General features: G+C 44.1%; 1 protein-coding gene across 1 annotated transcript; it reads left to right on the top strand.

The window, feature by feature from the left end:
• Positions 1-50262: 50262 nt before the first annotated feature.
• Positions 50263-76405, top strand: LY86 (lymphocyte antigen 86). The gene is made up of 5 exons (XM_054285162.1): positions 50263-50589; positions 64293-64379; positions 65781-65909; positions 72868-72920; positions 75844-76405. Exons 1-5 carry the CDS (start codon positions 50469-50471, stop codon positions 75937-75939), a joined length of 486 nt encoding a protein of 161 aa, XP_054141137.1. The 5' UTR covers positions 50263-50468; the 3' UTR covers positions 75940-76405.
• Positions 76406-131609: the final 55204 nt, after the last annotated feature.

Raw genomic sequence — 131609 nt, forward strand, 5'->3', positions numbered from 1 at the left:
ATCAGACATGAAAACAGGTATTTCTAGGAAAACCTAGAAGAAGAGTGAGCCTGGGGTCTTTTTTGACCAAGATGATAAGCTGTTCTGAGGAAGAAACTGGTGGAAACAGATGGCTGAGCAAAGCTCAGTGAACTGCCAAAGGCATGCATGACCAAAGACAGTTTGTACAGCATGATACAACATGTTCTACCCAAACCATGATGGTCAAAACTGTCCCGCACAAAGATGATTTCCAGAATTTTTCTGGGATTTCCAGAATTGTAATAAGCCACAACTAACAGAAGACACATATTCCAGACATCTAAAATCTTTGACAGAAGAATAGATCACCCTGAGAGGCTGACAGTATCTTTGCAAGAGACACTCAAGCCACAAGGGTAACTGGGAAAAGTTGAAGGGTTCATGTACACAGGTTGGCACAGACTCAAACTTTTCGCTGTCCATGCTCCATGTTGGCTGGATTTGGAGGAGTGGGGACTTTGTGTAAATGCCAGAGAGAAGGTGAGGGTGTCAGCTCTAATTCATATAGGTGTGCCCTCAGACACTCTGCTTGGTTCAACATTTTACTCTCTGACTGCAAAAAATGCATTAGAAAAACAGAGAATGCTGTGGTCATCTGTCTTTTAACTAAATATATGTTCATAAATCATTCAGCATTTGGAGATACTTGGTTCCTGATTCTTAAGCAGGTCAAAACCCATTGTAGCACTCTTGCAAGGGCAAAGGAACTTTTCTGTTGCTGATGGCACAATAAGGGCATAAAAAAGTGTGTGAGTACCAATAAGAACTGAGTCTGCATCTTTTTAAGGTTAGACTTGGTTCCTGACCTGTGGTGGAGCACTCATTTTTACTGTAGCAGTTAAAATATAGGAAAATGAATTTATACTAGGTGATGGTGGCTGTTCACAGCCATGCACTCAAGCTTGGGTAAAGCTTCCCCAGGCAGAAGTACAGGAGATGTATTGTGAGTCTGTCACTTCCAGGAGGCAAGAACACATCCAGGCAGAACTGTGAGCTGGGCTCTGCAGTAGGTCTGCACATGTGCAGAAGACATACACTGGGTTTCTGCATGGTCTGCAGACTTGTTGAAAGTATTTTGGTTTGGTTTGTTGCTGCAATTGCTTTTGCTCCAAATAGGAATCCTTGAAGTCTGAAGTGCTCAAATTCTTGAGGAGGGGATGGGGACCAGAAAGAAAGACACAACTGAAGAACGTGAAGGTAGAGTTCCATTAGCCAAGAGCACATCCAAGCATTAGTCTAAAAAGCTAACAGCCCAGATTGAGGGAGGGAAGAGGAGGAGGTTGTTTTTTTTTCTCTGAACTAAATAACAGAGTAGAAATCCTCAGTGACTTGCAGAAAGCCCATCTGTTTCAATGCTAAAATCAAGATTTCCACCACTGATAGTGGCTGAGGGCAGGAACAGGACATAATGAGCAAGAAATGAGAAAGTCTTTGAGAATTTTTACCTCAAGCTGGCAGCATTTTGAGGAGTCCTTTGTTGTTCTCGTATGGCATAAGGTACTGAAAATCAAATATGTTCAAAAGGACTAAAATTCAGAAGAGCTCTACAGCTAAGGTTTATCACTCTTAATGTTCCTCTTTAAAGTGTCCCTGCAGTGCAGAAGGTGACTTTGTAAACACAGAGTTTCTGTGTGACATTCATTTTTCCTTCCACTTTCATGTCAGCTTTGCTGCATTTTACACGGCTACACTTCGAGGTAACCCTCAGCATGGCCATACCACTGTGGCTTAAAACATCCAACCTGGAATTAGGTTTTTTTCTCAGAAGTATTTTTACCTTCTTTAGACACCATTTCAATAGCCCAAGACAATTCATAATTCTATACCTAGCAATTCAACTTATTTATGTACAAAAGAGCAAGGATAGACTGCAAACAGTCAGCCAAGCAGAGCAGAAGGCTAAAGAAATTCATCTGGAATAAATGCTTCAGGAAAAAGAAGTCTCATGTGGTAATGACATTAACCTGAACAGCCAAAGGGATATTTTGGCTAAGCCTCAGGATGTGAAATTTCATTTAGTTTTCACTCACCACTCTCATCACCTGTTTTTAAAGTCACATGTTTGAAGTGAGTTACCTAACTCCACATCCGGGCCCACAAATAGCTGGGATGAATGACAGAAGCACTTGACCCTGCCACATTTACAAAAAAACCCAGAGGGTTAGATACAATAAAAGCTGTAATGACAGAGTCTTAGCTGAAATATTCAAAAGTGAATTGAGGTCCTTAACGACCACCTTTATTTTCCCCAAGTGCAGAGCATTTGCCTTAAGTAAAGCAGGCTCTTCAGAGAGCATGAGTTGAGCAGTTGATATCACAGATGGTTTTTAACATGTTGGTCCATAGCCTGAAAAACGTGGTTTATATTTTTAAAACATGGCCGTAGCTAATGAACTTGCTTAAATATTAGGCAGAACAGCAAACATGGGTTGGAAGGCACAGAAGAGAATATGACAGGATGCAGACACAGGAGGCCATTGTGGGAATGGACTACAAGCCAACCCATACGTTTTAGGACAAAAGTCAGTATTGCCTCAAACCAGAGCTTTCATTTAGCCCATTAAAAAGCTGCACAATGCTACAAACTTCACAGGTAGATCTAAAGCTGTGAGAAAGGGTGAACTTGCATCAGATTTAGGGGGCAACAGAATTTAGTTTTCAGTCCTGGTCTCTCACAAACAAATACATGTACAGTAAATATATATGCACTGTTACATATTCACTTTTCACAACTTTGCCTTAAAGTAGGAGGATGCTTTAAAAAATGCATTAAGCTTGACAGCTGGAAAAAATTTAATAATAATAAGCCTGATCTAACATTTCAGAGCACAGAAGACTTTATTTCAACTTAAGAGAGATATCGAACTTCCACCATGGAAGATCAAGACCATCAGTTCCAAGAAATGAAAAAGCTGGTAGACAAAAGCAGAGTGTGTTTGAAATGTTGCTAGAGTATTAAAATGTTAACTATAGTTGACTCGCATGCAAGGCTCAAATCTAGGAATATGAGCTGTGTTGCAAGAGCAGCATACTTTGTTTCCAACAGGGCTCAGTGTTATTGCCCAGTATGTGGACTGGCAAATTAGTCACACTCTTCCAGTATGAAAGAGTTTGACCAAAAAAAAAAAAGTTCTTGCAAAACTGAGTTTCTTTGTTCTGTCACTTATGAAATCAAAAGCTTGCTCTCCCACCACTGTGAACTATGCCAGCCACATCACTCCTCATGCTTCCATGGAGTTTTACCCTCCAGGTCACAGTGGGTTTTTGCTCTATTGTGGGGCAATGCAGCCAGGTTTTGCTACTGGACAGTTAAGGCCAGAACACAGAAATGTGCTGTGACAGCACATCACAAAAGAATTACTCATTCCCTGGGTTAAGTAACAAAAGGTCTTTATCTCAGGAGTTAGGTCTACTAGGACCAAACACAGGGGAATAAGGCAAGCAGGTTATTGCTTTATTCCCCCGCAAAGCAGAGAATGTGTTTAGTAGATTTGTCTCATCCCTCATCTGCTTGTCACAAAAGCTGAGCACAGGCTAGTATCCTTCAAATCTTCTGGTGTACAGACTGGAGATAAGAGGATCAGAAGCATGGCAGTCCAAATTCAGAGAGACAGAAGCTGAAAACACATGCACACAGCCTTTACCTTAGGTGCACTCATTTCCAAAGCAAAATTTTCAATACTGCAGGCACCAAACTCAAAACACACTTTGAAAACAATTCTAAATAGCAACATTACATCACTGTAGCTATTCCTGTGCTATGAGATGCAAAAAAAGAAATGATTCAGAAATATCACTATCAAACCTATTCATTAAAATGCCCTTTTCTTACCTCACCATGTTGTCCCACTTGGAACTCATAAGAACAGTGAGGTTGACAGGATTAGGACACTGCCTTGGAACATGACTACTTTGTTTGAGCAAACACCATGCAGCGTTCCCTTTACCTCATGCACAGTTTCTTGGCATGTGTCTTAAGTACAAGTCAGCTGCTCTTCACATTAGTATACAGCACGGGCAGAAGCACTGAAATGCAGCTATCCCATTTTCAAATTTCTGATCCATACAAGACTATCAAGACACAGGCTTTATATTGGTACTGAGCCCTGCTGATTTCATGTGTTACCACAGCTGCATGTAGCCCACAGGTGTTCTGAAACCATCAGCCCATGTAAAGGGGGTGAGTTGCTCCTGTTGCCTTCAATTTTGGCACCAAAAGAAATAATGGGTAGATGCTGAAGGTATCCCACCTGACTTTCTCAGAAGGGTATCCAAAACAGCATAAGTGACCAAGTCCACTAGTGGGCTTTCAGGATTTTCATCAGACTTGGAGCAGGTGGTATGACTAGTTACTGAAATTCCATGGGTAACAGCAAATTGCCATGATGTGAAAACAAAATTCTCTTCAGTCATTTAATCACTGCCTGACAGGGCCAGAAGAAGCAGTGCTGACTCCTGGGAATGGCCAAAGCTGTGAAACTTCACTCCTGTGACCAGAGGTGATGGCTGTGGGTGTGCTTTGGGGGAGCAGCATCCAGAGATGGAGTCAGCATTCCCTAAGCCACTGATTCACTCCTCACTACCAGTCTGGATGGGGTCTGAATGGGTGAGAAAGCCTTACCATTCACCAGAGAACTGTGTCCAATTGGAAAATTAGGTCTTAGGTGTTTATGACTAGGAATGTAGACATTTTCCCTAGAAACCATCTTCTGGTGGTGGGCAGACACCTTGCTGCAGTCACCTGCACGAACTGATTTAAAATAGTGCATGGGTTCCTTCCAGTGTCACTGTGATGCTTGGTCGCACAATTTTATCAGGTCTCCAAGACACGACTTCTCCGCACGTCTGTAACACGCACACTCCAGTTCCACATATCTGTCTTCTTTCAGTTGCCATCCAACAGCCCTTCTCCACACCTCCAAAAAAGTAAAAATAACAAAGCCAACCCCACTTATCTTAAATGGCAACTTCATGCAAGGTTTCAACCCAAGGTTATTTTTTCCTACCAGTTGTTTCTTTGAGAACAGATGGCGTTTGCAATGGTTGAGGATATATCCTATTTTTAAGTGTCATATGTTTTTACTCTTCTGCAGTGGACTCAGCAATCAGAGGAAAATGCCACAAGAGATGGGCTTTTTACATGATATACAAACCATGCTGTCTCATGCCACTCAGGAAATTATCTCCTATTGCAAGTACCCAGCAGCCAGGGTGTCTGTATCCACCCTTCTGGTGCAATGTTTCCTGCCAGTAATGGATAAGGAACAACCTGCATCCGGCAGTGCCAACTCAGCAGAGCACCCAAATATTAACACAACAAAACTGGCAGTGAGAAAGTTTAAAATTACACACCATGCCATGATCTAGAACATGGTGTCCCAGAGAACAGACCCATCTTCCACCACAAAATTCAGTGTGACGAGAATACCTCATTCGTTGCTTCATTTTCTTTTTGGTGTTTTCTTCTGCATACATCCTATTTTGACAAGGTAGCAGCTCTTTCAGAACAGGAGAAGCAATGAAAAATGGAGTCAAGATCTGGCATGTTATTTAGGTTTGTTGTTTCCTATACTGCAAGTTCCTAGGATAAAGTCAGCCTGATATTGCGAGTAACTGTAAGCTCAGTCTCCCTCTATTTTGATCCATCTGCACAAGAATCCACTCTTATAACAGAAAGCTACCTAAAAAAAATCTGACCTTACGCTTTTAAAACCTGCCAGAGAGATTAGACCGTGTTTTGGACTTTGCTAATGTGGCTAAACAGCTTCAGGGTCAAACCTGGGTTCTCATCGATTGGCAAAGGCCTGGGTGTACCTGAAGTCAGCGTTTGAAAGTAGCCACACGAACAGGGAAAAAATGCTGTTGTGAATGCTTAAAAGGCATTTTAAGGATTTAAGCACAGCCACAGTGACTCATTCACCAAGGAAACACAAAAATTGACATCTATAAACCTCTGCCAAAGGCCTCTGGGATGCCTCCCCTTTGGTTCATGCTCCTGAATAATTTCCATTTTGTTTCTCTGTCAGGCTGAGCACTGAAGCAGCAGCAGCTCAAAGGTGGCTCTGCCTAAGGCAGCTCTGGCTGCCTCCCTCTCTCACTGCCCCTCCCTCAGGGCTCAGCAAGCTCTGCAAGGAACTTGGAGGCAAAGGCTGGCATCAGTGGCCTGAGGGAGCGATGGTTGATGGCACTGGGATGGATGCCCCTCAAAAAACCTGAAACTCAGGAGAAAGGAAAATAAAATCAATGTGGAATCAAACTTCCTGTGTAAATTCAAGCAGAAGGAGAATGAGGAAGGGGAACTTTCGTCATGTATGCTTCACACCAAGTCAGAGGGAACTTTCCTCATGTATGCTTCACACCAAGATTCAGGGATGGAGAGTCTCTTACTGTTTTCCACTAGTTCTAGGTATTCAGCTAGGACACTGGAGACCAGGGTTCTCCTTTCTGGTGAAATAGGAGCAGGATTTGATCTTAAGAGAAATTTTCATCCATCAAACTATTCTGAAGTCAGAAGCTAGAGGACTTTTGAGTGTTTCCTGGTTCCTCTTCTTCTAACAAATTGTGGGTGTCTGTTTCTTGGCTGCTGTGATACCAAGTTATTCTCACTTTCTTTGGCCCCATGAACACGCACTGTTTGCCAAAACCCCAAGCTGATCTTCTGCTCAGCTTTCCTGTCACATGGAACAATGAGAGATGTTTAGATGCCTACAAGATTTGGAAATACAGAATGGAAACACTTCTGAGAAATTTACTGTTTGCTTACTTCTGCATAGTTTTAGATCAACAACTTGTAACAGAGAAGTCTCAGAAGGAAGCAAAATAAGATGTATTCCTAGAGAAAATGAAGCTGCTTTACCATAAATACCATAGGCAAAAATAATAAAACCTCTTGGGTACCCTTCCAGCCAGCTTGCACCATCCAGTCCCTTAATGCTGTAGTTTAATGTCTCTGCCATTAGGCTGGGTCCTCTGAGTATGTCAAAATAAGTTTGAGTGAGCACATCTGAAACTTGCTAGTAGGATAAATGTCCTTTGGTCTCACATACACTTATTTTCTTGCTATTTTTCAACAGCACTTTAAAAGCCAGTCTTGCCAGATACTGATCTCCATACTAGAGCTATTTTGTAGCACATTTCTTCGAACTTATGAAGCTACTTGTCAAAGAAGGTGTTCAATAAAGTCAGTCTTAAGAAATCACATAACCACAGAGAGCAAAATCTGAAAAAATCTCCCATTTCAGGCAAGCTGCAGAAGCTAGTTCCCTTCCTTCTTGAAAGGCCAAGAGCATGGTCCATAACCCTCAGTTCAAAGAAATAAAAATATTCTATCCTCAAAAAAGTCTGGAGATGCCTGTAAAACCCCTCGTTCTTTCCCATGGATTGTATGCTTCAGGATCCAATGTTCAGTTATACAGTGTTTTCCCAGAGTTTCCAGCCTCCTTCAGAGAATGAATGAATTCAACCTTGTACACAAAGGGGGCATGTTAAAGCATGATAGGGCTTACAATCACAGAAGTTGTGTGGTGCTTCCCTTTGACAATAAACCTAGAGATAAGGTACCTATCCAAATGAAAGGTGTCATGGACTGCTTTCCTGCATACTCACATAGATCTGGAAGCTTCATAGGATAAAGCAAAAGGCCCTCCTGTTGCCCTAAATCCCTTCCTGTTAGGTCATTAGGAAAGTGTGGCAGCAGAAAGGAAAAAACACCTATGTGCCAAGTCCTGTATATGGAGACCTCTGGAGCTGTGACAGAAGTCCACAGGGAAGTTATGGAAATGCTTCAGGCTTTGTGGAGAGACTTCTCTTGTTCAGACCCAGAGATCCTCACCCTAAAATTGAGCAGTGTAGAGAGGGGCTGATACTCAAAAGTGCCCATGGTCAACATCAAAGAAGGGCATAGCCAAAACACCTGACCTGGAGAAAAGCTGTAATTCCAACAATAAATTTTACTGAGAGATGGAGCAGTTTCCCAAATTGCCTTTAAAAGTAGACTTGCAGTAGTGGCAATTCTGTGCCACTCTGAATAAAAAGATTTTACTCATCTTTGGGAACAGCTTTTCTACATCACAGAGTTGCCCAAAACTCCTTCTAATCCAGCATCCTCAATATACTCGTGTTTCATTTTCCAGGTGTCCATTTTGGGACATTTGGTACATGGATAACATAGGAATTCCCACCTTGAACTGAAGGTCAGGGTGAGCTGTGCTTTTAATGTGAATGCAAGAAGAGAAAGAAAGTATAAGTACCTTGGTCCCCCGTATCCCAGATACAGAATCAAAGATCAGTGGGCACATCAGGCTGTAACAGCTGTAACTTCTGCATCTCAGTGGCTCATGTACAAGGACACCTCACATCAGTGGAGAGCTAGCTGTGAGCAGAAATCCACTTGTGTCCAGGAACAGCTTACAAACTATGATCAGAGCCCTTCCAGTCCCCTGAGCAAGGTCTGTATATCCAGTGCAGGGCTCAGAGGATGTGTATGAAGTAACGTGAAGGAGAATAAAAGGAGATGAAAAACCACAATCCACCTGGACCAAGGTGAGAAGTCCAAAGAGAGAAAATACAGTGTGACCACCTACATGAAGACTGGTTTAATGCAAACACACACACACAGCAGAGGAAAAGGATGGGGGGACAAATCAGGGGTATGGACCCCTGAATTGAAACCAGGCACATCTAAACACTTAGCATATGGTCTTAAGAAGACGTATAAACACATACATATCTATACTGAAAACTGATTCAGGCAACTCCTACCACTATCAAATAAAAAAATATATTTGTATGTTCGCAAATTTCTAGCCAGGGTTACTCTAACCTAAGCTCCTTTCCCATGTGGACATAACTCATACATGGTATACTTAAACAGCCCTAGGCAGTGAACTAAAAACACTGTTTTATTTACAGTTCTCTAGCAAATGATTCACTGTAGATATACGTCAACTTTTCAATTAAATATTCATCATTTGGTGGTTTGCTCCTGCTGCCATAAGGAAATGCCATGGCAGTGCCAGGGCTTAGATAACAGCAACAACTGCCTTAGGATTACTTAGAGCATCCACTTCTACAATAATGCAAGCTATTTAGCAAGAACATACACTTCAAAAATGACTTGATTTTCCTCTCAAACAGCACTTTGACCTAAAATTCATCATCAGGTACTGAAGCCTCTTTGATGCTACAGTCATCTGGTCCACTCCTAGGATTCGTCAAGTTCAGTGGGTGGATGGGTAGAGGTCAGTTGTGTGAGGTTCAGCAAGGTGAAATGCCCATTCCTGCATGTGGGTCACAACCATCCCATGCCATGCTACAGGCTTGGGGAACAGTGACTGGAAAGCTGCCCAATGGAAAAGGACCTGGGGGTGCTGCTTAACAGAAGAAGGTCAACAAGAAGGCCAATCCTGGCTTCCTGGCCTGTGTGGCCAGGAAAGGACCAGGATATGGTGTGGCCAGCAGGAGCAGGGCAGTGATTATCCCTCTGTACTCAGCACTGGTGAGGCCTCATCTCAAATCCGAGGCTCAGTTTTGGGGCCCTCACTACAAGAAAGACATTGAGGTGCTGGAGCATGTCCAGAGACAAACTCAATCCAAAATTATGTAGATAACAACAAATACTGCCTCATTCACTACTGAAGTACCAGTAAATGCACACACATTTTACACAGTTACAATGGAATATACTGCTTTTGTCCTCAATGAGGAGCTAATAATGTAGCTGGAAAGCCTAGAAATACTTCTGCAAAACTTCAGATATTCTACATAGATATATATTCCAAAGAGTCTTGCTTTTCTTTTTTTTTTGCCCTTTTGGTCTTGCTCAGTCACACACAAAAGTAGGGAGTTTTGTTTCAGTTGAAAACTGAGCAAGATCTTACTTCAGGCACTTAAATACAAGTGACTGGAAGAAGCTGCCTCTGAAATCTCACCACAAACAGCCACAGAGCTCCAGTGACCTGGATTCTTCTCTTAGCTGATGTTATACCACATACGTGGTTTATTACACAAAAGAAAATCAGGGAGCAATTTGCACTGATGTGTCTTCCTGAGCTGTTGGGACAGGTTTCAAACAAGCATGTGCTCAGCAGCCACACATCAGCTGACTGATGAGAGCTCTCTGGGTCAGCCACACTGAACTAGCAATTTCCAGTTCTACAGAAATATCTGTTAAAACAGATGCATAAGATGGATGAAGTTCATGCTGGCTTTAATGCTGGCTTTTAGAAGAACAAAGGAGAAACTTTTACCTTTTATAACTACTAGAAGAAATTCACTTATTACTTGCCAGTCTCTGGTATCCTGCCACCACTTTCTGTCAGTGTTAGATGACAGCTACAACATTATTTAGTGGAATTTGGGTTGAAAATGGTCAACATATTCCCCCAGACAAATACTTCTATGAATATGTAAGAAAGGGGAATTAAGTGCTTAGAAGTATCTCCACCTAACCAAGCACTGTTTGGGATGTTTGTTCCAAGGCAGTCACACAGTCCTGTGCGGCTGCTTTCAGAAGTAATGGTATCCATCCTATAGCCAACTGAAAAATGATTCCTGGCTTTCAAACTGTCAAAAGAAATACTTTCCATTCTGTTCCTGAAACCAGTCAATACTGTAGTACACACAATTGCTTCTAACACAACTTCATGAAGAGCATGTGTAGGCACTGGGTGGGGGTTATCACAAAATGACCCCTTTCCAGCTGGAATATAACATTTTTTGCCCAGAAAACTGTTTAATTCTCTGCTGAGTACACTGCTGGGACTGTATTTCTGCTTCAGAAAGAATCCTTAGTGAAGAAAGAAGTCATGAAATAAAACTATGAAAGTTGAGCCCATCTTTTAGAAAGACACTGAACTGATGTTTGTGTTATGCAGAGGGTCCTGTATCCCGAGGTTTCCCTAACTCTAGTTTGCTATGCAGTTCCAGGATTGTGGAATATCGTGGAAGACAAAACCATTTTGTAAAGGGGAGCCAAATAGTTCATAATCAAGATTTACCTGCATGGACAAAGAGGGTCAAAGCAAAAAGGAGCCTGTCAGCCCCAAGCAACACTGGCCCCAGAACACCAGGCTCATGTCTCTGGGGGCCTGAACTTTTAATGAAGATTTTTTTTTCTCATGACATAAATTCTATGTACAGCAATAAAATTTACTTTACTTTTGCTTTGAAATCTACCAAAAAATGTTCAACAACATCCTCTTCTGGAAAATATAACCACCCTGTGTTCACTGCAGAGCTGTCAGAGCTCCAAACTCCATCATCACTTGCCATCATGGGAATACCAGGCACCCAATCAAAATCCAGCTGAGAGAACAGAGGAGGATGGGGAGCCAGGCTGCAACACAGACTAGGAGCAGGGGCATAGTGGAGACTGTACCCTTGCTCACAAAGGGTACAAATCTTGCAGGATTTGAAAAAGCCACCACAGTTAATGCATGTTCACCAGAGTAAAGCATGCCCTTAAGCCATGGTACAGCTCATGACAGGCAGCTCCTGCTGTCAGAAGGGAACTCTCCAGGCAGGGGCAGTGGCCAATGAAAGCAGCTGGCCCCAGTCTGCACACACTCACCCTGATCCCTGGCCTGGCACTGGCAGCCAACCTGATTTCATTTCCGCAGGCACTGGCAGAAGCAGAGCAAGCGGTGAAGACACGACCATTCTGCAGCGCCCTTGGCAGGCTGCTGCTGCCCAAGGCAACAGCCCACATCACCCATGCTCCCAGCTGGCCCTGTTTTAAAGTCAGTTTTCTGTTATGTCTTCAAATGACTCTATTAACACCTCAAAATAAGCCATTTGAGCCCCACCTAAGGTTTGGAGAGATTTTAACAGTTGCCTTGACTCATGGATCTGCAGACTAAACGCAAGTATCATCCAGGAACATTAAATCCCACACACAATTGTGACAACTTTGATATTATTGCTTAGAACAGTGCCCACTTGAGTCATGCTTTAATTCAGTCATTAGTATTTTCATGGAAAAAGGCATATTTCCCCCAACCCTGTTTCACAGAGTGGAAAGCGTGCAGGAAGGATTTCTTGCACATAAAAATAAATTGCTATTTGCATGTCAGAAAATGATTGTGGAAAACAGAAATACTTCATATTCAGAGCAGAAAATAAACAAAAGTGAATTTTTTTCCAATTTTTAAAAATAAATAGGTTATTTGCAAGTGATAGCTCCACTTCCCCCTTAACAAAACAATTGGCTTATCCATTTCTGTATGGAGTATAGCTATCAAGTCTGACACGTTGGTTTGATTACTGTGAGAATCAGCAAAGCAATGAGCTTTTACTGCCAAAGAGCCTTGAATTCAATCTAACCTGTAGAGAAATACTCCATTGTGTCTTTGAAAACTTGCCCAAAAACTAAAATAAAAAAAAAAGAGAAAAGGTCTTTTGCACTTTGTTTTGAGAGAAAAAGAGATGTTTTCCCCTTTTAATTGGTGACCTGAAGATGTCAGCTCCTCTCTTACACATTACCATGCCATCAGAACACAAGTTCAGGGCAATTATCCTGAATGTGACTAAATGCAATCTAAGACAACAAAGTGAGAAAAAAAGCCCATAAATCTCACTGCTAAATTATTTACATAGCTGTTGTAGCCAGATGTGCCTGTTGAGTTGGGATGAGATCGCTGCTCTGCAGCCTGTGTGCTCACTTTGGGAACATGGGCCAGTGTCTAGGCCTCCCTGTCTTCTCCACCACTTTTCCCCACATAAAGTGGGAGGAATAGTCCATCCTGCACCTACTGATGTTCCAGTGCAATTATTTCCTCCAGTGGATGAATAGGGTCCAGCCTCAACTTGGCCACCATTGGGAGGAGCAACAGTCTCCCCCACTTCCCAGACAGAATGAGCTTACAGTGGGTTTAGCTCATTCTTTCTTATTCTGGCAGATTTTAATGAGGATGGGAAAAAATTGTGAGCACAGATAATGAAAATGGTGTTTTGTGCAGAAGGTTAGTTCAGTGTTAGTTTGATGGAGGGATAAAACAGCAGACTCTGGATGATGGGGTTTTCTGCTTCATCAGCTATTTTTCTTAAGATAACAAACAGCTGGCCAAGTGCTCATTAATGGATTGTGACAAATAGTTTCCTGTGGTCTTAAAACAAAACATCAGTTACAGAGACTGCTTTCAGTTCTAGAGGCCAAAACCCATTCAGTACCATTCACCTGGTAGCACATTTTTTGGGTGATGAGAAAATGAAAATATGGGAAAAAAACAGGAAAAAAAAAAGAAAAAGAGAAACTGTGGTGCTTTCCTCACACCAGTGGGCTGCAAAATAGCCTAGACATTCAGTGTCCCTGTAAAACAAATGGCCCTTTGAAGAGCTGTAGCCTGATCTTCATCTGACCTGATCATCTTTGTTTGGCAGGTCAGTAAAGGCTCAGGTCCCATGGATCAAAGCACAGAGCAGCAAGAAGGCCAGGCCATAGCTTTAATGGATACTGCCAAAAAGGTTCATTCTCAACACCTTTTCTTTCTATGTGAACCCTTCTGCACTGACAAGTCAAGACAGAGGAGATTTCATACCAGTTACCAAAAAAAATCACTTATGAAAGGCAGGAATTCTCCTGCCACTAGAGTGGCAGAGAACATCCCATATTCCTAAACCAGCCCATCTTTCCCTTCACTTGAAGTGATCTTAGTGAAAAAGCAGACACTGCGCTGGCAAATGTTACAATGATGATTCCTCACTGTAATAGACAGAAAGAGGAACTGGTTGCAGCACTGGAACATGCAAAATACAGCGACCTAAATCTGTATCCCAAAACAGAACATTGGACATCTGCAGGCTATTAATCTGAAGAAAACCAAGAAATCTTCCTAGATGTCCTTGTAGGAAGTTTATAGGATCTCAAGTTAAACAGAGTTACTGTATTTCAAATGGTGAAAAAAACACGGTGTTGAGCTGTGGGCACAGAGCGGGCACCCACAGCCTGGCTGTACAAACACATCTACACTTTTCATTCAGTAGATGTGAGGTTTGGAAAACTTGGCTGTAAAAAGCACAAAGTCATACCCAAGCATGCCCTGCTACTACAAGCTCCAGGAAGCATTTCCAGTGGAAGAACTATCTCGGATTTGCTTTTCACAAGGAGATTGCAGCATGTTACAGAGATGGTCTGGGAGGCCTCTGTGTTAGGCATTAGCTACAGTCGCACAGCACGGCTGGTTTTGTGGATCTCTCCTGTAGCCAGCATTAGAGCACCCAAGACCCAGAGCTCTATAGCTCAGTATGGGACTCGGACATTTCCAAAGTTCCATGGGGGTTCTATCCAAATGTCCACTTTAGGATCAATCTCTTGTCCCTCATCCCCTCCTTCACCAACAGAGACACACCTGTACAACCAGGGAGCAGTACAATTGTATCTAAACTAACATAAAGAGGGTTCAACACACACACAAAAAAACACCAGCATAAGCAAGAAAGTTTTTTCTGGGCAAGTGTAATGTAGACATATCCTTTTTAAACACTCTCCATCCAGGTCCAGCAGGACAAGGGCTGCCAACCTCTTGCACCCACTGAGGGTGCTCAGAGCTAAAAGCCCTGCCCTTGTTGCTCACAGCTGAGCACCAGACAGCAATTGTGGACTGCTGTGCCAGCACACAATAGTAAGTGCACACACAGCCTCAGCTGCTGGGCTGAGTTGTGTGCAAGGCAGCTCATCGTTCATGGAAGCTTTCTCTGTCTCCACAACAGCAGGGTCTGATTTTGTCTTTGCATGTGTACATTTGTTGAACTTACAGAGAATGTAAAAACAAGAAGCACAGCAAAAGGTGTCTTTCTGTAAGTGGAAAGCTCTCTCCAGAAACCTGACTTCTCATGACAACAGAGGTGATTGTTTGCTTGTGCTGTTGTATTCCCAGTATATCCTCATATGATCCCAGCCCCCTCCATCCCAGCTGTGTGGTCATGCCATGACCAATAAAATAAGGCCTGTCACGCCATTTCGGGTTCAGACTATCCCTATTATTCACCCCTGCGGATATTGCGCCTTTTAGATAGACGGGTGGTTTCACAGGAACTGCATGGGTTATCTTGCTACAGTGTAACCACAGTGCCAACCACAAAGAAAATATTTCCGCCCGCATGAATATTTAATACAAGCATTTTCTCCATGTGGAAGGAAGGATAGCAGGGACCCCTGTGAGACTATCCTGAACCACACCAACTACAGCAGTACCACTTCACTCCAGTAAACGCTGTCCATAGCTGATATCTCTCAGAGGCAAGACTTATCAATGTAAGTTTTATAACCTTATTCAGGGTGAGTTTACTGAAGTCAGAAATTAAATATAAGGACTCCTATTAGTGTGACCTCTCCGCATTTTGGGTCAGATACCAGTGAAAAAAAATGCTCTCCCTTTTCAGTCATAAATTATGTGATAATTATCCAAATGTCAAACTGTGTTCGCAAATACTAGGAAGGTCAGATCAGAGTGAGAAAGACCTTTGAAAGCCAGTTTGAGGAGCCAGCCCTTTCCACTGCAGACGTGAGTACATTGCAGTTAGAACTCGCTGACACTTCTTGCAAGTTGCTTCTACAAGGGCCATGAGCAAGGAAAGAACTTCTCTTCCCGTCTGGAAATGTTAAGGAGTCTGGGATACCAGGGTCTGTTCTGTGCACTTGCAGGTAGACAGGATTTCAGTTCCAGCAGTCTCCTATGTGAGCATGTAACATATGGAGCAGGAGGTAATCAACTGTCTCCCATTATGGAGAGCTGTTCAGACTCCTCATCACTAAATACCTTTCATACTCAGGACAATCTCAAGGGGAATAAACCCAACAGAGTGTGGAACCAAGGATGGGTTAAGGTACTGGGTGTTTTGTTTGAAGTACTGGTCACAGTAGGAAACTAATAAGACAAAATTGAACTGCAAAGGCTCCACACAGGGACCATGGGCCAAATTATCATGGCTGTAAGAAGAGACATAAATAAAATTCTTAATGGGACTAAGTATTAGAGCTCAGGGGAGACTCACTCTGAATTTTGCTCTTCATTGTGTTTGTTTTTTTTATTGACTGTAAACAGGCTGGGTCCATCTTCACAGACTCAAAAGAATGCCGCAGGTTCCAGTATGATTTGGATGGAGGCCAAAATGTTTGTTGAAAACATGAACCTTCAACAGACAAACACACACATTCCCTACTTCTCCTTTCGGCATGATGTACCTGGAAGCAGCTCAGATGGAAACCACTGGTGAGACTCATTGGCCTTAGCCGCAGGCAGACAGGCCATGGTCACTACCCTGCTGTAATCCTGGGGAATCAGGACTGCTCCATACACTGGCACCCAGCACAGCTGAACCAAGGAGCATCTGGGCAACCAGTGGGGCAGAGATCACATGCACTGTCTGGCAGGGCTGCCAAAAAAGCCCCAGATCTTCCACACGTCGATTGCACATTTGTTTTGCCAGGTATGCCAGACCTAAGCAAACACTGAAGCCCATCAGGCAATAAGAGGAAGGCTACAATATAAAGCTTCCCAACCTTGATGTCACTGGAAGATGCCAGCTTCCTCGCCTGGGTAAAATCAAGCCAACAGGCCTAACAGCAAACTGCTTTACATCTTCAGAAAACACAGATGCAATTGTTTTTCCACCCAATGCTGTTCTTGCTCTCTTTTCTCATCGTGGGGAGGCAGCACTCCTGGTTGTTATTCCATCTGCATGAGTTTTTTCTGCTCTCTCCCAAAGTAGGTCACTGCATAATGTTCTCTACATCTTGAATCATTCACTAATTTTCTGTATAACTCTCCTATTCTCTCCACGCTGTTTCTTGCCACACTGAACTCAAAACCCGCCCTCTTTGATAGCAAGAGTAGCAGCAGACCCCAGATGTGCCAGCCTCTCAGTATTCATAAAGAAGTAACCCTTGAGCTCTGCATGCCACCACACAGAGGTGCAGAGGTTCCTTCTGCAGAGCAGAATTGGCACCCTGAACAGGACTGTGCCTGTGCCATCTTTCCTCCAGCATCAGCTCAACTTATCCCCACACAGAAAGAGCAAATGAGGTCTCAGTCAACCCAGATCAAACATCCCATTTCCCAGGTACTTTAAGGGACCACATGATTGACTGAAGGGATTTAATTGTGGCTGAAAGGAAGAATAACATCCCTTTGCCAAGGAAAAGGCACTACCTTCAACCACTTCATGTGTAAATAGTTGCTGCCTGTGCTTTCATTAAACCTCCAAGCTCATTAGAGCTTAAATGCTAACTCATGAGAAAAGCCCAGAACACAGAAACATGGCAAGGAGACATCACAGCTTTAATCCTTCATAGGATTAGGTTGTTTAAATTTGATGAGATAGAAGGAAAAATAAAGGATACACATGAAAAGACACCTGGTTATATCACCTTAGCAGTTCCATAAGTGTCTTTTCTTGTACTATTTTCTTCCCTTTTTTTTTAACATTTCCAGGGATCTCAAGTGAGTCAAAATGTCCTTTACTCTCACGCACAAGAGGAGCTGCAAAACATGTCTCAGACGTTGTATCTTTGAAGAGCCAGGCACGAAAACCAGATTCTGCTGTAGCATTAAACTTAAATTACACAGCACAAACCCTGAGCTTTCACCTAGTGCTGGCACCTTTCTTTTCTTGTTTCCAAACCTGCAAGCACTGCTTGGATGTGTTTTGTGCACCTGTCACCCATTCTCTAGAGAAAGAAAAAAAAAAACCCTGGGCACAAAGGTTCATTTAACAGCTGAACAGAGAGAAGGAACTGGGTGAGAAATGCTGGCGTCAGATGTGGGCAAATGAGAAGCCAAAAGGGAAGTATTTTGCAAAGTGTTTTGAGTGGCTGGGAGTGGTCAAAGAAAGTTGTGCAAGACTAGAAAGCAGGAAGAAACATGTGGTCTCTACACATCCATGTAGTGGGAGAGGAAACAGATGATCGCCAAACACACAAACATTCATCAAATAGAACAACTTGAACTCCTCAAATTTTTTTTTTTTATATATAACTTTTAGTTTCCCCTCCCCACCAGGAGTTTCTCTATGTGCCTGCCTGTATCACTCAGTCCAAAACCAGAGTGCTTACACCTCACATTTATCTATGTGACCCTTTTCTCATGGATGTCGGGCATACAACTTTCTCTAAAGACAGGCAGTAGATATTCACTATTTGTAAGCATTGCTTTTCCAACTAAACTGAATGTGAGTGTTCATCTCTGAAAATTTAACCTAGAGGCTTTCATTCCACTCCCCACCAATAAAATACATATAAGGAAGAGGTTCTTCAGGGATGAGTACAACAGTGAGCTAAAAAATAGCTGGATTTATCATATCCTTCTTCTCTTTTTAATTAGGGAATAATTAGAAGAAAGACACTGGAAGCAAAATCAATTTGCTGCTCTTGATTTGCCTTTTTTTAGTGACAATTTGACTCCTAGGACCAAATTATCTCTGGGGAAATAATTTCTCTTACTTGAAGGCAATTTCTCCAATAGACAAGATGCTTACCTTTCTTTCTTGTGTCGGTGTGATTCCCTCCTTTCTTCTCTGAAATATCTCTAATTTCAGGGCATTTCTCCATTGGCCCTTCAAATGAGATCTTCAAAGTAAGGAGTATTTGCTCTATACAACTAGGCTTCTCTTCATACCTATAATTTTAAAGCAAATTAGAAATTACTTTATCAGCAAAACACAAGGGAAAATACATTTCTTGATTATGCAGCATTCCAATTAGAAGAAAGAGCAAGGGAGACACAGTGACTGATTTGAAGTCTATGTCACAGAAGAAGAATGACCTTCCATCAGACCCATAATTCATTATTATAGTTCCCCCCCCTCATCTGGAAGCCAGTCGTATTGCTAGAAATATTGTACATCAGCACAACTATTTAAGTATTCTTAATCCAAATCATGATCAAAAAATCATCATTTATTTCTGACTTTTTTCCTTTACCCTACAAGATCTTTAGCTTTATTTGAAACTTATGTCAAAATAAATTTTGAAGATTGTGGGTTTAGTTGAATCCAAGCTGTTTGGAATTTATGTTCTGCTTCTCATTTTTAGCCCTGGCATTCCTCTATAAGATTTGCCACTGGGAACTAACCAAGAAACCATTTCTGGTTTGTTCTTTTTTTGTTTTGTTTTTTTGGGGTTTTCTGGGGTGTGGGGGGAGGGGGTGGGTGTTGAGGATCTTAAAAGTCATGTAAGAAAGAAGAAATGACCATCAATAGTTCCCAAGGGGAAGACTGGAAATAGATCTTAGTGCATCAGCTTTTCCCACACATTCAAAACCCACATGAAAATGGGAACCCACGCAGTAAAAGCCCTTATGAGCTTGTGCACCACTTAAAAATTTAAACAGTCCTCTAATGGAAAAAGATAACCTATTAAAGGCAAGAGTGCCCATCCAACAACGTAATGTTCACACTGCTCAGACTGTTGCACCTCTCTATTTTCCTGTTAAAGTCCCTTTTGCTTTTTTCTTTTTGTGTACCAGCAACTGAGAAGCCTAACAAAGGTGTTGTTTCCTAGGAGATACCTCAGTTTCCTTGCTTGCCTGTACCTAGGGAACTGGGAGGCACACAGTTGTGACTGCCAGGCCATGGAGATGAAGTGCTAGCAGCCTGGCAAAACTAATGGGATCTGATCCACTGGCATTGCATTTCATAACTCTTCAGTCCTTTGTCATTTGCACATACTAATCCAGCTTTCCACTTCCAATGTGGGCAGCTCTCTTATTCAAACTTTGCTCTGATTAGGATCCCCTCAAGGCTAACCATGGACCAACCACTATAAAGAAACTTCTGGAAGGACAAAATCCATACCTCTTTTTATCCTGAGAATCTCCTGAAGGAATGCAGTCCACAGCAAGGGAATAAACTGCTGCTAGAGAGTAGTTGCCCTCATTCTGGTGAAATGTGGCTTGAGAGACAGTGGGAACACTCATCCCAGCTGAACATTCAGGAGAGGATTTCTATGTAAGCACATCCACCTTTCATTCTGGAGGCAGGCTGACAGGTCACAAATGGTGAGTTATTGTAGTTCAAGTGACAAGTGACTCCATCTTGGTGGAGAACCAGCACAGGATGACTGAGCCCATCCAGTATTTCTCTGCTGCTGTTGAAACATGGGAGTCCCACAGTCCCTACATCACTCCTAGACACACTGTCTTGTGTACAACCAGATGTAATGCTTGTTAGGAGCTCCTGGGAATTGATACAATCCAGAAATCCAGCAGCAAATTATATCAGAAAAATCAATCTTGTTTTCTTCCAAGACAGAAACAAAGTTGCTTCAGTAAAAAGTTTTAGGAGCTGCAGACTCAGCATGAGACTTCACAGCTGAAAGCAAGAGCAGGAGTAGGGAGAACAAGGAGGAAGAGAATCTCTCCCATTCAATAGATATAAGTTGTTTATAAGACTCAGACAAGACATGGAACTTCACCTTTGGCATCATAGATGTTTCCTCCCATCACTACGAAGGCATCCAAGCAGAGTGGTGATGAGGGAAGGGTAAAAATTCTTTGGAGTACTCTCACAGAAAAAGAGAAATATGTATGAACAGAGTTTCCAAACATTTTTGTGGAAGAAAATTGCAGGGTGAGTATTTTAGTAAAGAGGATATTTTAATCCTTTTCTCATTTTTTGGTCTTTTTTTAAGAATATCTGTTTACCATTAATCACAAACAAACATTTGGCACAAAGAGTTGCCTTGTTAATGATTCAGTGCCTTGATTCTTCCAGTGATAGGAAGTACTGAAATTCAGTGTTTACAGTCTGGATAACAAGCTGTCGAACAGTAGCTGGGAAAACTCCTAACCTTTCAAGGGAGGAATAAAAAAGAGAAAGGAAAGGGGAGGGGGAAAAAAAGAGAAATAAATAGATTATTATACAGTATGAAAACAGATCACAAACCTCATTCTTTTTTAGTTCTTTGCAGGTTCCCTTTCAAATAAAAGATGTGAGTTTTAAAGGCCTGAAGCAGCACAGCTTTGCACTTTTCATAAAGACTTCTAAAAGACATTAAATTCCATGTGGCCCACAGCCTTTTCCTATGGGGAAGACATGAAATGGCTGTTGTGTTACTGAACACTGCTCTCACAGACAAAAATCTCCCCCTGTAACCAGGCACAGCTGGGTGTTTGCCCAGGAGCAGTGCCCCAGGCCTCCTTTTACCAGTGCCATTGGTGAGGCATCGAAAACAAACAGCTGCTACCACCACAGCAGTGAAGTCCTCAGCCCTCCCATCTGGGAAACAGGCCTATGAGGGTAGAAATTGCATCATCCAACAGTATATAGCTCCCCATACTCAGGGAAAAAAATCATCACAATGCAAGTCAGAATCAGAGATGGGTAGCCAAAAGTTTCTTTCTGCATACCTACGACATCATTGTATGATTTCCTCCTCTCATGGACCAAAGACAAGCTATGCAGCAGCACTCAAAGTGCCCACTGTGGCCTGCAGGTATTTATTATTTACTGCAGTCTCAGGAGGTCCACACTAAAAGCAGCCTGGGGAAGCAGGCTATGTTTTATCCACCACATGACCCACTTTCCAGCAGCTCTGTCAAGCACTTCTGTCACAAGCGACAGGGCTGACTAATGTTCAATGAAGTAGGTGATGAGTTACGTGGAAGTAGCTTCCAGAGGAAATTAATTTCCACAGAGAGGCTCTGGCTACTTGAACTTTGTTTCAAAAAGGCTGTGCTTTATTGCAGTCTAAGTTAATGAAGAAAGGTAGCTGTCAGGCTGCTGCACTCTCAGTGTTATCTCCCAGCCATCTTTCTTGCAGCAGCAGAAGCAGTGGAATGTGAACAACCACTGAAATGAGCTTCCATTTGCACTCATTTTAATGTTTATCTTCCTACTGCCACATCTACTGCACTACTATTACCATGGGAAATAATCAAACCTACTTTTAATACAATGCTGTGCGTATGGCATCTCTGCCAAGACCATTCTCAAGCAGAGGAACAGATTGCAAAAAGTACCACATGCTCAGCCTTCTGCCTGGGAACTTAGGTAGGAGATAACATCTATATAATGCTCAGCCCTCCTTAGGAGTACCCAATCTCAAAAAAACCTTCTTTTTTCCTGCTTTTTTTCTGCCAGACTACAATGAATCTCCCTCCAGGGTTCCCATGCCTCTTTGCTCTGTGCTTAACCTAGTCCTTGCATGCTGGATGATATTGGAGGCCCTCAGTTGAAACCTTAGTCCAGAGAGCAAGACAAAGACAGTATTAAGTGTATCAATCTGAAGAATGTGTTCTCCATATAACATCAATACCACAAAATGTATCCTAAAATTTAGGATAAATTACTTTTTGCATACCTGCGTACCTCAAGCCCTGCACTCATACCCAGGTAGGTTAGTGCTTCTAAAAACAATTACCTCAAACATCTCAATTACAACCTCTATTGGCTCTCAACATGTTCAAAAGTATGACTTTCTATATTTCAGTCATGTGGGATAATGTGGGAAAAATGCAAAAATAATCTTTTACTGTGCAGTGGCTGTTATTCCACACTGTTAATCTTGGCACAGAAAATCAGGCACACACAGCTCTACTTGGGATCCTTTGCATGAACATTGCTGGAAAACACACTTTGGTGTGATCAGATCCTTCACAGTAGTTCTTCACCAAATGAGTTAAAACACGCCACATGAGTTAAAGTAGACCTTGCAGGATGGAATTTTCTTATAGTATTTTATGTTGTTGTTTCAAAGGAAAAATGATGAAAACTTGAAGGTGCTTTAGTTTACATTAGTTTACATTTAGTTTACATCCCTTTGAGGCCACATGTGTTCACAAAGAATCAGGTAAAAGCAGATACAAATTGTAAAAATAATTTTAAAAAGCAATGCTCAAAAATACCAGAAACTGAGACATGTTTAGGCATATGCCTAGTCACAGGCCAGAACAAAAGGACCAAAATCTCCCACCTACCTTTTAGCTGGTCTAGGAAATCTTGATACAAGACTAACAACTTCTCAGTCTTTATCTATCTTTACCTGCCTCTTTCATACAGTATTTTACATGTTTGGCTAGATACCATGGAGATGCACTTCATTACCTGAAAAGCTTCTCAAAAGTGCAATGGCAGGGGTTTCTGCAGTAAAACCCAAATGTGCAGCAGTTTTCCTCAACATTTCAAGATCCTCTTATCAGTATTAAACTCAGCCATGTCTGCTTCATTGAATCACATACCCAGCCTTCTCACCAGTACTCCCAAGCTCTTAGCACTCAAAATTAATGACTCAGTTTCTCATCAGACTGCTGAAGAAATAAAGCAGGTTTTTTAAACAATTATGAATTATTCAGATTTTTGATGCTGATGATTTTTGCTTCTCAAACGTTTCTATGTGATCACCAGCACCATTATCTTACTTTTTAAAAACAGACACTTGAAGGTCACGTGAAATAATATTATTCTAGAAGTCCATGATATATTTTTTTATTTGTTAGCTTCACAAACTTTGTACATAATCTAGAGCAAATAGTCTGGACTAAGCAAAGGCAGTCCTCGTTTATTGGAGGGACAGGAGGTAGTGGTGGGATGAGAGACTGCTGGCCTCAGGAGTAAGGAAAGCAGCAGGCAAGAGCAGAACTGTGACTTCACTCGAGCAGCCCATGGAGATGCAGGGGATGAGCTGCACCTTTTGCAGCAGTGGCATGAGGTAAATAAACAATACACATGGTCCCCAAATTTCAACTGCAATGAAACTAAAAGCAAGAGCCAGAAGCCACTAAGAGGGACAAAATTTTGATTGTCTTCTTTGAGTCTAAGTGGAGACGTACACACAGACCTAGGTCTTGATGTCTCACAAAACACAGCAGATGCACACATAGTAAAACCGCTACAAAAAACTAACTTCAGACCTGGGAAAACCTCAGGCTAGTATTCTTCCAAGACTAAATTTATAACAAGTCATTTATTCCTGCTCTAAACTATTTTGGCTGCTAGAAAGCCAAAGGGCAGGGGAGAGCAGAACTTGTTTTATAAAACAAAGAGAAGTTTTCCTTTTCCTTTCCACTTCTAACTAGAAACATTTGACCAGTGTCACTCAAAATAGGCTGTATTCAGTTCCAAGGAAAAGATCAAGTTAGATTTTCACTGGCAGCATAAATGATCTCAGAAAAATATGTGAATGAAAAAAACAAATTAAAAACCTGAAAAGACACAGAGGACTAGAACCAAAATGCTGATGTCGCTTCAGCCTTCAAAGCTTTTTGCTTTCTTTCTGCAGGTGCATTCTCAATTTTCTTAGCATTTCACTGCAATTGCCATGAAGGTGGGATTTGTTTGTGGGAGAATGGTCATGGCAAAAATTATTCCTAAGAATTTTACATATGATGGGACAAGAGGTGCTATTCTCCAGGTGTAATGGGCTGTAGTCCTGCTGCCTGCCTTGTCCACCTACAGAACAGTGGTGGTAAGACAGCTCCAAAAAAACAGTGTGATTCCAGCTGGGCACTGTAACTAGGCAGGATGCTACAACAAAACAGCAGCCCAGAGTAGAGGAGGGAATGAAAACTGTGCTCTTACCTAGGGTAGATCAGGGGGCCTTTTGTGTCAGAAGGAAGTGGAAGCCCACTGCATGCAGCCATGTGCATAGCCATCAGAAATGAACATATGTCATAAAAATGAATCCCCTGTCATAATGAAACAAAGCAGAAGTTCTCGTGTGTTTCTCTGTGCTTATTTCCATAATCTTAACCACATTGCTGTCTTGTGCATCAACTCTGGTCTGCACAGTGGGGGCAGGTCACACAAATAAAATCCCTGACATTTTGCAGCTCCTTTTGAAAGTCTGCATCCATGCAGGGATTGTGACAGCTGCTGGACCAACAACCCTGAAGCAGAATGCTCCTGCAGGTTGGAGCAGCTGCGGCACAGTGGGCAGTGCTGTGTGTCCCCTCTGTGCCAGCCTGATGCAAAGGGACCACAGCAGGGGGGAGTCAGACTTAGAACCAGTGCTTTAGCTTCTTTGCTGAAAGATGCCAAACTTACAGTCACCAATTAATTTCATTCAGGGTCTCTCACCTGGGGAGGGGCAGGAGTCACCACCTCATGTCACCAGCTGGTGAGCAGGCACAGCAAATTTGTACCAGCAGTCAAGAAGTGCAAAGGCAGATTCTGCTCTCCACTGCATGACTAGAGGACAGCTCTGATCTGCAAAGCAGCCTCTGCCTGTCCCTCCAATTCAAGTAGTTCAGAGCCTTTTTTCCAAGGAGACAAATGTTTCATTTGCATTTCGCTTTCCCACATCGGGAACTAGGAACAAATTGCTGACGGCAATCACACGGACTTTACATCACACAGCACTTCTGAAATCTCCTTTTGTGTGTTTCACAATAAAAATACTATGAAAATCCACAGTGGCACAGGTCATCCTCTAAGTCACAGTATTTGCTAAGTGAAGAAAAACAGGCAAGGCCTATGGTTGTGTCATCTGACTGCATATTGGAAGCTTCCTCAGCACGGTAATTGGTAACACTCGAGTTCTTTCACAAATTATTGAAACTGCAGCTGAAATTAAACACATCTGCTAGCGAATATACAAGCTATTTTTGAAAACGCAGGGTATATTACACATCTAGAATATACCACCACTCTACCCGTGCCCTTCTTTGAAAGGTAGGTAAAGGAAAGGGTCAGACTTCCAGATGTAGCCACATAGTGAAGTCTTCATTTATCATGTACCAATCTCCTATTGCTTGATCTGCCTCCCACAGCCAGGACCTCAAACATCTCCATGTATGAAACCCTGGATCAATCCCCAAACCTCTCTGCACCCAAGGGCCTGGAGGACCCCAGCCCTGCCACAGGTGTCACCCCAGGTGCTGCTGGCCCCTCTGAAAGCAGACAGCAGCCACACTTGGCTCTCTCTCACAGAGGACAGCTCCTGTCCTGGGCAGAAGAGCTACATGTCAATGATTTGAATTCCCTGGAAGCCCAGAAGTAGCTTCTTGCCCACCTGGGGATTGGACAGCATTGACAATAGGCACAGACTGGTTTTTGTTTTGCTTTTTTTTATAAATGCACAGGTTTGAATCTTGCCATCTTTTCATTTGCTTTCAACTCAAAAATTATCCCATTACTTTGAAAGCTAATGGAGAAACAGTGGAAGAGTGCAAATATCATACAACCCCTAACATCACGTGTGAGCAGCCAGTTGGAAAGGAATATGAGGAAAAGAGATGTTTTGGGCCTGAGAATCTATGTCCAAGCAAGCTGTTTCCCAAAGGGCCCTTTGCATGCAAGTTTGAAAGGATGGGGCTGAAAATCAGCATAGGCAAAGGAATCTTTTTGTCAGAATAGTCCTTCAGTTGTGGAGGACTAAAGATACACTTTTATGACTTAATTTTCCTGAATATCATTTCACAGGAGGCCAAGCACCCTGCATTTTTAAGGAGATTTCATAGACTGTTGAGCTTAATATAATCTCCCACAAACGTTTATAGGGAGAGTTTTATTTAATACAGTCTGTGATCTGTATAAACATCACCATGGTTTTAGGCTAACCAAACTCTGAGCTGATCTGGAAGTCGTGTGGGAGCTTTATTTGGTATACTAAAGTAGCACAGTTCAAAGTATGATTTTATTTGCAGTAGAGTGCTGGGAATTAGAGATTAGTCATATGAGGATTTTAAGAGTCGTGTAGTTATTAGAGGTGGAATGAATGGCTTTTGTCTTGTAAAATGTCACCAAACTGTCTTGTTACTTCAAATAAAAAGACTAAGTAGTTATATACTTAAATCTCCAAAGAAAGACTTGAATTTTTTGGGATGGGGATGGCAGAATAAAAGCACAGAAGGAGAAAAATTTAAAAAGTATCTGCAAACAAAATTCCACACTATTCACTGTTATTACAAGTAACTAGAAAAAATGGCACTATAGCTTCCAAAAGTAATTTGCTCTCATGACCCTGCGTCAGGTTCATTCAGTTTACAAGTCTATTTCCTATTATTAATTTCCAGCCTTGAAAACTCCACTTGGGATCCACAAATCAAGTTGCATCTCTTCATGCCTCCTAAATCACCAGTAATGAAGATTCTGCCCTTTGTAATTTACCTGTCAGTGCTTTGGAGATCCAGACTCAAATCCATCTTGCTCCTGCAGTGCCTGCATGTGCTGGCTCTGGATCTTTTCTAAGGAAGCACTTTTGTTTCAGCGTGGAGGAGACTAAGACAGACATTTCCCAAATTGCCTCACTTTTTTTCCTCTACTCTCTGCAAACAACCTCTATGGGTTTTATGTATATTTCTGGGATGCTCATAATATTTACAAAAGATAGATCTTAAAATATTGGAAAAGATAAACTAAGTGAAAAGTGAGGTGTGATTATCTCTTGTGTTTCCCTGATGTATTTCTTGATTTCAGTAGAAGAACAGGCAGAGGAGAAAAACAAAAAAAGAATGGAGACAACTTGACCACTGTAGCAGAGTTTCAGTACATCCTGCATTCACTAGGTTTTATGTCATGGGCACACAGGAACACAGGTTTTTGAGACATCAAACTGCTGGACATTTTGCCACCAGTATCAACAGGGGGCACTTGTCCTGTTTAGAAGTCCATCCTTCTTCACTTTCTAGACTTGGTATTGATTTAATTTGCCTGATCATGCAGTTTATTTAAGCTTGTACTTTTAGGAAAGTGATAGTCCTTTAGATTAGGAAGTGTCACTTGGTAGATTCACATATGGCAATTGCATGGTGAGTTGAAAAAGAAGCAATCAAGGGCTGTATGTGGGAGTTTCTGATTTGTCCTTTGGAGTTACTGCCTCTCTGCCAGGTATGAAGGCAGAGACAGAACAAACTCTTCTAGCAAAAATATCACTATTTTTGGCTTATCTCACATAACCAAGATCAGAGACCAATCATGATATCTTAAGCCAACTCTAGACCCAGCATATTTAGATCTATGTTATTCTGCCTGCACTTCAGTTTCCAGCAGGTAATCCTGCTGACCTAGAATAAATCTCCAGATGGGCAGAGGTAATCTGAATGCAGAAACTTTGTATTTACTGCCCCAAACATCAAACCAATTTAAAAGTCCATATAAACTTAAATTTTTTTATCATACCACTTTGGAGAATGGAAAAATGCCAATGGTCCATGACTTCATTCCATTCATTGATCAAATTATTGGGATGGTGGAGCCAGGAGGAGGAAAACCACTTTGCAGGCATCAAACAAATATGATGGAAAGCTACAACCTGTTGAGAAAAGTTAGCTATATATTACTTCAGCAAATATTAAATGCAGTTTATTCTCTACTGACCCAAGAGTCTCCTTGCAAAACCCCCTTCTCCTTAGTATGTTGCTTGAAAGTGAGCAGTATACAGAATATTTAAATAGTTGCAGGACTGAGGCCTCGTATATATTCTTACCATCTTGGCTGTATCTAATTTTTTCCCAGCCCTAATTTCCAATTTACAGGGCTCTAAAATAGCCACTGTACTTGACTAAGTAGAGCAACACTTGTGTAACTTTAATCTCAGGAATTCCCAAAGCACCTGACTTAAAGAATGCGGGGGAAGTGTGTCAGGGCATCAACCTCTGACACACCATGGCAGCTTTCATTTTCTCAGTCTCTTCAGGCAGGTAGAGTTGTGATGATACTCTTCCTCTGTGATAAAATACATCTCAACCAGTAGTGTTTTGGGTCTACACTGTGTAGAATTTGCAGCCACAGATAGAGACATCTTAGTACCTACAATATCCTTGTGGGTCATCCAGTGATGCCACAACCACTCCTAGAAGCACAAAGGATAATAATCTGTTATTCCTGCTTTGAATAACCCAGCCTTACTTTCTTGATTTGTCTTAATCATTGATGAACAAGCATCAAAATAACCCATGTCCTTATTTTAATTCTTTTTAAATATTTGGACTTGCCCACACACTGTGGCAGTGAGTTCCACAGCTTATCAGGAGGCTTCTGAGAGGAGGCTTCTTCCTTGAAGACTTCCAAACCTATTCCTTCAGGGAATTGCACCACATATTCTAACACTGTAGCAGCCCTTAGCAGTTCCTTACTCACCTTCTCCATGCTGTTCACAGCAGACCTCCATGGCAGCCCTCCACCATCTCCCCACAGACTGGAGAATGTGACTTACTCTCATGCTATATAATCCACATCTATCATCCTTGCCCTTTCCTGAGCATTTGCCAGTCCTACTGCATCCTATTTGAGATGGTGTGATCAGAACTGCGTAGATTTATGTAGGGACATAATAATGCTAGATCTCTATTCCTTTTCTGATCATGTCTAGCCTTCTATCACGAGGTCATGAGGGAACTGAAATTATAGGTTTTAAAATACAGAGGCAGTCTCCTCTGTACCCCAGCTGAAACAGCTTTTGGTTACAGGGGATCCAGGCTCAGATGACTGAGAGGAAGCCACCAAAAAAAAAAAAAAAAGGTATTCAGACTAGAATTTGTTTTGAAAGATAAGAGTGAGATTTTTAAAAAAGGAAAATGTATGCAAGCTTTCCTATCTCAGTGTTTTGGAGGGGTGAAAAAAAATCGTAATTTATTTTCAAGCCATGTTTTGAAAAAGCGTCACTGAGGAAATCATAGCAGAAATTTAGGATATGTCTATGCTGCACAATGCTAATTTACCTAGCTGAGCTCTGTGCTAATGCAGCTATATTGCTTACTGTACTTACAGCTAAATATTTTAGGGCTCTCTTTGAAATCTGTTCATCAAATTGCACTGTGCAATGGAGAAATACTTTTTTTAGCCTTCACTACTGCAGGGCACCTTGGAAAGCCAGGTGTCACACTACTGTGTCCTTTACACAAGTAGAAGAGTGCTTGTGCTACCCTTGCAGGCTTAGCATATTAAACATACCTTGCAGAAAGACCACAGCCAAGACAACTCACATAGCTTAAATGTGCCTAGATGAACCTGCCTACAAATTTCAACATAGATGCTCTCAGGCACAAGGTTAAATCCAGGAATATGGGTCTTCTGTAGCAGTAGGTCCCAAGGCCAGTAACCCCCCCCCCCCCCCATTTCAATGAAAATCAGCCCTTCAGCAGAGCCTATGGAGGATGTTGTGCTACTGAGGTGACACTGCCACACACAAATGGGTGTTTTACCTTGGATACAGCACCTGCCACACACTTAAATGCACCTTACTCTACACAGGCTCAAGACAGAACAGCTGGATGTGTCTTGCCCAGTCAAAAAGGCCCCTAGAACAGGGAGACCTATGGCTTTAACTCTGCTCTAGAGTTAAAGCTCTCTCTGTCCATAACAACACCAACTTGTGCAGAGGTTGGTACTCACTGAGGGCCAAGGTCTTTTTCCAGAGAGGAGTCCCATGCTGTTACAGACTTGTTGCTGCTTTTACCTACAGCCCTTGGCCACACACAAGCCCATAGGGGCAGCTCCACTGCCTTGTGCACAGATGTCTGGTGTGCCCCCAAGTCCACAGGAAACAAAAAATCCTCAGGGTGCCAAGCCCCCTCTGACAGCATGCAGCAACACTCAGCGGTGCTTGGACAGGACAAACACAAACAATTCCAAGTAGCTCTTCACTGAAACAGGCACCAAGGAATCTCAGCTCCTGGACACCAGAGTAGCTATCTCCAAGGGCTGCTCTGGGAGAAATGCAGTACTAAATTAGCAGCTACCCATGAAACACGCAGCTCACACGATGCCTGATGTATTTTTGGTCTGATGTCTGTCTGCCAGCACCCTTTAGTGAATTTTCTCCTTAGCTAATTTTAACCAGATTTGAAAGAAGGGCTTGACTATCATTGATAATTATATTTTTATAAGTTTCAGGGATCTGACAGCTGCAGAGAGAGTTAAGACCAAAATTAGTGCTTTCTATCAAGGGAAAGCAGGCAAAATTCAGCCACTATATATTCTAGCAAGTCTGAGACAGCCAACAAACCCATACACGTTTGATGGCAGAGTAGCATTGCTGGCATTTGCTCTTGACAGAACCGGTAGTTTTACAGTAGTGTATGGTTTAGGACACAAACTCTTCAGTGTCCAGTTTAATTATATCTGATATTGTCATAATAGTTTCTATCATTTTGTTGAGGTATTTCTAATAGCAGAGCATCAACTGAAATTAGGTTGATTTGTGAGGGAGCAGTCAAAAATATCTCTTTTATTGTAGGAAAAAATGCAATTACAACACCTCAGAAATTACTTTTATTCCTCTTGAACAGCCTGTTGTTCAAATTTAATCTTGCAGTTACTAGAAAGTAAGATTGGACAGTGAAATTTGTATTTATTAGAAAACAAGCTCAAAGCATGTCAGGCCAATCTTTGGTTATGTGTCAAATTAAGGGAAATTGTCTCCAAATTAAAAAGAAAAACAATTCTTGGGGAATAAAAATGTCATTGTTCAAGGAAGAGTAATAAAGTATGAATGCCTTTCCTTCAGCTGGCTCTCTTTGTAAATGAGCAAGAACACAGAGGTCAATAAATTGTCATTACCCAAGCTTCATAAATCCTCAGTGGTTGGATTTTACCATGTAGTTTAGGTTACAAGACCTTATGAAGGGCCAAGAAAGATTCATTTGGAGTATTTATAGGCAAAGACGAGGTCTCCAAACTTTTGTGGTTGTTACTTGCAGTGTCAACACAGAAAAAGTTGCTTGTCTTGGAAACTGCTGGTTCTAAAACACAGCTCTCTGCACATGAAACCATTAACAGAAGCCTATGGCCACTGGGTAGAATTAGAGCATTTACATGTTTATTATCAAGCACAGCTTTGCTAGCAGACCAGTTGCAAAAGACAAACTAATTTCCTATTGCTTTTTTGGTTAAAAGTAGGCCCAGGACAGATACAAATAGCAAACATCCCTGAAACCTGAAGCACAACACAGAAAGGAAAAAGCAGGAAAGTTGATTAGAACAGGAAGTAAAATATGACAATCTATGTACTAATTTGCATGAATCTTACAGGGAGCTACCCAAAGACTGCAAATTGGTTCCTCGCATAAGGATTCAGTCCCTATACCAAAGAACGTGTTGAGCTGTAAAGGATATATAGCAGCACAGTTTGAAAGGGGAAAATCAGAAAAAAAACCACCACAGAATGTCTAGCATGCACTACAAAATTAAAAGACTGCTGAAAAGTACTTTCTGGTTTGTGGAAACAAGTCTCAACTTATCTGAATTGTCTTGTAACTGAAGTGTGAAGGAAATGTGTCTATTTGGGTACAACAGCCTGAAAAAAATCTGGAAGTGTATATTCAATTAACTATGAGTAAAATTTGGGCTTCTGCTTACCCTAACCTCATTAAATTGGAAGCTTGTATTACTTGCACATTTCAGATGAGTTTTACTCCTTCACTCCCTTAGAGTGAAGTAAGCTCAGCATGTCAGGCCCTGTCTCACATGTTCCTTTCTGTACTGATCCCAAAATACAAGCCATATCTTGCCATCCTTGTCCAGCAGGACAAAGAGAGCAGCCTCTGTGGTAGTGTATAAATGTGAGAAAGCCACCATGACTGAGCTCTGAGCCAGACCAGAGGGGGAAAAGTGACCATAGGAAAGCTGTTAATTAAGCACTGCTTCTACCATGAACAGGCTGATGGAGGGTATCATTATCAAAAGGAAACATGCATCTCTTCAAACAAGCTGTTTCTTGTCCTTGCTTAGTTAACAAAGAAGCCATTTGAGTATGTCAGGTTAAGATTACTGTACACACTGCAAGTATGGGAAGTCCTTGAAAGCAGCAACAACAGGCAGCATGTGATAGCATTCAGAGCACAGCTTTTACTGCTCCCATGCCTTTGTGAAGCTCTTGGTGACTTTGGATATTCTGAGCAGGGACACAGGAAGTCTATTAAGAAAGAATTATTAAATATTGATTTATTTTTTTTCCTGGCAGTGAGTATCAAGACAAATGCCAGAAATTCATCTGTCCTGTTGAAACTGACCCAGAAAAAGTGCTTCCTCCAATTCAAGTCCATGGAAAAGGAAACAGGGGCAATGATGCAAGAAACTTTTCTATCTTACCCTCATAGATCACTCATGAGAACCCATGAAAGTGGCCTGAATATTGAGATCACAACATCTGGCAGAAGGGACTTGGCAAGTGCTCAGGAATTTTGCTGATCCTACTCCTTGCAGTTGTCTGTCTTCCCACAGAGTTCTGGCCATAATCTCTCAACCAGGAATTCCTCGGTCATATCCAGTAACCTGTGCCATCTTTCCACTCAGCTGGCATACACCGCCATTTACCCAAGTTGCAGCTGCTTCTGCAAAGACTCAAAAGTAAAATATTTGCATCAGATCTCAGTAAGAAATCCTGAACTGTCTTCACTAATAGCTAATAAAGGAGTACCATTCAGCAGTTTGTTTCATTCACACCAAATTAACAAAAACTCCCATGTTTCTTCCAGAGTTCAGCACTGGATTTTAAGGCCAGTGTGACTTTGTCCAGAACTGGAAGAGCTCCAGGGCTGAAGACAAGGAGGGTGCCAGCACTAGTGATGGCATTGAAGCTCAGCTGCAATTCGAACTAGGATACAGTCTTGCTGGCACCTCCAGTGCTACCAGATCCACTTTTCGGAGGGAAGGCTGGAGGACATCTTAATGAGTTATTCAGGCCATAGTCAGGTTGTTCTCTGCTGACAGTGCAACACACTCCTTTGAGCTAGGGCTTCAGCTTACCGGTGTTTTTCCAGAAAATTTGGAACAACTGACCTCTTTGGAAGAGTAGCCCAAGGGGGTTGTGAAGCTTTTGTCCTTGAGGATTTAAGGACCTGACTAAGTAAAACCCTCAGTAACCTGGTCTAACCTCACTCCCTATCCTACTTTCAGCTAGAGATGGGACTACAGATTTCCCAAATTCAATTCCAACCTAAATTGTCCTATAATTTTGGAAAAAACATAGAAAACTTGTCGATAAATAGTCTTCTGCATTTTTTTTTCTCACATAGAGTAAGAGATGACATTTTTTTCAAAACTTAAGCCATAGAAAAAATTCCTGTTTGCCTTGTGTCTTACTCAGAGTTGCTGTTATGGACGAAACAACATTTGGCTGATCCAAAGCACTGATCCTCATTTCAACCTCTTGAAACCTAAGCCAATTTCTGTGTTTCATTTTGAAGGTTGATATAGTGCTCATTGGCTGTCTGTTTAGGCCTGGTGGCCTGAAACTTTAGCTGGGGGGAAAGAGGAGCTAGCTCATCAATTACATGATGAAAAGAGAAGAACCCTCTCTAACAAATTCCCCTTAGCAACATTTGCCACAGGGAGAAGCTTTCCATGGGAATCTCTTGAGGAGCACAGGGAGATACCTGTAAAGGTCTTTAGCTGAGGTATGCCTAACTTTCTTATGTGTTGTCATGTACATTTCAGTTTCTTCATTAAAGCAGATGTTTTCAGCTGGAGATGGGTCTTAAAGCCATTTTCATATACAGGAAGATAAAGGCAAAACCAAAGTTAATTGTGCATGGGGTGAGGGGTGGAAGTTTGCACAGCTGTGGCAAATGGATCATGGTATGGATAATATTGAGGGAGTTTTGCTTCTGAAAGGGATAAAAAGACACTTTCTTGGGAGAGTTTCTGATGCCTTACAAAAGAATAAGGATTGTGTAAGACACTTGCTCAAACTCTTACACAAAATCATGAAACCACAGAATAACAAGTACAAAAGAACTTCTGGAGGTATTCTAGTCCCACTTCCAAAGATGAGATATCACAGTGTTTCTGAACAACTTCTTCCAGTGTTTGGCCATCTTATCTGTGAACATTTTCTTCCTTACATCCAGCTGTAATTTCCCATGCTGTGACTCGTGTCTGTTGCCTCTTGTCCCTTCCTCTGCTACACCAAAATCTAAACTATATTTGATGGTTCTCACAGTCCAAGCTTCTTTAAGAGATGGACATCAAGCAAAGACATCAGCTGGCAGAACATACAGTAACCATATCTGGTGACAAAAGTGACTAATGGGTGACACAGAGAGGTGCAGCATCTACTTTTTAAGTAAAAAAGTGAAATCTGCTATATTTATATTCTTTCATGCAAAGTCTGAACTTACTTAACTCATGGCTGAAGTACTGTAAAATCAGTGTGAAATACTGGGAAATGTCAGCTATGCTGTGAGAAACCTACCCTGAACCAAAATTTAGACACTACCTTAAATAGCAATTTCCATTGTAATTGTCCTCCCTTCACCAAGTTGCTCAAGGATGGCAAACATTCCTCTTTGTTCTCCTAGATCCTAATACAAGTTCATTAATTTGCTCTCCACTTTGGAAATTAACCAGGTATTACTAAAAATGACCATTCAGGTACAATTTCTGTCACTTGCATTTTTAGCAAGTCATGTTTTGCCCTATGACTAGTCCTGTTTATTTTTGGGTTGACAGAAGTGGCAAATTCTGGCCCATAATATCTGTGTGCCTCAAAAATAGAGAATGGAAGAGAGACAGTGAGAAGAGATTAGAGTACCATGCATGCTCAGTAACCACCCACACATGCCTGCACCCCCACAGAAAAGAAGTCTCACTCTACAAAAAGTTATTATTGTATTTTAAAGATCGTCAGGTTAATTGAGCTGTTTTGGGGAAACTGACTACAGAATCAGTTTCATTCTGTCATTACATTTTGTCAAATAAAAAATCCAAGTATATTTTTTTTTAAATCTATGAGGAAGCCCAATAAAGACTATGATGGAGTCTAGGACACCCTCACATTCTTTTCCACACTGCCTGCTTTCATTGCATATCATGAATATTGGCATGAAGTTCCCATACATCTAACTTCTAGACATTATCCTCCTTTTACAAGCTGGCTTTCACTGAGCACTTTGTATTTTAGGGTATGAGCCTGAAAAAACATGAAGAGATAAGTCAAGTTTAAAGAGAATAAAACACAAACAAAAGCCTTCCAAAACATACTCATAAAAAGTAGAGATGAAGCACAGAGGGGTTTAAAGGGTTTAAAGATTTATTTTCCCAGCCATATTAGTGAAGCAGTCTGAAGAAGTCTGGCAGAATGGTGATTAAAGTTTGCAGTCACAAAAAGTACATCTCGCCTAACTCTATTTTTTCAGCAAATGCCTTCACTGTGTTTGGGCCCTTTTGAGGGGAAGGCACCAAAGGACAGCTATGACATTGTACCTAGGAGAGCCAGACCTCTCTGGGGGTTCTTCCAAAACATGCAATAATAGAAGGCATACTGTACTTCTACATACACAAGCAGATATGAATAGCACAGTGGTGGGCTGTCCATGCTCTACAGACTTCCAGTCTCTACAGACTTCACAAAATCTTAAAAAGAAAAGAAAAGAAAAAAAACCCTAAAGCAAAAAGCCTTCAGATCATTAAAATTAAAGCTAGTTCCAGGTAGTTTGGTGCTGTGGGCTAGTTTATATACCAAGAGTACACAGTAGGTCTCTTTGAATAGCAGAGTCTAGACAGTGTCACTAGCACAAAACTCACTCAGTCTCAAAATTTCCTACCTCTGTTCTGCACAGTGTATGGCAAGAGCTTCACACAAAGCAGAGCATTCAGGTTTGTAGGACCTGGCTGCTGCAGTGCAGAATCAGGTGGCCTGTTACATAGGCACACACTGTGCCAGGAAAACTGCAATATTGACATATTAACATCAATATTGATATATTAAGATTGACAAGTTGAGATGAAAGAGTGAAAAGATGAGGAGTCTATCTCATTTTTCACTCAGAGGAATTGTGGAGCTTGGTTCCAAACTACCAGCTTTTCTCCTCTGCATATGTCAAGATGACCCCCTACTTCCCACACAGCTACCAAATTTTGTGTATTCACAACTTCCCTCCTTCACTCTAGCTCAGAAACAGCAGAAAATGATCCTGCATTAAATAAAGAGCAGGCAGATTTTGCAGCCCATCCCTCGGGTCTAGGCACCAGAGAGAGGTTTCTGAGTGTACAGAGATGGAGACAGCTCTCAGGTACACCCGGCCTTCTGTATCTGACATGGTCACAATAACCTTTGTTCCTTCAGGCTCCTTCAGACTAACCATCAACAGCACTAAAGGAGAGGGCTGAAGAAGCATGGATGGTTACAAGGCCCTGTTGGCTAGATTGTTTTTTCATTAGTGAAACACAGCACTCTACAGCCATGGTTATTAGTGTGAGACTTCAACCATCATGAAAGCCACACAATCGAGAAAATCCAGGAGTGCAATACTGTTTTACACTGGTGTAAACACCACCATTACAGAGGATGCCTTCCCACTGGCTTTTCATCAGTCAGCAAGTGAGGAGGGAGGCGTTGCCATCAGCACATATGCATCATGCAGCTGGGACATTCTGCTGCCACTCCACCATCATCAGAGCAACATTCTCCCTCTCAGCTGCAGGGTAAACTACCTTACACACCCCGCTGCCGACCTTGGTACTCTATCCTAGACTGATTTTTTCAGTTGGTTCAGCAATAAAACACCTAATGATGCTGGTGCCTGAATCATCATTGGTCTCTGAGACAAATAGCTTGGGTATCCCTCTGCAGAACGATTGCTCCAGGCTCTTTGCAGTCTCAAGCAGGCGTTAACACAGGCATGTGTCCCCTGCATGCCGTGTCCTGCTTCCATTAGAATGTGTTCTAAAAAATTCCATTTTTTGCAGCAAGATAAACTGGTCTCACCAGCTCCTCTGCTGCAAGTGCCCATTCTAAAGAGGGAGTCTCTGATTCCAGCAGAGCCTCCCTCCTGGAGGTGTGGCACTGCGGGAAGGAAAGGAAGACTGGGGATTGCACTTACAGTGAATGGATTTAGACGGCTGCTCTTGCTATTTTATAGAAAGTGCCCTCTCTCCAAGCAACACTGATTAACATGGATATTTAAGTAGAATCAAGGTGAGATAAAGAGTATTGTGTTAATACATATATGTATTCCTCCCTCTTCCAAACGTCAGCAGTTAGCACACCTGATGAGAGATGCTGCAAAGAAACGATTTCAGGTTGAGTGCATCACATACTGACTCACTGCCATGAAGCTCTACACTTCAACAGAATTCCTGGTGAACAATGATGAAATATTCATCAGTTCATATTTGTAAATGGCCCAGCAACATACTGAGTAAATGACCTCCAACAAAGTGCCTGGCATTAAAATGGAACAGCAACCAGCTGAAATGAGGGAACTACAAACTATGCATGTGTTTTGTCAGCACAAACAAGCAGCAAACACAAACAGAAAGAAATCTAGTTGGACTCATCATCCTGACAGTGAGAAACAAATGAGAAGCCAGCCTGTTCGCTTCAGCACGACCCACTGGTGGTGCTGCCTGTGGCAGGAGCGAGTAGGGCAACCTGGGCTAAACATTTCTTCCTGCCCTCTGTCACAAGTAGAAAGTGAACCAGGCAAGGCAGGAGGTTGAGCTGCTTGCTCTCCCCACATGCTGGCCCTGATTGTTCATCACCTCAAGCACTGCTAGTCCTTAACTGCAGGTCTTGGTCTCTAAAGTGGAAAACACAAGCACATACCCTCCAGAGGAACTGGGAAGCCTGCCCCTCCCCAGACAGATACGTGATGCTGGGCAGGAGCATCCCCACACTTAGCATTTCTTGCCCTGCTTGCATGCTTTGATGGGAGCCCCTGCAGAGAGCGAGCCAGGTTTGCAAGGGGGGCAGGCTGTGGGCATGGAGGTGCCACTCAGCACTGCTCTTTGTCTGGGGTGCTGGTAGCCAGTGCTGATTTAAGCAGCAGAAGGCTGGATTTTCTGTCCTGCTTTCAGCAGTCATCATTATTCAGGATGCGTGTTTTCCAGGGAGGTTGCCAGAGCTGCACTGCACCGCTTGTGATGGTTAATCCTTGTACGGGAAAGCTCCACAATGGAAACTGTGAGGAGAATGCAAAATAAATTAGGAAAACCTAGCAAGCCATCATCAGCCTTTACAAAACACAGAAAAACCCAGGCCTGGCCTCCCCCAGACCTTTTTCAAGGTACTTTCTTGAAATTGATCTTAAAAACCCATCTGGTGCTGCCCCAGGGCCTCACAGAGAGGTGAGCTCCCACCGCCAGAGCCAGGTGGGGGATGGAGCCCTTTTTTTATCATTTATTTATTAATTAAATGCACTGTAACAAGGCAGATCTACATGCAGGTCCACACACAGCTCTGCAGGCTCGCTGGGGCCTCGGCGGTCGGGAACTTGAACAAACAGCACCATCAGGTGGCTCTCCGGGAAATAGATGTGTGGAAGCGCCCAGGATATCTCCAGGCGGACCTGGCCATCCCTCCGCTCTCCTCTTCCAACCCTCCCAGGAGGGAGGGCCCACAGCCCCTCCTGGCAAAATCCAAGTCCAAAATTGTTAGAGAAAGCTCCAATGGCAGCAAGACACATCCAGAATAAGTGGTAAGGGAAAATTTTTGATCTGCTTCTTTTCCCCTGGCATGGAAATTTTTTATGTAGTGTCCTTTCCATTGCTGTAGGCTGTGTGTATCCCAGCTCTAACTACAAGGTTTAAATGACTCCTTTACAGGCCACCAGGCATCCAGAGCAGCCATCTGAGCCTGGTACAAAGTTCAATTCCTTCCCTTAGCCTCTTCAATTTTTGAGGGCACTGGCAAATCAATGTTTTCACCTTGAAAATGGTTCCTGGTCTACAACCCCCATTGGGGCCCTGCTGGCATCCATCTCCCCCCACCTGCACAGGGAAGGAGGAGAATGCCTCCTTCAGCCTCAGGCAGATGTCCTTCGACCAGAGACTGCCTTTGAAACACTTGGCTCCTTCAGCCTGTTTGCTGCCTTCTCCTGTGTCTCACATATTTGGTCAGTGCAAAATGGGAGCAAAGCCTTTCCCACTAACTAACCAGAGCAGCTTTGGTCCCCTGAGAGTCACAGAGCAGATAGCACCCCAACATAAAGATAAAAGATTCAGCTTCTAGAATCCAGACCTCAGCCATTTCACAAACTCTGCTCTCAGGCTCCTGCTTGTCACCTTTACCTATCCCCCTAAATAGAGAAGAGCAGTGGATAAGACAATCTGAAGGAAAGCAAAATGCTCTTGCACCCACAGTGTTGCAGTGACTGCAGCCATACCTATTCTATTTCCATGATTACCAGAGGAGGGACCTATGCCATCAGTTTCAGTTGCTTTTCTCATACCGGGATTTTAAGAGTTTTCTTCAGGTTGTTCTCCACTTCAGTGAATAATTAGATATTTCTAATGGTCTCCTGCAGACCTAAGGTAATTTAAATATTAATGCATATAAAGAATATGTTTAGTTGTTTGTACTTATTTGCTTATGCATACATGTTTCTATAAGTAGCTATATGTATGCCTTACATTTATATAAGACACAGAAATCAATAGGCACATAAACACACACACAGTCACATTCACAAACCTAAAGGAAAATTATTCAAAAGTGTGGTTACTCAGCTCCTCTAGGAAACACTTTGGTTCACGGTTTCAGCCTTGAGTGCCCACAGTCTGAGCTTACAGCAACAGCCCTGAAAATCAGGACCTTCCATTGTTATGTTTGTGCTTATGCATACAGAAGGACTGATTTACATATCTAATTTCAGGCCTCTAATTTTTAAAACCTTGCAGCCTGAAGAGACAATCCAGTGTTTCCAGTTATACTGCCTCCAGGGGCACTTCTGTACAAAACACATCATCCAGTCACCTTGAAGGGATGTCAAAGCATTGCAAGTTGTTGACAGCCCATCTCAAAAACCTCTGCCTTCTGTAATAAAGAGACCTCCCAATTCCCAAATATGCTCAATGCAATAAAATTTTTGAACATCCCATATAAAGTTGATAATAGAGCACCTATCACAAAAGACAAAAAAAGAAGAGGAAATGAGATTATATTTCCCATCATGGCATCTGCATTAAGCTCAATAGCTGCTTATTTCTACTGTAATTGTGCCAAAGTCATTTTGAATTTCATTTTCTTCATGCACCTTGCTCTGAAGCTGAGATATTTTGGGAAAAACAATGCACAAGACAGTACTTAAATGCAATGGCAACATCTCACCAGTTGCTACTAATGATGTCAGAGGAGGTCAGGTGGGCACAGAAGTATGAATTGTCCCTACATTTGTACACTCTTCAAGTGGCTAAATAGCACCCAGGAGAACTGAGGTCTTCCTAGGACAGCCAAAACACAGAACTAAGACAAAGGAATGTCTTATTCCCTGCCACCTTAATTCTCTTTGGTTTCAGGCTCTCCCTCAGCCCTTGCCTTCTATTTTTCTGCCAAAGGAGAATGCAGTGCTAGGGGAAGTCAGCTTGCAGCAGCATTGGATCATGGGAGAGCCTGCACAAGCCACCTCCAGGCACTTCTATAAGTACCTTTTTTCTACACTGGGCTGTCAGTTGTGCTGCTCTATTCTTGCAGAGCCATGGAGCAAGATGCTTGGGGTGGATTTGTTGGCAGATCAGTAGGGAATCATAATATTCCTGCCAAATTCATTTTCTCATGTGACCTGAGCTTGACTTAGAACATGGATTTCCTACAGAGACAAGTTTGAGCAGTGCCAGGAATTTGAAAGCCAGGTGGTCTGCAAAGCTTCTCCCCAGGCTCTGAGATCCTATTTCCTCACGTCATTCTTTCCAGACAGCATGGAGTGCGGGCTGGGGTGCTCACAGCAAACCGAGTCCTCAAAACCAATGCAATTGCTCCTTCCACCACCATAACCCTCTGGAAGAGATTGTGACAGAAGTGGGAGGAAAGATGAGCACGTTTTCTGCTAGGAAACAGATTCAGACAGGCTTTAACCAAGAATGCTAGTGAAACTTTCCTCTGCCAGAGGAAACTCTAAAAAAAAAATCCCACTTTTTCATCTCGGCAGCATCCAAATCTGGCTTAGCTAGTCCAAACTGTCGTGTCCTTGCTAAATCAGAAATCCTATATTTGCCTATTTGGAAGGGAAAACTATCAGGCAAAGGCAGATAGGCTTTTCTGAAGAAAGCTATCCATAGGTTCACTGATCTCGTGGGACAAGAAGGTCCATATATTAATTTTAGATATCTGGCAATCTGCACACTAGAAATACCGTATGGCTCCCATCCATACTGACTTCTATTAAGGAAACAAAAAGCTAGAATGAGCTGGAAACTCTCCCAGATGGTGATCTCTGAATATCCATTCAGAAAAAGCAGCCTACCTTAATAGATTACTTACCCCATCCCTAAGAAACTCTCATAAAAAAAAAATAATTTTGGCTCTCTGAAGAGGAACAATAGCAGTGTTACAATTGTAATGGGATATCAGACCAGGACCTGGACCAAAAATCATGGTCACAGAATAGTTAAGGCTGGAAGGCACCACTGGAGGTCATCTAGTCCAACCTTCCTGGTCAAGCATGACTCCCTACAGCACATTTCTCAGGATTCTGTCCAGATGGTTTTGAGTGTCTGCAGAGAGATTCCTCAGCTTTTCTGAGCAACCCGTTCTAGTAAAAAAAGTAAAGAAGTTCTTACTCATGTTCAGGTGAAACTTCCTGTATATCAGTTTCTGCCCATTGCCTCTGTCCTTGGCACCCCTGACGCTGCTTTTCTCACTGTTTTGTCTCAGCGGGAACCAGGAGTAATGAACAGATTACAGCTGTCTCCTTCTGGACTTCCTGATCTTCTTGTACAGCTACAGAAGGATCCCTGACACAGAGCAGGGAGTCGCAGCATCATCCTAAAATGGCTCCTGACATTCTCTCTAGAAACATTACAGAAATGGCAATGGTCCACAACACATATAATCCCATATCTATAATTGCTGCCTTGTTGGCAAATTCCTGTCACAGATTGCACTCAGTTCTATCCCACCCTCACATCAGATGCAATCCACACCAACCTGTGCCTGCTGGAGTGCCTGTCTGAGGGAGCAAGATGGAGAATAGCTCACTGGTCTGGCACTCTTGGGAGACAGAGAACTCAGACTTTGGCAAGTCTGAACCCTGCACCTCAGCTGAAGCCACCCCTGTATCACCTCTGCTTCCTGAGGGCCCAAGGAAGGGATGGATGTAGCGTGTCCTTCTCCTCCACTCTCCCACTCCCTCACTCCTTTCTATCCACCTTAGATGCAGTCGCAGCAGCCAAGGTCTCCATGCACAACGTGGAGGGAGTGATATCTTCCAAAGAAGCAGCATTTGAAAAAGCACAAGTCACTGAGAAAGCAACCTCCCTGTTGGCATTGTGCTGATGGCTAGGGGACACTCAGAAAAACTGTGTTTCTACAGAGTCAGAGAACAGCAGGACAAACTCAGGAATATCTTTGCTGAGAGCAACTGCAAACTTCCTTAACACATTTCTGGAAGAATGTAGCTGGGAGAGTGTCAGCAGAAGCTTTGAAATTCATTTGCATCAGACTCACAACTTTCTGGCAGTAGGCTGACCAGTCTGAAATTCATTCCTTAAATCCATGAGAATCCAGTTTAGTCTTTCTTCAGATGTAGTTCCTCTGCCTCCTTTTTTAGTGTCCAAACAAATCCAACATCTCCACCCATCAGTCAAAAAGGAGAAGAGAAACACAGGTTAGGGAACACTCAGGTACCACAACGGAACAAATGGCATAGTACGTCAATGAAATCCCAAATTATTGTCTAACTTAAGCCTTGCTTTCTTTCGTGGAAGGGCTGAGCTGCTTGTTCACAATGTCTGCTGCTGGTAAGAGAATTCCACTTTCAATTGCTCTTCTTTTTACAGTTCTCTCTCTGAATTGGCACTTCTTTAGGTATCTCCCAGCACATGATTATGAGACCATTTTTAAAGATTGCACATCAGGCCTCTGTGGAAATCAATTAGATCATGTTAGGGAAGGAAGACTATCAGTGCCAGGTGATCCAGAAGCACAAGGGCAGCTATTTTAGACATTTATCCCTGCTTGCAGATGGCTGTTCAATCCAAAACCCTGCTGAGCTGCCAAGTTCCCCAACGTAATACTTGTGTGACTACGAAATTCCACCACTGCACTGTGTGCATTGGCTGTAGATACCTGATACCCATAGATATCACTTCCTGCCCTGTTGGGTCACCTGCAAACAGAATTTGTCTGTAGAGCCAGGAACTCTGCTCCTTAGATCAAACATTAACTTGTCCTTGGCTGAGTCTGCTCTGTCACAAGGTCCTAGGGCGTATTATGAAAGGAGTGTCTGGACACTGCTGAGCATTTCCCAGGCAGGAAGCTGAGCTTATTCTACAGAGTCACTCCCCCATGAACACAGAGGAACCTGCATTGGCCAAGATGGAGAAACACTTCTACCAGGAAAGGTGAAACATTTCCACCAGAGTTGCAAAAATGGACAGATAGCACATGACTCAATGCAACTGTCCTGGTGTGCTGTTCCTTACTGCCTAACATGCACTGATCTGCATTGATCCAAAATTACGCTCCAGCACCTCAGTGTTGGCAAACAAATTCAGTCTGTCCAGGAGGGCCACTGGGTTTTGACAGAGGCCATTGATCCACTGTGATCCTGATTCAACACCAATTTAAACATATTGCCTGGCTGAAGACCCACTCACGAGCACTGGCATGAGGTAACGCATAAGAGACTGATTTCTGACATAATGACACCTGCCAAGTTCATGCTGAACCAAAGGCTGTTTCCATGTCTAATTGAAGGTGCCTCACCAAAGCCATGCACTGAGAGGCAGTTCACAGAAAGGAGAGCACAGCAGTGTGAAACACCTTTTCTCACTCCTTTGAAGTTGAGGTTTCAAAGTTTCTCCCATTCTGAACTTTATCTGAACAGGATATCACCTCTAAGGCAGATCAGAGCTCTTAGCCCAGGAGACGTCCCCACGTTTTGAGCTCCAGCTCTCAAGAAGTAAAAAAGTCTGTTAACCTATACAGGCTACTCTGGAAGTGGAGTGTTCTTCTAATTGCAGTGCTTGGTCCTGGTGCTGAGAAAATTCCTCTTCTGATAAGGCATATTTCCACAATGTTGTAACAGCTCTTTCATAAGAAGCTTGGAATTCAGTGAAGTGGTATTTTCTAAGGAGAACAGTATCCAGTAGAAAATTCCCACCCACCTCAAAACCTAACTCTGCAGCCATAATTCTGCACAGCTACAGAGACTGGTTGGTGGAACTGAGGAGAGGAGAGACAGAAGTAAATGAATATTTTTTCCTTAGCACCACAGCAGTTTTTGCCACTTTTAATCTTGGCTATGATTTTGGAGCCCACATGACACCAAGGCCAGAATTTCTTTTCAGCTTTAGACCACATACATTTGCATCATGAACATGCAATGTAAACCTCAAATAAATGTATGTGTCATTGTCTCTGCTCTGTGTTACTAAGTCTGCTTTCCTCCTTCCCATTCCCTTATGCAAAGGTGCACACCGAGGACAAGTTGACAAAAATGACAATGGTAGTCCAAGAATAACATCGCAAACTCTCAGTCAATCTCACTTTTCATGGACATATGGGACCTTAGGCACATCACAAGCATGGCTGTCCTCTCCAGACAGCACCAGAACAAACTTATCCTACATTTTCTCCTTGCATGCAAACAAATGACAGAGGGATAGTATATAACACTCGCCTTTCTGCTCTAGGATCACAGAATGGTTTGGGGAAAGTTTAAAGTTATCCAGTCCAACCCCTTGCAATAGGCAGGTAGATTTTCAACAGAATCAGGTTGCTCAGAGCCAGATCTAACCTGGCCTTGAATGTTTCCAGGCTCTTTGGGCAACCTGCTCCAGTGTTTAACCAATCTCATCATAAAAAATTTCTTCCTTATACTTAATCTAAATTTACTCTTACAGTTTCAAAGCAATAACTCTCATTCCTACAGACATTAATAAAAACCCTGCCCCCATATTTCTTGTAAGCTCTCTTTAACTATTGAAAGGCTGCAATAAGATGTCCCTGGAACTTTTTCTTCTCCAGGCTGAACAATCCCAACTCTGTCAGCCTTTTCTCTCAGGAGAGGTATTCTATACCTCTAATAATTTCTGTGTCCCACCTCTGCAAATGAGGAACATAGCTGCTTCATGACAGCAGCCTAATTTCACCATTTTTCGATGACTGCCCACCAGTCCACTCCAGGAAAGACTCGTTTTTAACGAGAGGGAAAGGCTTTACACTGCACACCTCTATTACAGCTGCACAGCCTAAGGTGTGTATGTTGGTTCAAGCACACTCCCTCTCCATTTGGTAGCAGATGAGCCAGGAAACTTGAGCCTGTCACACAGGCTGTAGAATCCAGATGGAGTCCTGAAAAGTTGCAACAACATGCAACTGAACATTTAATATAAATTATAAAGAGAAGAAAGTTCTTCCCTTTTCTCCATACTACTGACTATTCCCTTTTCCTTAAAGCTTTAGTTCTAAAATGAGCTGGTAAAATTTAAAAAGTAGTTACCAGAGTCTGCTATACTACTACTACTATGTAGTCTGCTACTACATAGTAGTAGTAGTATAAAGTAGTATGAAGTGAAATTAAAACCCGATGTGTATAAAACCATATAGACTTATCCTATATATTCCAAATAGCACCAGTGTTCCATGAAGAGCAGACAGTTCTGAAAAGCAGTTCAGTCCCAGGCAGCCACTAAGGGCTTGTACTGAGAGCATACCAGGACTCAGCCAAGCTCAGCTTTACAGCGGTTACAAAAATCAGAGAACATCAACCCCATTTGCAAGTCCTGATAGCATCAAATTTTGTTGCTTTGCAACACTCTCAGCCCCTTGGTTTGGTCTTGGAGCACTTGAAAAGACAAGGGGTGACTGGAATAGCTGGGTTCCCAGCCCAGGTGCTGGGTTGGCAGCTAAGGGCTGGTGGATCCCAGAAACTTTCATGCCCTTCAGAAGGAAGAAGCCCTGAGGGCCTCGGGCTCCACTGCTCTCTGCTCCTGGCAGGGCTTACAAGGTGCATGAGTCCCATCAGGCACACTGCTGAGGGCATAGCACCTCAAACACCCCCAGCACTAGAAATCACAGAAAACAAAACTAAGGCACAGCTGGAAAGGGAGTGAGAGGGTGGCACAGCAGCTTGTATTACATTTCTGGGTGCTGTTCTTTTTGAACTGAAATACTAAACACACTATTACAGGCCCAGTAGGAAAATTTTACTTTTATTGAGAGAAAAGGTATCACCTTTGGAAAGTCTTGTCACTTTGCTGAGAAATTTTCACTCATTGTCTTTGACTAGGAGGAGATCCATGCTGAGAAATATAATGCAGAAAGCTTTTGTTCAGAGTGAATTGCAAAAGAAAGGAAGATAAATCAGCAAAGCTTTTAATATGTAGTTTCCCCTCTGGCAACATTTCATTGTATGATACAGGCATGCCAAAAATGCCAAAGGAAAGAAAGATTTTGGCTTGAAAGAAAGAACTTAAACTTTGGTTAGGACTCACCTGATACTGGACTTGCTCAATAGAGAAAAAAAAAATATCCTTAAATAAAACAGGCTCTTAAGAGGAAACCCCACTGCTGAGGTGAAGCACTTGCCAGGTCTACACTTGAAAAAGTTTTGCAAACACAAGTACTTGGCTGGGAGAATAGGAAAAACAACATGCCTATAACTAACTTGGCAAAAGTCACAGTGTAGGTGCAGCTGTATGAGTGCAAGCAACAGGCCCCTTGACCACCAAGCCCTGTGACTGGCTAAGCCTCTGCAGGGAACCCAGAGAGTAATTAAACAATTCAAGGGCAAGGATGCTGTATAAGCACAATCCATTTGGGGATGGGGGGTAGGGGGGGTGATTTGCTATGTCAGCAATCTTTTTTTTAGACAGCCTAAGAAGTTACAGATATTAATGTAACATTATCTGCTTACAAGTGGGCTCTGTATCTCTTTAGTCTTCCCAATTACATTACAAATAAAATAATCTTCTTGATAGGGAACAAGAGATTTTTTTCACTCTTTAATATGTCAAAAACATCTGATTAAGATCAAGAGCCCTCTAGGTATATGAAGCCACTGCCCCTCAATATCCTTTGCAGACATTTTTGAGCTGTTTATCTCCATGGTCAAAACCTTCAGTCAGGCAGACAAAGAAACACACTTGTTGGCCAGATAAGCAATGTGCCAAAACAGAATTCCCTCTGCCAGAACTGATACCATTTCTTTTAGATGTAGTTTATCATCCCACAGGCTTTGGCTGTCTGAAGGGAAAGTAGTTCTCAGAACATATGGAGTTGGTAATAAAGCTCTTTCTAGGAGATACAAGGAATGAAATGGCGAAACAGTGTCTGCAGTACATGCTGTAAAACCTGAAGTAAAATTCCACTCCAAGTAAAATTCACTTCCCACTGAGAAAGAACAACATGGTGGGACAAAGTGGAAGTGACAGCGTGGCTTTCCAAAACATTAGCTATATCATGGCTGTTTCCCCTCAGAACATTGGCTACCCAAAACCTGCTTGAGACACACATTCCAACCTCGCACTCACAAAAAAAAAATCTTGTGACTTGTCATTTTGAGTCAGTGTCAGGAGCACTGCCAAAAAACAAGGATGAAAAAGCTGTCTTGAAAGAGCAAGAGAGTCTATGCACCAGAAGGGTAAACAGTGCCTGTGTATATCAGAGTTCCCAAGCTCAGCTACAAAGTTGTAATTGGTTTCTGCTAGATATACTCCAGGCACCTTAGTTCCAGTGAAGCCACTTTCTCCCATGTATTTTTGCAGCTTTCAGTGATTCTTATCTCAGGGGAGGTCCTGGTCCTGATTTGGCTTGTTTATTGAATGATCCCCAAGAGGTCTCTCTTTGAAGCATTTATCCTATCTTTTCATTTGCTTTGTTCATTGCTATTGAGCATTAGCATAATATTTTAAGTGAAAGATCATGATGGTGTTTCCTAAAAAAAAAAAATTTTGGAAGTTACATTCTCAAGGTCCTGATCTGAAGTACTTTGTGTTCTGTAATACATTGCTATATACAATTTTCACTACCTTTATAGACTTTTGTGCCAAGAGACTTTTATTTTATGTGATTTTAGTTTAAATGTATTACAGTAATCCTAGACATTGTCTCTCCCTACTATTCCCTTTTCAATTGCTCTTGCTTTTGTCAGCTATCTGCAGGGTACAACCTAAGTCCAGTCAAATCAGATCTCCAAGTCCAGTAATTCAGATCTCATTATGTGACTCATATATGTTCCATGCCTTAGGACAGTTGCCTGGATTCTCACTCTGGCCCTGGACATAAAATTTACCATTATGATAGCATCCAAAACTATGAACCAAGCTTGAGCTTCATTATTTAAAGCATGGTCTCTAGGATTGCTCTGAATTGGCTTTTAAATTTAATACATCATGGTTGAAATCTTGGCTGTCTCTTTAATCTGTGGGATTTCTTTTATTACCTTCATTGAGGCCAGCATTTTGCCTGAAGAATAGCCCTACCATTTAGCATTATTTCATAATTATCTTGTTAGGTGCTTTCCTGTTTACTAAACAACATAAGTTTTCCCCTGTTCAGCTTTACTTGGAGGCAGAGCAAATGGCACTTACTGCCTTCAAAGAAAGAAAGACTGAAATGGCCAAAGTGATCTTTTATCCAACTCTGTTATACTACAGAGCCAATTTCTCCTTGTCTTGAGCTCAGAGAAGACTATTGCAGACATTTGCTTTAGGGTTGAATTCAGCTTGTAGCATTTTTCCAGTTGGTGCTCTGTCCAGAAAAAGACCTTTCTGGCAACTGCCGTTTGAAATTCTATTCCAGCCCTGGATCTTAAAACTGAATCAGGGAATTTTACTGGAGATGAAGGAACTCTCCCTCCTTCCCTCACTCCTTCCCTGCCATCTGCACCAGCCACTAATTTCTGCATAAAGCACAGCTTTAAAAGAGCTAGTGCAAATGACAAATGTACATTTTCACTAGAGAGCCATTAAGTAACCAGGCAGACAGGAGGAAAAAAATTAAGTCTAGGTTTATCCGACTGGGTACACTGCTAAATTGTATATTCCCAAAAAAACACTGAACAAAATCAATGTAAATGAAGGATTTAGCATAGTCAAGCAGAAAGAATTCATTCCCAAAAGTTTCAAGTCTTGCTTATGTGGTGTCAGCTTTATCAGACACACCTCCCTTCTCTCCAGACGACAGATTTGTTACTAGGAAAAACATAGAGACCAAACTGTTCATCTTCCAAAATTTGGGCTGACTTTGTGTGATTAAGATGGGGCAATTTGGATTGCAACTTTTTTTCAACCAGACGGCTGCAAAATAAGTCTGTTTGAAGTTTTGTCCCAAATGCTTTGACTTCAAGAGAAGAAACTGGCAGCAAGGGCAGAAATAAACACATTGCTGCATTGTTCCAGCAGGCACCAAGGCAGGACTATGCTGGGCAGTGAGTAGGTGTGATTAGCTCATTTGTCATTAGTTGAACACCAAGCAGAAAGCAGAAGTTGAAGTACACGGAAATAACACCCTCCAATTCTGATTAGCCTCTTGTTTATACCGCATTGTGGGAAGCTGAGGCTGCACTGGCTCACTTAACCCTTTTGCTGGCACGAATGTTGTAAGTCCTGTGTCCCTTGGAGAAAGGAAGGAACACCTCCCTCCAGAGTGTTAGCAAGAGGCAGAAGTGATCCTGCAAACTACCACCACCACCATGAAGACATCAAATGCTCTTCTTTTCATCTTAGTCCTGCTTTACATCAATGCCAGCGCACAATGGCCTATGCACACAGTCTGCAAAGAGGACAACCTGGAAATATATTACAAAAGCTGCGGTGAGATTTTTTTACATTTCCATTTTCCTTTCAGCTGCTCAGCAGAGTTGTTCTTCTATGCAGTGAGAGATGCTTATAAAGCCAGGCAGTGAATGGAAGGGTTACACTCTCAAACTTCCACTGGGTTTCACATCTAAAATATTTTTCATGTTTCAAGTACAACTGGTTTTGGTTCACACACACACAAGCCTAACTGTATTTAGAAGATAATAAAGAGGAAATAATGTAACTTAATTCAGAATAATAAACTGCTGTGAAAAACCCAGTTTAGCATGAAAGAGATGACTAAAATCTTTATCTTGAAGTTAGGTTAAAAAAAATATAGGAAGACCCTAGGTCTTTAACGTTTTTTACCCTTGGTATGAAACAGGCTCTTCAATGCACTGATCTGCTGCTTTCCTAATGTGCGATGGAAATGTGGTGATGTGCTTTCTGTCCTCCCACTAGGAATGACAAGGGACCCAGTGTGACAGTGGGAAGGATTCATGTTCTCTGCCATTGCCACTGTGCTTAGTGAGACTTCAGCAGCGGCCCTTACCAGAGGCATTTCCCAGGGATCACAGGGTTTTGTTTGTTCTTTAAATCTGTAGAGAAGAAAAGGAGCAAGCGACACTGGAATTGACTGAAAATTAATTCACTGAATGGTGCCTGCTTTCCAACTCTTGCTTTGCTGGCCGTGTGCCTCGCCTATTGTGCTGATCTGCTTTACAACTGGGACAAAGGGAATTAGATTCACAGACGCCTCATTCATTTTCCACACGTGATTTGAAAAGCGATTCATGGCAAATGAGCACCCTAGAGTTTGTTTTTCCAATTCATCCAGTTACAAAGGGTTTTCCCGGGGGCTTTTCCTCTCCTGTAGCTTTCATGCGTTTTTGCACACCCATTAAAATAAAGCCAGTGAGGGACAAGAGAAGTAAATAAATATTTGTAATGCTATTCTTTACTGGCCTGCTCCCAGGGGACTAAAGTCAGGCTTCAGGTTCTATAAATGGGTGTAAAGCATTAAGAAAATATTTAATTAGATATTGAATACAGACTTTGGTGTTGCCTTCATTTTAGTAAAAATTTATTGCGTAAGAGAGTTCTGTTCCCTCAACAGGTCTCAGTCAGCATGAGATGCCTTGACACAGAGGCACAGGCTACACTCTGAGTGAATTCAAAGTATGATGAATTTGTCTGCTGGCATGTGCCAGTTAAATGTTGCTTCTTACTGTGCACATCACTGGCCTGGTTAACAATATACATTTGTTTAGAGTCATTTGTTTCTGTCACTTCCTTTGGTTTGCCATGAACAGAAAGATAAGAGGTACATTCATTCAGGGAGAATTCACAGCTAGAGAAGCACGAGCCAGAGATTATAAGGTCAGGTCCCACCACTTAGAGTGGTCTTCTGTTCTCCTGGGCACAGCTATGGGAGATGAAAAGATTACATAGATGTGGTAACAATGCAAGAATTAAATAAGATTCCTTGTTTGAAGTCAGGTTCTATTCTCCCTTACTGCTCTGTCAGATTACAGTTGAGGCAACTCACAACTGCCATCACAATGTCCTGCCTTGCCTTTTTCCAGAGGCTATCACATGTGTAGCATCAGCCCAGGATACACCATCTGCATTGCTGCTGATGCAGTTCATAATCCAGCAGTTTGCATAAAGGAGAAGAATTTAAGGTGCTTGGGGTCAAGCCCCACAATCCACAGGTCAGGAGGATCAATCCAAGTACAGTAGTCCACATCTGCTTCAGAGAAGACCCTGTCCTTACTGAGGTCACTGGCAAGCTGACAGTGGTGCACAAGGTGCTGATCACCCTTTCAGGAGAAGGGGAGCTTTCTCCCTACCTCATTTCACTGTAAGCCAGAACTAGATGGGCAGAACATAACTCCATTTTCCATGTGTCCTGCCAATTGTTCTCACCCAGGAGGACACAGACTTGTCAGTGTTTGACAAGATCCTTTCCCATCCAACCTTCCCATTACAAATTTGTAACGGCAGCAACCACAGAGTTGATATTAGGCAACTTCCCACACTCTTTAGCTATTTCAGAGGAATACTGCCCCATATGTCCCTCCAGTCTGAGAAATCCCTTTGGTATTTCCTGCACCACTGAAGGTATCAGAGGATATCCCATTTGGAGGATAACAGGAGCTACAGTGAAGTAACAAGTACAAAATCTTAGGTAAAGGATTGCCTGTTGGCTTCAAGAGGGTGAGGATTTCACCTCTAATGTTGTTACTATAGACTCAAGGATGCTATCAGGGAATTAGGATTGAATCAAGTAAAATATAAAGATGTTAAAAGATTTTTTTATCAAGTACTTCACAACTTGTTTCTAGAGCTTAATGTCCTCTCTCAGCAAATTATTAGAATTCAGTTTGAGCATTTAAAGAGGAGCCAAGTACCCATTTTTGCTTTGCTGTTTAACAGATCCTCTCCTATAATGCAGGAAAAATCTGACTAAATTAAAAAATATGGGCTAATATAACTGTGATTAATGCAACAGAGAAATTTAGATGGATAATTGAGAAAGTGAACCCATCTCCTGTACCCAGAAGTAAGTTGCAATTGCTGGTCACAAGCAATTGTTCTAGCTGCATCTTGGTCCTGTAGGATGTAAGATACAGGCATGCATCAGGCCCCCAGCCTCAGCCCATGCTCTGGATCCTTTAGAAAGCATCCCCATTCCCACTCAGCCACATCAGACAAAATGTTCTGTAACCAGGACTCCAAGTCATGCATCAAAAGAAGGGGCTGGATAAGATCCTAGTGATTGGTATAATGCAACTGTAAAAAAGAAATCAGACAAAAAAATCTCAGCAGCAAGTCCATGGTAAGAAAATCAAGCTGAGAGGCAGGTGGTCTAAAAGTAGAGTAAATAGACAGTGTTCTGCCTCCTCTATGTAACCACAGGAGACATAACACCGAGACAGCCTCTAAATAGCAAGACATTTACTACTAGGGCCACTCTTCCTCCCAGGGACAAGTGACAAAAATGAAGGAAGATCTCAAATGACCACAAATCACTTTAGAAACCTGGGCAGAGATCCTGAGATAAAAGCAGCACAGGTTAACATCTCTGACTGAGAAAAGAGAACAGTAATTGGCAAGTCTATGCACAGACATGAAAAGAACCTGCTACATAAATGGCCAATTTCTACCCCTTTTAATTTCACTGTAATAATGCTTTTGATCTTTCTAGCTACATTATAAAAGGCAATTGTCTGGGAAGGGAAGGGCAGGTAGGCAATGGTAACAAAGTGCCCTGGGCAGATTCCAGTGTTATTTGAGTAATAGGCATCCACTTGGAAGTGCAAAGTGCAATGCAGTCAGAGACAACAGAACATAACTCCCTAACACGTCTACCAGCACCTGCTTCTAGATCATTCATGTAAAGCCTAATTGTCTTAATTAGCCATGAAAAAATTCTTAGTATGTAATGTTCAAATGGGACCCCCTTCATAAGGGAAAGCAGGTGATTGCTCCTGCAGACACACGAAAAATATTTTCCAACTATTTTTACAGCTCTTTCTTGAAATGTTAGGTGGGTCTGTATTAACACTTTAGTGCTTAAGAATGCCTGCTTTTGTTTCGATCAGCAAACTTGCTGATTATTTAATTAAATTATTTAGATTAGGACCTGGGAGATCTTAGAGCTGCTCACTGCCTAACACTGTAGGCTTCTTTACAGTGCAGAAACAAACACTGATAAGACAGAAGGTTCTAAAAAAGAGTATGGACACCATCAACCATTAAGGACTCTGTTTTCTGTGCACAGGAATAAATAACAGGGAATTTCAGGGAGCTCTTCAGAAGAGCCAAAGCAGTAGTATTCAAAGATGACATCTTCAGAAATATTCCCTAGACTCTATAAAAGACTGCTTAGACCACATGAGGTTTTTAAATATAGACAAACATTTTTTTTCCCAGTTTATATCTGATTTTGTTTTCTTTTTCTTCTGTTTTTCACCTGAAGGAAGGTTAATAGCCATTAAAGTTTCAGGAGAAGGAGCAAACAGTCAGTACTCATTTCAACCTCCTGAATTAAATATGAAATTGGCTGCACTCTTCATAAGTTTTATGTCTGTATATCTACAAATTTTAAAATAATATAGCATATATAGGGATATGGGTAAACGTTTGCTATAATTCATGTCTTCTGCTAGACAAAGAGCCAGGGCAAGCTGGTCATCTAGGAAATTATTTTTACATGACAATGCCTCTTCCAAAACAGAGGAAGGTCATGCTGAACTTATGTCCAATGAGCTCCATGTTTGCTTGCACAGTTCTATGTCACACTTGAAGCAGTGTCATTTCTATAAACCTTTTTCCTGGCCTCCAGTGGCACAACAGGAGAGAGTAGCACTGCCCACTTCAGTACACACTTGCATTAAATTGCATTCGTAGATAGAGGAACTCTCATTTTTTTGGCTTTTCTTTAAATGTGTGAGCTCAGATTTGGACCTCTGTCAAAATGGCCCCTTGAACTCAACAGGGTGTAGAACCCACTCTGATCAGACAGTGCATTACAGACATGCTCCTGTTAAACTCTGTACTGAGGGAACTTTTCACTGCTTAAAATAAAACAAGTGGAGACAGAAACCAATTAGCTCACAATTTCCTGATGATTTGTCAGTCCTTTCTGAAGAGTTTCAGGCCTACTAGGGTCCCCCTCACACACTCATTATACTTTCTCCTTCATACTGAGAGATTAAAGATACTATTTTTCTTAAATTTCACTTGTTCCTTTTTTAAAAATACAACTGTAACATCAGATGTATTTTTAAAAATACACCTGCTCATTCAGCAATACCAACTTGTAAACAGTACTGTTAAATTGGTGTTAATTTTACAGCATATCACCTTCTGTTCTCTATGTCAACCAGTCTAACTATTCCTTTTCCCTCCCTGACCACACATTTATATTCTTTACTTAAAGGATGTAAGTAATCTGATAGCTTCAGCTGGGAAAGAAAGGTCTGCAAAAAGTTCTCACTCATGCCACTTCAGGGCAAAGATTCTTCCAGACACTTGGTAAAAAGAGGTTCTTTTTCCATTATTCTTTGGATTTTTGGCAGACAGATTGAGCCAGATGCTTCTCTTGGACTTATTTATTTTTTTCCCTCAAACAGTCTCCAGCAATTGCTTCTGCTTCTAAATTATTTAAAGCCACACGACACCAACTCCCCTCTGATTTTTTGTTGCATAGATTGCTAATGGGCAAACAATCAAAGAACTTAAGAATTCCACTTGAAAACAATTTTTTGTGTGTTTACTCTGTCCAAGCCATCTTACTGTCATAGCTTTGCTGTTGAATTCATCTGGTATAACTTATGTATTCCAAGGGGAAGACCAGATGTGTACATGTATATTTCTGGCACCAGATCCTAACAAACTGAAACTATCATCAGAATCAAGGTAGCATAGTTATGAGTGTGCATGCAAATCTTTTTTTTAAATTTTTGTCCCTCCATGAATTAAAACTATCCCATCTATTTCATCCTCCACACCTCATTAGAGGATTTAAACTTTCTTTTTTCTATGTGAACTCTTGAGGTGATTCTGAACATCATTTTGCCCTTCGTTCAGGTGAGGAGAGTACTTAGTAAGTTTTAAAATGTAAATGACATTGAGGGGCAGGAGACAATTTCATACCTCCAAGGTACTCTGGCAAAAACATTAGATTCAGTACCTAGACTTTAAATCTTTCAGTAAAATCAATATTAATGCTTTCAGTGAGACTAGTAGTGGAGAGAATTAACTTCAGCTGAACTTCTCCCACCAGGATTTGAATTCTCCCATCTAATTTAGTTCTCAGTGGTTTCCTCACAGAGCCAAATTCTTCACCAAATCAATTAAGGTCCTGCACCATGGACTGCAAGAGGGTTGTTTATGTTAAGCACAGACAGCCTCTCCCGCTTATCTACAGCTGATAAATCTAAACTGGTTGGCATGTTTTCCACCTACTCACTTTTGCCACGTCTTTGGTTGCTGTAGCCACTGAGTCACTCAGGTAAATGTAAGGATGGGTGGTAACAGTTCAGAAAGCAAGCCACAGAAAATTATGTTCTATCCTTTGGAAAAATATAGGAGAGACATACCTAAAAATGGTATATTACATTGCAGTCAAGAAATACTTGGGCAAGGAAATATTGTCATTTGCTATTGGACACTGAATCTGAGTCTATGGAGGGAGCACTCTAATACACTAAACAGGTGAGTCACAGCCATTTGACAATTTGGTAAAATTTGAGATTAGCTCCTGTATTACATAAAGCAGAAATTATCAAAAGGCTGCATAAAGTCAGGTGTAAAAACAAACCACAGTTGATGACGAGTGCTCGTATACAAAGGTTTCTTTGTAAGAAGAACCTTTCTATTGCCTCTAAGCAATAAAGCATTGCTGCGCTTTCATGACATCGCCACACTTTCTTGACATTGCACATCATCTCATCTAAAGCTGTCATCAAGGCCTCAAAATATATCTGGACCCTATTATTCTTAGAGTTTAGCAAAGAAAATAGAGGCAGGAGATCAGACACTCACAGCAATTTAATATCCATTGGGAAAAACATCCAAAGTATTCTAAGAAAAATTAACACCTCAAAATGAAAAAACTACATCAGCATTATTGTGTGTTGGTGTCACCGAACCAACTTTAAAAACCAGGGAGAAACAGTGGCGATCAGGGACAAGATGCCAAATGCCCTTTACAGATTCACCACATACCAAATCAAAACCCTTTGGTCTGTTCCAGATGCTGCTTTTAGACTCAGGAGAGCCTCTAGTTGCCAAAAGATAGCATTTTGAAAACTACCACATATTATTTCAATGCTTCACTTTCCTCTTCACCTGAAGATGGATGGCTCCTGTTAAATGATCCAGCAGTGATCAGGCAGGTGGGAACCCAGCTAGTTTCCTCAGCAGAGGGAGCATGCCATTCCAACTGTAGCTTACTGCCATGCTCCTGTAGTGGATTTAAACCCATCACGGGAAAATGGGAACATTTAGCCTATTTATATGCTGCTGATTACTGTTCTGTATAATCAGCGGTGTAGCTGCTCTCCCAGAGCATGGCATGTGTCTGACAGCAGGGCAGTTTCCAGCAATGTTTGGTTCTATTTCTGACACAACTCTGAAAGTCTGTTGTGAATCCCCAGTCATTCTGGCAAGCACTGATGTCCAGAGATCTCAGTCTCAAGTAGGGCACTATGAAAAAATTATTTTAAAAAAAGCCAACACATTGAAGAGGGAAGAGACAGCTCTGATTAGGAATACAGGCAGTTACTGTAAGGATTTTATTAATCCAGTGCATGGTGTTTTCTTACCAACAGAAGAACAAAGACTTTCTCTCTCTAATACAGTCCCTGCTGGGCCCAGATTAATGCAGTATTTTCTTGTTACACTACTGTAGTTGAAGCCTGCCCTGCCTGCCTTTCTCTCTCAAGATAACTAGGACAAACCAGGATTATCAAGTACAGATCTATATGTGCTATCTCTCAAAGCCTGCATCTTTCGGTTTTGTCCTCTTAAACAGGCCTGGATAAAGCTTTGTCATACCACACAAAGCACAGAAACTCCCCTTTCCCAAATACTACCTCTGGCAAAAGCAAGGAACGAGCCTTCAGATACTGACCTCCCCTCAAGCCTCAGCCAACAGCTCTAACAAGCTTGCTCTCAGGAAAGGTGGTTCAGGCAGGAAAAGGCAGGGAGACTCAGGGCATGTCTTTGACAAGGCTGCTTGATGCATGCCAGTGACACCCCCATCCCCAAACATGGCCCTGCACAGGCAGAGAGCCCCTCACACCTTCTTTCTTCACAGGGGCTTCCCTCCACCTCATCACATCAGCCTGCTGCCGGAAAATCTCTTCCTCTCCTCTCCACCTGACATTTGGAGAAGCCTTCTAAGTTACTGTCCCTTAATATTTGCACATTTGGACATTATGTACACTTCCCAATGAGTTTTATTTGAAATATCAAAAGACAAAATCTTTGTCTTTTATTTAAACTAACTTTGTGAGGCACTTAAATCACCTTGCTGCAAAATTAAGGTCACAGGCATCAGCCAGTAATGCCTGTGCCTCAGTCTAACCAAGAAATATATAAATGCTCTATGCATTACCAGTGTTCAGTATTTTTGGGAGAGGACTGGAAATTATTTAACTTGTATAAACTTTTTTTTAAAGTTACATTTTAAAGTTACATTTCTTTTGCTAGTGTCCTGGGCTTTTTTAGTTTATAGATTATACTGAAACCAAATCTTCAGGTTTCCCTCTACAGCCATGTAGGTTTTATCAGAAAGGAAGCAGAGTTATTCACTCCATTGGACATCTCCAAAAGCTTTGGAGGTTTGGGTTTAAGCAACCTCAGAAACCACAAGTTGATAGTACTGTTTGCAAAGGGGAACTCCCACAGTCTGTAACCCCAGGACATTAAGGATACAAAAACTCTAATCTTCTCTATTCCTTCTCCTCTATGTTGCCTAAACAAGCCAGAAGAGTTCAGGTGATAAAACATACAGTGACTTCTGCAAATGAGGCCAGAGTGACTGAACTGAACTAGGCCAGAGTTCCAGTCTGAATTAGGCAGGAGCCTGGAGCTGGTCATGGCTAAGTCAAATGTCTTAGGATGAAGTATTCTGAGGATAAAGTAGACACAGCCAGTGTGAGTCTCACAATTTATTCTGCTCTTCTCTGAACAGAGGGTCACTCTGCCCTTCCCAGTCACATCTGGAGGTGGCAGTGGCATGCAGTGAAGGCAGGCCTAAATGGAAGTTCATTAAACTGAAGGTGCTCAGGGAAATGCAGATGCATAATCAGAGAGCTGCTAATTCACCTGATGCTTCTTCCTCAGTAGCCTATAAGTAGATTCCAGTGTCAAATATAACCTTGAGCATTCAGGTTAATTTATTTAAATAGGCATTAAAGGGAAATTGTTGAACGAATACATAAAGTCTGAAATCCCAAACAGTTCCTCATTCTTTCCCTTTCCTTTCATCACCTTGAATGTTGTAAAGACTAATGATTTAATTTTATTAAGAGCTTTGAAGGTAAGGAGTATTGGGTAATTGCTAAATGTTTCTTCCTTGTGCTAATTTGCATCTCCTCTAGCACCGGCTTGTCCTTACCTGACCCTAGCCAAGTGCAGTTGTGCTATTTCATTCCATTCTGTGCCTTATCTGCTCCTAAAAGTATTATTTTGAAACACCCAAAGCTAACCAGTTTGAAGGGTCTTCTTACCCCTCCAAGGCTTACAGATGTGGACTTTTACAAGCAAAGCTCCTCTGCTTGCTGCTGCTATTCACTCAAACAACTGATTTTCATGCTCATATGGAAACAATGTGATTTTAGAGCAGATTCAGAAGAGAGGAAAACCAGTACACGATAGTAAAAAAGATTAGGGGGGGGGAGGGAAGAGGGGGGAAGGGAGAGAGAAGAATAAAAGACAGAGGCTGTTGAACACCAGCACAGCAAAATTCCTAGAACAGGTGCTTCCCATCTGGCCATGCAGTTTCTGTAATGCCCAGTTAGTCATGTAGCAGCTCAGGCTCTGAGGGACATTGCCACAGTGGGTTAGCACATTATCATTCCCAGCTGTCCACTTCATCCTGTGCTCTGGAGATCCCCTCCCAGGAGGCTGTAAAGGCAGCCCCAGCTCACAGCCCTGTGCCTGTGTGCACACCCATGTTCAGTAGGGGCAGGAGCCACTGGCCCCACAACTGCAGTAACCAGGGCACAAAAGGGACTTCCCACCTGTTGTCCTTGTCACTGAGGTTACACTGCTGTAAATATGTCTGAGCCAATCTACCTATGAGCCTTCTACTAAGAACAAAAGCAGGGGGAAAAAGCTCTAGAAAGAAGAGTTCAGGACCTCATCTGAGCTTCTAGGCTGTACTACACACACCTGCTCAGTCTCCTAAGAGAAACCCAGCCAAACCCATCACTGTGAGCACCTCGAAAAGTAAGTCAGGCTGAAATCTTGCACTGTGGTGCCAGTGCATGTGGAAAACCTCATCCCAAATCAATATAGGAACAGATCTTCACCAGGGTACTTGGGTAAGGGTGAAATAGGTGGTGGGATGCATGGGCTCAGCTGCCACTAAGCCATGTCAGGGGTGATTGGTAGCAAGATGCCAGGTACATCCCAAATTCACCTCTCACAAAGCAGGATTGTACTACAGAAGTCAGTCTTCAGCGAAAGCTGGACATTCAGTGCTAGATACAGTTGGGAGCTCAGCCTCAGGCACAGCATCAGGTTCAAATAACAGGTCTGGAAAATCTTGGAGTGCATGGACGGTTCACAAAGCCAAAGGCTTTCTCGTTTCCCAGAGCAGTTGCCCAAAATTAAGTATTGCCTAGAGAGAAACTTGAGTCAAAATTCTGCTTCCAGACACTTTTCATGCTAGCTGTAAATATGTTGCAGCCTAAGTCCTTCTCACTAGATACACAAAAAATGCCCTTTTCCCCCTCAGTAAGCAGATTTTCACTGATAAACCTCAATGTGTTTGCAAAATTTCCAACAACATTTTGAGTGTTGGTGATTTATCAAAGCTGAACTGGAAAAGCAAAATTCTGCAACCAGTTAAAGAGTGTCTAGCTTTAATTATGGGAGAGGGAACAGATTGAAGGGAGTAGGTGGAGGGAAGTCTGGGAACATACAGTACTGTGCACCATGAAATGTTGCAGGGAAGTGGAAGGCTGAAGGGCAGCCCCATGTATTTTAGAGATCTAACAGTAAATGTTATTGCTCTGCACATGTGAAAGACATAACATGTATTTTTTTCAGTCTAACCAGCTCACTTCAGATTGAAGCAAACACGGAAGAATAAGTATTAAACCTCCATAGGAGACACACAGTGACTCACAGTCGTACATCTGAGATGAAAAACAAAAACGGCAATTGCCTTGAGTTGCCTTGGCCACAGGAGGCACTCCTCACGATTTAAGGAAAGAGGGGGATCGCACAATCCCTTAGTGCATAAAGCCCAGCTGAATTTACAGATTCCTTCACTTGCCATGCAGCTAAAACCCAAAATTCATTAGTTTTGTTACAGTAGCAACGTTTCTCCCTACTTGTTTGGGAATCCAGACTCCCCGGCACCATAGCTTTAGCAACACAGCCATTCTTTCAATTGATTTCAGCAGGAGGTACCCATATATGCCACAGTATCTAAGATTGCAAAATTGGATTGCTAATTCTGAGCAGGAATTTCCAAAGAGATGGTCAGAAAATTAATTTGGGTTCTTTTACCAGTGGAAAATTTTACATTTGTCAGCAACAGATTAACAACAGAAAATTCAAGTGCTCCAATTCACAAATTTTTCTGGAATTCCTCATGGGAGTGCTTCCGCACTCTCTTCTTTGAGGACCAAACAGCACCTCCTGGATATGTCAGGATCCTATGCTGCATCACAAGCAGTGCAGTAAAAGACATCCATGGCTACAATGCACTATGAAATGACTCATCTGTCAAAGGACCTCAACCCATAGAAATAAACAGACATCCAAACTAAAATTACCCTGAGATCAGGGTCATTGTAAGAAGCTTTCAAAAAAATCTTGGTTTCATAAACATACCCTTTCCACTCAGTGCTGAGAAATTTTAAACTAAAAGTTCAAATTCTAGCTCTAACACCACAATTTAGTTTGTTCATTAAAGTACAGCCTTTGAAAAGAAAAGGACATTATGTATGTTCTACTGCCATGTTTGACCGTACTCCCTCTTGAAACTGCAGACCCAACAATTTTAGTAACTCGACAACCAGCACTATTTGTAGGCATCAATGCCCAAATTGCTCTGAATCTGAGCAGCTGCTTCCTGAATCTTATCATCACACCACACACAAAACAGAAACAAGAGGGGCTCTAGCAGAAGTCCAGAGGAATGCGGAAGCCAAGCCCAGAAAGATGGTAGAAACCAGAGGGGAAGCAGGAGTAACAGCCCTGGAGAAAAGAGAAGTTTGACATGCTTTTCAGCTGGAGCAGGAAACTGCTCTCCTAACCGATTCCAACAGCTTCTGAAGTTGCAAAAACAAAGCTGGAACTGACAGGAATAAGAAAAAAAGAGGAAAGACAACCCTCTGACTGTGGCCACATTTGATAAACAACTGCAGGCACTAACTTTTTGTCCTAAGCAGATTATGCAACTGCAGAGACTGCTTTAGTGGTGTGGAGGACAAAAATCCAGCACAAGGACACAGAGCTTTAGAAATATCAGTTCTTTTTATCTCCCTCCTTTGAACAGTCATTTTAACTTGCCCAAATTAAGGGCTCGGCTGTTAGTGAGCCCACACTGATAGTCTGTGGGCTCACAAAGCCTGGCTTAGTTAGAGCCCTCCAGGTCCTCTCAACACTTTCATTCATTCTGTGATCTCCTCTAAGCAATCAGGTTTTGGTCACACAGGCTTGCTGATTGCCAGCTGCTAAAGCTGTGGGGCACTGCTGCTAAAACAGGGTTAGACTGTGGGGATGCTGGCTCAGCCTCACAGAGGACACTTGTGACTCAAGTTTCACCACAGCATCAAAGGAAAATTCTCCCAACCTGTTATTTTCAACTCAGTGAGAAGATTAGTTCAAGCAACAATAACTTAGAAAGAGAACTCAGTTCCCAAGTCTATATTTATCACTACCAGATCTGAGTAAACCAAGGAGCCTATGGCTGCTTCTGCACATGCCACAGCTGCTTCTCTTTTTTCCACAGAGAACTACGTTGGATGAACAGGCTGGCTGGAAAGCCATAATGAGGGACAAAACTATGCCTAAAGCAAGTTTGAGGCTCAAGGTATTTTTCCAAATTGGCCAAATCTTTCCCCTCCTGCCACAGCTTTGGAAAACAATTGCACATTCTATTGGTTGTGGCAGCTGAGCTGTCAGTGGTTGCTGCTGCCTGTCACCAGAGAGTGACATGTCAGCAAGCCTTCAGGCACAGCATCGGATCTCATGGAGGCTAGCAAAGAAGAAGGTGGAAGTGGTAGGAAAACAATTATGGTTTTACAAGAGTTTTAGAGCTTTTTGCAGAGAAAGGGATACTGCAGGAATTGAGAAGAATCACGTTCATGATAATTATCAGTAAGAGGGCTTCCTTTGGCCCCACAGCTCTACTGAAGTCTCCCGGAAAAGGAGAAATGTAGAATATTTTCTGGCTTAGAAATATCACAGGATGATGGACCCAGAAAAAAAAGTGCTGCAGTATCTCATATCTCACTTAACACAATTTCATTTTCAGTTTTGGACTTTTCATCCCACTCCAGAATTCACTTTCCTAAATCAGCTTCACCAAGCCATCTTGTGAAGCAAATTAATTAATAAACATCTTCATAACCCATTGCTTCTCAGTGCTGAGGAAGGAATGGCAATGTGCAGAGTCTGGGAAAAGCAGTTGTGCTGAAATTTCACCATTGAATAAGTATTGGCTATCCACCATTGTGGAGAATTTTCCTTCTTTGAGTTTGGTTAATTTTCCCACACAGTAGATTCTAACCTCACACAGGTGAGCACCTGAGTGCACTTCAGACTGAAGGGGCAGGAAGGACACAAGTAGCTATTGAATGCAGGGCATGGGAGCGCTAAGCACTTCTTGGAGAACTTTTAAGAAATATGTAATTTGTTTTTTATAAAATTTCTATATTTTATATATTATACATACAGTCTCAATAAAGTATCTCATTAAAGATACAACTTGTAACCCACTACTTTGTGTCTTCAAACAGATCCCCAGCAAGATTTTGCTCTCAGCATTGACCATTGTCCTGATATTGCAACCCACACCTTTAACATCAGAGCTGCAGCAGTCCTAAGTAAGTGAATTGCTATTTTCTCATGCTGTACACAGGTAATTCATGTGTGAGTGATGGTATTAAGTAAGCAAGGCTTACAATCTCCTATAAAATACGAATGGGCTTCATTTCTTCGAAATTTCAAAACCCAGGCAGGGTTACAAAAATGTCAGTTCTGTTATCAGCTTGGCCTCAGACTACATCTGTCACCCTAAAGAGGTCATATCAGCTTTCAGCCCCTATTCTGCTCCTGCTCTTCATTTGTACACATGGAGAGCCAAGGGGGGGCTGCTCTAGAGCTCATCATCTTCATAGCTAAGTCTTCTGGGGAGAGTCTTGCTGACTCTTACACACATTATTATGTCAGTACCTCACCAAACTTCCAAGGCTGTGACCCTTGCAGGTAGGGGTCTGAATGGACTCCCACAGAGCAACGTGGGGATACCCCTCTGTCCCTCCTGGGTGTACAGAGAAGTGTTCTGGGAAAGTGCTGGCCTGAGGCAGCAGTCACACCATCAGTTTGACACCTGCACTAGCTGAAATTACACCCTTCAGCATTTGACTGATTAGCAATAAAAGGTAAAAACTGGGTGCCCACTTTAATATTAGCCATTGCTTGCTTTGTGATTTTTTTCACGGGAAAGTCACATCTTGTAGACGTGAGCCCAAGCTCATCTAGATCCTGTACTACCAGAGCATAAATATGAAAGAGCTGCTGTATGCTCTTGGTGTTGAAAATAAATTTGTGTGCCAAGTGTCTTTTAGCACCTGGGAATGCTTCCTTGCATGCAAAAACTCTCCCTTCCTGTCAGACATGTGGGCTATTTGTCCAGGGAGCATCAGTTTTCAGGTGGCTGAAAAGGTAAACAAGCCTGAAAAAAATCACACTACAGACATTTGCAAATAAGTCAGAGTACAGGACCTCCATCTAAATCCAGTAGCCTCACTGGCTCTGCCTGCGTCAGCAAGCCAAGCACAAGGAGGCAACCTCCTAGAACTGCCAAGCTGCTGTGCTGGTCCCTGGCACAGGTTTGGCTCAGGCCAGTTACTGTTTTCCCAGGCAGCAGTTTGAGGTCACAGGGTGCTCCCAGGGGCCCATTGGATATGATCCCTCTGCTAAGAACACAAGAAAAGTTTAGATATAAGGACGGGAGATTTGCTGCACCACTTGACCTCAGAGTCAGAAAATGGTCATTGAGCCTAGTTTATTTAACACTCAAGAGAACTGCTATTATGTCCCCTGTCATATACCCTGAAGGCCTAGAGACCTTTTCCTGAAGCCCAGATTTCTAGGTATCAGGAGTCCCCTGTGAAGAGAAAATGTCTAATGGCTCAAACAGCAGGGAGGAAAAAAACAGAATCTTTTTTAAAATAAAGTTAATCCTTGCACTTTCTCTGAGCTCTCTTTCTCTTTGTGTATAGGGCACAGCATCAAGGAGCTCTATGTCAAGCTGAACATGATCGTAAATGGAAGGACTGTCCTAACCTACTCTGAGACACTTTGCGGGCCGGGTCATTCCAAGCTTATTTTCTGTGGAAAGAAGAAAGGAGGTAATTTAGGTGGCACTCTCAGTGTTTGATGGCTACTGAATACTCCAAGCAGGATGTGCCTGCTGTGCTGTTGACTGCACCAATACATTGTAATGTTCTGTTTACTTCACCAGCATGTTAATGGTGACAGGAATGCAGTAGGACAGAGACATTTTAATTTAAGGGCCTGCTTTTCCCCCCAACCTGTTTGCTTGCTTTACTTTTAATCACAGAATATTGCACACCCCTGGGATTTCAAGTCCATTAAAAGTAACTGTGGTTATGTGACCCCCATGCACCAGCAGGGAGGTTCATAAGCCCTATTTAGAGGCACGTGCTTGTCATGTGAGCAAGAAGTATGACAAAAATAAAGGCTACTTCTGTAAAAGAAATGGCTGAGCAAATAAACAACTATTCTGAATATGTTCTTCACTATTAAGGAAGTCATACCTCCTGTCCTTAAAGGCAATTCTTAAATCACTTTATGAGGAAATATGCTTGAATAAGGGTATTTGGAACAAGATACTATTTGCTACCATCTATGGTTTGCATCTTTCAGTTCAACATGTGCCTATGCAGCAGTCAGATGAATTCAGCTCATGCCAGTCACACTGCCAGCTGGCAAAGACTTGCTCTAGTTGGTTTAGAGTGCTATTGCTTGCCCCCAGAAAACCCCCCAGGCATCTTTGGGCCCAGGCCAGCCTGGGCACCTCAAGGCCCCTTCTGACACAACCCAGGCTAGGTAGTGCCAAGTTAGCTGTGTCATGTCCAGAAGAGCTGTGGTCATGCTTCTGGACTGCAGTAGGCATGTATCCATTAATTTTTAAATCACCCTCATATCATGATCATCTATTTAGGCTGATTTTATAAAAAACCAAGTAGAGCCACAGAGCAGTTTGAATTGTCAGAGCACCAGCTAGTTACAGAAGCTCTGCTTTCCTTGAGTCACTGACGTCTTCAAGCTGATAACACTGCAATAACTCATGTGCAAGGGCCATGAGTTTAAAGACCATGCACAGCAATACTGCGAAGACAGTTCCTGGAAAATTACTAAGACATTTCACACTGCACAAAACTATCACAAAGAATAGTAGAGAAATGCTGCATGAGCAACCAATTATGTAAATCATGTAAGCCAGATAGACAAAAAAATTAAATTCAGAAGTTTCTTCAATTGTGTATTGAATCACAAGAGGAGAAAACCCACCCACAGACCTACTGAAAAACTATCTTATTCTGATGAAGTACTTAATAACATCCTTCAGTGAATACATTAAGGAGAAGTAGAGTTAGTCCTGAGCTGAGCACAAACTGCTATTCACTCATTAAGCTAGAAAGCCAAAACCTCCTGGGGTTTCCAAGTCTCTTAATCTTAAACTGACAGGCGATTGTTTCTGTTAATTGAAGTACATTATGACATAAACACATAGTTGGTTGTTTGAATAATACTATATATCTTCATTTAGAAGTACCCTTACTTCAATGCAAAGACATCTGCCATGCACTTTTTAATATACACCCTCTCATCCAGTAGCTGTTTTTATTTAGTAATTAAGTCACAGTGGGAAAGAAGTGAACTTTCTCAGGTTCAAACTGAAAATGGGTTATTTCTTAATTAGTTGACAGTTGAATCTACCCCATATTTTAGGACAGAGAATTGAGCTGAAGACAAATTTAAGGCAGTTCAGGCATAATTTACCATATTAGCACAGCTGTAAATCTGACCTAATGCCTGTGCAGGAAGGACAACTTGTGAATGGCCAAGTATGCAGACTAAGGCACAGGAGAGCAGAGAGCCCTTTCAACTGAAGCTTTTCATGGAGAGCCCCTTTTTCCCTGTTGTATGGGCAACATTTCCAACATCTGGCCAGACCTGACCTGAGTTTAAATGTAGTTTCACACAGAATTTGCTTGCCTTTCATAAGGAGGCCAAAAATTGCCTGCCCCTCCCTCTCCCAAAATTAGACAGAACATCATCCTTCTACAGGTTTTGTTGATCCACTTACTTGTGGGGAAAAGCAGAGCAGAAGTTACAAGAAAAAGAGAGTTTTAAGAGCCGGATGTGGCAAAGTCTTCGTTATTTGAGGGAAGTTTACTTTTTTCTTTATTTATATTTGCTCTCCTGTAATGCTACATTTTTTTCATGACTAGAAATACTCTCTGTGCTGGAAAGACTTAAAATAGCTGGAGATTTCATGTTCATCATAATCATATAGTATTTACTGGTTTTGTTAACCAAAGGTCATGTCTGGCACTGCTCACTCAGGCTCATAAATAGGATTCCAAGATCTTTTTCTTTGAGCTATGTGTCTGTTGTGAAGTTGTTAGCTCAAAGTTTGCAAGGAAATTTACCATTACCTATTTAGGAACAATAGCAACAAAATTGCTAAACTCTTTGTGGCATAACGTGAACTCAAGCCTTCCTCTTTTTTAGTAGAATGTGCTGGTTATTCCCCATTTCCTCCAAAGAAAACAGTTACGTAAGATTTAACACATTTCCCAATGCAATCACTAAAATCGGAGTGGAAGATCTACCAGGGTAATATTAAGCAATGTGCCAACAACAGCTTGCAGGCTTAAGCAAAGCCACCTGACAAAAAGATAGCTGCCTCCTCTGCAAATTTTCTTTTGCGCTCGACTGACATAGGCACCATCAGAGCACTTGCACAATTCCTTAAGCACACACCCCAGACCATAGAGAAACCCCCACCTTGCTTCAGACCTTCAGTCTTTTACATTATTGTCCCTTTCAGTAGGTGTTACAGTGAGCAAGTTTCTAAAACAGCACTTGTGAATAAAAGTAGGGAACATAACATGAATTAAAAGACTGGCTATCACATTAAGAATGTTGGTTGCTGTTTCTGAGAAAGCAGCTATACCACAAAGCTAGGTCTTTGGGCTGACACACAATGCCATCTTGCTTAGCCCCTTCACCTCACCTTTTCCTCACCAGTAAGAGAGCGAATCTTTCTCACCTGGCCATGTATTTACATATGTTTTTTCCCAATCAACTAGACATCTATAGCTGGCAGTTATTCACATCATTCCTACATCCATAGCACCCACAGAAGCTTGTGTCAGTTGCATCGGTGCAAGATTGTGTCCTAGAAGAACTCCAACATGGAGCATTGAAGTTCTAAAAATATTTAAAATATAGAAAAAGGAAGAGGTGGGTGCAGATGTACAGGGCCTTTATATAGTATAGGAGTGTGAGAACGCATAAAGATTTTCAGTGAAGGGAAGATTTGAGAAAGACGAGTGAGAATTTCATTATAGGTGTTTAGTCAGGAAGGAGAGGCATCTTCATGACAAATGATAACTAGTAATTTGAAGTAATCCTCAGGAAGTTCTTACTCACACATTTGAAAGCTCTGCCTCAGACTGGAAACTACTAAAAGCATGCTCACTAGCAATGAAAAGGGCTAAGTCCCTTTTGGTAGAAACAACAGTGAAAAGCTGATACAGTAGTGTATCACCTTGATTCAGTGGTACAATATAAATATTTTCTAGGCAGTTCTACAGAAATCACTTTCAGATAAATCTATAAGAAAAAGGGCTGAAAGCAAATCACTGATGACAGCATCCTTGACAGGCACCATAAATTACCAGCAGACAAAGGGGAATATTTAATTGGAAAATCGCACTCATAGTTTATGCTCTTCCAAATGTGTGAGCATTTTTTGCAACCGCATTTGGGCTTTTCTCTAGGAAGACCATAGAATTCTTTCAATAAGATAGGCTCAGTGTTTGTGACAGTTATACTTACTGCAGCAGATGTGTTCATCCTCTTTTAATGGAGGAATGTAAAAATGTATGAATATGTAGAGAAAAAATGCATAATCAGGATGCTGTGATAAACTGCAGTCCTTCAAGCCTTGGAGGATGTTTACACTTCTGGAATTATAGTAGAAATCCCCATGCAACTGGAACACTGAATGGTCTTTGAAAAGCCTGATCCACTAAAGTTTCCATGGTCCAAAGTGAATATCAATGATAAAATTCAGCAGATTTATGAATCCATTTCCTGACAGGTCCCAACTAGCTGAAAATGAAAGCTGCCCTTGCTTTCCTATTAGGACATACTTCCAAAGCAGCATAGTTTCCTCCTCCCCATTGAAACCAGGAAGGTTACAGAAGTTTTCTAAAGAACTGGTTATAGAACACAGAATTGTTGAGGTTGCAAAGTCATCTAATCCAGTTCTACATACTTCAAACAGGGCCATCTGACAGCCAGTTGCCCAGGACCATGTGCAGGGTAAGGTTTTTAGATATACCTAAGGATGGGTGCTCTACAACCTCTCTGGGCAACCTCTGCCAGTGCTCACTCACCCTCACAGTAAAAATAAAGTCTTTCTTGATGTTCAGGAGAAGCCTCCTGTGTTTTAGTTTGTGCCCACTGCCTCTTTGCCCTGCCACTAGGCACCAGTAGAGACAGCCTGACTCCATCCTCTTTTACAACCTCACTTCAGGTATTTGTACATATTAATGTGCTGTCCTCTAATGTTTTTGTTCTCTAGGCTGAACAGCCCCAGCTCCTTCAGCCTCCTCATTGGAGAGATGTTCTAGTACCTTAATTATATCAGTGGCCTTTCACTGGACTTTCTCCAGTACCTCCATATGATTCAGCTGAACCACTGCAAAACCCCTGTTTAAAAAGAGCTAAATAAGGGTAAAGCTGAAGCATAAAGCAGTAAATGCAGACTTCAAACTGGACAAGCAGCACCTGCTGCTCCACATTTGAAGGCTCCCTAAAAGATAATACAGCCCATGACAATGATTTCTTTGATAACAGAGCAAACATAGCTACAACATATCAGAGCAATCAAGGAAAACTTCTCAGAGTGGGCTGAGGCAGAGCCCTGAGACTGCATTCATCTAGTTACTTTATCACAGTGAAGTATGTGGGGAAAAATAGCTTCTACCTACACTAGATGAGAGATTAGCATTGCCATAATTTCAGAAGCAAATTTATGGCCTGATGACACCTACTTCATTTTAAAATACAGGCTTTGCAGAGCCTGAATGCTGCATCTATGTTTTTAGATTCTGGATGGCTTTCTGAGAGCCTAGATGAGATCCTAACAAGCCACGTGATCCAAGAGAAGCTTCCATGTCCCCACGCAGAAGGGCTTTGGGTGATTGTTCACAGCCCAGTTTCCTCTCCACCCTTCTCTGCTGTCACCCAAGATTTGCTAGGCTGTGAGTTGGCTGAAGAAAAGGTAGTCCTGCAAGGCTCTCTGCTGAACAAAAGGACACGCAAAGCACGAGCCCCAGCACTGCATGGCCCACACCACCCTGAGGGGGCAGCTCCCAATATGTCTTAGATCACATTGACACACACAGCTCCCAGGGGAGTCACTCATCATTATGCAGTCTTCAGTGCCTTTAATTCTCATTTAGAGCCTATTAAAGCTGTGAACCAAGAGGTGGGCTGTACTGTATTTTTAAAATTTTTGAGTCACTGCTCACTGCAGTGGAGATGTGTCAGACTCCTGGGCTCTGGCTTCATGCACAGGAGCGAGTGGTGATGGCGACAACTCTCTGAAAACAACAAGACTTCTTGCTGTCCACGCGAATTAGCCAGGGATGCAGAGGGGAATGAGTACAGTACAATTGCTGTAGCATAGCTGATCAGTTTGAGATTGACAAACCAAGACATACTTATTCTGTTCTCTGTTTTGGGATTAGGTTTTTCAGGGCAACACTAAGTTGTTTTGCATCTTCTCCACCTCCCAGGATCATCACGGAATTACATGAAACAAACTTATCACCAGTGTTCTACACCTTTGCATTAGTGAGATCTCAGGTTTCTCCTTTTCCTACTTTATCTTATTGTCATGATTGTTTCATATAATTTTGTTACAAGACTAACATTTCACATAATTTGTGGGAAAAACTTTTGTGGACTGTTTTCCAAGTCCATGCATGGTAAGATGGACCATACAATCTAAAGATGTTACAGAGCTTTTATCCAACCTTTCACAAGAAACAGTTTAAACCAACAGAGAGACTAGACTAAAACTCTCTAGAAGTGACAAGCATCAAAATGCCAGCACATACTCATATAAACACGATTAAACACTCCTCTGTCACTGTCAAAGTAAGGAATATTTCATGACACCTACAAAAAAGAATCCTTAAACAGTTCTTAGACTTTTCCATGACTTGTGTGGGGCAAGTTGTGCAAGAAATTCTGAAATACTGAAACATCTACAAGTTTTATTTTCAGTCAAGTCTGCACAGTTTGGCCCAGTAAGCTATGAAGAAGTAGGAGGAACTGCAGAACAGCTTGCTAATTCTCTCCATTAATGCCAAAGTTGCCCTTTCTTCAACAGCCAAGAGCAAGCATGCCTTGTACGATTAGGGAGATGAGGATTGGAAGGTGGAACTCCCAGGCTCTATTCCAGTCACCAACACGGTTGTGATGGCTTTAATACCTCATGTAACTTCTTGCTGAATGCTCTCTCAGCAGAGAGACAGACATGCTTTTATTACTTTAAAGTCATGTTCAGCAAGCAGTCAGGAGTCCACACCTACAGAAATACTCAGTTCAGATTGGTTTTTCTAAAAGTTACCAAAACAGTACTGTTTGACTACTACAGCTGCAGGTGTTTGATAGTTCATGCTGAAGGACTTGAGCCTGGCAGTCTCCCCCTCCCCCTCCCCTTTCATTTTCAGGATGTGTGATGACATAGGTATTCCCACCCGGCTGTGCAAAGATGTGCCCCTTTTCCATTCACATGGGCTGCAGATGCTGCTTGAGCCCAAGCTCTGCCTTGCTTTCCCTATAAGGCAGTAGACATCCTGATATTTCCCCCAAGGGGGCTGTTGCAGGACTGCGTATGGAGCATTTTGCAGTTCCATAATACTTGACACTGGAGGCTTTGAAATGCTGTTACCAAAAAAGCATATATGATCAGCTGACTTTTTCCATCCCATGCTGCATGTCTAACCATCCATCACCTTTGTTGCTTTCCAGAACATCTCTCTTATGAGGGGCCAGTCACACTGGGAATCAAAGAAATCCCTCAGGTAAGTTGGTTGCAGCTGTGTTCCCAAGCAGAAGGGCTTCCCAGATGAGGTATGGTCAGAGGACTACCAGCAATCACCCCAGCACATTCCAGGCTTCCCCAGCTGGCACACTGGATCTGATAGTGTTTTATATGAATAATCCTCTTCAACGTGAAATTAAGTGGCTTTGCTTATAAAGAGTTACAGAGGCACTACTATCCAGCAACAAAGTTTTTTTTCAGGATAGCAGATGTCTGTACCAGCATTTAGTCAGACAGCCATAGAGTTCTTTAGTAGGCTCCCCCTCTCTTACTCTTAAAATAGCAAGAAAAGAAGCAGTTCCAGGGGACTCCCAAGAGACCAAGGCTGCAATTTTGCTCAGCCCTTAGTGAACTGAACAATTTGGAGAAGCCCATTCATCCTGTCTGGCTATAAAGGCATTTTAGATAACTACTACAATTTAAAGTGTTCCACTGTACGTACATGGTGTCAGGCAGAGAGACCAAGGTCTCCTAGGTGGCAACTGAAGGTACAAGTTATTAGGCCAAGAATACTTTCTCTGAATTTATGGAGCCTTAAAATAAGAAAATAATTTCTTAGGAATGTGAGAAAACAGGCAGTACTCTAGATGCTCCTCAGAATTTCCTGGTCATCCATTACAGATGCTTTTTACTTCACACACAGCTAAGTCTCCTAGAAGTTCAACCAAATCACACTGCAAAAAAAAGATAGATTCAAATGCTGAATGCAACAGTCTCTTAACTGGGCACAGCATGAAGATATATTTGATCAGTACATAACAAAGGATTTTTTAGAGACATACAACAATGAGACTGGATTGAAGGGAAGAAAGCAAAGTCTTTGATTATCAAGGCATCTTGTTGAGAATGTAGCAAAGAAAGGATCACAGTCACCACTGAAAAAGCATAGAGTTCAGGTGGTCAGTCAAATACCCCTTAGATTTACTTGGAGAAGCACAGCATGAGCTCTCAATTCTTCAGCAGCAGACATAAAATATATGTCAGAGGCTCAAAGATGAGGTCTGGGATCTGCTCAGTATTGGATTGCTCCAGGCAGGAAAAGAAAACAGGATCAGAACAGGGATACAGAACAAAGACATGAGTCCCAAAGAACTGAGCTTGCCAAGACCTGCAGAGGTGATAAGGATAGCTGGCTTCTGGGAAGATCGAGCCTCCTTAAGTGCTACCATCTCATATGTCTCAATCTTCCTTTGGTGATAGCAGCAACCAGGGCCTTCATTTTCCCAAAGCTTTCACACAGGGAGCTGGACTCCCGTTATGCAGGCTGTTATCCCACCCTAACCAGCCTGCTTCCCTAAAGGCTATACCCACAGAGGCTGTGTTGAGCATTGCCTTTTGATGTCTCACACAGGACTGCCTGAGCTCACATCAATCATCATCCTGCCCCAGGAGCAGCTTTACTAACATACTTGCGTAGTAAAGCCTCAAGACAAACTGAAGAATAGGTCTTTAAACCAAGCAGAAGCCATAGAAACATGCACACAGACCAGTAAAACTCCAGTTCTGGGCAAATTAGCTGAATTTTCAGCTAGTTTCTGGAGCCAGAAACTCCAAGACTGATCACAAGCCTCTTTTAATAACATTTTTCACCACAAGCAAAAAATTATTCTGAAGGAGAAAAAAGAAATCTAACCACTAATAAGCAATGGAAATTAGTTATTATGAAGTCTCTTCCGTGAATTAAACTATAAGCTTTTAGAGAGTTAATATACTTGTGAGAAAAGGAATAGGAAGCCTCTTTTGCTAATTAATCAATCAGGCAAATAACACCACAAAAAGGAATTATTCCATACAGCAATCATCTTCTGCTCATTGCAAAGAACAGCCTCATCCGAGAAGCCTGAGGGGTGTTTGCACACTCCACACAGGAATTACAACCAGGCTCTATTCTCAGGAGCATGTTGCCATTGGGCCTCTCTCTAAATTTAGGTTTTACTCTTGAACCTCTCTATGAGGACACAGACCAGGTATTGCTTTAAAAATCCCATTATAAAAGGCAAATGCCAAGAAGCCTGACTCATTTCAGCCATGTCTCCTACTCCATAGCCAGAAAGGCTCTAAACAGGGCAGGAGCATTCTGTGGTTCAAAGCGAGGAGGTCACTGCTGCCAACCTCTCCTACCGCACATTTTGCTTCCCCCTGTGCTCCAGCAAAAAAATCCAGAAATAATTACTGCAGAGCCAGCAATATACCAATATGCCAGTGAATAAATCTAGTTCACCTCTTCTTCCAAATCTGTTAAAGCCACCTTGGTCACCTCCCCGTACAGTGCTTCTCCAAGTGTCTGGAAAGAGCAATCTTGACCTATACAAGATAGCCATGGCTTCTTTAAGGTTCAGATATTTTTTTTTTGTAATAATATAAGTTCTCCCCAAAGCCTGAATTCATACTTTCAACTACACAATTGGAAATCAGACTACTTCTTGTTTTATTATATAGGAATTCATTATAGATTGAGTCATCTATACACACACTTCCCCCAGTGCGTTCTGTTATAAAAATTCATATCACTAACACTGAACAAGATCCATGTAAGAGAAGTGCCAGAGAATTGACCACCTCTTTTTTCCAGTTACTAAACAGCACAGGCCATATTGTGCTTGCTTATAAGAATCATGAGAACTTACAGATTTACGTAATTTATAGATTTGAAGAGATTTTTTAATGCAGCAAAACATTTCATTCCCCTTGCACTGTTTAATTTTCAGTTTGTGCTGTCAGCATTGATATCCCTGAGGAGAGTATTTTGGCAGAAAATATGGGCACATCCTTTACCACCTCTGAAACTTTTGGAGAAACTTGATGGGAAAAGAATTGTTCTGTTTCTAAAAAGAGGAGTCAGAAACTTAAGCAGTTATACAGTATTGATGGCTAATCTCTTGCTTTGCATTTTTCTCATACAGGGAGATTACACTATTTCAGCAAAGCTGACAAATCAAGATCACGTCGTTGTCGCTTGTGCCGATTTTACTGTGAAAAATTATTTAGACTATTATTAGCAACAAACCGATTTCATGAAAGCTACAGACTACTATTCAAGTCAAGTAGGCTGCTTGCATGCTACAATGATTCTGAAGAAAATAATCCTCACATGGTGATTCTCATGCTGTTCCCCTTTATAAATTTGCTATTTTCAAGAAGTTACTAGATCCTCTAGTGGTAATTTTATCTCTAAACGCACACTGTAGCCTACTTTTTTCTTCTAATATATACAGCTGTAAAAAGAAAGTATCCAATACCAACACTTTCATCTTAGGATGAAAATAGCATGAGGCAGAACAGGCGAGAGCCTAAACACTTTTTGCAGTAAGTTATGGAGGCATCCATTTCTAACACAGGCTAGAAGATGACTTTCACATATATCACATATTATGCAGTTACAGAACTCAACATCTTAAATCTTCTCTGGAGCCTGTCTGGAGATTCCACTAGCACAGCTTTTGTTATAACTACAAAACAAAAGGAAATAGGATGAACATGCCTTTTTTCCAGTGATCGATGTCATGTCACTGGATTCATATCATTCTAGTCTTATGGAGTCTACCTGGAATTTTTTGTTCTGCAATGTCTTTTAAGGGATGCGTGAATCATTCTGTACTTAGGCTATGTGCTCTTCTTGCTTCTCAATAAATTCATAATGAAAGGCTGTTTTTTCTCATTTTTTATCGTGATTTTCAGATCTCTCCAAACTTTAAGGGGGGAAAAGGATGATGAGGGAAACAAGTTCAAAGAGCACATTTTAAATATGAAGTATCAGTCACATTTACACATATTTTATATTCACAGAGGAAAAATTGTTCCTTGCTTTGAAGCCCCATGAGAAGTAACACAAATTATATTCCAAGTGCAGTACATCCCCAAACCATCTCATTCCAGGAGCCTTTGTGGCTGACATAACTGATGGGTAGATAGATAACCAAGCACAGGGCAGCACATGGGATTAGGATCTTGGCTTGGAGAGTGTAGAGACCTGTTTGGGATCCTGCCATGGAGTAGGGTTGAGTTATGATTTGAAAAGGTATAGGTAGGAATAAGGGACACAAGAGGCTCCTAGAGCTGAGCACAACTTTACAAAGGCTGGTCACAAGCATTGGGCTGCATTACTCATGTTGGAGAGGTTCAGCATGTACAGCTAGGGCAGCTGTGGCTCACATCTGGCCACCCAGAAGCTCTGACATATGGCCTCCATCCTACACACCCACATTCTGCAGCTCAAACAAATTCCTGAGCAGCCAAAGGATCCCTGGTGCACAGATGACCAACACCTCAGAGCGGCCAAGAGCTAGCAGCAAGGGAGAGTCTCTTGTTTTCTTCTTGTGCAGCAAAACTCTCACCTGCTATCCCAGCAACAGAGAGCAAGTCTGAGAAGACCTGCTCACACAGGGAGGTTTACCCCAGCTGAACGTGAACCAGCAAGCACACAAAAGGAGATAGAGCACATTAAATACACTGCTCTTTCAGCCCATTTCTACTACACCCTGGTTTGGAGAGGGGAAAAAAGAAAAGAGGAAAGAGAGAAGGCCAAGGTGTTCATCACAGCTTTGACTGCCACTCCCCAAATCAGGTTTCAAATGATTCTGTTTTGGAAACAATTCATCTAAGACATCATCATTGCTGCCTTTTAGGTGACATAAACAATAAAATAGTATCACTATACAGACACAGGAACTTCTTTTTCTCCTCATGCCAGCAGCTCTTCAACTTCATCCAACCCCCATGATTCCCATGAGACATCAGAAAAGCCATACCTTGACGAGAAGCTAACAAAATTCCATCCAGCAGCAGCATTCATGAAAGAGTCCACTTGCTTAGCTCAGTTTCACTGCAATCACACAACAAAACCATGACTAAAACCCAAATTCCTGCCACCAAGCTTCTTGGTCTGTTATCTGATGAAAGATTCAGCAGATTAAAAACAGACACAGTGCTAGTTCAAGTACTTGTATTTGAAACTGATCCCATAATAGCCAAGATCCTCTTAGCCAAATTCAACAAATTCTTCAGATGTGCCCTTATAGCCTTGGGCACATCTGAAGGAGCCTGCAGGCCCACAACAGCAAACAAGTGAGCTTTTGCTTCCACACAGTACAGAGGCTCCCCCAGAGCATCTGTACCAGAATCTGCAGCAAGAGGTCTCAGCTGACTGAAAAATAGGAATTCAATCTCTAAAGCAACAAACTTCTGGCCCTTGAGATCTTCTGACCCTTCACTGCCCACCTCACACATGAACATTGCAGAACCTCGCTCCCAGCACCAGCTGAACAGCATTTGGCTTCCTATCAGAAACCTGCCTGCCCATTTCTATGGGAATTAAACTGAAAAACCAACATTACATCTTAAACTCAACTCCAGTTTAAGTGGTGGAATGTTTCTCCATAGCAGGAGAAAGGTGCGTTTGTCATACCACAGAGATGGGGAGATGTGTTGTCTAAAGATCTTTCAGGGGTTGGAAGCTCAAGATCTCTGCTGTTCTCTAAATTAAAAAAGGCCTTTACTCCTTCAGCCTAAGAATTGCCTTGGTTTCTTCCTTGAATTCCTGTTTCTAATCAGACCCCATTTTGGCATAGCTAAGCAACAAAACCAGAGTTCATCTTCACTGATCCCAGCACAGCAAAAGAATCCCTTGCTGTCCCAGAAGATCTATGGTATATTCATGCTAGCACACCTGAATTGTAGTACATCTGGCAGCTACTGCAGTCATCTTTCTGAAGGAGCCTTAAAAAGCTTAATAAGGGCTCTGTAGCAAGAACCAGGCTCTGAACACAGCTCAGCTGTGCACAGGTAAGAGCAATATTTTCCAGGGATGTGCAGCCTGAGCAAGAAGGTGGTGGGGTTTTGCTAAAACAAAGATCTGCACATTTCCACACAGATCTCCTTGAAGTGACGGGTATGAGGCACAAGTGAAGTCAAATTCAGGGCCAGAATCTCAGTTCTTGCTGGCAAGATTGCCTGAATTGGAAGTGTCTTTATGCTGTTACTTCTGTTATGTTGAAACATGTTACTCTTTCCATAAAAATCCATTGCTTAAATTTCTCATATACCATCTCCTATGGTCTCCAGTGCAGCTCTAAAATAATCCCAGTGTGGCTGCATTTTGTTATTTTGATGGTGTTCTGCAGCATGAGAAAAGAGAGTAGGGGAAGCAGGAACATCTAAATGATGCTATTGCAACTGAAATCAAGTTTTTGTTCCAAAAGACAAGGGAAGGTAAAGTATCTTATCTTTAGCCTCAGCTCTTATGTAATGGACCATGATGAAGAATCCACCTAGAGCACAAACTCCAATCTCTTTCATGGATCATTCTGAAGTACCCTTCCCAGGACTGACAAATGCTTCAGTGAGACAGATGGGATGGGAGTCTGCTCCCCAGGAGCCCCCACAGGGCTCAGGCAAACACAATGATCAGTGCGCTACAAATACACTCACTGATCAGCTAAAGCTGAAATAAAACAGCTACTACAATGTTTCCACCAAGTCATGCACACTCCAGTCACAGGGACTTCTGTGTCCCAGCAGGCAAAGTCCCAAACTGCCAGACACAAACAGATCTCCCCCCACTCCTTCATCCCAGCACATCCCCAGCTCAGTGTGAAGGTCCACCCACAAAGCCAGCTCTCACCCAGCCTCCTTACAGGGCTCTAACTGCTGAGACCCTCATTTCTGTGCAGCAGTAGCATGGAGCATATGCTACAGGGATCAAGCAGCTGAGAACAGGAAAGCCCTCCCAGACCTCACATATGGATGCAGGACCTTCCTCATGCAGTGCAAGAATGCAGACTGTGGCAGATATGAGGGCAGAAAGTCACACATTTTACCCTGGGAGGGCAAGGGGGAAGTCTTGCTTGAATTGCTCTGTCAGCCTTACAGATTGCTTCCGTTTCCCCTCAACACCCACACCGCCAGGAGGCCTCAAAAACAAGTACTCTGGCCTAGCATTGGCTGGATAATGTGGAGCCATTTAAAAATAAAATTGTAAAAAATATATATTATGAAGCAATCCTTTGCAGTCTAACGCCCACAGCATTAACTTCCTGCTGCCTGCTCTCTTCCCTTGCTGCTCAGCCCAGTCTCCCCTTGGAGGCAGAGACTCTCTCTGGTGCTTCAGCACTGCCCTGACCCAGGAAGGAATGCTGTTCATATCACGAGAGCTACATGCAAGCCCAGCTTCACTCTTGCCTCTCTAGTGCAAACACATTATGAGTTGGCCTTAAAATGAATCTGAACTCAAGCACACAGATGTCTACAACAATCTCCCCAACAGAGTACAAAATAAATAAAAGAAATACAGAATGGACAAAACAGGTAAGGAGAAAAAGAAAAAAAAAAATGGAAAGAAAGTCAGAAGTAAAGCTGCTTTTGTTCTGCCCTTAGCACAAAGTGAGATGCAAGATGTTTGCATAGAAAGATCCCAGCATTGAGGACTTAAAAACCTACTCCTCCCTCTGTTTCTCTCATGAGAATCCTCTGTTTCTCACCCATGTACCTCCTCCCAGAAACTCTTCAAGTATTTCCCCAGCCAGTGAGACTGAACAAGAACACCACATTCAGCAAGTGAGCCCCCCCCACCAGACATCAGCCATGGAGCCTGAAAGGATCAGAGAGGAGATGTTTGTTTCAGCCAAGAGACTCATTGCTAGGAGGGATTCAAGCAGCTCTTGTTGGAGGAGAGAGGGGGAACCCCGACCAAAGAGATCAGTCAGAGAAGAGGCTCCGGAAGGGAAGAGCCTGGGGCTCAAGGTGATTTCTGCCAGCGGGCTATTTTGTTGATAAGGATTACACAGCTACTCAGTCTGCCAGACATGAGCCTGCAAATGGTAAAGCATTCCCTGTTGGCCCTGTGATAATACCTATACCATCTAGTTATACAATAAGCCTCAGGTTGTTTTCCTAAACCAGGCAGTTGCTGGCAAAGCTAAAATATAAGCTACTGTTGTCTCACACTGCAGTAAGGCAGCCTCACAGAATTTCCCTCTCCCGGCTGATACTTTCTTCTATACAGCTGCACAGACGATACTGATGCCATCAATGCAAGATCAGGGCACTCCCAGTCCAAGCAGGGAACAACTTAAAAGAGGTTCAAACTCCAACCACTTTGATCAGGGGAGTGGCTCCACCAGAGCCAAAATAAATGTTTGCTGATAATCCCATGCCCTGTTTGCTTGTGTGGCTCCCATTTTATTAGCCTTCCTATGGTAAATTTTACAGCTGGGGTTAGCAGAGTGATAAAATGCACAGATTATATTCTTCACTGTTGCTAGTCTGCTTCTCCCCAATTTATATGCAGCTTTACCTTGAAAAAACAAACACTTTGATCCAGGATGCTCTCTTGCCCCTTGCAAACCTTCACCTCCTTCTACTACCCGACAGTCATCAGTTTGGAGAACAACAGCCTGCTCCAGGGTGGGAGGAGAGCAAGTCACAATCAGATTTCCCTACTGAATGCTCTTTACAAGAGCACTCAAATCAGAGATCCTCCTCAATCACTGCACCACTGACAGTGATTTTCCCCTCCCTCCCCGCAATGTTCTGCCTGGGCTCCAACAGGACCCCTCAGATGTTGAAGTACAAATAAATGTAGGATCCAGACCACAGAAACTTATTGGCATCCTATGATTTGATTTCTCACACCGTCATCACTGAAGTAGAAACTTCAGTGTCTATGCAGTAAGTTTTGCCCCAAACAGAATACCGTAACTTTCATCTCCTCATTCTTGATTTATTCAAGTTATGCCCCAGCTATTTCTCATTCTGAAAGCCAACAGAGAAGCCGGTAGAAGAAAGGGACTTGCTTTGCCTTTATTTTTCCAAATTCAAACTCCTCAGATTGAAAACTGTACTAATCCACATAATTTAGCTGGAGATACCTTTGTTCTATCTATATAAAAATCAAAGATGAACCAATTTATTAAACTGTGACACAACAAAAGCTGAAGAAGCTGTCAGCAGCTCTGTAGTCCCAACATGGAATTCCTATTGCTTTGTAGCAGACTAAGAAATTACTGTTCAGCCTTTAATGTTGAATTTTATGAATGGAAAATGGTTTTGCCCCAGAGCTTGTATTTATTATTCATAGCTTGGTCTGCTCCCTAAAAACAGGAAAGCAACATCAAATTCAAGGCCTCCCTGGATTCCTAGGGAACTACAGACCAATCCAGATCAGGAACACACAATATTTTTCCATTCCTAAGTCTTTTGTCAGCATCTCCATGGGTAAACAGATAACAAGAAGCATTAGAGTTCAGAAGAACATTGGTACCTTGTGGATGATGAATACAAACAAACAGGCCTAGAGCCACTACTGCAATGAGCTTTGGTACAGCAATTGCAGAAGGTGGGAAGCAAATAGTACTGCAGGATTCCTTCACCTCCAAGTCACTGCTGCTTGCTCACACAAGTGAGGGCTGTCTACAGCAATTCTTCTATAGTGCTGTCTATAATAGCAAACTGCTCCCACTGGCCAACAACAACAAAAAAAAGAACAATATAAACAAAAACCTCAAGTACAGCCAAGCTAAGAAACATACTCAAGGAGACTCTTGGGTATCTCTGGATTTAACCACATCAGAGTATTCTATAGGGGGAAAACAAATTTTTAAAGTCTTAGTCCAACTGTGATAACAATTCAGGGAAATTTTTCTATGTTGACTTGACTGAAATAAACTGTCTGTGCAGACCTTCATATAACTGATATCAGCCTCAGTATTGAGAGGTAGTTTCTCTGCTAATTTTCTGGGGTTTACTTTCCCCTTGGGATGAAACCTCAAACACAGGTGAGACTGAGACTGAGCTAACAGACAAGTACTAAATTTTGAAGATTTTCTGCTTGAAGTCAGGGGATGCAGCCAGATCAAGCAAAGTACTTTTGTCTGGAAAGACCAGTGGCTAAAGAATGGATTAAATGGAGGAACCTTCCAGACACAGACTGGGACCACACAGCAGAGAAGACTGGTACAGTAAAAACTCACCACAAGCTATTTGAAAGAAAGTCCAAAACTATAAAGTTGTACCTTTACAATATGGGCACTTCAGCAGCAAAATTGGCTGAAGGAATTCCTGTTTGTGTCAAGACACTGGACTTGCACTGTAGTCTTATTTACTTATTTTAGGCTCAAAAAATTCTCTGGCCTAGCTCATACCACAAAACCTTCAGCTGGGCCAAAGGATTGAGGTGCCAGGGTACAGCACTGCTCACATCAAAACCACTGCTCAGGCTTCTGCATTGCCCCACTGCAGTCCTGCTCAGGAGGCACTATGACACTACCACAGCAATTTCAAGATGTTCCTGCCTCCTCTCCTTCTTCAATAGTTACTACACCAACAGGAAACACCACAGAATGAGATGAAAAAGAGGAGGATGGGGAACACTGTGAAATCAGATATAAATCCAAAGAACTTTCCAAAGTGGTACATCAGAGGGAAGATTAGAAAGCCAGTCTGCCGTATTGCATAAGTGATTACATTTTGTACCATCTAGAGAAAAAAAAAGCCCAACATCCATGCTGTTAGTGGAATGTCTGCAAAGTTAAATTGTTTCCTTAGAGAGGGAAAAGCTGCCTATACCTATAAGGTCCTGTACATCTCTAAGTGCTCTTGAGACCACGTTGAAGCAGCTAATGTGCCTCAGGAAGCGCACACTGCTGATGAAGGCCTGCCCCAGCTGCACTGGGAGCCATCACAAACAGCATCCACAGCGAGCAGAGCAGCGAGGTCCCTGGAGCTGTGCTCATGCCTCTGCCTCCTCAGCTGTGCACTCCCTTTCCTTCCCTTGCCCCCACACGAGGTTCATTCTGCTCTGCTGCAAACCTGCTCACAAACTACACCAGCAGAAAGCTGCTTCGCCTCTGCCTTGGCTTTCTTCTTGGACTGGCTCTGCAAGGGTCACATAAGTTCTGTAGCCACGAGTGGGGAAAAAAGGTGGGAGGTTAAGGGATGGCTAAACTGCTGTGCGACTGCTGCTCACATGCAGGGCAGTCCTGAATCCTACTCAGCTTCATGGAAACTCAAGTGCAACAGTACAAATAATTTTGTGAATCCAGTCCTCTAGGGAAACCAAGGTGCCCTCCAAAGCTGAGACCTTGTTCTACTGGCATCCCTAAGGGCAGCTTTTTCCACAATACCCCAAGCTACAGCTCCTCAGTCCCAGGCAAGTCCTAGCTCTCCAGCTGATCCCCTCCCCACCTCGAGGAGGAGCCAAGATGTCACCCTCATGTCATCTTGGCCCAGGAGATATTTGCAGCAGGACCCAGTGCAGGCCCAGCAGGGCTGCCTGCCTACATCCCTGCTGCCTTGTGCAGCAGCCCAGGTCCTGTGCTAATCAGAGGCCAAGAGGATGGGACAAGGGCTACCCCCTTAAACCAGGAAAATCTGGTTCTGTTCTAAGGAGAAATCTTTACAAGAGTGCCATAGAAAAGGTAATTTCATTTCAAAGTACCTTCTTTTTTTTAATTAGCATGAAATTTAAATATCAGCATTTGGACAATAGATCTGACCTTACCAAAGAGAATCTCTCCTGTCATCCCCATCCCACTGTGAGTCAAAACATTTTATGTTCTGAGGTCCCCCATCCCTGAGGAAGGAGGTGAGATCAGAGCTTCTTTTCATCCAATGCAACAAAAAACCTCCAAACAAACAAGAAAACAAACAAAAAGATGTAGGTGCTTGCATGAAGTGGAAAAATCCTGTTTGGGCCAGCCCATGCACACCAAAGTCCGTTCAGGGCTGCTGCACTGACCAGGCCGAAAGCTGCAGCTGATTTTCCCCTTGCAGCCCTCAGCGTCCATCGCTTGGCGAGAAATCCGTGCGTGGGGCTCCAGGGCTGCCGCTGGTAGCGAGTAGGTGGGACACGTCAGTGGGAAGTGGGACACCCCTCCCTGCCCGGGCCAGCCAGGAGGTGGCACTCTTAAACTGCTGAGCCTTCCCACTACACTGGATTTTTGTCGGGTTTTTTCCTCCACTCCTACCTCCTCCCAGTAATCTATTTTCCTGCCTTGAGGATGGCGATACACCATAGCAAAGACTCGGCTAAAAGAAAAAAAACCAGCTCGTTAAGCAGACGAAGGCGCTGTGATTTCACGATTGTTCCCCTCTCGCATAAAGGGCTGCCCGGCTGAGAGGAAGAGGTTTACTCGGTGTAAGGTGATGTTATACAACTTTCTCCCTCTAGCAAGTGCCGGAACTGTTCTGATTTAACCCTCTGACACCTTGACCCAGCCCATTCAAAGTCCCTTTTTAAATTTCTTTTAAGCGGCCTACACCCTTAACGCCCAGCAATGCAGAACACCTACCGAGCCCTGACCCAGCAGGCAAACAACAAAAGCGCTTTATCTCGAGGGACGCGTTATCGCCGGCTCCCGCTCCCTGAGCAAACAGCAGCGCTGGCCGGGGACAGCCCGGCTCCTCTGCCCGCTGCCCGGGCTGCTGGACACTGGGACAGCACTGACCTACCCCCTCGGCAGTGTGTACCACCATTTGCTCGGCTGGGGGGACAGTCTTTCCTCATAGGACTCAGCAAGTCCCTAATCCCCGGGGAGGAGGCAGCAGTGCCGCAAGGTTTTCCAGAACGCACGTCGGCGCTTTCATGTCCCAGCAAGGCCCCGCGGGAGCATGGCTTGTTCACTGAAGGGAGGTGACTGAACAAGCTGCTGCAGTTCACAGCAGTGCTTTGACTCTCTGTGAATCTGTAATAAAGCTCCAAGTGGGCAAAACATTGTCAAAACGTCACGAAATTGTCTTCACTCACACTTTGATAAAGCAGACACCAACTTTCTTCATAGACACCCCTCCCCATCAGCAACATTCACTACAGTGCAAAGCCCCATCATGCAGGAATTATTAATATTTCTGCAACTTTTTCATCATCCGTTTTTAAGAGAAAGATGAGAATGAGAACATATATGCTGGATTTTTACTTCTCAAACTTGTTTAGCAGCCGTGGAAGCAACAGGTGGGAAGTAACTAGCCAGCCGTGACCCGCTGGCTCTCCCTGAGCTACATCTGGCCGTGGTTGGATGGAAATCAGTGGTCGGAGGCTCAGCATGGGAACTGCTCACCTACACCATTTCTACTTTCAGGGCTTCAGAGAGTTCACAAATGAGTGCTGCTCCCTTGAGTAAGGAGGTCCTCAACTGCTCTGCCTGCCTTTTTCAAGTAACAGCCCAGATGAGTCATAGCAAAGATTGCAGTGCCTGTGTCTTTTTTTAGTGAGTTAAAAGTTCTCATGGCCACTTTTTTCTTCCCTGAAACTTGGCCCTTTTCTACCCCAACTGCAGAAACTACCAGCAAATAGGGCTTTGTGAGCCAGGTACTCTGGGACAGCAGTGCCTAGACAGGTCACAGGTTCTTCTCACCACATGAGTACCATACACCTCACCTTTCCTGGACATCACACGTCACACACAGATGGAAGAGCCAACCTGTGTATGTGCAGACAGCTCAACACTTCCCAGAAACACTGCCTTTTTTGTAGGCAGTCAGACAAGCCTGTGTCCACCCTGCTTTCCACTAAGGCCATCAGAATGGTACCACCAGCTCAGCATCTGAGCTGGTGGTAACAGAGAAAATAATTTTCCAGGAGCTCCTGGGATTCATTATAGAAACTACCCACAAGCACTGATTTTTCTGGAAACCAAGCCAATTGCCAGCTTTCCTGAGGGCCTGGCAACCTCTCCTCTCCCACTCAGAGAGCTCACACCTGGCCTCCTGATACAGAAAAGACCATCATGAAACACAGATGGGGCTGTAGTGCCTCAGCTGCAAGAGCACTGCCAGGACACCATTTAAGAGTAGCCCACTGCCTGCTTTGAAGGGCTCTCTAAACAGGTGACAAGGACTGAGCCAGAAGCCTTAGAAATTGCCCCACTGGGACCTTACTTGTCAGAGCAAATCTAGTGTCATACACCAACACAGTCCAAGTGCCTTGCAAATAGAAAGTTTCCAGTTAGACAATCATCTTGATTTTTATCAAAGCCACTTTTCTAGGACTTTACCACATGAGGAGATATTTATCACTGAAGTGTTAATGGCTTAAGTATAATTTGTGTCCATAGTAAGAGATGATTTCAGCCTACATTGACAAGACAGAGTTGTCTCAGAACTAGAGCAGCACTAACCCCAGCACAGTACAATTGTTACCCCTTCTGAACTCTGCAGCCAGCCAAAAATGCAGGGAGTGGTAAGTTTCCATTACAAGCAGATTTGGTAGCTGAATGGGGTGTTCCCTCCATTCCTTGCAAGAATGCACAAATTCCTTTTTTCTCACCCCCCAAGGATGACACAGGAGAGATCAAACAAGCGATGTATTTGCTCATATTCTCATGTCACCTTTTGAAATTCATTTAAACTCTGTTTAAAAGCCTCTTCAGACTTTGACAATGGCCCTGGCTGTTCCTGCTGCAGGACTCAAGGACACTGCCAGTTGTGGGCCACTAACCCTTTCTGTGCCAGAAATTACTGCCCTGCAGAGCGGATAACTGAGCACAGCAAATATTGCTGCCAAGCCACCTCCAGTAGCAGGCTGGTGTGCTAACAAGCCTGATAATAATACCAGGCCTTAAAAGACCTGCTCAGCTCCTGCAGCAGATAGACAGCTCCTTCGTTAACAGCTGCCAACACAAGAGTCACCAGATTTTGTTCCTCTGAGAATCACGCTCAGATCACTGGCCCTTATATCCTCATAACCCTTGTTTGCAGCTGAGCTTCTCCCTCAGGCCAGCACAACCATCCCTGCCATCCCACAGCAAGCTGATGCTACTGAGGAAAATATATATATATATATATAAGGAAGAGAAAAAGAAGGAAAAGACAGAAACAGGCAAAAGGGAGCAGGGAGGAAGAAAAAAGAGGGGAAAAGACGTCAGAGGAGATGAAGAATACTGTGTTTGTGTCTCCTTAGGCAGCTCACTTCATAATCAGGAAGGAGGAACAGAGGAAAGGGGAGAGTTGGAAAGTGTGTTCAGTAGCAATTAGCCATTAGGATACACTCCCTCAATCATTACAAGAACACCGTTTTTCTTTCCTCAGTCCTTTCACACTTGAAAAGCCAATAGCCAGCTGAAGCCCCCGATGCCCATCATTTGTGAGGGAGGAGTTCCAGTATTTCTACCTTCAGGTAGCATTAGGGATCTTAACTCTTTCCTACTTCTGCCACTAAAGGGGAGCAGTGTGTGCAGATTCTCCTTCCACCACCAGTTTCAGTGAAGTTTGCAGTTTGAGTTCTGTTTGCAGTTTGACCTCAGTCTATTCATGTCTGCAGCAGCCCTTGCTGAAATCGATATAAAAGATCCCCAATTAAGGTGGGAATTAAATTCCTTCTCTTTCCAAGCAGCCTTGAAGTATTTCTTTCTGTTCTTTAACACTGCTGCATCCTTCATGAAAGGAGAGGCCTGAAATGGCCCCTTCTACTTCTATTCCATTTCAAAGTGAAAATAGAGGAGGATGAGCCTGATCTGAAAATTATACTCCAACCTGTGTTGCCCCAAATAAGGCCAAGAGATGTTTTCAAGAGGTTTAATTCTGCCTTCTTTTGTTGGGATTTTAAGGCTGCTCTCAAAAGTATTATTATTAAATTGGGTTTCTGGTTTTTTACAGGGTAGACACTTGTGGCTTGAGAAATACTTGATCTTTTCCCATGAAAGGGAGAAATTAGGTGTGCTTCCTTCAAGGGGATGGGATTTCCCCCCTTGCCACCCCAACTCTAGGAATACAAAATAAACATGGCCTTATCTGGTCTGGCAGAGATCAAGATGTTTTCAAGGCTGAGTATCACATGCTCTCATGACTTTTGTGAAAAAGAAGAGTACTGAATGCTTAGGAAAGCAATGATTCTAAATACTCCTAAACACTTGGACACTAAAAGTACTAACTGCATTAGTTTCTACATCACCATGATGCTTTTTAAGCTGGTCAAAAGCTCTGTGTTAAGATATAATAAGAAGAACTTGTTTACTGCATTCTAACAAAAGGGAACTCCCTCTTTTTTTTCTATGTTACAGAACATTAAAAAAAAAAAAAAATCACGCTTGCTCTCACACTGCACTAACAGCTGACTCAGAAGACCCTGAACTATTTTGCCTGTTGTCTGGGCTCAGTAAAGGAAAAAGCAAACAGCTACATTATGGAAAGTCTGTTAAATACCCAGGTCATTGTCATTTTAAGTGCCAGTGTTCTTAATAAAAACACAAAAGTGATGGGCCCATGAATATTCCCTTATATTCAATATTCCAGAGACTGAAATCCATGACAGAGTAATTATTATCTCTGTTTTGTTTCCCAGGGAAGCTGAGGCCAGTAGCACAGCTGGGAATCTCCTACACTTCCAGATTGCCAGCCCAGCATCCCCACTAGAAACTAACTGTCCCTTTCCTGTCTCTGACATGCCTCTGGATCCTCAAGCAAGAGGCTGCCCCAAGAGCAAGCAAGGAGCCAGCCCATGACTCACCTGCTCCCAGACTAGTTTCATCCATCTCTCTCCTCCAGCAGGGAGGGAGAGGGGCTGTGCCAGCTCCCCACCGGCACAGGCTAGGGCAGTGCAAGACCTCAAAGCCTTGTGAGTGCCCAGGGCTGGCTCGGCTGCAGCCAGGGCCAGGCACAGGCACGGTGTGGGGGGCTGTGCCAGCACACACAGTGCCTTTCCCAGCCCTGCTGAAGCACCAGGTGTGCTGCTGAACCAGACCGGGCGCGGCTCTCACCATTAGAGCCGGTCCCGAGATCCTTCACCTTGAGTCAGCCGCTGGCAGGGCTCCCAGAGAGGCAGTCTGCTTTGCATCTTCCATCCCAGGGCAGCCCTGGCAGTGGGGAGAGGATGGGCACACAGTGCTGCACCTCTGTTCCAGGACAGCCTTACAAATCCTTTTGGCTAATGCACACTTCTGTAGGAGGGAATAAACAGTGTCTAGAAGGCACTGAATCAAAACAGGGTCAAACTGCTGGGATAAACATGCACCAACCCATATGAACGAACTGCTACGAGCTGACAACGGGTTGTTATCTGGTTAGCACTGTGCTCATCAATTAATTACAGACCAGCATGTCCACAGTTTCTCTGTGATTTAGTCAAGTCAATTTTCCAAAACACTTTTAACTAACCCAGTCACAAGCGAGTATGTAGAAACATATTTCATGGTCAGGGACAGCAGAGTACAGTCGGGACTCTCAGTGCACATAAATGCAACCCTTCCAAATGCATTACAGAAACTCGCTGGGGCTGCTTACACTACCCATGCCCACCCCAACCCTCTTGCAGGGGCTGCTGCACTCCCCAGTGATGCTGGGGGAAAGGGAATACATGCCTGCATCTTATTTGCCTTATGTTGGAAAGGGTAACATTAAGACTAAACTGCTGAGGAAGGTTTGTGTTCAGCCCCCAGCCTGCAAAAGGAAGGTAACAAACAGCTGAGGAGCAGTAGCATCTTAAACAGCTGCAGCTGTTTCCCCAGTGAACGTGATTCAGAGCCACAGTGTTCAAGAGCTGAAGCTCAGAACATAGCAACGATTCTTGCAAAATATTTTGCTTCTTGTCTTTTTTTTTTCTTCTTCTCCCCCACACAGCTTTTTAACCTCTTGGTGCCTATGCTGAGTTCCTCCCAAAAATAGGTTTCAGGGTGGAACATACTTGCCACTTGATCCATGGCTTGCTAAATTTAGCCAAACACAGACTGCCTGTATAAGATGGATCCCTTGAAATGTCAGTAGCCACAAGTAAAGTTGCCAATGTCATCCAGGAAGTGGGACACCACGGCAGTTATATTTTTTACTTAAAATAATAATAAAAAGAAACTTTCATACTCTGTGGAGATGCAACCATAAATTTGATTCCAAAAAGCAGAGAGAGTAAAGCAAAGACAGACTTTAACAAAGCAGCACTTGAGCCAGAAGAAAACCTTTGTTTTAACATATGTAGAAGATATTAGCTCTTTGTATTTGACTAGAATCACTAAAAGCCGAAAAAGACAATAACCCATCTCAACTGGCTTTTGGTATTACAGGGTTAAAGTAGAAAACAGACTGATGGTCTAGAGGAAGGAAGAACTTGGACAGAAAAGAATATACAACACACAATTCTACCTTCTAAAGTTATTAAGTGTTTGATGTCAACCTCTAACTTTATAAATACATGACTTCTGAAAAAATATCAAATGCCCAACTGGTTCTCCATTCAACAAGGCACCATGATTCACAAAACCAGTATTCCCAGGAGAGATATGGAAAACTTAGGAGGAGTGACACCACAGGCTGCTAAAGAGCCTTTCTTTTGCAGTCCCTAGGCAGTTTTTCTCCCTGTAAGGAGACAAGTTCTGACACTCAGCATCAGCCTTGCTGTAAGTATTCCCAAAGTAGCTTTAAAAATTATATATATATATGGACAGTCATCTATGAACTTAAGCCCATGTTTAAAGAATTAAAAATAAACAATATACTTCTTTAAAAATTATCTGGCAACAGTACCTTTAGAACAAGAGAAGCTCCTGTAGATGGAGTATCAGATCAGTTTATCTCTCCATGAAGGAAAAGACAGGAACCTGAACTAGGAATTATGCTTCCAGCCTGCTCTTCTCCCACTTCCATCCTTCCTAAAGGGAAAACAAGAGCTGCTAGTGAGGCTAACTCAGTCAGGGGCCAGTCCTTAAGGCAAGCAAGTTCTGAATAAATACCCTTGGCTCCACTTTGCAAATCCCTGCCTGCATCCACAGACAGCCCTGCCAGGCTCTGTCAGGTCTTACAGCTTGGAAATTACCCCAGTTGTTAATAAGCCCCTCTCTATCAGCATGTAGGACCAGGCACCTGCTACACATTCAGGAACATGAACCACTTGCTGGGAGCTCAGTTCAGCTCAGGGGAGGAGGAATCTAAACATGAATGTAATTAAGGAATTGTTAGCGTGCAAAATCATCGTGGTTCGCACCCAAAGCATAGAGAAAAGCTAAGCAAAAGCAGAGCTCAGCTGGCCCAGAGCTGCTGAGGTTCCCATCCCAGGATGCACAAACAAATGAGGGCCTAAAAGCTGGAGGAGGTTAGGAAGCATGTCTGAATGCAGGGCTCTGAGACGAGGCTGGAGTATGGCTCAAGAACTGTCTTGTTGTGTTGGCAGAAGTGATGTCTCATATGTCAGCCAGTAAAATGTGATATTGCACTCTCCTGGCAAACAGAGACCCTAGCATTTAAGATGCCTTTGGGGAATAACCTGTTACATCTCAAATTTAGCTAACTGTCTGGGTAACACAGAGCTATTTTCAAGATGAAGATGCCTGAACTTATCCTCTCAGAGACTGAGGCAAAGGAATGAGAGATTAACTGTGAAAAATGTATGCATATGGAGAAATAGGGCTGTTATTCAATATCATGCAACATTTTCCCACTTGAAGAGCTGCCTGACTCTTCAGATAGATAAGCTTCTGGCTGTGATGGGATGGTTGTGGGAAGGGATAATGCAGGATTCCGGACAGCTGTGGGACAAGAAAGCGTTCACTATGCAACCAGTGGTAGAGATGCTGCAGTGTTTTGTCATCAGTATTTTGCAGAACCCTCCATAAACTGTTGACTGACTTGCCCAAAGTCACAGGTAATTATCTTCATATCCAATATAAATTTGTCAGATGTGGGTGTCACTGATACTGAGACACTGTAACTTGCATCCTTTCTGGCATTCAGTGATCAGTAAAATAATCCTAACTATGTGCAGAGAATGATTATGGCAGGAAAAAGGGGAAGATGCATGATTAAAACTGCTGGGTGGAGCCAACAGCATCAAAATTGTGCTGATTCATCTTCCCCATATTTTATATTTTAAACTTAAGCTCTTTTCCTCCCTCTGCTAAATATCTCTAGGGTCAAATGAAGATCCAGCAGGTATATAGTTTCACAGTCCCCAAGGCAGCAACATAAAAACATTCACCTTTTTTTCAGCTTGCTTAGAACTTTTGGAGTCCTGATGGCCGCAGCACAAATCAGAAAACTCAACAGAGCTCCTTAGAGATGTTCACCAGCGTAAAAGCTGCAAGCTAAAAAGGAAGTAGGGCCTTTATTCTTAAATAATTCTTATTTAATTCTAATATCTAACAATCAGTTGGATGAAAATCTTTCTTTTTTTAACATTCAACATCTGCTGTTTTATTAATGCCTCCATAAGCTACTAATCTGGGTTCCCCAAGGAAGACCTCCAGCAAGAAAACTCTGAAAGAAATATCAGATCCTTAAAACTGTGGGCCTTTTTTCTGTAAGAGGTAGGAGGGAGGGATGGAGCAGAGGGTTCAGAAGCACTTTCCAAAGTTTTCAGAGGCTTTGCACAGTTGCACACTCCAGTTTCAGAGTTCCTGGCTGGCAGCTTCCACTTTTCACAGCCAACTGCAGCTATAAGCTGTGCAGGTGCATAAACACCCCAACCAGCATGAGGAGGGCAAGCCCAGCAGGGAAATGCAGGACATAGCCTGAGCAGATACTGTCACATTTGTACATCTGCAAACTTCCAATCATAAGAAACAGACCCGAAGCATCATCCTGGGCCAGAGCTCCTCTGGGTGCTAATAGTTTCAGAACCTCAGGCAGAGCCTTTGACTGCAAAGGCTCTTCCTGTTTGTGTTGTAAATGTCACTGTCTGTTAAGAAGAGAGAGAACTGCCCAGGCCATGGCAGCATCACTCAGGTTACACTACTGTCTTGGCCAGCAGTGGGGTAAAACAACCATCATTTAGTCCAGTGCAAATGTTATTCTCATTAAGCTTGTGCCAAGTGATTTGCTAGTTCAGCTAATCTGAATTGGCTGTGGGTACCCAAATGCCAAATAAGCACTTTCCCCTCTTTAATTATAGCCTTTATGTTTCATGATTTAGGTCGCTCCTGTCATTGTTTGCAAGGAGGATGGGGTTGCATAACAGTGTGTAACACGATACAGCTGCAGACAGGGCTGCTCAACCAGCACAAGCTCAAATAGAGAACAGCTTCTTCTGTTAACCAGCAGCTGAACAACAGCAGGGAAATCTCACCCATCCCTTTTCCACTGGTAGGGGAAAGGGAAGGCCTGTGGGCTGGCCCTTTAGTCTATGTCCAGCTCATTACAGCCACCAGCATATCTGTGAGATTCAACAAAATTCTTTTTGGTGAGTTCTGCTTAGAAGAAGAACCCAAACTGCTTCTGTGTGGAGAGTTGATTTTGGTGAGAGTTTTGCCATCTTTATTTGCAGAAAATGGGAAAGTCACCCCAACAATTTCACTTTTCACTCACCAAGTGTCAAAGCTAGTAGGTCTCCCTCAGGCAAAAATCCAACCTGTGTCAGCAGGATTGTTGGGTTTGTTTTGTTTTGGTTTTTGTATTGTACAAGGCCTGTAGGATCCAATCCAGCAACTCTTTAGCCATCATGTTTGGGTCCAGGATTAGTCCTAACTTGGCTGGATCTTTGTGTTTCTGAGGGAAATTCTGTGGGAAGAAGGGACAGTATTACTTTACACTTTTCTGTGGATACAGGAGGATCTGAGATCAGACCCTGGGACCAAATTTTTTCCTTGCATTCTTCAATGTAGTCCCTCTGAAGTCACTGTGACCAGATAAGCTATGGAGCATAGCACAGCCTTATGTGGATGCTTGTACAGAGTGACTTATTTTTAGCTCAAAGCTCTACCTTAAGGGTTGTCTGTCTGTTTTAACAATCCAGAATAGCCTTTGCTGGTACCTGAGAAAATAAATGAGTTTTAAATCATACAACCACTTTAGAGAGTTGCAGATGCACGTGGATGTTCTTGTTAGTTTTTAAGGCATCTTGCATCCCAGTATTTTAACAAAGGAAGCTGCACAGATGTTGCCATTTTTAAAATCAGTGCAGTTTCTGAGGTAAAAACTACACTGCAACTTAGTGGTTTCACTGTTCTATCCAAAATAGAAATTTTAGGTATGTTCATTGTGATTCTGGGACATGAGGTGTAGGATTTGTCAAATGAAATTAACAGCTGCACATGCTCTTTGCTGTACAGGCACAGACTGAGGCATTTAGAAGCTGATGAGAGCTACTAGATATAGAAGGACCACCTGAAAACCCCACTGGCGCAAATGCTCAGCAACAGAGATGCGACCTAGAAATCCTTTTCACACGTGGCTCCTAGTTCAGTGTGTTGCCCTGACCTATAATGGCAGCTTAGGAGAAGCAACCCATGTAACAGAGCAGTTTTTTAACTTGGTGCATGCCCAAACCTGATCCAAGCACATCCCATAGCACTTTGGCTACCGAGTGCGGATTGCTATTAAACAGACTGCTGCCTACATTAGTCAGGAACATTGCTTACTAAGTATGTTCAGACTTCTGGTTGTCTTGCACCAGCCTATTATCTGATCTTAAAAAGCTACCCGGCATTCCCCTGCTGGTGAAGGCTTTGCAGATGGCTACGTGTCAGAACTGCAGCCATCTGCAGATCAGGTTGGTCTGCAGCTCATCATTCGCAGTTCAGGCAGCGAGGGAGGAGAGGGAGAGCACAACAAAAGCATCCAAAACACGGCCAGCTAAACATGACTTCTATGCCAGTTCAATTTCCTTGGGACTTTCCCAGCATTCTTACCCCAACTGTTCGCAGCAGTGTTAAGATTCAAGATTTCTTTTTCTGGCCCAGGCATCCTAAGAGTTTTTCAGCCTGGCTGCAAAACTATATAAACAAGGATGAAATTCTGGCCCATGTAAATCATGGCAAAACTCCCACTGATTTGAATGAAGCCAGGCTTTCTCCCCACCACCCCCCTCCACCTTCCAAAATGTATGAACCCAGATTTTAAATATATTTTATAAATAGAGCACTAAAACTGTACTTTCCAGGCAGAATAGAAGAGGGAATATCGAGGATTGTAGCCTTGCTGTTTTCATTAAATTTTCACTGAGGCTGGTTAACTGTGGTGGAACCACAGTTGTGATCCTGTGTTCTCATGGAGATTGCTATCAAAATTAGCAAAAGTAGTTAAGTCAAAAGAGAGAGAATGTTGTGAACAAAGTCAGGCCCCAGCTCCTGGGACTTTCTTCCAAGTGTTCTCAGAGTGCCTGTCTGTGTGCTTAACTGCAATTCATCTTTCATTCTCCCCTGTTGCTTATGGACTCCAGTCCTCAGTAGGATGCTGGATTCCTTGGCAAAGAGATGCAGGCTGTGTCGGTACCATTCTTCAAACTTCACTGATCATTAACTCATCTGCAAAATTCCTTCCAGATATCTTACTGCTTCCCCAGTGCTGCTCCAATACATCAGCGTACCTCCAGACTGTCTTAAAGATTTTGGTTCTGAGAAAAAAAAGCCAGAACTGCACAACACTCAGTGAGCACCAGGCTTTTCAGGGAGCCTGTGTTGATTCAGAGAATGCTCCCAAGGGAACAACATGCTGTACCTTGCCCGCTGATAAGCAGCAGCAAGCTATTCAGCAGGGAACTGCATGGTCCCACTTCCCAAGAAATGTAATCCCTCTAAGTCAACAAGGCAGGCAGGGCACCGATAATTTTCTCTGAACGGGGCAGACATTATTACAGGTCTGGTAGTGAGCGAGCAGAAGTTGACACTATGTGTCTTCGTTACTACAGAAAAACTTCTCACAAACAGTTGTCTGAACAGTCTCCAACTGTTTGGGCAAGTCCACAGCAGTGTCTTTCTGACCAGGTCTCCTGTGGTCTGCAGAAAGTTGATGGAGTTCAAGGGCTACGCTGTTGCTATTCTTTGTGCACCGTCTAAATCGCATCTAAAGCTGTTGAGAAAGGCAAGTACTTCCCTAACAGGAATCAAAGCAGGATGGGATGTGGCAGAAGCAAGGAGCAAATGATGGGGTTTGCAGCCAGTGCAGGGAAGAGGCACATTAAACCATGAAGAATAGTGAAGAGATCTCACCACACTTTCTCTCCAGAGATTTGTCCCATGCTATAAAAACACTGGGTAAAGTTCTGAGCTAAGCAGATTCCTTGCACTGAATGCACAAAACCCGTGCTGTCCCAAGGCTCGCAGGGACCGACAGCCATTAGAGGGCAGCAGGTATCTAACACGTGCATTGATGGATCCCTTTCTGACCAGGGATGTCCCAGCCTGCAGAACTCGCTGAGCAAAACAAGACAAAAGGTATTTACTTTAAAAAAAATCTCCTTAAAGGAGCACTGACAGCCAAGCATTTTGCCACAGGCAGTACAGCCACATGCCATCCTATGCCAGGAATAAAAGTGTTGTAATGTCTCATCCTGAATGAGCCATCCACCATCCTACCCAGCTATTATCGTGGAGATATAAGAAAGAATTGCATTTCTGGCAAACATCCTGACTTAACAGCTGAATGGAAGTCTGGAGTGAAATATTCATCCCATGGGCTGCTCTCAGCTTCCAGCAATGAAAATAGAGAGGGGAGGAGGGGGGAAAGCCCCAAAATACTTGAGCTGAGATATTTGTGATTCTGACATTATTTGTTTTGCCAGGAGCAATAAAAGCTGGCCCTGCCACATAGATACAATCCCCGTTGTCTTATGTCACCTGGTCCTCAGGTGAGTGCCCTGGCCACCAAAGGTAGGGTGTGCTCAGAAGACTCTACCAGCAGAGCACCCCAAGAGCAAGCAGCAGCATCTGCCTGGGGAGGAGGCATCTGCCCCTTGCTGAGGACTCTTGAGCAGGAGACACAGTTTCACTGGCAGCTCCTCTCCATCCCACTGATCCAAAGGTGAAGCCTCTCAGCAAGCATATGGCATAGAGTGGAAATAAAACCAGCCTGGCAAGCCAGCAGCCACTCAGCTCCCATCACTGAGAGCAACTCACTCCTCTGCTCGCATTGCCAACACTGAAGCAGCAAGGGCCTAAGCCCAAGTCAGAGACTTGAAGCACAACATGATGCCAGTGATTTCAAGTGACAGACACACCCAGAGAGCTCCTCGGCCATGGACTAACTCCAGCAGCCAGCCACGCACAGGCACAAAATGTCTGCAGGCCCCTGGGGAGGCCCCAGCTCCTGCAGCACCGCCCTGAGGAGCTGACCACACTCCTGGGCCCCAGCCCCATGGCCAGCAGCCACCCAAGGAGCTGCCTCCTTACTTACCCTGAGATTGCCCTGGTTTAAACAGGGGAAACTTCTCCTCCCCTGGCCACAAGACAAAATGGGTGCCCTGTCTCAGTGGTGCTTCCTTGCTCTCCAGGCAGGCAAACTGAGGCTGCTATGGCTGCTGTAACCTGCAGGCTGGTGAGAGCCCTGCGCAGAGATCAGGCCAGCCCTGCCAGGAGGGCTAACATGGCTGTGGGGGTCTGCCCTCGAAAGCTGTGCCAGCCCCAGGCATCTCCCGTGGGACAGGCAGGGCAGGGTGTGGGGAGATGGAGACGGGCCCTGCTGCCACGTTGTTTGGGCCAGAGCTGGTGGCGCTGAGGGCGGACATGAGGACCGGGCTGTGAGGGAGGCCTGGTCAGCCAGACAGGCCCTCCGGGCTGGCGCTGCCCTCAGGGTCCGAGCGGAGCTCTGGATCTGCTGGGCCTCCTGCCCAGCACGGCACGGAACAGGCTTGGGCAGGTGTCTCCTGTGGGGCCTGGCAAGCCCGTGGCTGCTGTGCCCAGTCTGCTTGCACAGGCAGTGACAGCCATGCACCCTTCCCACTGCCCGAGCCCCCTGCCCTCAGCCTGCCAGCAGCAATGCCTGACAAGAACCTCACTTCCCATCTCGGTTGCTGCATGCCAGGTTTATGATGGCCATTTGCTTTTGTGTCAGCATTGTCCTTTAACTGAAATAACTCCTCTTCCTCCTTAGCATTAACCTCCAGGATGTATTTATAGAGAGCGATCATATCCCTCTTTCAGCCTTTGTGGTGCTGGACTAAATAAGCCAAGCTCTTTTAGTCTACTTTTATAACCTCAGCTCTCCAACACCCTAATCCTTCCGCTGCCTTTCTTTGCACCTGTTCCAGCATGAATCAATCTTTTTGAACATGAATGACCATAACTGCCCCTCATTGTGCACATGGCATGTCACACTGCTTTCTACAACAGAATGAGTATTTCCCTCTCTTGAGCACCAGAACTCTGCATCAGGCAGCTGGGGACCTTGCTTGCCATCCTTCCTCATGGACACAGAGTCATCCTGAATAACAAACTGAGTTCAAGAAGATCACAATATGCTGGGGCAAAATACCACTGGGTAACAATGATATGGAGAAGCACATGATATAAGCCCAGGAGCATCATATTTTAGCAACTAGCAAAAAATACTTTGGAGCAATGTTGTGGACAAGATGTTTTTATAAGTTCAGGAGATGGAAAAATCCAAAAATCTTTTTCTATGACAATCTTACACTTTAAAACCTATCAAGTTTAATATGGAACAAAACATTGTGAAAGGGCTGCATGGAACAGGACTGTCATAAAAACCATTCACAGGTGGTAAAATTATCCTTACAACAGAAGAACTAACCAAGTAAAATGTGTCCTATATAGAGCAAATGATGGCCACTGTCCCACATGTCTTTTGCAGCATCTCTGAGTTCTGGTATTACTGTTTCTGTGCGGCTGCTGTGCTCCTTTATCTTCCAGCGTCCCTTTTGACACCCATGACAATCAATCCCACTATTTCTATCTTTAATCCTTCCACACTCTGACTGGTGACAGGAGACATTTTGATCTCTGTAAGTGCAGGATTCTGAAAATCCATTACCTAGAGCAACTCCAGGGCTTTTCTGTGCTCCAGTCTCCTGTGGTGAGCAGCTAGGGATCCCAGTCACAGCCCAGATACACCACACTGGAGCCCATATCACATCTGACCACACAGCTCTGTTCCTCTCTGAGCCCCCCAAACACCAGATGCCTGTACTGATAAAGGAGGAGGACTGTTCCATGTGCTTTCAGCTGCTGTCTTTATGCTATCCATCAGGATGTTTTCGAAGTCATGCAACACATAGACTCTGTTCTCCAGCAGTGCTGGGGAGGAAATGGGGCAAGGGAACGTCTGCCCAGCCTCCTGGAGACCTCCCTGAACCAGGAAATGGTCTTAGTGCCTCCAACAGCATTTAAAGTCAAAGCGAAAAGCCACAAATCTTCAGGCTCTTCGATTGAATAATCAACCCTTGTGTTTCACTTCTCCTATTTGTTTTCTGTGCTACATGGGCCTCCTCCGTTTACAGAGGGTGACTCCAGGGAGCGGGCGCTGACCTCCCGAGGGGGAGCCCGTGTCCTGCCATGTGGCCATCCATGCCCAATGCACTCCGCTGCTGGGCACTAGGGGCCACTCTCAGAGCTGCTGAGCGCGGCCAGCAGCTGTGTCTTGTCACTGTCCTCCCCTCCCGCCCCTGCCTGCTGCCCTGCTCACTGGAGCTTAGCTGGGAACCGGAGGGGAGAACTAGGAGGGAGGCAGAGACAACTGCAGGGATGAGGAGCCGGGCTGGTACTGGCTGGGAGCGGTGGGAGGGGGGGAAAGGAGATGAGCTGAGCCTGGGAGAGGAAGAAGGAAAACATGTTGCTGCAAGTCCTTCCCCCGTGGAATCTGAAGAGAAGAAAGCTGACTGCTGACAGAGATGATTAGGAAGCCCTCCCTTGCTCATGCCAGCCCATCCCTGCAAAAAGCTGCCACTTGGGTCCTGCCCTGGGACTTGGTGCTAGAGCACAGAGCTGGACCAGAGCATGGGAAGAGAGGGACCTCCAGCTTGCTTGAAACAGATGGCACACAAGATTCATACGCCCAGGATTCATCATCCCCAGAGTCCAGCTGAAGGTAGCACCCCTTTGGCATTGCATCACCCCACAGCATCCTGGGTGAGGGAGGACCTGTAAGGGAGATAAGGGCAGAAGGGCAGAAGGTGCTGGGGGGGAAGGCAGAAAGGCAGAGAGCAAGTGAGGCCAAGGCGGACCCTTACCCCTGGAGAATCCCAGCAGACAGTTCTGAGATGCTCTCCCCTTAATATAGCACCATCTGCCCAGCTATTTTCTCCCCTGGCTCGCTCACAGGGATCTCCACATTGCAATCAGTGTGTCTGGCATACTTGAGCTAGCTGCAGCCCAGCGGGGTCAGGGCGAGAGCGACCGCAGCAGGGGCACGGCAGCCAGCCCTTCAGCCTGCTCTCACAAAGGCAGCCCGCTCTCCGGGTCCCTGAACTGGTTTCTGCTGAAGGCCATGCTGCTCCCTCTCCCCTGCTGTGACCTGTACTGACTAGATCAGCCAGCATGTGCTGCCTTGCAACAATTTCAGAGCAGCCTGGTCCTTGGGCAGCATGGCTCCATGCAGCAGGGGCTGGTATGCTGGATAAAGGAGGAGAACCTGGGCAGTGGTCTGAGAAACAGTTTGGCAGGTCTCATTATTTTGCCACAAGTCACGTTATTCCATATTTTTTCATCACACCTCAGAGACAAGAGTTTCATTCTTCAACAAAAACCGGACCTTGCATAAGAAGCCAGTAAGAATACCACTTTTGTACTCGCTGCTTATTTGCTTCTCTGAGCCTTGCAGTTTGGAAGGTAAATTCATTTTTCTCTGGTTAAGGATGGTGGTAGAAGGAATTTTAAGAGACAACACATTTTTTCTCAAAGGATGTGCATGCCTGTGTCTTTTTTCATCTTTTTGTGGTTTTTATCTACACAGGCTTTGTGGTCTCTGATGCAGAACGAGGGCTTCACCTGACTCCATTTTTCACAAAGTTTGGGCTGCCATGCAAATAATAATGACACTCATTCATATGGCTGAGCAAAAGCATTATTTTTTTTTTTTTTTTCCCTGAAATGGGTGTGACACAGGGACAGACTGGGCAAAGTTTGCGAAACATTTTGTACTGTATGCTGATTGCTCCATCTTTTAGACCAAGTTAAGGCTCCCAAGAAGAGAGGGAATTTGCCAGGGAAGATCCAGCAAGGACCAGTGACTCGCCTGGCACAGTAGAGGCCTGTGCTTTCCCTGCAAAGATAGCATGAGGTCCATCTACGTACCCTGAAACCAAAGCCAATGATAAATTTCCTCCCCTATGAAGCAATCCTACAGCACAAATCAAGATTAATTGACATCCTCGTGCCTTCCACAGCTGCACAAATGGTTGGTACAGCACAAGTGGGGCCTGTTCACTAATCATGAAGTAGCTAAGAGCAGACCTTGGATTACTGTGGTCTGTAGTAATATATCACTTTCCATAAAAAGAAAAGAACACTGTGCTCTCTTTCCCAACACTCTTTCACCCCAGCTCATCAGTTGCCCAGCAATCACTCTCCTCTCCCAACACTTGCATAGCAGACAGAGTGGCTTTTAATCCTGGAGAAGTTCTGCTGTGCCGAGCTACAGCAAAAAGAGCAGGCAGAAGCAGCTGGGTGCAGGGGGAGGAGTTTTTTTGACAAGAGCAGAAAGAATGCAGTACTAGGGGAGTTTCCAGGTTAACAGAAGTCTAAAGGCCACTCTGTCTTTCCTAATGGCTCCAAAGTGCTTAACTGCCACAGGGAGAGGGAAAATATCTGACAGAGGGAGAAGACTTCTCTCTCTCTTCAGACTGAGTCCATCTCTCACTGCAGACTCCAAGGTGCTGTTGAGTTATGCTCTGTTCCAGTTGCAGGAGCCTTATAAGGTACATACATTATATTGTCTGTTGTGAAACCTGTCATTTCGCAAACTGGCTGAAGTTTTCAGTCATTTTGCAAAATGCCAGGAGATAATAGGTATGCACATGAAATCCTCACCCTCTGGCTATTACTAACTCCCTAACTCAAAGAGAGATGCAAAACTATTCTTATGTTCATTTCTACAACCAGGCAATCTTTTGTAATTACTTTTAAAGACAGTCAGCAACACCCATCCCCTGACAAAGCTAACTAGTGTTTTCACAACTGAGCGTTGTAACATCAGCCATATTTCAGTCTTGCCAGTAATATCTGCCTCTGACTCTCAGTGCTCTGGCCCACGACAACATCACCCAAGCCAGCCTCCCTCAAATGAATATTGATCAATTTTCTGAGTTCAATAATAAAAGTTTCTTTTCCAAATGAAAAATAAAGAAATGGAGAAATGGTCACAGATATGTTTTCAAGTGGCAGAGCACTATGAGCTATAGGAAATACATCCGTTCCCAGACCCAGAATGTTGGCACCACTGTCTCAGTACACATTCTGCAGAGGAAGATCAGGGTCGTATGCAGAAAGTCAGTCAACAGTGAACACCATTAAGAAAAAGGCAAACAACATGCTGGATGTATAAACAGGAGGAAAGCCCTCAGGATGAGTGAAGTAATCCTTCCATCTAGGACTATCCAAGCTGGAACTGGACTGCTCTCTGGTTTTGGAGACAATTCTTCAACAACAACCAACTGGAAAAAGTCCAGAAGAGAGGTGTGAGATAGACAAGAGGCCTAGAAAACGTTATCAGTGACAAAGGACCAGAGGAACTGTGTCTGTCTGAGAGCATCCCAGTCAATACAAAGTTCATGCAAGCACAGCTGCCCACAGACTAACCTATTTCTGATAGCTGTGATAGCTGTAGTGCACCAGGGTGCCCAGGATGCCAATTTTAGCAAAGCAGTGCAACAGCAGTGCCAGGCAGTTTGCAAATGACTCCAACTTTCCATCATTTGGCATGCTGATGAAGAAGAGAAATAAGGCAGTGAGGTAAAATGTCTGCAATTCCTATTCCAAAAGGACTAAACTTTTAGTCATCTTGTGAATAAAACATGTTGCAAAATGAAAAAAACCTGCAGTCATTTCATGAAGTTATTTTGCAGGATGAGTAACTCACATATGAAAATATTTTTTTAAATCATTCTAACAAATTGGGCCACACTTCATAATACCTGGACAGTTTCAGAGCCCTACGTAGACTGCCAAGGGCTGCTCACTTCTTTTGAAAAAGGGCAGAAGGCTCCAAAATTAATTTACATTATTTTACCATAGACACCACAGGAGTCTTTGGCTGAATCAGGATCCAAAACAAGATCTTGTAAGTCCAAGGCCATAGCCCTGTCTGTGCCCTCTCCATTTTTCATGCTGGTTTTCTTCTTGGTCACCCATTAGTACAAGTAGAGCTATCACTATATATTACCTAGCACAGCAAACTACTGAATCCTATGGGAAGTAACACGGCTCATTCACCCAAAATAGGGCTAAACCTAGTCACTTTTGATCTTGCAGGGAAATTCAGATTTAGAATGCAGGCTTGTGGCTGAAATCACCTCCTAACCTAGGCCCTGCAAGGCTGAAGTTTCCTCCAACCCCAGACAGTCTGCATCAGATCAGGGAAAGCCTTTCCCCTCTGTTAACAGATAGGCAAAAACTGAGCATAGAAATATCAAGAAAAAGCAAGAAAAAATATTGGTTATCACAGTCCTTGTTGTACAGGGCAGAGAAGGCCTGCCTGCATTCTGTTAAAATCCTTGTTTGGCTCAAGGCCGGTGTGTACACAACTTTCATTTCCTCTCCTCCATCTTTGTGTTCACCCAAGCTCACATTTCCTTGGAAAGGACTGCCTGGCACTCCTTGTAGTTGTTTTATGATTACCACAAGCAGCCTCTTCTATACAAAAGGACAGGACTGGAGTCAGACTTTTCCTAGCAGTTCTCCTGCGGTGCCAGCTGGACCCTCTGATCAGAGCTGCTTCTCCATGGCTGCTGGCACTGCACTGTGATGCAGCAATACCCAGGTCGGGTGTGTGAGGTGTCAGGGAGGTGTAGCTGCAGTGGCACAGGGCAGCAAGGGCTGCAAAACCCTGTCTGGACAGTCAGGTGAATGCCCTGGCAGCAAGTCCTCACCCCAGTGCTGTGCTGGCAGGTGAGCCTGTTCTGGGGAGGATGAAGTTAACTCCCCTCCCTCGGCACAGCCTGCAGCATAGATTGATTGCAGTGCAAACACATCCCAAATTTCTAAGCCTGCTGGTCAGCCTCAGGACTCGGCACTGATGCATCCCCAGAGAAATATGAAAAAATGACTGATTCCATAAAAGTAGCCTATCAGTGTTAACTTCTCAAAGGCTTTTTCCTCCAGTTTCCTCCATTTGCTGACAAATATGAAGATTTTTCCCCCTCAGCTGTTGCAATGGTCTTGTGCAGTCAGGACCCTCAGCTGCTGAGGCAGAGGTGTGGATTTATAGCACTGGCTTTTGCATAGTATAACACTGAGCCTCAGGGATCAAGGGTTATGACATTTTTATGGCTTCTCTTCTCCTCCCTCATATGAATATGAAGCAACTGTAAGGAAAAACATCTGGTTTCACTTTTCTTTTCTCCACCACTGTTCCCATCTGACAAAACCTTAAAAACTTGCCAGTGTTCTAGCAAGCTGTGTGTGCCAGCAGCCTGCAAGGAGCCAAGGATTTTTTGGTGTCATCACAAGCGAGAGTACACTGGTCTGGAAGTACTGGCTCCATGGTTGCTAGAAGGCAAGACTGCCCAGATCTTGTCCCACTGACAGATGCACTGGCAGCCCTCCTCCTTTGCTAGAGCAGGCTAAAGGGTTGCTAAAAGACTGTCCTTCCATCTTGATTTCATTACAGGCAGCATCTCCAGGGGGAAATGTGGGCCACTGTGGAGAACACTGTGAAAGGAGCCAACTGAGGGGAGGGAAAACGAGATGCAAGGAGAAGTTCTGCTTCACCTCAGAGTCTTCAGAGGGATTCTTCCAGGGTAGAAAAACAGTCTTGCTCTATTTCTGAGCAGTGGTGAGCTGAGAAAGGCTTGTGTCTGACTCTATGCTCAGGGCCAGTGTGCACCAGAAACGAAAGATAAGCCCAAATATTCTAAAAGCTCCTTGGTCCAGGTGGGACCCACACTGTTGGTCAGGAGGAGAAGAACAAAATACTACGAACTCCAAGGCCAGTCTGGCAAAGGTGGCCAATAGCTGGCCAATAGCCTGTTTCCACAGCTAGACGCTAAGAAATATAATCAGTTCCCTCATGTTATCTTATTTACCCAAGGAAAGATAAAATTAAATTATTTCCAGGAATCTGCAAGCATTTCTTCTTTATCTATAGGAAAGGAAGGCATCTCTGCAACATTCAGTGTTGCGGCTCTGGAGAACCTCCAGAAATAATCTCTTCTCAGGATCCTCCATCTTCAAATCCCCAAAGAAAACCAAGTGGACTGTTTGGACACATCTTACAAAAGAGGGACAACTGCTGAGTGCTGGCCCCAGGGACATGCTGCTGAGTACTACTGCCATGGGGGCCGTGAGGTGTGAAGGTGCTTCACAGGGATGAAGCCGCAGGACTCTGTGGCAAACAGGGTCATATGTTAGGCATCCTAAGGGCAAAGCACCCAAATAAACAACACTGGACTCCAAGAAAGGTCTCTGAGGGACAGGAACCAGAAGTGGTCATGGCAAAGGATATTGGACATGAAGGCACACAAATAAAATGTTCTCTGCTCTGGGCTGCAAGAGAAGACCCATGGTATTGTTTTCCAGTTTCTTTCTCTCTTTTTGACTGTCCTTCTTGACTATGCCAATTAAAAAAAAAAACCACCACTCCCTCGTCTTATTCTTTTTCTTTGTTTACTTAACTTCTTTTCCTCATAGCAACTGCATAAAGCTGAAGCCATCTGATATTTCCAAGTAACCAAGACCATTATTCACTGAAGGCACTGGCCTGGATCCTAATTGCTGCTGGTTTCATACTCAACACAAGCCTTGCAAACAGCTGTAAATATCCCTATACAGTACTCCTCTCATGTCAAGCTGACCCTAATTCTTACAAGTCCCCTGGGATGCAAATAAAAGTGCTGCCAGAGAAAATAGGTGTGCTAGGTACACTTTGGAAGGACAAACAGCAGCAAAAGAGAGACAGTGTAGAAACGCCGTTTTACACCCTTTTCCAAGGCATGCAAAGGGGAAGCAGGTGAAAGGAGCTGGTGGTGACCAGCATTTGCAGGCCATGTGATGGGATGAAGAGGCCTTTGCATCTGTGTGAAAATAGGACAATGAGGACTTTCTGGATCACGTCCCAGCACCCAGAGGATGTTTGAGAAGGAAGCTGGAGCATCCTCTTCCCAGTTACTCTTCCAAGCCTTTGTTCCAGGCATGCTATTATTCTGGCATTACTCAATTTCTTCATTTTCTTTCCCTCTGTTCACACAAAAGGCCTGTGTTTCACGTGAACCTTTGTTTAAGGTTAAAGAGCATCATAACTGCCAGGTAGCAACACTGCATTACAAGGGTGACAAGGTCAGGGTAAAACCCCTGCTAAGGAGGAGGAGGAGCAGCAGTCCGTGCTTTGCACCTCTCCTTGCCATGGTCACAGAAAGGAGAAAAGGACAGGAAAGCAAAGCATGTGCCAAAGTGTAAAATATGGTACTTTTGGTTTGGTTTTAGTCTGCTTCACTCCTATAACCAGAAGAATGCCAGAAGAAGAAAAAAAAGTTTCAGTGCAACAACCTATTTCACTACCAAAAAAAGAAAAAGTCACTTAGATATCTTTTGGGTTTCTTTTCATTTCAAAATACAGTTCAACTCAGAGATGAGGGTGTGAGGGACATCCAGTCTTTTACAAACTCCCCAAGAGTCAGGCACTCATAACAGTCCCTCACCTTTTATTGCCCCTATTCCTCAAATCCTGCCCATCCCGTGTGTGATTTTATGCTGCCCTTCTGCTCTCCTTCCCATCTATCACACGTTATCTCCCTTCTCCACTCATTTCCTCCTCTTCTCTGAGCCACTCATGCATTCCAGCTTCCCTCACTTGTCCCAAAGTTCATTGGAACACCGAGAGTCCTCCGATGCCTTCAGCCTCTCATCCCACATGGCTGGCTGCACCCTGCCGAGGGGCTGCCCCCCTGACAGCAGGGCTGCAGGGGGCTAAATCCTGTGCTTCTCAAGGAAGTTCCACCACAAAGAGCAGAAGCTGTGGGGAGAAAACTGGGGGAGGCAAAGAAGGCACAGTGTGAAAGTCCACAGCTACATACCAGGAGATGGAAATCAGTACAGCTGGTACTGTGTGTTCAGCTCGCAGCCAAAGTCCTTTCTCTCAAGGTTGTGCTGACAGACTACAAAAACAACGGCTGAAAGCACAGCATGAAAGGAAGCGATGGGGAACTTGCCCCAGTAGAAAGAATCTGTGAAGAGGAAGGTTTAACATATTTGTTTAGATGTCAAGGCCTTGACAGGCATGTGTCAGGAGAGGCAAGGAAAGGTGTCCATCCAATGCACACCTAGTGCTTCTTGATGCACGTGTATTTCTCCCACCCTTTCCACCTAAGTGGTCTCCTTAAGACTCAGCCCTTTCAGAGTGACATTTAAGAAGACATGCAGACCACCCCCTATTTGCTCCAAGACATGAGATATGCTGCAAATGAAGACATGGGGCAAGCAATTTTTTACCAGGAACAAATATTTGCCATCATTCTGTGTGGCTGCTATGCCACACTGCATTCTTCCTGGCATACTGGAGTGGACAAATATTCTCGGAAAATTAAGTAGATTTCTGCCATCAGAAAGGGCTGACAAACACTTCAAGCCACTGTACCCTGGGTCTTCATTTCTTGCCAAGTTGGGGGCCTATGCATACAGCTGGTTTCTCTTGTGTGCTGGCGAGATGAAAGAGCCAGAGGGTCAGGTAAATACTAATTGTTAGAAAGATGTGCACACCCAGCACAGTGAAAACTGCACTAAGGGTAGCAGATACATGCCCCATGTGAACCAGCCACCTCTTAAGATCTCTCAAGATTTCTACTGCCATTTCATTTATTCTCTTGCTCAAGTGCCACGTCTACCTGGCAAACAAATTCCCTCTATTCCCTTATGCCAAGTTTCACTCCAGCATGTCAAAACCACTGCCCTACACTGCAGCATTCCTTTCCAAGTGAACTATTTCCCCCCTCCCTCCCACAGGTCCTGCTGATGGCAGCTCGAGGTTGTATAACTGCATGCTCCCTCCTTGATAATAGCAAGAACCAGGATTTCCTGGTATGCCAGAAATGGTTTTGCCACTCCTGCCTGTGTGAAAGGGGTGGGACAGGAGGCAAAGCAGCCATCGTGTGTTACAGCTCTGGGTCGTGTCTGTGCACCTTGACATCCCGCCAGGCAATAATAAGAGAGACCTGCAGGGAGCAACATATGTCAAAGTTGGTAATTTTCCTTCCTGCCTTCACTCCTCAAAACCGCCTCAACTGGATCAACGCCCGCCCAGTTCCTTCTTTGGACAGCCAACGAAGCATGCACACTGCAGGAGCAGCTGCCAGCTCTGCTGGAAAATGTACAGACCAAAAGATCACCTGTGAGCATGCAGTCTTGGCGTGAGCTGTTCTGCACGTCTGCAGCTCGACAATGCTGCTGCGGCTTTGGGAGGCAGCAGCAGCCGACCGCAGCGCCCGGCTGGCCACTTGCAATCCACAGCCAGAGGCGCCTCTGAAAACATGCTCCCTGCAGCAGGGAGACCTTGCAGAAGCCTCACAAACATCCCCTCATTTTTAAGCTGAACCACGTTAATAATCCTTTCCCTCCCCCAGCAATTTTTCGCTTCCCTGGACAGCCATGGTGTCAGTCCACATCTGGAAAGGGCATCGCTGGGCCATTTGCAGCTGGATTGGAGCCAGATGCAGGAAAGATTTGAAAGGTTCCTTCCTTCAGATTTGCTTAGTGCTGCAGTAACACCAAGACTGCTGGTGACTTCAAGTGGTACCTACTTGTGCTCCCTGCCATGCCAGGCACATTTGGCTGAGATGGAGCCCTGGCACTGGGCAGCCATTCTGGGAGAACCAAGTGGTCTTTGGGGCCCAAAAAGTTGGCCTCCCTCCCAAAAAGAATCATCAAAATTTGCACAAAAAAAGCCTCAGTTTGCAGAGGTTTTGATAACTTGTATAGCAGCCAGGTTTTTAACTGCTTCTGTGGACATAATTCAGATGCTGCATTGTTTGAGGCTCTCCCATCCCTCATCAGGGCCAATCTGGCTTAAGATTCTTTCTGGAGAAATATATAAATTCACCTGACCAGCCACCTTTGAGCTCCCAGAATTGCCAAAGTAGTTCTGTTTTGCCTTTCCTCCTTCCTCCTGCCTCCCTTCCCCTCAGCTACTTCATAGATGCATGCGGCCCACTTCACAATTTCTAAACCCCTACCTGAATATGGGATTTGCAGGCTGTTTATTTTTTGTGACATTCATTTCAGGGAAAATGGGAGCATCAGTGTCATCACATTACCAAGCTCACTGCATTTTCTGCATTGAATTCAGGCAGGCTGGCAGCACCACTCGACACTGGGGCACTCCTTTGACAGAAGCAGGAAAGACCATGTGCTCACACCAACTAATTCAGCTGATTTATTTTTAAATGCTGTAATAAGGCAGTCATGGAGTGAATGAAAAAGTGCAAACCACTGAGATCTAGAAGGCTCTCAGAGCTGTGTGTTGCTGTATGCCTCTGCCTGCTTCTCAGTTGTCTCTGTGAGTGATTCAGAAAACCCTGTTTAATCAGATTCAGCTCCTGCCATCTGTTAAGTGAGACACTATAGGGACTGAGTATTGTAACAAAATGCATATCAGAATTGCCCTTGATTTAGCATACCCTGTGCAACATGTCCCATTGCCCTCATTCACAGCAATCAGAGCAAGGCTTTAAGGCGTCTCTTTGGGGTCTGATGACTCACTGCAGTGGGTGAGCAGACCACACGACCCTCTGCATCCCCCCAGCTCTGAGTCACAGGCTGGGATTAGAGGGACATTTTAGGATTACAGACAAGTACTCTCCCAGAAATCTCCTTCTCTTCCGCCTTTGCCTTGCTTAACAGAGGCTGTGTATACTCTCTGATGTGGCAGAAAGGATGGAAATTCAGGGAATTCCCAGACAGCTTGTGATTGTATAGCCAGGTGTCTGATCAAAGGTAAATATCGATCAGCTTGGTCAGTGACACCCAGCACTCATAAAGATGGGATCAGTAAATCCATCCATCCTTGTGCCAGGAAGTCTTGTAACAGTGAAACAAAAGAGTTTATTGGCAGTTGGCAGAGATGGGTGTTTTGCAGGACACCTGCCACTACTGAATGGCTCCTCCAGACAACACTGGAGCAGGGGCTTTATTTTACACAGCTTTTAGATGATATGCTTTGTGCTTTTTCAAGCAGACACAGGTCTGCTATGGTGGAACAACAACTTTATTTCTTGAGGGCAACCCAGCAAGATGCATCACAATGCCATGGGAGCAGAGCTGATTATCTCCTCCTAGTAGGGTAGTTTAGCTTGCCTCTCACAAAATCCCTGGCCAGGCAGTACCTGCCATTTTGGAAGAACATCTGCAGTGGCTGGAGGGGACGCATATCCTGCTGTGCTTGGGAAACACCTTCCCACATGCTTCAGTGTGTCACTCAGGCTACTGCTGCTGAAATACCTGACCTGGTTTTACAGGGATGGATACAGACGTGAACATCAGTGTTTGGAGAGTGACTCAGAGAGTCAGGAACTTTAATGAAATGCATTAAAAAAAAGAAGAAGAAGAAGAAGAAGAAGAAAGAAAATGAAAAAGGGAGAGCTGACATCAAAGTGAGCAACAGAAGACACAGAAATTGATGGATTTCACACTCGGTCGATTGTTGCAATTAATTACATAAAAGGAGCTGTGACAGTGTGTACCAAACTGCTCCCCCCACACAGCTGGAAACTCCACAGTTAGTGAGGCCAAGGGAATCAGATGTTGCAGAGGATCCAGTTGCACCATATATTTCCACATCTTGCTCAAGCTCCCCAGGTAAGTGTCTGGATTTGGTTTCTGCGGTACCACACCGTGTGCCCAAATTCGTCAGGACGGGCGTGTTTATGCCTGCTACCAGCCTGCTGGGTTTGCCTCCCCGCGGGGGAAGCAGGGAGGAAGCACAGAAATTGTCGGGTTTGCATTTCACAACCGCCTGCATAATCCAGGTTGCTGTGCACATCCCGTGGCTCAGCCTTTCAGGCCCAGTGTGATGGGAAGCGGGAGGGAGTGTTTACACAGCCTGCTGGCCGCTCTGCAGTCGCTATAGCAACCCCAAGGGTCAGTTTATAGTAGGAGAGGAAGTTCACTTTTGGGGAGTTCAGCTTTCCAACACCAGCATCAAGCATGGCTGAAAAACAAAAGGCCAGGCAGTGGGAGGAAACACATTTAAAGGAGCTTCCTATGTGCAAAACCACCCGAGCTTTCTCAGTCACAGGGAGATGCTGTGTTCCTTTCCTCTTGGTCAAAGGCACGCTGCCATCCGGCTGATGCCTGAGCCAGAGGGGTACCTCCCCTCTCCCACAGATGCCTGTGTGTTTGAGAGCAGGGCAGCAGAGGAGGAGTGCAGCATGGTGCCCCACTTTCAGAAACACTCCTGTGCTGGCAGCCCAAGCTGAGAGCCACAGGACTGATAGTCCAAGTGTACTTGTTGCCAGCTCTGGCTCTGCAGAGGCTGCTCGTAGACCTTCACAACGTCTCCCATGGCAGGAAGAAATAACAGGCACTGTCCTTTCTGGCCTGGACGTAAACCAGCAAATGTCTATGCATGCAGACTTGGGGATCTTTGACCTTATCATGCTGAGACTTAGTCTGTGTCAATGTGGTACTGTGATTAAATCTGAAAAAAAAATGACAGTCATCTCTGAGGTGATGCCTAGGGAAACACCTTCTTTCCAAACAGTGCCATCTACCCCAGAAAGTTTTCTTGACCTATACAGCTCCTTCCTCTGTTGTACTTCATTATCAAAATGGCCTGAGTACTGACCAAGAGCTAAAAGAGCATCTGTCAGCCATTGTTAAAACAGTGGGACAGTGTCAAAGCACAGTCACCCTGGGGAATTGTGTTTTCTCAAGGAAAGAGGTAATAAACACAGCATCCTCTCAGCCACAAGAGAAAACATCCTGCAGCCTGAGTCCTTCTCTCTCCCAGCAGTTCCCATCGCTGGATCTGAAGCAGCAGAAGAGAAAGAGTCCATTGCAGTATGGGGGGCAGGGGGCTACTTTAAAGAAAGGTCCACCCCTAGCTGAACATTAGATGGGAGAACAGGCTACAGACTTTCTGAGCTCCCAGCTGAGCTCTCCACTGTGCATCACACTCCAAGGTTTCAGAGCTGGGTTTCAGTTTACCTGAATGCTACCCCTCTGTGGTGGATATAAGGTCATAAAAGGACCCCTGCACTCAGCAGCTGCTGGAGAAAGAGCCCTGAGTAGTCTTGTGCTTGGTCCTCAACAATTGAGGATGCGCAATGGGTACTCCTGTGCCTGGTCTGGGCTGCAGTGTGGAACTCAGAGAGAAGAAAACCTGGTGAATCCCAGGGAGGTGAACTGACTGCAGAGTGTCAGAGAGAGCATTTCAAGGCCTGTTTTCCCTTCTAACATGACAATTTACATGAGTGAAGTATCATTCCAATAAAGCTCCTTCTGTCCATGAAGATCTGTCCACTAGTACTTGGCTGCTGAGATAAACAAGATAATGGCAAGGGAGGTAAACAAGGTAATGGCAATGTTAATGGCTGTGCTGGAGCCTGCTGTGCAGGCAACATTTGGGGCAGCTCACACAGGTGTTTCCCAAAGAACAGAGCTCAACAAAGAGGCAGCAAGCCATTGCCCAGGGGAAGAGAGGGGCAAAGAGAGCATATGGGAAGGGGAGACTGCACAAGTCTATGTGTAGGAAGATTGGGAATTGTGGTACATTATGCCAGAGAAAATATGCAGAAAGATACAGCATCATGGAGAAACACAGGTTCCAAGGAGATGAGAGTTATACCATGAGGCACTGTACAGGAGAAGGAAGGACCACATGGATGGGAAGGAATGACCCATAGCTGAGGCCTTCAAAACCAAAGTGATAAAAAGAGAGGAAAGATGATGAAAATGAATGTGGGTGCTTCAGGGATGGAATGGCAGTGAAGGCTACATAGATAAGAAAGTTGGCTGAGTGGGGGAAAGAATTCATCTGGCTATATCAAGATGTCAGATCCGCTTGAGAAACAGATATATTGAAGATGAAACTCAAAGCAGATGTCAAATACATCATACATCTACTTCTCTCTGGAATGGGGGAGCTACAGTAATGATTCCAGAAGAAGACACCTACCCCAAGCAGGTCAGATATTAATGACAGAAACCTTCATGCCTAATAATCATCTGCTCTTGGGTGGCAAGCGGAAGGGCAGAGCTTTGGGATGAGGGCTGAATGTGTGTGTGTGTGTGTTTGAGGGTGATCTCCTGGGAGATTTTCCCCAGGGCTGGGTGTTACCCAAGGAAAGATGAGTAGGTTTCAATGCTGCCTCACTGCTGAACTCCTCAGCAGAAAGGACTTTCCCAAGGAACTCCACAGGTGGGTTTCACTTTTACTGGCAACACCCACCTCGCATGTTTAACCCCCAGGCTTTGAGTGGGGGATGCACATAGGACCAGCAAGCAACAATATGTCCAGGAGCAATGAGCCAGCCTGCAGGACAAACTGCAAGAGATGGTGGAACAGTTTGTGCACTGGCATGGCCCCTCGCCCTGCCAGTGGCTATGGCACAGCAAGGACGCCCACAGGATCAGGCTTCTGTGTGCCCACAGCAAGCAGACTTTGGCATCTTTCAGACAGGCTGCAGTTCAGGCCCTAGCCTGGGAAGCCCTTTCTCCACTGCCCTCTCCTTCCTGCCCAGCATGTGGATGAGTCAAAGCCACTCCTGATGTCTCAGGGTCACCCAAGTCCCACATAGCCTGCCGCTAGCCCTGGTTACAGGACAGACCTGCCTGATCTCCTTACAGTAATTAACAACAGCCTTTCAGATGGTTTAATGTCACAAGGAGTCTTTCTACAAGCTCAGCTCACATCCTAGAACAGTGCTTCCCACTCTTTTTTCCATGTCAGTGAGCAAAGAGTGCTCACTCTGCCCTGGGTTCCATCCTGCAGCACTCCCAGCTCCCTGCATCTGCCTCACTGTACCGCCCACACACAGTGCCCAGGGATGCTGCAATATCAGCTGAGCTAGGCCACAGAGCATGGAAAAAGCAGGAGGGCACCCAGGTGACTGAGACACCAGCAGCATGCACAATAGTGTCTCAAAACCTTGGCATGGCTCTTTGGAAATATTACTTGTGGGCAGGGGGGACGGGGAGGTGGAGGAAGTGTTGTCAGCATTCTTTTATTCATAATGTATGAAGAAAAATACCCTGAAACAATGCAGTTGGGATTGGCAGCAGCTGTGAGTCACTTGCCGTAGAGGCAGAGGTCTGTGTGAAGCCCCAAGCAGGGTAGGAATTTAATCCAGCTCCCCAGATGCTGCACAAAGGTGTAAAAATGTGAGCTTTGGTATTGGCTCACCATCTGCTTCAAGGTACGTGTAACAACACAGTAAATACCATTTGCATGTATTTGCAGATTTACTGGTCAGATAAGTGGTAAGGATGGTATGAAAAGGCCTGCTTAGAAACAAGTAAGGTTAAAAAGAGGCGTCTTCATCTTTGTTGCTACCACTACTTTGTATTGAAATAATGCTTACATTCATTAAACTGTAAGTGGTCATCACAGAAGATAAAAATAATTAGGGAGGAAATAATAGGAAGGATGTTATGTAACAGTGCAAATGTTCCTATATCCTCACCTGTGCCTGGATACTGCCACTGCACGCACCTCAAAAGGAGTTTGTTCAAAGAGAAAGAAAAAATGAGTGAGAGAGAAAACAAAAATTGTATTGAAAGATTGAAAAGTCAAGTGGAAAAATTTTGTACCCCATAAAATCCTCTGGCTTGTTAGAAAATGTTTATCCCTCTTAAGTCTAAAGGAAATTAAAACTTCCAACTCCACAAAAAAAACTGGAAAAATATTCTATTTGCCTACTCTCATCACTTCTGCCCCAGGGACGACCTCACCATTTTAAACTGATTTTCTAACCCTGCAATGGTAACCTCCCCCAAAGTACACACATCTTGCAATCAGCTTTGAATCCCAGTGGAACAAAAACCCCAGTTCACTTCTCTCTCATCGCTGTCCCACTCACTCTCCACTGAAGACAAAAGCCTGGGGGGTTATTTCTGTTTTCTCTGAGATGCTGATCCTGGGGGGGACAATGAAGCCAACTTTCCTCAAATATCTCAAGGCTAAGACAGCTTTTAGAAAGGGGATCAGGCATCCACAACACACCTGAATGAGGGACCTGACCTTCTGAAAGGCTGGCAAGCAGGTCACCAGCATCCCAGTGGGACGTGACATAGGTGAATCCTTGTGAAAGTGTGGCATCCTCAGCTCCTTCAGCTTACTCTAAAAGGCAGAGCTTTGAAATGAGTCATGCTCGAGACTCCAAGTGGGAGATGGGACAGTCATGTTTTAATGTCTTTGATGCAGGAGCCCAGACAGCACTTCCATGTGATGATGAGGACTGGTACTTGGCTTTTTTCTTAACACACAGTCAAGAGAAATGATGTCATATACCAGGAGAGAGAGGTTTATCTGCACTAATTCCTGCTCATTTTGTCTTCTTTTGCAAAAATGCCCTGCATACAGAAAGGCTTCCTTGCGCTATATGTCTGATAGATCCTACAATTTCAAAAATTCACTTTTCTGCATCTAGCCAAATCCTCAGAGAAGAAATTTTGTTTTCATCTTTTATATCACACTGGGGGCTCTAACTGCTGACTGGCTCCTCCTGCCCTTTGAAGCAGTCACATTTCCACTGAGAAGAATAGCAGAGTGGCCCATCCCATGCATATCTCTTTTGGCTGAAGTGCTCTAGAGCAGAGGAGATGCTTTAACTTTTGCTTCCTTTTGCAGCTTTCTTATGACAGTTCTCTTTATGCTTGGCTTAGCCTGTTTCCCAGATAGGCAGGACTACTTCCATTCCTGTTTGGGAACAGTGCCCCTTTCTCATCTGCTGGCATGCTGTAGGTGTAGTGATGTGTCCAACTTTCCGCAGGAAAGACGTTCAGCAATCATAAGATGCCCCTGTGGAAAATGCGCCACTTTTCAAGCATGTCAATATTCACACAAGGCAAGAAAACCCTTACTAAAAGAGAAAAAATCACTACATTTTTGTTCATTCTTCTTGAGGGTGTCCCTTCAACAGCACTCAACAGCTGTTAAATGGGATAATCGCCTGCTAGCCTCGTGTCACTAATTCAAATGCTAATGGCTCTCAGTGCATGAGAGGTTATTCAGCCATGCGGCACCCCAGGTACACTTTGCATGAGGAGGATGATGAAGGGATTAAGATCCCTTCTGGGATTCTAAAGACATTGGAAAGAAATGCTTTCAGATTAATTTGGAGAGGAGATGATGTCCAAGACAGTGTATTTGGTTTGTATGGCAAGGTTTTTTAGTGGGGTGCTCTAAGGGTGGCCTCTGTGAGAAGCTGCCAGAAGTTTCTCCCATGTCCAATTGACAGCCAGACCTAAATGGACCCGAATCTGGCCAATGCTGAGCCCATCACTGATGGTGGTAGCACCTTTGAGATAATGTATTTAAGGAGAAAAAGTTGTCACATGAGAGCAACTGCAGCTGGAGAGAGGAGTGAGAACATGTCAGAGAAACAGCCCTGCAGACACCAAGGTCAGTGAAGGAGGAGGGGGAGGAGATGCTCCAGGTGCCAGAGCAGAGATGCCACTGCAGCCCATGGCACAGCCCATATGAGGGCAGGCTGTGCCTCTGGAGCCCATGGAATGGAGCAGACACTGTGGAGGACCCCACGCTGGAGCAGGTGGATGCCCAAAGGAGGTTGTGACCCCATGGAAGCACATGCTGCAGCAGGCTCCTGCCAGGAACTGCGGCCCTGTGGAGAGAGGAGCCCACCCTGGAGCAGGTTTGCTGGTAGGGCTTGTGACCTCGTGGAGACCCACACTGGTTCAGGCTGTTCCTGAAGGACTGCACCCTGTGGAAGGGACCCACAGTGGGGAAGTTCATTAAGAACTGCAGGCTGTGGGAAGGACTCACCTTGCAGAAATTCATGGAGGACTGTCTTCAATGGGAGGGACTCCTGGCTAGAGCAGGAAAAGAATGTGAGGAGTCCCCTCCCTGAGGAGGAAGGAGCAGCAGAGACAATGTGTGATGAACTGACCACAGCCCCAGTTCCCTGTTCCCTCTGCACTGTAGCCCCAGTTCCCCATCCCCCTGCCCCGTGGGGGGCAGGTAGAGAATCTGGGAGTGAATTTGAGTCCAGGAAGAATGGAGGAGTGGGGGATAAGTGTTTTCAAGATTTAGTTTTATTTCTCATTATCATACTCTGATTTGATTGATAATAAATTAAACTAATTCCCCTGAGTCTGTTTTGCCCATGACTGTAATTGTTGAGTGATCTCTACCTGACCTTGTCTCAACTGAGGAGCCTTTTCTCTCAACTGTCCCGGTGAGGAGGGGAGTGATAGAGCAGATTGGGTGGGGACCTCACATGCAGACAGGGTCAAACACAGGGAAACCAGGCAAGGAGGAGACCAGCAGGAAGGATTTTCATGTTTTGATGCCTCAGAGGGACTCCAACCCAATGCTGAAAGATCCTGCACCCAGCCCAGCCTTGGTGCCAGCAGACTGAGCTAGGGCTCTGATCTCAGAAATGTACTGCTTGTGCTCAGCAAGCACAGATCATCATTCTGTTGTCATGGCTAAACCACTGTCCCAGCAGTGCGATATTGGCTACCTGCACAGAAACAGAGGTACCTCTTCCTAAGGCTCGGGGTCACTGCCACAACTCCGCTCCTGGCCAGGTAATGCCGGGCTCTGTGACCCTCCAGACCTGCAGTGCAAAGTGCCAAGCTGTCAGTGCCCCATGGGGCAAACCCTCTGGAGCTCCTTGCCTCTGTGACAGGAAAAAGGCTGCAAAAGGCAGCAGCAAAACCTTCAAAATCAACACCACTTTTATGGAGCAAACCTTGCAATTTGATCCATGCTTTTGTGTGTGTGCACATGTGTGTGTACAAAAGGCTCTTCAATGCATTAATTTATATTTCACACGTGCAATTCCCCAAAACTGTCCTGGTCTCCACAAAAGTATGTATTTTCATTTACATGGAAATAATCAGAGATTGTATAGTCACATTGTTAAACAGGTCACACCATTACCTGTCAGTGATAGCTATGCAGAAGCAGAGCTGGATTTAAGCCTAAAACTACTCTGTTATGAAACTGCTGATAATACACGACCCAAGGGAGGTGTGCCATCACTGTCTGTCCTTCTACACAGCATTATGGTGATGACAAAGGAAAGGAACCATGGTGACTTTGGCTTCCACTGCAGGACTGTTTGATGTGCCTTACCTGTCCCTTCTGTTCTTCAAGAAGGGTACCCCGATCCCTGGTGTCTTCTGTCTCAAAAGTGGCAAGTAGGAAGAGAAAAGGAGAATTAACAGATCAAGATGGTACCCTCGAGCAGGATATACAGAAGGTGATGAGGGTAAATGTCTGGAAAAAAGGATAGATCTTCCACAATTCTCATCAAATGCTCCCCTGGACCACATTCTCCAAAGGGATCAATAATCAATGAACATGCATTTGAAGGATCAATGAACATCTGTTGGAAAAACTATTTTGACGTGAAACCAATTATGTGTTTCATAAGTGGTCTTAAGTCAATGGAGGACACTATTATTTAAGGAATTTTACTGGCCAAAGCACTTTCTCAGCCTCAACATTCATCCTTGACTTCCTTTTTAATTTTGAAATTATTTAATTATGTGTTTCATAAGTGGTCTTAAGTCGATGGAGGACACTATTATTTAAGGAATTTTACTGGCCAAAGCACTTTCTCAGCCTCAACATTCATCCTTGACTTCCTTTTTAATTTTGAAATTATCCTGTATTCAGTTCTACTGGCTTATTATCTCCAGTCCCCTCCAGTAGGTTATTCCTAATTCTAGTTCCTCAGCATCTCCTCCTCTGAAGAGTTACTTATGCACCAGAAAAGTTGCTCTCATTTCACGTTCCAAAAAAAATGTGTATGTATCTGTTGCCATGGCAGTGGTGTAGGTTCCAACCAACCATTTTAGCCACAGCAACTTTAAAATGGTAACCAAGTTTGAAACTCTTTGGTTTCCTCCCAGAAAACACAGAACCAGTGCAGTCAGCCCAACAATGAGTGCTGGAACACATCTGCCCTTGTGGGTTTGCAGGTGACCACCAGGCCGCCATGACTGGTCCCCTCCACGGGCTGACCCAGTTTCTCCTTGGAGCTGTCATGGCAACCTCCACAGTCGTGTTTGTTGCTTTGCATGGAGAAACCTTCATTTTCTGGCTACGGCAAAGCAAGAACTCAATGCCAGTGGCATTGCAAAGTGGGAGAGCAGCTCAGCCCTTCAGCCCAGGTCCTGATCCTGAAAAAAACCCGTGTCATGTGGTAGCAAAGAAGCTGGAAACAGAAGGAAAGGCAACCTGTCTCTTACTCTTTTCCATTCTGGTGCTGCTCTGCTCCTCATCAGGCAGCACATTCAGGCTGGCTTGATAAAGAAATGTGGCACATGGAGCCATTTCGTGCGTGCACACCATGAGGCACAGCCTGCCCCGCTTAATTTCCAGTCCTCCCTGAACTCAAGGTCATTGCCCACACAAACCTAACTCAGCAGAGGTTTAATATCCTCAGGTGCACAAAATCCACAGGAAGAGTCCAAAAAGGGGAGAGTGATCATGACTCCACACAGAGGAGGGCAACAGTGGGAGCTCAGTCTGCACTGGAGAGTTTGCATGAGCAAGGCACAGGTTGAGGGGCACCTGCCTGGGCTGCTCCCAGGACCTCTGGTTGTGCATTTACCCATTCCCAACCATTCATTTCTCTGAGAGGGAGCTGCCCATGGCAACAAAGAAATGTCAGCACTTTATACTAAAATCCTTGCCAGTAAAAGTGGAGAGAAAAATGTTCTGAACCATGGGGCAGACACCCAAAAATCCCTCCTGTGTGGTGCAGAGAAGGGAAAAGGAGAAATATAAAAAATTTTTTAAAAGAAGAAAGAACTAGAAAAAAAAAAGAGAGGAAAATGCCTGGGAGGTTTGATTTATAAAGGGAAATGAGCTGTAAGATAATGTGCTTGGACTGGCCAAGCTGAGGCGGGTGCGAGAAAAGTGGGTGACAGCCAGCAAGCACCAGAAAGAGCCCAGGCAGTGGAGAGGGAAAAGCACAGCCTGCTCAGAGGGAGTGAGACACACAGAAAGTGCATGCTAAGTAGGAGTGCCAGGATGACATTTGAAAAGGGGGAAATTTCAGCTGAGTGTCAGGAAAAGCTTCCTGACAGTGAGATGCATGCACTGGAGCCATCCCGCGGGAGAAGCCCTGGAAGCCTCATCATTTGGCTTTGCAAGGGCTGAGCTGGAGGAAAGCTGCAAGTCCTGGAAAGGCCTTGCAGAAATCCAGAGCTTGCAGAAAGTCAAAAGCAAGGCTTGCTTTAATTATGGGAGGCCTGGCTCAGAGGTGAACTCCACAAGCAGAAAGATTGTCCAGGAAGAGGGGAACTCCCAGTAGGTGACTGGGAGGCAGCAGGTCCCCGGGACAAGCATTACTCTCCTCATGGGAGCCTAGAAACAAATGGGTGAGCAAGATAGCAAATCAGATAGGGAAGTTAAAAGAATCTCTTCTCCTTTAAGGCAACATTATCTCTCAGCAAAGAGTTGCTCTGCTCTGGCCAAGGCACAGTCAGTCAGGGCTCAGGCTTCTGTTAGTCTGGGCCCCTGGGAAGGCCAGCTGCCAAAAAAAGAGGGAAATTTTGCTTTAGTCAGGGGGTAGGGCATGGGTGTATTGGGAGGGAAATGAGGGAGAAAGTGAGTGAACTTGCGCAGGAGAGAGAGGGGGTGTATGTATTCACTGTGTCTCTGGATGTGTAGCAAGGCAGGAAGCCCAGCAGGATGGTTTGGGAGTGGGGAAAGGAGGTAGTGGCTGCAGGCAGGCAGAGAAACTCCAGGAATGATGCTGTTTCTCTCCTATCAAGAGCAAGCCTTGTCTGAAGAAATCTGTGTTAAAAACAGCCAGGGCGTGGACTCTGTCCCCAGAGTTCCCTAAGCCACCAACCTTCCCCATCAGAGGAGGAGGAGGAGGTGATTTCCCCCGTGAGGAGGCAAACAGAGTAACTTTTCCTGCAGGGCAATATCCCCGTGCCCCATCCCTGGGCACGCCGCTGGGCCAGCCATGCCCAGCCTGGCCGGGGGCAGCCTCTCCATCGTGGCACATAAAGACCTACAGCAGCAGCTCCAGAGGTGTCAGCCAAGCTCATAAGCTTGGCTGTGAGCTCAACATCATCCCACCAATTCCAGTGGCCTTAATGGGAGCTGAGATCATAATGTCACTTCCTCAGCATGAAACCAAATTTGAAACTTTGACCCCTTATGAGCTCCTCCTACTCCCAAGGACAGCATCTCTGTGCCAAAGGTAGCCACACACTCATGCAGGAGATTGTCAGGCATGGGCAGTTAAGGCAATAACTGAGCTGTGGCACAGCTGCCCTGGGAGTGTCATCCCTCTCCCATCCCCGCTTTTACTGCTGTGTTCCTTTATTCGGATACACCGCCCTCTCCATTTAAACAGCAAACCCAGCAGGGCAGGAAATGACAGCCCATGCTTTTGCCGAGCCAACAGAAATGGAGCTAAAGTGGAAAGCCTATTTTAAGAGGAAAGTACAATATAAAGAGGTTGCATTTATTTCCAGACCAGACATCACAAACCCAGGGAATTCAGAGTTAAAGTTATGCTTAAAATAAATTCAAACTTGTTGAAGTGTGGCAGTGTGCTACCAAGGAATACAAATAGCCTTAATTCTGCCCTGAAGTGACACACAGCCATATGACTGTGATTAAAATGTTTTAGTACTTGTGCTCCTAAACTAGATTACCCTGATAAATACAAATTTTTTTCCATATTCCCTTGCTTTTCTCCTCCCCCAACAGCCCTGTGCCCCAGATATAGCCACTAGCACAGATTTCACTGCCTACCAGGGGAAAAAAAAGATATATATCACAGGTCCTTCACATCTGTAATGAGAGCCCTGGGCTAAATGTTGTCTTGGAAATACCCTCCCTCCGTCCCACCTCAGTCAGATCTGCAGCCACCCCTGCCCAAGGCTCTGGAGAGCACAACTGAAGTGAGCACCAAGTGATCATTTAGCCTGCTGAGGAGAAGGGAAGGGCTTCCCTCACACCTTTGATACCACTGTAATCTACACTCATGTATTTATTTCACAAGCCCATTAAAACCTTGGGCTTAAAGTGTAGAGAAAATAAAAGAAAAAGAAAGAAATATCATCTGGATAAACAATTATGGCTTTTTGTCAAGGATTCAGGAGCTAATCGAGTCCAGATCTGTTCCACATTTACATTTACATGTGAAATTGTACTTACTGAGCTAGAAAAAGTCAGATTAGCATCAAGAGTCAACTCTGCCCCTCAGCTACATAGCGCAAACCCTGGAGTGAATGAGGGCTCCTGGGGTGTAACAGAAGGCAAAGTTTGGCCCCAAATACCTAAGGGCCATTTGGCTGAGGTGCACATGAAAGTGGCTGCTCTGCACTTCAGCCCAGTTTGAAATGATTCTCCAGGAGTTGTATTTACTTATGAGAGTGGGTGGCCTGAATTGTCACGATGTGTTCAAATATTTGGCACTAAATCACAGCTGTCCACTTATTTGCACTCTTGCTGCTGGGCAGCAGGAACACCCCTGGAATTAGTCAGCATCAGACACATTAATGAGCTAACAGATATATTATGGTTTACAGTTTGGGCTGCTTTTGTCCACATAAATACACACCTCCTCTCCGCTTGTTTCCCAGAACAGCATAACTTCTTGAACATGTTGACTTTCCAAGCTTTATTTTATCTGGCCTTTATCAATGAGCTTGCAGAATTTTCTGTTAGGCACAGAAAAGCACCTTGCACCTAGCAGCCTTTATGAGCAGTACAGGCAATCTTGGAGAGACTCAGGAGTGTGAGGGGAAACAGCCCAGCCTCGAAGTTGTTCCTCCCCACAAGCCAAAAGCCATCCTCTGCATGCAAAGATCCCAAGTAAATATGGAACCAATAACAACCATGAGCAAAGACCTTTACCTAAGGAAAATATTTACAAAGTCGTGTTACAAGTCATATGGTCTGGAGGAAAATGCTTGCACCTTTGCTCTGCAGAAAACAAGGAATTTGTTGCACCAAAGGAAAGAAAATCTTGTTATCTGGGTTAACACTCCCATGATTGATTCATCCCACTTCTCCACTGCCAGAAACCATTTATAAATCACTGATATAGCACAGGTCATGATTTAATCACTTGCCAAGAAAATTTATCCTGTGCAAGATGACTTCAGGACCGGTGTCAATTCTTTGCAACTTGTATGCCTAATGGATGCTAATTGTAAACTGTAGTCATTTTTATTAAACAAATCAACAGAGTTTTTACCGGGGTAATGCTCCAGCATGGAATCAGTGGGAGCCAGGTTTTTTTGTGTGTGAATAAAACAGTTTTTCAGAAAAAAAAATGCTTATTTGCTGACACTGAAGTTTCTTGTGGGAATACATCACTTTTATAATTAAATTTTCATCTGGAAGGTTTTTCAGGTCAAAAATGGAATTTTTGGTCAGAATCATAGCAGGGAGGAACACACAGGAAGCCAGGCTCTCAACTGAGCACAGCCAAGCCTCTTACATCCAGAGCAGTTGGCTTAATTACGGAGCCAGCAGCTCATCTGCCATATGGCTGCTCCTTACCTGGTCTTGACCATTTTTGGCCATACTTTTTCAGCACCATTTCCTGGTTGTCCTTCCAGCCCCTCCCAGGAGCAGGAGGTGCAAAGCCATGGACAGAAAGCAGTTGCTCACTGTACCATTGTATTTTCCAGGAAGCATCCCCAAATGGGTGCTTGCCTCCAGACGGAGGAGCACTAAGGAGCAGCCCCACTGCCAGCAGCCGCTCTCACCCACGCAACAGGATCTGGGAGAGGATGTCTGGCCATATCTGCCTTCCCCTCCATGTGCAGGAACACACCATATCAACAGAAAACACCTCTGGTAAGGGCACAAATGCACCTCCCTCCCCGGGAGGGCGTTATCTGCAGCACTGGAAGGAAGCAGGAGAGCCCAGCTGCTGGCAAGCCTTCCTACCCTCACAGCCTGATTCACCAGAACAGCCCGGCTGCTCTTTGCCACCACAGTGACCACACACCAGAGCTGCAAGCCTGGTTTCACTGGCCAGTTTGTGACACTCCTGTGCCCACAGAGTGCTAGTGAATAGCTGGAAGGGGCTGGTGAGCCCTCCACAAGCTCCTCTGCATTGCATACCTCAGCCAGGCTGCTGCAGCAGAGGATGTCACCGAATTGTCACCCGCCCCACCACACAGCCTTGTCCTCTGTTCACCTTCAGGAGGGCAAATCAGAAGTGGCTCAGCTCAGCCAGCACAGTCAAATGAGCCTGAAACACTGTTAGGAGGGATTAAAATCACATGTGAGTGTGTGTGTTTGTGTGGTTTCACAACACCTCCCTCTCCCCACCGCCAGCCACACCAGTTTCCTCAAAGAAGGGCAGAACAGTAGAGCACAGACCCAAAGTTATGCTGTGATGCATTAAAGCCTTGTTTTCCCACTGCTTAAAGAACTGACCCAGCCCCCTCAAATGTTCCCAGCATACTTGAATTGTGAGTCAGAGACCACAATGGAGATACTTGCCTGGCTTGACAAAGTTTAAGTATCTCCTGCCAAACAGCAATCACTGATTTTTTGCTCTGTCACTCATGAGTCCTGTTCCTGCTGCTCTAACCTCACAAAACACACTGCCTCATTGTGGAAGCCAGGATTACTGTTTGGATGCTTACCTGTAGCATCTCCAACTTTTCATAATCCCCTTAATGAGGAGTGCTGCTAACAAATCAGATGGAAATTTGCAGGTATTGAAAGCTCACGTCTCTGTACCCACTGTGGAAGCAATAGAGGATGGAAAGAATAGCAATACTGAAAAGCAAGGCCAGGAAACACTTCATCTTTGCAGGCACAGTCTAACATTTAAAAGGAATAATAATTCAAGAACAAGATTTCCACAGACTGGTCTGGCACCTCACTTAGCAAAACACCCTAAGGCTTAGGAGTTAATATCTGATGGACCCTTCCTTGGGCTTCATTTGCCATAGCTAAAGCGATTGCCTGCCATGAGTTAGCATCCAGAGTGGCAAAATAAGTTTTTACTCCTTCAGTTGCAGTGGCAAAAGGCCTGCAGCACTGAGCAGGGCTCCATTTTCTTCCACACCCCTGCTCCACCACGTGTCATCCAAACAGCTCATGCAGCCCTGCTCAGGGCAAAAAGATTATTATTTTACTCACTGTAGGTCATACTCATTTCCTACCTGTTAATTTTCCTACATAATCCTGAGTGCAGTGCTAGAAACACATTTTCTTAATTAGCTTCCCCCCCACCCCTTTTTCTTCCGTCAAAAGGCACAATTCTCACACAATCCAAGCACTTCTGGCAGAGAGGCACAAGGGCTGCAAGGAAAACCCCCAGTAACAGAGTGCAAGGCTTGATCTGCAGTGAGGAGAGCTGGCAGCCCTGCACTGCACCTCAGCACACCAGCTGTTGCTCCAGTGGTGGAGCCACACTGGGAGGAGTTCAAGGATCAGCAGCTGAGAAAAAAAAAGTGAGACAGAATCAAACCCTCCAACGTTACATGAGGTCGAGGCTGTGTGTGTGCAAGGGTGTGCATTTGCTTTATTTTTCTTTTTTCCCCCACCACAACTAGACTTAGTATTTCTTCAGAGGATTCATGCTTGTACTTGTACCAAGAAATCATTCCCATTATCTCCTGCATCGCCTGGGCTGCAGCGCAGAGAGCAGCCTGCTGTTATCCATCCCTGCTGCCTGGGCTTTGGGACAGCTGGGCTGCAAGGCTGCAGAGATGGGGGAGTTTCCGGCCTCTGGGGTGCACAAGGACGGGAGAGATCATTCTGTGTGCTGCTAATCTCTCTCTGCAGGAGCACTGGTTTTCGCCTCTGCAGCACCTGCCATGGGGCACCTGGGGGTGGGACACAGGAGCAGGAAGAAAAATAACTTCAAGCAAGATTTACTCCCTTCCATATTAGTTAATGCTTGCCAAAAAAAAGTTCTGCAGAGGCAGGGGGTTGAATAGGTCTGAGTGGACTTCACATAACTGATGTCAACATTACACTTTGACACGTCTCTCCTTTCAGGAAGGGGGAATCTTTGACTGAAGCTGTGTCCAAAGCCCTAGACAGAAACCCAGGAGCTCTAGGATGTTCTTTTCGCAGTTCCCCCTCAGGCTTGACATTTCAGGACCATGGTGTTTTGCTGACAAACCTGAGCCATGCTAAACTGAAGATAAAATACCAGTGAGGGTTTCAAACCTCCCATTCCCCACCCTCTTCCCCAAGCACAGCACGCATTGCTCTGAGCTGTGCACATGTACTGGCCTCTCCCAGCCTGGTCCTGGTGACAGGGTGATGCACGGCCCAGACCTGCACTCCCTCAACTCCCCACAGGCTCTCATCTAGCACAGAGACAGGCACTGGAGGTGTGTAACAGGGAACAAGGAAGAAAAAGAAACTGTTTCACTGCGCAAGTAACACCGATCTTAATATGAATCTCTTCTGAGCTGAAAGAAAATCCCTGTTGTACGGTCACAGTAGGTCGGACCAGCTAGAGCAGGGGGAAGCAGAGCATATTTAGAGCACACTATTCTGGACAATAAGCTTGGAAACTGTTTCTGGAGGTTGGGCCAACCTCACAGGGCTGGCCCAAAAACATTTAATGCATGCTCGTCTCAAAAAAAGCATCTGGATTGCAATCTGAATGCAAGCAGCTTCTTCAGCTCTCCATCCTCAGAGGCAGTGCAAGCATATCAGGCAATTCAAGAGGCTCAAGCTGGCCCTGGTAAAGTCTCAGCGCTCAGCTTGCTCCTTAAGCCAAAAATAAAGAATACATCGGCAAAACCATTGCATATTCACCTGGTAAGTTTCTAATGCTGTTTGTCCGAACAGTGGCTGCCACCAGTGCACACCACAGCCCTCTCCCTGGTTTCGTGCCATCACCAAGCCATCAGCTGGGCTGTGAGTGTCAGCTGCTGCTTGCATTACAAAATCTGGAAGGGATGGACCCTGAAACCAGAGAAGCAGCAAAAAGGACTGCAGCAGAGAAGGACAGGCTGCTTACCAGAAGTACCTCCAGCACTTAGGAGATGACAGATTTTCTGGGCACTCAGAAAACCTACATAAGCACATGCATTTGCACAATGTGCAATGAACCACTGATTCTGTTCTTTTGACAAGGGCATGTCGTGATGGGACAAGAGGTAGTGCCTTTAAACTGAAAGTAGATTTAGATTAGATACTAGGAAGAAGTTCTTTACTGTGAGCGTGGTGAGACACTGGAACAGGTTGTTCAGACAAGTTGTAGATGTTCCACTCCCGTAAGCGTCCAAGGCCAGGTTGGACAGGGCTTTGAGTAACCTGGTCTAGTGGAAGGCGTCCATGCCCATGGCAGAGGGGCTTGGAACTGGGTGATCTTTAAGGTCCCTTCCAACCCAAGCCACTCTGTAACTATTACTGCACATGAGACTATAATCTGCTCATATCTGACATTCAGACCTGAGGACTGCAGAGACCTAAAACAGGGGATGCACCTCTCCCTTGCCCCTGCTAACTCACAGCAGTTGCAAGGGAGGCAGCAGCACATGTCCTCACTCCAACCCACTGCTGGAATTACCAGCAATCCGCCAGGCTGTTACACCCTTACAAAAGGGCTTGGCAGAGCAGCTTCCCCAGCCAAGGCAAGGTTTGTATCAGGGGCTAAAGATCAAACTGTATCTATCTCTGAACACACCTTTGTTAGTTTTGGCTGCACCCTTTCAGGTATCACCTGCCTCCCCGGGCAAACACGTTCCAATCCCGGGCGCCACAGGCCTGCTGCACTCCTCCGAGGCCTGCGTCCCCGCCAGGAACCTGTGTACCTACTGCATCCACAGCAGCAGCCAGGGAGGGAGAGCCCCAGCACTCCCCACTAACATGGCTGCAGCAAGGATGTTGCAGGGAGCAGAGGAAGGAGCTGGAAGCAGATTCATGGTCAGGCTGCTGCTTGGTTTTGCTGGAAACTGGAGTGGAAAACTGGCACCGGCATCCATCCACCCCAACAAACATTGCATTCATATGCAGAGCTACAGAGCAAACGATCTGTCAGTTGTTCATCTGGAGAACAGGTTTCACCAGCCTGGATTAAATGATTATGTTGCCACAGCATGTGCTTCTGGCTGCTCTTGGAGATAAAGGAAGTGAAGCACAAGGAGCCTTACAGGAGAGAGGCCTGACCCTGCAACCCAGCTCCCGACACCTAAATGCTTGAAGAAGGGTCAGTCCAGCACAGAGCATGGGAGATGGGGAGCAAGTGTGTTCAAAAGGATGAATTTTGGTGCTGATGCGCTGAAATTACTAATGCAAGAAAACACCTCATTCAGTCGAGAACAGAAGGTGCACACTTTACCTCCAATTACTGCCTCCAGATGTGCACCAGACTGGCTGTATTTCTGAGCCTGCTGCTCCTCGTTCCCACAAAGCTGAAGGCAGAGGGAGTGCAGTTGGAGGTCTAACACCACATGTGCAGCTCCACCAGAGCCTGCATCCTGCCTCCACAAAACCCCCGTTGAGTAACTCCCGCAGGATGTAATTGCAGTCGACTTCATTCCAGGCCATGAGCATATGTCTGGCTACGGACATTACTGCAAGCACACAAGGAAAAAAAAAAAGAAACATAAAGCAGAAAGTGCAAAAAACCACTGGTAATCCAAGTCCAGTTAGGATAATGGGTGTTTTCCTCCGTAGAAAAAGGGTACTTTGCTACCTTTGGCAGTCTGGCCAGCTTCCCTGCATTAGTCTCTTGCAAGGCACAAGAGAAAGGCTGGCATCAGCTTTGCAGACTCAAAACAAAAATATTGCACCAAACCCATGAGCCCCATAAACAGCCCCTGAATCCCTCTGGAGCCTACAAGGGTAAAAAGCAGAAGCCCAGAGAACTAAAATGGCAATTTTAGGACTCACAGACTTCAGAGAGCCTTGAATCCTTGTACCAGGGAGCCCAAGGCATCTTTTTCCACTCTGTAGCCTTTGATAGGCTCACTCCCACCAAAGTTCACCCCATGCCCCATGTCTCAGGGGATGATGTGTCTGTGGTGGGTGCAGTGGGAGGTGCAGGGGTGCAGTCGCAGCACAGTGTGGGCAGCAGGAGCTGGAGCCACCACCCTCTGCCCCCATCATGTTTCACAAGATGAGCAGTAGCAGCACCACTGTTGCTTTGATATTTGCCCTTTTTTTACCCTCAGAGAGTGGAAACCCATGCTCTGAGCATTGGGAGCAGTTACAAACACTGCTCTGGGGAGAAGTCCCTACAAACAGCCTGCAGCAAGCACCCAGCACCCAACACTCCTAGCTCAAGCAACTGCAGGCTGGCAAACCCCTGAGCCATCCAAAGTAAGGTCTTATCAATGGGAAGTGCCAGCCAGGCCTAAGCAACACTGAGCTGCCCTCCCCACCTCGAGTGGCCATGAAAACACACAGGATTTGTCCAGCTGGGATGGCTCCCGGTCAGGCATTTATGTTTATGGCTCATGGACAGGTTTTTAAAAATACATCCCAGTGCATGCACGGATGTGCTCCAAGATACAGTTATATCCACAAGCACATGACCTAGGAGGTGGGTTAGAGCTGAAGTGACTCAGCCTCCCGGTTACAGGAACAAAATTAGCAACCACTCATAGACGTCTTATGTCTTAGATGGGGCTAGATGGCACTGTAAGTTAGTTAATGTCCCTTTGCCTCAGGAGATTTCACTTTGGCATTAAGATCAGTGGGAAACCAGGAAAGCTGGTGCTCACTAGGGTATATTTTCCAGAGCTGGGCTAGTAAGTCACACCAACAGCCTGATTCAACACATTTTCAAGGTACCTAGTTAGGAGCTGTGTCCAATAATTTAGTCATTCTCTGGAATTTACTTTTTTCTTTTTTTTTTTTTTCAGAAATAATTCTTGGCTTGACAGCATTTAAACATATGTTTTCTCCAAATACTTGGCCTACATCTTCCCTTCTTTAATTTATCCCATTTCTCCTCATTAACCCCTGCCCTCCCACCCCCGTCGTTCCCATGCTGGATCCCTCTACCTCTCCCGGGAGAACAGTGATGAAATGACATTCGCCTCCCAGGCCTCCTGGCACATCACCGTTTCTCCTCGGGATCAGCCCAGCGGGGCAAAGAGCTTTTGGCCCGGAGCCCCTGAATCACTTAAGGATGCACAGCTGAAGCGGAGCAGAGCAAAGAGGTGCAGGGAGGCCAGGACCGGCCTTGGAGGGACAGTGCCTGGCTGTATTCAGGTCACAGCATTCCGGTCCCACGGCCTAGTCGGGTGTCTGCCTGAGCTGGTTGGGAGACGAACGAGTAAGGATCTGCCCTAATCTCACACCCAGACCTTCCAGAGGCTCTGCACTCTGGGAGCTGTGGCTGATGGCACCGTGCCATCGCCAGGGAACGGCATCCACGCGGCTGGGGAGGAAGGGGGACGTGCAGGCCTGGCACAGCACATCTGCCCCTGGGGCTGGGAAGAGGGTGGCCACCTCTTTAAGAGAGGCCCTATCCATGCATCTAGTACTCCGATGGGTATCTCTCTCCCATCAGTTAACAGAGCGAGCAACCCTTTAGGGGAAAGGAAAAAAAAAAAAAAGCACACCAAACCTCCAAAATCCCCAAAACACACTCCCTGCACAGGATCCCATCAGCTCCCTGACAGCCTAGGTCATTCATGCCTGTGAATCGTTTCCTCAAGTAACAGATTAGTCACGTACATTTGCAAGGGCAGCGATTCTGCCAAATAGCTGAGGAGCAGGGCAGGAGAACAGCAGCCTGACAAAAACAGGCAGAGGAGGGGAGAGCAGAAACAAAACCTTT

The sequence above is a fragment of the Melozone crissalis genome, unplaced genomic scaffold (genome assembly GCF_028551555.1).
Source record: "Melozone crissalis strain CALT ecotype California unplaced genomic scaffold, PUWL_Pcris_2 ptg000042l_1, whole genome shotgun sequence".
In the NCBI taxonomy this organism is placed as follows: Eukaryota; Metazoa; Chordata; class Aves; order Passeriformes; family Passerellidae; genus Melozone; species Melozone crissalis.

Bases quoted from the DNA above. Each gene is read 5' to 3' on its own strand.
- LY86 (XM_054285162.1), top strand. From the start codon at position 50,469: ATGAAGACATCAAATGCTCTTCTTTTCATCTTAGTCCTGCTTTACATC. The intron at 64,380-65,780 runs GTAAGTGAATTG...CTTTGTGTATAG, and splicing joins CAGAGCTGCAGCAGTCCTAA to GGCACAGCATCAAGGAGCTC. The intron at 65,910-72,867 runs GTAATTTAGGTG...GTTGCTTTCCAG, and splicing joins CTGTGGAAAGAAGAAAGGAG to AACATCTCTCTTATGAGGGG.